The 110,116-nt window shown below is 36.1% G+C and overlaps 5 protein-coding genes across 9 annotated transcripts; 3 read left to right on the top strand and 2 right to left on the bottom strand.

Moving 5' to 3' along the window:
• Positions 1-5,256: 5,256 nt before the first annotated feature.
• On the bottom strand, positions 5,257-6,474 carry LOC128215427 (opine dehydrogenase-like). The gene has a single exon (XM_052922111.1). The coding sequence runs from the start codon at positions 6,472-6,474 to the stop codon at positions 5,257-5,259; it is 1,218 nt and encodes a 405-aa protein (XP_052778071.1).
• A 2,672-nt stretch (positions 6,475-9,146) lies between these two features.
• LOC128214180 (dual serine/threonine and tyrosine protein kinase-like) lies at positions 9,147-31,824 on the top strand. 3 transcript variants are annotated; one of them, XM_052920520.1, is made up of 14 exons: positions 9,147-9,285; positions 10,542-10,892; positions 12,487-12,697; positions 13,407-13,711; positions 13,965-14,105; positions 15,004-15,231; positions 18,334-18,449; positions 19,109-19,250; positions 19,526-19,691; positions 22,086-22,280; positions 23,068-23,740; positions 24,638-24,817; positions 28,069-28,201; positions 28,674-31,824. In XM_052920520.1, exons 2-14 carry the CDS (start codon positions 10,557-10,559, stop codon positions 29,055-29,057), a joined length of 3,210 nt encoding a protein of 1,069 aa, XP_052776480.1. In that variant the 5' UTR covers positions 9,147-9,285; positions 10,542-10,556; the 3' UTR covers positions 29,058-31,824. The 3 variants fall into 3 exon arrangements, with proteins under 3 accessions (XP_052776480.1, XP_052776478.1, XP_052776481.1); XM_052920518.1 differs by lacking the exon at positions 9,147-9,285 and adding an exon at positions 9,336-10,386; XM_052920521.1 differs by lacking the exon at positions 9,147-9,285 and having other exon boundaries at positions 10,404-10,892.
• A 137-nt stretch (positions 31,825-31,961) lies between these two features.
• On the bottom strand, positions 31,962-58,456 carry LOC128214181 (DNA repair endonuclease XPF-like). 2 transcript variants are annotated; one of them, XM_052920522.1, is made up of 23 exons: positions 58,264-58,456; positions 53,013-53,129; positions 51,672-51,768; positions 50,492-50,574; positions 48,115-48,237; positions 46,134-46,191; positions 45,146-45,298; positions 44,232-44,345; positions 43,092-43,240; positions 41,621-41,674; positions 41,091-41,160; positions 40,543-40,618; positions 40,045-40,199; positions 39,698-39,784; positions 39,293-39,394; positions 38,803-38,988; positions 37,796-37,933; positions 36,194-36,325; positions 35,943-36,029; positions 35,485-35,658; positions 34,286-34,426; positions 33,891-33,986; positions 31,962-32,900 (listed from the first exon to the last, which is right to left on the bottom strand). In XM_052920522.1, exons 2-23 carry the CDS (start codon positions 53,084-53,086, stop codon positions 32,658-32,660), a joined length of 2,592 nt encoding a protein of 863 aa, XP_052776482.1. In that variant the 5' UTR covers positions 53,087-53,129; positions 58,264-58,456; the 3' UTR covers positions 31,962-32,657. The 2 variants fall into 2 exon arrangements, with proteins under 2 accessions (XP_052776482.1, XP_052776483.1); XM_052920523.1 differs by having other exon boundaries at positions 40,558-40,618.
• Positions 58,457-61,965: 3,509 nt separating this feature from the next.
• LOC128212887 (transcription elongation factor 1 homolog) lies at positions 61,966-68,900 on the top strand. Of its 2 annotated transcripts, none has more exons than XM_052918277.1 (4): positions 61,966-62,011; positions 63,724-63,845; positions 64,412-64,482; positions 66,203-68,900. In XM_052918277.1, the coding sequence occupies exons 2-4, from the start codon at positions 63,730-63,732 to the stop codon at positions 66,265-66,267; spliced, it is 252 nt and encodes an 83-aa protein (XP_052774237.1). In that variant the 5' UTR covers positions 61,966-62,011; positions 63,724-63,729; the 3' UTR covers positions 66,268-68,900. The 2 variants fall into 2 exon arrangements, with proteins under 2 accessions (XP_052774237.1, XP_052774238.1); XM_052918278.1 differs by having other exon boundaries at positions 61,970-62,027.
• Positions 68,901-74,591: 5,691 nt separating this feature from the next.
• Positions 74,592-100,514, top strand: LOC128213268 (uncharacterized peptidase C1-like protein F26E4.3). Its single transcript, XM_052918856.1, has 12 exons — positions 74,592-75,634; positions 89,847-89,913; positions 91,579-91,695; positions 92,268-92,382; positions 93,551-93,668; positions 94,703-94,853; positions 95,708-95,855; positions 96,132-96,177; positions 97,065-97,182; positions 97,740-97,782; positions 99,178-99,259; positions 99,824-100,514. Exons 1-12 carry the CDS (start codon positions 75,211-75,213, stop codon positions 99,985-99,987), a joined length of 1,593 nt encoding a protein of 530 aa, XP_052774816.1. The 5' UTR covers positions 74,592-75,210; the 3' UTR covers positions 99,988-100,514.
• The last annotated feature ends 9,602 nt before the right edge of the window (positions 100,515-110,116 follow it).

Raw genomic sequence — 110,116 nt, 5'->3', positions numbered from 1 at the left:
ATATATCATCTCGAATGACGTAAAGCTTAAACTTTCTTGGGGTGCATCCCTAAAAACAAATAAAACCGGCCCTCAATATCTGTCCCAATCCTTTGGTCGTTCTATACAAAGTCTCTTTAACATCAGCTTCATGCTGCCGTTGAACTGCTCAACCAGACCGTTACAGATGGTAGGGAGTGGTAGTAAGTTGCTTAATGGAGAAAAGCCTACTTACCTCCTTTATAACCTCATATTTAAACTGTGAACCTAAGTATGTAAATAACTCTCGTGACACACCTAACCTACAAAACATCTCCACCAACGCTTCAGCAACTCTCTCCATTTATATTGACGGCAGCGCTACGGATTCTGGATATCTAGTTGCATAATCCATAGGTGTAAAGATATACCTATTTCCCTTTGCCGATCTGGGTTTTATAGGTCCAATTAAATCTACAGCAACACGCTGAAATGGAACTTCAATTAGGGGCATCTTACCGAAGGATGCTCTCTTAACTTTACCCTTTAGAATGGATCGCTGACATGTATTACATGATTGGAAATGCCGCTTCACATTGGCTTGAACACCAGGCCAATAAAACTCAGACAACACCTTCGTCATGGTCCTCTTCACAGCAAAGTGTCCTGACATTATAGATTCATGTGCAAGTTCCATAACTTTAGAACGGTATTTTGCTGGAGCTACTAGTTGTAGAAACTTCTTACCGTTATCAACTGTCGGTGAACTAAATTCACGTTAAATCAGTCTTTTGTGCATGATGAATTTAGCTTTCCCTGTACTTCTATCTTCGACCACAAAATCTCTGACCTTTGTAAGTCTGTCATTACACTGTTGATCCCTCATGATCTCGTCTGGACCAGCGTTACTGTCCACTGCACTCAATACCTTTAATCCTTTAAACCTCACATTTTCTGCCGCAGATTTTACCTGATGGCGCGTGTTGACCGCTGCCACCGGTACCTGTGAAGATACTTCATGTAAAGCTGGACCACTAGCTCCCGTAATATTCCCAATTATAACATCATACAGTGGAGCTTGCATAAACCAAGCATTTAAACATTATGTGATAAACGGTGTCTCAATATATACACTTACAACATGAACTTCTACTTTTGAACCATCTGCTAAAACACAAATCTGGATCGTCTTGGTAAATTGATCAGCATTGACTAATGCCTTTCTACCTATCACACCACTACATCCCGTGTCTCTTAAGACTTGGACTGGCTTATTGTCTAACTAACATGGTGCTGTTGGCATTTTACCCGATGTCGAAGCACAAACATTTGTATCTAAATCGGCATTTGAATAAAACCGCCGTGCATGTAACAAAAGCCGCACAAACATTTGCACCTACACCCTTCTGTGAATTGTCTTTATGATTATTATTAGCAAGGTTCACCTGTTATATTTGTCCCTTGTGTCCTCCATCTTGTTCCGCTGCTGCATTTCTTTCTTGCTTTCTCCCCGGACAAGCAAGGTTAGTGGTATGTCTCTCTTTCCTCTGAAACAAATCATTCTTTACCTTGGGTTTATCTGTATGGTCGTTCGCTTCCTTTATTTTGAACGTTGTTGCCCTGTAAGCTTTGATCAAATGTGCGTGGCTTACCACTGGTAGAGAAACATAATGACCTAATACTCACGGCACGTGCCTCTCTGAACTGATCTTCAAGAGTGACCATAGTTTCAACATCCTTGGGAACGTGTTCTCTTAAAACAAAGCAAAATCTTGGAACATAAATTTACGAGTTGCTCTCTCATCATCGTATGCTTTCCCTGTCCTTGAGAGCTCAATCCATCTGCCCAGATATCCCAATAGTCTATCACTATACGGCAAGAATGATTCACCATTCTAGGGTAAACTAGATTTAAACTCACTCCTGAAACCATCTTCACTAAGCTCAAACCTCTTAAAAAGAGCTGTCTTTAACTCGATGTTATCTTATGGTTTCTGACTAGGCAATCTAGCATATATATCAAGTGCTTTACCTTTTAACAAAGCACTCAAATGTATGGCCGACACTGATCTATCCCATTTATGAATAATTGCATACCGTTCAAAACTGTTGAGATAAGAATCCATTTGGTCTTTATTTTCTTCAAAAGCAGGTAGTGTAGGAACCTTAATAAAGTCAGTACGCTCAGTACTTTCAGCATTATGTTTTACCTCAATTCCATTGAGCTCCCTCTCATGTTCCATATGTTCCCTTTCCCTTCGTCGCTCATGCTCTAATTCCTCCCGACATCTATCATACTCTAAACGTCTCTCCTCTATCAGCAGATCATGCTGTTCCTTAGCAATGTTTTTTAACTCATTCCCAGAATAACCCTATTTTTTCCCACTATTTGTCAACTTCTCTAGAACATCCATGATTCATTAACTTCTTATCCCTCAGAAAAATATCAATCACAGACTGAGAATATATTAAATATTTAATAGTGCAAACACTAGCTTTGTGCAATTAAAACAACAATATTTACACCTAATCAAAACTATGTATGCACATGACGACGTTAGTTCCTTAACTGTTATTGTTGCCCGTCAATATTGTCAATAACGTCAAATGTTAGTTACAGCACACACAGTACCGTCTCAACTACGTCTCCAGCATTTCAAAGCGACATGTCTTCAGCCATAACCATTTACCATGTACCAGAGAATGAACCGTTTGACCACCTAAATCCAGGGTTATTCCTACACTCCACTTCTCCTAAATAACAAAAGGGCATTAAAACCCAAACAAAAGAAGCCTAAACAATTCAAAATAAGATGTTTCAGACTTTAATGATAAATAAGGTTTCCTTCAAAACTCATAGAACTGATCGCAGAGCGTGGGTTAGTGGTGTCAATAATTATCGACGCATAACCCTTGTAAGCTGTTTTTCGAAAATATTTACTGGTATTATAAATAAACGAATCACTGATTGGGCTGAAAGCAATGTTATGATAAGTGATGCACAGTTTGTCTTTCGGAAGAGAAGGTCTACAGTGGATGCTATTTTCGTTCTTACTGCTGTTATTAATAAATTCTTAAATGAAAACAAGCGATAAGCATGTGCATTTTGATAGTATTTATTGAAATGGGTTATGGCTAAAATTGTACACTCTAGGTATTCGTGGAAGAGTTTTGCGCATAATTAAAAATATGTACGAGAAGGACAAGGTTCGTCTTAGATGCTGCATTTCTTATTCAGATTTATTTTAATGTTCTATTGGTTTAAAACACGGCGAAGTTATTTCGCCTTTACTTTTTCCATGTTTTTGGAATATTGAGAAATGTTTTTATGGATAGTGTTTATAGCGGTATAACAAACTATGATATATCATTGATTTTAATGTTGTTCGCTGATGACATGGTCATGTTTGGGGTAAATATCGAGGACTTGCAAAATAGTTTTGATCTTTTATACGAATACTGCAAAAATGGGTATTAGAAGATAACCCTGATAAGAGTAAAGTTGTTGTTTTAGGATAAGAGGTAAAAATGATGAGAAATGGTCATACGGTGATAAAACCCTAGAAGTTGTAGATGATTTTTAATTTCTTTGGTACTGTATTTAAATACACTGGAAATTTTGTACTCGATCAAAGTACTCTAGCTGGTAAAGGATTAAAGGCGCTAAACACATTGTTAGTAAATGTAAAAGCTTTTGGTTTTAGGCCTAGTAAGGTTGTTTGATGCTTTTTGTGTTTCTAGATCTAGATTACGGATGTGAGATGTGGGGATTAAGTAAAAAAAGGAAATAGGACATATTCACTTAAAATTCTTGAAAGCATTGTTATATGTCAAAACATCAACATCTACACCAGCTGTGTGTAGCGAGCTAGGAAGGTACTCATTGTATATTAATACCGATTTTAGGATTATTAAATTTTAGTGTAAAATACTATAATCTAATAATATTATTGTACAAATCTATATGAAAATATGTTAAATTATATTTCTCAAGGATAAAGTAATTGTGCATCTAATGTTAAGAATTTATAAGACAATGCAGGTATCTCAGATATCTGGAATAATCCAATTAATATAAACTTGAAATTTTCGCATGTCCTTCTCAGAAAAGTCTGTTAGATCATTTCAAGCAAGTATGGTTTAACTCATTACAGATAAGTCCTGTTTAGTATTTGTACAAAGAGTGTATTAATGCATTTGTGTTATCATTATATTTGGATAATCCTCCGAAACTTTCCGCATTGCATTTACAAAACTAAGGCTATCCTAGCACTCCTTAAGCATTGAAACTGCTAGAATAGAGCATAATCAAGGATACTGTCTTATATGTGGCTTTTTTATTGACGTTTATTCTTAATAAACGCATCAACACATTCCTCTATGATAATAATTTGTCAAACGAGAACCAAGCCGGATTTCGCGCTAATTATTCAACCTGCGATCATATCCTTACATTGCATTTCCTTATAAGTAAATTTAGAGCCCAGAAAAAAGAAACTGTTTTGCTCATTTATTGATTTTTCGGCCGCATTTGGCTTTGTGCATGCGAGCTTCGAGTGTTGACCGTTTGGTAGGTCTCAAATACGGTTTAACGGGTACGTATTATGCAATATTTGAGTGTAATAACTAAATATGAGTTTGTAAACCATTGTTTTATCCTGTTGGTATTTGTGCATGCGCGAAGGGAAAATTTTCGCGCGGGTGCTGGTCCGGTGCCAACGCATTTGCATTTGGGTGCGGATTTATAGATTAAAAATTAAAGACAAACTATGTCACGACCCTTTTTTATTTTTGAGACCGTTACCATAAACACCGATTTTTTTTTTTGGTCTACTTTAGGCCCAACCCTTTTTTCAGTCGAGCATACCAAAGTTTACCCTTACTAAATACACACAAATTCCTCTAGCATTAATCAGTTACAGACTTCAAAGCAATAACATGTAACGTCTCCATACCAGTATAATCCAGTAAATATTGTAGGGGAGACAGCCTTCCAAATACATGTACCATTGCGTATCGATAGCCGGCTCATGTCACTGTATACGCGCGTACCATTCAATATGTCACGGTTATGTCGCTGGCATGTGCACCCTCCTGCCATAGAATTAAATGCTTAAGATTGTCAAATACTTATTTTTTTTTCTGATTAAAATATGTATGATTCTAAATACAAACAAACTTTTCATAATTAGTAGTTTATACCTAATATTAACCAATAGAAATACCAGGAGCTCACTCCATTCGTGCGACTGTATCAATTCGAGAAAATAGAAAGATACATGTGAAAAAATAACAATGTTACGACGATTTGAAAAACGACACAAGTATGTCTATGTTGTCAATGCCATAAGCTTTCGGCATCCGCGCATGCTCTCTTTCCACATCACCCAAGCGGCCATCTTGAATGAATATCACTCCGATTTTTTCTTGCGCCCACTCCACGATTTCATTGATGACCGGTGTATCCACTCCAACCATGTCCGCTATCTGCTTTAATACCACAAGTCCGTAAGGTATGTCCTCGACAATGTATCTGTATCCGAAATCAGGCACGTATTTCCCGTCTTTTGTCTTCGACATTGGATGATTAAGGCCCTCATAACCGCTGTTGGTTTTCAGACAAGAAACTAATGTTGACTTGTCAGCAATTTGGTCTCCATAGTGATGGATAAACCAATCTTGCATTGTTGGGATGCCCGAGAAATCGTGCTGAGGAAACTTCTGTGAAAGCCTTTCAGCAGTTGCTATAACTTCATTGTTGACGCCATCCAGGTATTTAGCAGCTGTCTCGTCAACACCTTGGTAAAACAGAGGCGGGCTCTCCAGCGGTCCACCGTCCCAGTCTTTCCACCTGGCATACATGATCGGAGGATGAATTGTCGATTTGGCCATCAGTGTAAGCTTAACATAATTCTCGCAAAGCTTCACCACTGGCTTTGGTCCCATCAAAGTCTGCAAGAGGGTCATCAGCGAATCCTTTTTTGTCGTAGACCCTTCCGGATTAACCATCGAGCAGTAAACCTCTTCCTTTGTTCCGACTATATCCACCTCCTCTCCATATTTCGTATATCTGCAAGCCCAGGGTAGTGTCTCCAAAGCAACGATAGTGTTGCTCTTTCCATTTTCACGTAAGATAGAACCACATTGGTATTCGAATCCAGCATGTCCTGGCATTCCAATCACTATTGCTGTTTCCTTCAGGTGAGGTGTAATTAGTTTGAGGTACGTCTCGTGTGCATATGCTGGTACGACTAAAAAGACCATATCTGACCTTGAAATAACACCAACATCACGTGTAACGCTAAACTTCGTCTCGCCAGGACGCTGTTCTCTGACTTCACCATTTCTGTATTTGACTCTGAACCCATTCTTTACCAACGTCGCATTCCAGCGCTCGGCCTCGTCTTCGAATATGTCGAGGACTGTCACGTGAGTATTCTCGACCAATGACGAAATCCCTGCAAACGCATGCGCACCATTTCCTCCACCGCATATGGTAACGGTTAATCCTTCCATTTCCACTACTTAAGATATGTATGCGGAAAACTGGCTGACCTCTGTGGAAGTTAGGTTAAGTGTTTCTAACGGCTAAAAGTGTTTAGATGTAACTCTTTGGTGTTCCCTTAAACATTTAGTCCATGAACTAAAAACAATCCTATCTTCAAAACACGTTTAAACGTAAATTCTTTCTTCAAATGTTTATGATCCAAAACGTCTTTAAAACACCTTTGGACGTATCTTAACTTTCTTCAATTTTAAACATCACATCATCCTAGCTTCATAGTCATTTGCAATAACTGAAATGATAAGATGTTGATATCATGTTTGAAAGCATAAAGTAGGTTAATTCATACATGGAAAGCAACGATGTGAATATATTAATACTTGTAACTTCTCTTATCTCAGTATTACACGAGCATTTAGCATATGTCACTGCATTATTTTCGCGAAAATTCGCTGAACATCGTACACAAGATACAAAATAAAAGATACGAGAATCTTTATTTAAAGTCGGGTACATAATAACAAAAAAAACAACAACAATGAGTTATTTTAATATATGAATAACAAACATACTTAACATAACAATACATATGTATGTTAGGCCGACCATGACTCTGCAAAAAGTATTGAACGTCGTCTAGGCATTTCAATCGTTATTTGTGATACTGTATTATTAGAGGGACTCATTCATGTTTTGTCACCTTTTTTCCAAGTAATGCATCTGGTACCGAAATTGCAGGAATAAATACACTTCAAGTATAAAAAATAATCTGGTTTTAGTTGGGTGCAAACCTACGCCTGTTAAGTGAAAGAAACATTTGAAAACTGACAGCAAACCGTCACTTTCACGAGGACGAATACTCAAACTTAAGGATAACTTAACCTTTAATCCCTTTGTTCAATCGCTATTCAAAATCGTGTTTGAATCTTAGTTTTAACAATGCTAAGGATTTGTCATACAAAACAGTACATTTTACAAAAACATGAGTGAGTTTCTTTAAATAGTACACTCCGCCGCTAAGATAAATGTTCAATCCCACCTATAGCAGTAATGTTTATAACAGAACAAATTATGGAAATTAATAAGATGCGCTATATTTCATTTCGTTTATGGTCGACAGGCATAATAACATTAGGTAATAGCTATTTTTCGACATAGCAGGTAACCTGTTCAGGTAAACAAATTGTCTAAAAACGGAATTAAATTAATCATTTTTTTAAATTTTATTTAGTTTTTCATCGGGTGAGGAGGGGGGGGGGGGGGGGGGGGGGGCTTTTCGTACCTTTTTGTAAATTTAACTTGAAAATTTCATGGTCGTGAAAAGTCGTACCATTGACTTTGGTCTTTAGATTCACTGATGGATACATTGATGGTTGAACTCTCATTTAGTGTATTAAATGTCAGTGTATTCTCTACTTCATCATACTTAATTATTTCAGACGCGTAGGAAGCAAACTGACTTTAGGGCCGGGAAAAGGGTGGGCTCGGGAGGGTTATTCCCTCCCTTTCGAGACTTTTTTCAATTTTGAGCATTGAAAGAGTCGTTTTCCAGTGAGTTCAGGTATTATTTTCAGGTTTCTTCTATACCTTATTTTGGTTAAAATAGTTGATAGATATAAAACTTGTTTAGTTACATTTATTTTCTGTGAAACCGTCGTTAATATGATAAAACAGTAAATAACATGAAATGTTATCTTAGATATTAGACTGGTAATTTCAATAAAAATATAGAGTAAACGCCTTTAAAGTGTATACTTTAAATTAACACAGCGAGCTTCCCTACCCTCGGAATCTGAGCGTGACATACCAATGATATTTAGCTTATAAATACGAGTACAGTCACTACCTTAATTGTTATTGAATGCCTATCATTTATTTATATACCATGATGAATGTAAAGTTAAAAAAGAGAGAAAATCTTAACGAGCAAACGTGATACTTATTAAAGGCCGATATAAACGCTTTCATGGGCTTGAATTATAGATTATAACCTTCTTGGCTGTAAATGTAGGTTATTATATACTTAATTTATATTATTTTTATTAAAAATGTATACAGGCAGACGTATACGCATGTATACTTGCATCATGTGACTTGATATTTAGCCTTGCAAATAAAGATAGTCAAGATAACGCACATCATTAAAGGTACTTGCTCGTGTTTTTGAACAAAATAAATTATCCCGATAATGCATATGAACACTTATTTTATCATTGTTTTACTCCGTGATTTCGACTTTTGCCGAAAGATATTCAATTATAGTATAAAAAAGTGTTTTGGTTCTAGTAGGGTGTGGGGTGCAAACCTACGGCGGTAAAGTCAAGAAAAAAATAGAAAACAGGCGCCTTCACCATCAGCCAACCATGAGCTGTACACATGTAATGGATATTATGACCTTTTAACAATACATTGATAACATCACATGATAATGTCAATCAACCAATCACGCATTAACAAAGCCGTAATTAAGCGACCATTTATAATAGCGTTTCAAAAGCAAATGAACATTGTGGTCTTCTAATACGATATTTTAGCAAATATCAACATTTGTTGCAGAGTTCCAGCCGTCAGTATCTTAGTTTTAACACTCCTAATTATTTGCAACACGTTATACAAAAAATGCAAAAACGTTAGCAAATCCCTTTAATATCATTTATTTCATAATCAACCGATAACTCAATGGGTGACATTTTACTTCCTGGCTCGCTTAATACTTAAAGCAACTGAAAAAGAAAGTATTCTTAAATGTAAAATACACATTTGTAAACTGGAAAGTTTGTTAGTGTTATTTATGGACAGAGAAAGTGAAGGAATGGAAACTGGTGAGTGTATCATTTTGAGATTTTAATTAAATTTTAAAGTTAACCTATCTAATGTTACATTTACGTCTTTTTAGGTCAAGTGTTAAGAGAGATAGAGTTGAATTTCCTCTTTCATTAACAATTAAATTGTTAATATTCTTGTCTTAGTTTAAACATATTTATTTTACAACGATTGTGAAACAAGTTATTACAACATTATATTAATCACTCTCGTTGGCACGATTTAACGCGAGAGTGTGGTCTTGTGTTGTGGGGGAAACCGGAGAACCCGGAGGAAACCCACTTGTCCGGCTTGGTGACCACAAACCAAACTCACATGCAGTAATGGATTGTGAGCAAAGTGATTAAAATTGTTGTCTTCTGCATATTCTTGTCTAACGGTATTATAATAGCAAACACTTGACCGACCGTTTCATAAAACAGATGCATTACTTCCTTACTAGGTAATTGTTAGATGACATGAATTAAAATCTTAATGATTAAGAAGGGGTGAAATGAGCGTAGCAAACGAGCCCTTCTTAATCATTTAACTTCTAATTCAGGTCATCTAACATCTAAGGACATCTAACAATTACATAGTAGGGAAGCAATACAATGACATTGGCTAACACATTGTCAATGCAAAATCGGACGCAGGGATTGTGTATCGAGTGAGTAGAAGTGGACGGACCTTTAATCACCCGCGGAAGTTCTTATATCTTAATAATTAAGCCTAATACTTAATGAGCGCCTGCCATTTGATTGGATGTAAATGTAGGTTGTGTTCTAAATAAAGAAATACTTATTTGAACATCTGATACCATAACTTAAAAACGACATCGGAACTGACTCAGTTAGCCAAATATTTAGTAAACAAGATTTGACGTCAGTCTGTCAGCGTTTGTTTGACGCCAGTCTGTGGAGGTGTGCGACGTAGTAGACTGAGTCCAATCTCAGTTGACGTCCGTGTGTGTTTCATCACATGGATGCCAGTTTGGCAATGCGAATTGGATTTTTTGACGTCAGTTCTGTCGAGGTGAGCGACGTCATAGAGTGAGACCAATCTTAGCCGACGTCGTTTATGTCTGAGCGTGATGCTAGTTTGGCAATGCGATTCGGATGGTATGGTTTTTTCGGTATTTTCAAACATTCTCGCAATTCGGACGTCATATGTTAGTTGTATAGTGTGATTTAACTGATTACTTTTATTCTCATTCGAATACCATTATCTTTTAGCTTGTTTTAACGTCGCATTAAAGAAACGTTCATTTTATTAGAATAACACACCAAACATGGCTGATGGCGGATCTCTTCAGCGGGAAATTTATAGTCGTGAAGAATCGCAGAAGGACAACACTAAGGATGGAACAAACGTCATCGGCAATAGTACAGACACAATGAACGGTGACGCTGACGACGCGACTGCGCTGGACCCTGGTAGCGACATCCGGTTGGAGGACGTCGAGAGTATGGATCTGGGAGATGTCTTCGACTTCCTGGAGGCCCGAGAGGTGCCGTGTCCGGACGTGGTGGATCTGAAGGAGATGCACGATCTTGTCCGACGGACCCTAAGACAGGAGGCGGACAATGCACCGTCTTGCCCAGCCGCCGGCGCCGATGATGGCAGGGTAGGTTATTTTGTAGTGCGCTAATTTAACCTGATAATTATATATTTGCGTACCAAACAATCTGTTTTAATAAAGTCTTGTATATGGACTATTATAAACGAATGAGGTTGAATACATGTATGCACACTGATGGAACTTGAAACCGTGACTTATGAGTCGCGACAAATCAAGTCAAGTCAAGTCACACGCCGTTTATTCACTCATACCATTATACATGGCAAATAAAATTATAAACACAATACAGATAAATCACTGTTGGGTTGGGCATGTTTTTCGAGGCGATTTGCGCAGATGATATAGCACTTTACTTGCAAGCATGGGGTCGAAGGCTTGATCCCCTGACGGCACGATTACTGTCATTCTATGACATTTGCCAGCCAAATTTGAACCATGCTTGAGCGCATTAAGAAGGGAGGGTGCTAAACATGCGTTGAATGGGGAAGACGTTACTACTGTTGTTAGAACTTGTGTCCAACCCATTTGCTTTTTGTATACTCTATATCACTGCTATAAATTCCGATCATGTTGAAAGAAAAAAGGCAATAAAATATGTTTAAATCAAATCATGCGGTGATTCTAGATCCTAACATTAATTGTAGTCTGATATGGGATTCAAGTACACAAGGGATAGGTATCGTTGTTGGGGTTTTGAAAGTATCTAGCCTAGTTAACGCAGTTGGCAGAGCACCTTGCTTGCAAGCAGCGGTCCCGGGCTCGGAACCCGAACTTGAATCAGTATGTGACACATGATACACGTAAAATAAAAAGCCTGTAGGCGAGAAGATAGCGGCGTGGTGTCTTAAGACAGGTTGACCTGAACAATATAATAGCAGCATCTGGCTCGAAGAAGTCATGTGCGATTAGTGAGCGACATGGCGACTTGGCAACGACAATTTAGCGGCCTGCCAGCCTGGTGGCCTAGCGACCCTGTCGGGTGGCTTGAAAATTATCTAGCGGCATGATGGTTTGAAGTTGTCTAGTGCGTTAAGTAAGCGGATTGACATTTTATAAAGCGGCCCGGTAGCGGGTTTTTTCTTTAAATATAATTGCATTTAGTACTTAACTTGCTCAAATTTACGTTACCGTTGCATATACAGTCGAACCTCGTTGGCTCGAAATCCCAGGGACCGGCGAAAATACCTCAAGCCTCAGAAAAGCCAAGCGGTATTGTTTACCTTCAGAATAAGTAAACCCGTCCTTTATATCTGCTTCGAACCAACTTGGAGTTCGAGCCAAGCGAGTTCGAGCTAACGCGCTTCGACTGTATAGTAAACTACAGGCGTTACAAAGTGAATAAAGCACGTGTTATGATGTTATAACCTTTTGCGCTAATTTTAACCTTTGTTTTGTATGTTTTAGAATCCCCATAGAGTGTACATGTATAGAAAGATTGACGCGTGACGTAACAAACAATGGCAATTTCCAACGTCGAACAAAAATAACGTCACTGACCAATTATCATACTGGTTGACTACTTTTTATATAAATACAAGATGGTAAACGAAACCATTCAGTGTGTCTATACCGTTTTAAATCTTCCCTGAAGAATTTTCCCCTCAAACATATTTAATATTATCAAAAGTATTTTTACAAGGACGGTCACCTAGCCGAGGCACTGACTAAGGACACTGTGATGAAACAAGAGCTGGCGGAGATATACGACCGTGTGATTCCATTTATACGGACGGGCCTCAATGCTGATCTACGGGATCCCCTTATCAAGCTGTACGGAACGAACTTTGAGGCCCGTCTGGAGCAGAACCGGAGAGAGCTGGTGAATGGAGACTGTCCAATCGTTGTAGCGGGTTTGTTATGTTATGATTTTATTGCGTCTGGTCTTCAAAACAAAGATCAGAATTTCTAGCATGGTTAAATTATTGGATCTACTTATCAGAGGTGGGAGAAAAGTAGATCCAACAATTTAACCATGCTAGAAAATCTTATCTTGCCCACGGGCGAAGATAAAATGCCCGTATGGAACTCCTTTTTAATGGTCGCAACATTTTAATTACCTCCCTTGTTGAAGACTGTCGTCTGTAGCATCATGGAAACCTTGTCTTGTGGCAATATTTAGAATGCTTATTTATTATTTCTCGCTTCAAATGTCAGCATAAAACAGTTTCACGCACTTTTCAAGAAATAATACATCACTCTCCTTATAACTGTTTAAAGACCGATTTGACTATTAACACAATCTGAATCACTGCGCGCATATCCATGACAACCAAGAATTATCACATATCCATACGCATCTATTTTCACTACGCAAAAAAGAGTTCCAGCAAAAAATACATTTTAACGTTATTTTGTTTAACTTAGGTGGGAGAAAAAACATCTACGATAGCCTCTCGTGTAAGATAGGTTCATCCCGACCCTCGCGCAGGGTGTATTGCGGAAACTCGGTAAACCTCGTTTCCGCAAAACACCCTACACTCGGGTCGGAATGAACCTATCTTACACAAGCGGCCATGGGAGATGCTTATAATCAGTGAGGTTGAAATATTATACTTTCAGGGGAGACAAGCGCGGGTAAGAGCAGCCTACTGAACTTGCTGTTGGGGACGGACATCCTGCCACACTCCCTTCTTTCCTCCACCTCCACCATCTGCTGCCTCCACAACATCCGCAGCACGGATCGCCGCCGCTTTGTCGTCTACCCGGAGGGTGGCGGCGCGAGTGTGTGTCACAATATTGAGGAGGGCCGCGAGAAGGAAGCGCTGGAGAAGCTGAAGGTCGCCGTCAGCGAGAACAGGAGCAACCCTGGGGATTATTGCTCCCAAGTCGATATATACTGGCCCATACCACTCTTAGGGGAGAATGTGAGTCTTTTTTTATGTTCAGGTCGTATGAATGATCGAGCTATTTAGTGTCATACCTTGCGTTTGTCTGTGTCGGTCTCCTCAACATAGGGCTTGCGTCTTTCTTTGGTTGGAGATAAAGCATTTAGTTTTCACTGTTTGCTAAAAAGGAGTTTTGCAACACATTATAGAAAAGCAATTGTGTCTATAATTTTTAATGTTGTGAAAACTGTGTACCAGTTAATACATTTCCCTTCCCCGTTATCTTCCCTAGACCCAGGTGACGATCGTGGACACCCCGGGAGTGGGAGAAAGTGGCAATATGACTAGCCGCCTCTTCCGGTACCTACCAAACGCAATTGCGTTCATCTACGTTCTCAACAGCGCGAACGCCGGTGGAATACAGGAAGATAAGGTACCAATATTAACAAGCGTCAAACCGAAGCATGAAAGTCAAGCGGATCTATCTCGTTCTTTATCGTATGTCACTGAAAAGCTTTTCGCTGTCCCACTCGACCCACAGCCCTCTAAACACCATATAATACTAAACCATGTAAGCACCGCCGTCTTTCTCAACGTCAGCAAATACGCGAACGCCGGTGGAATACAGCAATATGAGGTTAGTATCATACGTGGCTCCCTATTTAACCCGACCGCCGTCTCCATCTACAGCATCAGTAGTGCGACCGCCGGTGGCCTACAGGGATATAAGGCAAACGTCATACGAGACACACTCTTTAGAGTCTTTACCCCACCGACGTCTCCATCTACGTATTCTACAGTGTAAACGCGTCTATATCGATATAAGGCACATGTTAAACGCAAACCCCTGTTAGAACAACAACCGTCTCCATCTACATCATAAACAGTGCAAACGTCGTTGGCTTACAGGGATATAAGGCACATGCCATACGCAACCCCCTGTAAGAAAACACAGCCGTCTCCATCTACATCATTTACAGTGTAAACGTCGTTGGCTTACAGGGATATAAGGCACATTTTATACGCAACACTCTGTTAACCGAACCGCCGTCTCCATCCACGTATTCAACATTTCGAACGCCAGTATGTAGTCATAGGCGGTAAGAAAAGTTGATTGTCGGGGTTTGATTGAGCTTGCAAAATGCAAACAAGTATTTAACAAAAGGAATTATTTTATTATGAAGTCATGGACGGTAAGAAAAGTTGATTGTCAAGGTTTGATCAAGCTTATAATTGCGGACATTCATCTAACAAACGGAATTATTAATAGTTCGATAATACATAACCATTGGTAAAGTTGTTAAAGTAAGTAAATATTTCTGTATTTGTAGCTGATAGAGATCGTTCGAGAACAGCAGAGGGACGCTAAGAGGGGTGGCATGTCGGGGTTTGACCCGGCTTGTACGATGTTTGTTTGTAACAAGTGGGACATTGTCGAGGACAGGGAAGGGAGACAACCGGGGACGGAGAACAAGGTCTGGGAAGACACGCTGGATAAGCTGGAAAAATATTTCCCGAACTACAACCGGAACCACGTGTACAAAATGTACACCACACAGGCAAGAGGGATTGCACACTTCTATTATGATAATAGTTATTTTGAATATACAAATAAGATTCATGTTTTATCTTGTTCAGGCGCGTACCTGCCAATACGCGAGAACGCGACTGAATTCACATATATAGTTTCTGACAGTTTTTAACAAATCAGCCTAACGTGCAGTATGCGTACTTGACATGTTCATGAAACTTTCTTTTTTCAAGTACTAACTTAAGCACCTCAGAACACCAGATTGCACCATGGTTTTTAAAATTTCCCAAAGAAACATGACCCCCCCCCCTCCCCACCCACCCGAAGCACAATTATGAATCCATATTAATAGAGGGCTAGTTACGCCCTGGTGCCATTGGTCAAAATGCTGCACTGCCTGATGTCTTAGTCCATATGTACTAACGCTTTGAGTCTTACTTTGAAACTCTTGGGCAAATTCAGAACAATCACTCTCACTCACACTCAATGAGATAATCCTGTGTAATCACATAACGGTCGAGATATTTTCGAGTGAAAGGTCTATCCGTATTCACAGGTGTGAGTGAGACTAAAGTGTTTTGCGTGAGTGGGACATTTGTGAGTGCTCGGCGAGGCCACTTGAACCGCCCTCGAGGATTGGTTGTGAATACGAATGAGTGTGAGTAATAAAAGTACATGACAAGTAGAAAAGATGAAATATATCAGATATTTGGAACAAATAGGGGACATCCTCGTTCCCAGACAATATTTAAGAGACCTGGATAATCCATCGAAGTGCATGTACTTCAATAACGTGGCCATCTATAAAAAATAAATTGTTCAAAAGGATGCGCCAATCATATATTTGTTTTGTTTCGTAATGATCTTAAACGCCCAGCAAAGTTGATGGTTGCAATTCATCGATAGCTGCAAAGACATGCGGGTAAATGTACGCGTAGTTATCAGCCTAGCGGCGTGAAGTTGGCGGACTAGCGGCCTAAATTTGTTCTCTATTTCAAGGTCATTGTTTATGCGTTTAATTGGGAAATATGATTGACCAATGTGTTTTACTCGTACATTAACATAGCGGCCTTAATTGTTTTCTACTCAAAACATTTATATATGAGTTTTCGTCTAAAACACTGCTAAAATAATTGTTTTTAATTGCAAAATTCATCACGCTGAAGCGATTTTTTTTCAAAAAGTCGATCAAGCAGTCCAGCGGCCGAGCGGCGTGAAGCTAGCGACCTGGTGGCCTAGCGGCCTAAAATCCCCCAAACCTCAATCCAGCAGCCCATAAAAAGTGGGAAATGCAGATATTCGCTAAAGGATGTTGATTTATGAATAGAAACATTTCATTTATTATTGTTTCAGAAAAGAAAACATATAAAATGCTTTGGAATAGGAAACATTTTTAGGCCACTAGTCACATGAGGCAGCTAGGCCGTCAGGCAGCTAACTTTACGCTGCTAGGCCATTTCAGAACGTCGTCAGGGAATTGATATGTATTTTCCAGCCTACATTCACTTGGATTAGTAGTAGTAGTAGTAGCAGCAGCAGCAGCAGCATCATCATTATCGTCATCCATTTTCCCCTACATTTCTTCAGTTGTGTTTCACTCCGAAGTGTAATTTCCACATTGTATAATGTAAACACAACCATAGTCAAACAGATAATCCGATATGATCATGTAAACATACATGTATATAAATTGTATTGGTCACTTGATGAAGTGGAGTGTTGGCGAGGCGTGTGAATACGAACAGATCACTTGAGTGTCACTCCCATTATTCCACTCAAGTGATCACTTGAGTGTCCCTTATAGTGGGAATGTGGTTGGAGTGTGAGTGAGAGTGGATGTTCTGAATGCGGCCCTGACTCTCCTGCTAATTGCAATGGTGTCACTGTAGGGGCCATTTTCCTGTGTGTTCGTTTATTGGCTCAGGGCCATTAAAGGTCCATTAAGACAATAAAACAGCCAAAACTGCACAGCAGGATACTCAGATCGGATATCTGATAAGACAATTTGGCAATAAGATTAAGATCAATTAACAGAGGTTGTGTACAACTATACGGATTGTTTGTTTGTTTTTTGTTGTTGTTTTTTTACCGAATTATTTTTTTACAATCTTTACTCCTATAAAACTATTTTAACAAAATGCGCATGGCCCAGGAGCGGCTTTACTTCATTTTACGGGACCTGCCGACACGATACAAACAGTAACAAGATAAACAATTAGTAATTGCAGGTTGAACGTTTGTTTTCTTTATTTTAATCAAAATAGGATATGAATGGCCTATTTTTCAATCTCCGAGAGCCGAAAAAGTTTGTTTCCAATATGGATATCGGTATATTTTATGCACCAGTCAATTGAAACTACGCCCCCCCCCCCCCCCCCACCCCACCAGGTCCGGGGGTATACCGGGGATAGCAGGAGAAATGGGGCGTATTGTACGGGGTGAATGCGGTGGTTTTGTCTTTGCGCCGAAAATAGCGAGGGAAATAGCATTGCCTTAGGTTACTTGGGTGCGGGGGGGGGGGGGGGGGGGGGGGGTTCAAACGCGAAAGTCAAAGTCACCGCTATTTCCCGGACCTAGGGAGCCGTGGTTATAATTGACTGGCGCATTATCGGTCTATTTATTCATACTATTGTTCTGCTCAATAAACTCTTTAAAACACTGCCAAAAAGTATTACAGTCTAGGGTATTTTTAATTTTGTCAAATTTTATTTTATGTTTATGGCAATGTATTATTTTGATGATATACATGTTCAAGTATGTATACAATATAATTTTGGTTAGTTGAAATTTTTTATTGTGATCTTAATGAGCCTTTGTCATCAAGCCACTGTGGTTACACCAGGCACCCGACATTCATGTAATTCAGTCGGAACTCTTCGGCTAGTATCAAGATATGGCCTATCCCGAAGCTTGCCAAATGCCGAGTTGTTACGATTGTCATGTAATTATACCATTCGGAGCACATCGAAAAATGCCGAAGTGTTCCGAATGGTAATATACATCGGAATTCATTATTAAATAGCTTGCATTGAACTTTTTTAATTGCTTTCATCGAGTTTGCTTTGATAATTACATAGTCGACGTGTAAATCCAAGTAAACAGATATGCTTAAACAAGCAATATATTTTAGGCCCGGCGATACCAGGCTAACAAAATGGGTCGGACGGAAAAACTGAAACGCTTGATGGAAGGATTTGAACAACTCGTGCCTGCCAGCCTGCTCGGGAAAATCACAAAACACTACAGGTTGTATCATTAAAAAGCAGTATCAGAGGATTTTCAGTTTTAATTCGTATGATGGAATTATCGCTTTTATAAGAAAACTGTCACATTAGCGTTAATCTTAATCGGAACAACTCGGCCATCTCCGGCAAGCTTCGGAATATCTGTTGGAAAATGGCCGAAGTGGTGCACAATTTTATTTGCTTTTAGGATATGATTTTACTGAGATTGCTTTAATCCCACAAAGCGAAGACTCAGGCTCAGAAAAGTGAATTTATACCATCAAAATTAATGTTTCCAAAATATCTTCAATAAACAGATTTTTTCACAAAACGAAATGTACTTCTTGTGGAATCGGTATAAGGAACGGATGCAGCTTTTTTACCATTATTACATTTTTACCATTATTGCGCGTGTAAGAGCAATTTGATTTTATGAAAAAGAAAAAAAATACAGTACAAAATGCAAATGATAGTTTTAAATCGCAAAATCGGACTCAAAACGTTAACGAATAACTACTCATTTTGAAAGACAAAGAACACGTGTCAGATGTTGCGACTCGAGCCAAAGGCATCTTGTCTGAGAAGCTGACAACTTTTCCTCTTGACCACTCCCAGTATAGTTCACCCTTTTAGGGCTTTATGTTTATTCTTTATCATTTCTCATTATCACGTGACCTATAGATGGCTTGACAAGCTTTTGGAGCGTCTGCAATCGTTTGTGGCGACCCGGATCAACCGCGCACGTGACTCAGATGAGGAGAAGCAGCGCCTGCACGACACTGTCACCAAGCGACTCAATACACTGAGCATGGACGCCGGAAAGGTAGGTACCGGTTATTCGCGCATGCGCAGGCAAATTGGAATGTAACGATGAAATAATGCTCAGGGGTTTCTATTTTTTTCAACAACGATATCTGTTTACAGATAATTTGGTTAAAGGCACTTAAGTAATTGTTTGGATTTTTTGAAAAGCTCGCTTTTTAGAAGCTAAATATAGCTTTGCCTAATACTGCCTTTTAAAACGCTAGAACTCCATGTACATACAACGAAACATTAAAACATATACTTCAATTACAATAAATTTGTGTGCGTGGTTAGGTGAAGGACAGCCTTATGAAGAGGGCGCGAGAGGCTTGCGAGGATATGTCGCGCCTTTTGCACGGACACCTCAACACACCGGAAGTGCAGGACCAGCTGAAACACTGGACGGACCTGGAGGCGCCCTCACTCGAGGCGGACGACTTTGAGGCCACACGTTTTAAAGGTACTCAATCGCAGTTTGTGTATACCACGTGATAAATTGCGTCATAAAATGCTACGTCGGAAGGCAATATTTTGATTTGTAAAAAAGACTTTAAACAAAGATAACTTCACTATTTCTTCAGCATTTTAAATGAAGCATGAAGCAGTCTACGCTGCTTACGGAGTCCCAACTTCGGTCTTTTACAAGAATTTGATTGCGAGTTAAGTTTCTTAAAACACCTCGACAAACCTTTTCACAATACGGCCGTCTGGCGCACAGGCATCTGAATCATTGTTTGCCACTAAAATATTGTTTAAAACCATTTTGGGTACAAACAATGAGATAAACAACACATCTGAAGATATTTAGTGTCTTTGATATACAAAAAAGAAACTAAATATCTTCAGATGTGTTGTTTATCTCATTGTATGTACCCAAAATGGTTTTAAACAATATTTTAGTGACAAACAATGATTCAGATGCCTGTGGTCTGACGGAGCACTGTCAAAACATTATTTAGGAAACAGGTTTGTCGAAGTGTTTGATGAAACTAATGACCTCATCAAATTTCGAAAATAAAACAAATGCGGGGCTCAATAGGCGGCATAGACTGCCTTTTGTTTCATTTAAAATGGTGTTGTAAAAGAAAAGTAATCTTTGCTTTAAGTCTTCATTTTAAGCAAATTTTTGCCTTCTGACGTAGCATATATGACGTAATTTATCACGTGGTATACACACACTGATTCGGAACTCTTCGGCCATTTTCTATCGCAAACAACCTCGGATGTATATCAGTTGAAGGACTTCAATTTAAAAAAAAAACTAATATTGATTAATAGTAGTGTTTTGCAGTGGCGCATCTTCCGGGGGGGGGGGGGGCAGATAGGGTTGGCAAGTAATGTTTTTTGGGGGGCACATCTTTATTGGTTTAACTGTACAAATAAGTTGTTTTGTCACAGTTTAAATTTTATTTAAGTATTTGAGCAAGTAAACAACCTAATTATCGAGTATAATATAATATACGAACCGAAAAAGTATTTTGAAAAATGACATCGGGGCCCGAACATTCGATAAAAAAAATCGGCGACGTATTTTACACAGACAGCTGATCAAAAGTAGACAAATATGGCTGCAGTTATACGCATAAGTTTACTGTTTTCAGAATATATCATATACCAGAAATATAAGTTGTTTTAAACTTGCTTTGTTAACATTTTATGTTAGTCATTGCTTTTAATAATGTCAGTGTGTGCCAACAAGATATGTGTGTGCATGACAAAAGTTTAAATTCAAAACGTTGCCGCTTTGAAACTTTCCATTTCGGCCTTTATCATTTATTATCGTCTAGTTCTCTAAATTATGCTAGAGCCTTTGTAAATTAAAACATAATAATTTATTTGAAACCCTTTTTGGAATATGTTGTCAAGTTGTTTTTGCTTCAGTTAACTTAAATTTATAACAATGACATCTCAGTAAATGATATCTTTTTAATTCAATTAAATATCTGCCAAACATTATTGACAGTGAAGACAAATGTTAATTCCATGTCATTATATGATTAAAATAATGCATTAAAGTTTGATATATATTTAGTTGTGCCCCCCCCCCCCCATTTAAAGTCATGAAGTTTATCTGCTAAATTGAAATTATCACGTGATCTACATGCAGCGAAGTTAAAGCTGCACTCTCACAGATAGAACGCTTTGACAATTTTTTTTTTTGTCTTGGAACGAGCCAATTTTTGTGAAAATCCATGGAAACCAGAAATATAAGACTGCTGACAAAAAATTAGATCACAGATTTTTATATTTAAGTGAAAAAAATCATGTTTTATGCATTTTTCCATAAAACATTAAATTTCGAAGGGAAATATGCAAATCTGTGCTCTGATCTTTTGTCAGCAATCTTTTATCATTGGTTTGCAGATATTTACGCAAAAATTTGCTCTTTCCAAAACAAAAAAATAAAAAAGTTTAAAAAACGGTAAATCTGTGACAGTGCGGCTTTAAACTGTTTAGATTTCTGACATTGAAACGTTCCATATACATCTGAGGTTGTTTTCGATGGAAAATGGTCGAGGTGTTCCGTATGAATGGTACTAAAAGTTGAAACTGGTATATATCAGGAAAGTCAGTGTTACTTTGCAGAAATCTACAAATGATAGAAATCGTATACAGTAACTTTTCAATTATTAAAATGGAACGATGTTACTTTTTGAAAAGTGCACAGTGCCTAACGATGTTAGAACTGTGTTTCAATGATATTTTTTTCACGAATTATTACGAAATTTTTGAAAATTCAAGTGTTAATAGGGGTGGCGCAGGTAGAGCGGTCGCGAGTGTTTTTAACTTTGTAAATAAATAAAGCAATGAAAATAATGCCACAATCTTACAAAATGAAATGGTTGACGTCTAGGCGACAATGCCATAATGGAGCGGATTCGCGGAAAGATTCGCGACTGGGGGCACGAGACAGGGCACGTGAGGCACGCGCTGGAGGACCTAACGCGCCGCTTCCGGGAGAAGTGTCGGCTACTTTCCGAGGAGACGAAAAAACTCGAGGTCATCATTGAAGGCGATCCGCTAGGGGACGATGTCGCGTTTCCGCTAGGTACATGCGCTGGCATTTGATAATATTTTAAGTATTTAGATAATACATAAATAAAGGCGGCTGAAGGGATTTTGCTATGCCATTTCACACTCGAGTTTTAAATCAATTTTTGGATTTACTCATTGCTTAAAATCTTTCAAGCTGCACTCTCACAAATTGTCTGTTCTGACCTTTATTTCTATTCTAAAGTTGTCTTTGAATGAACCAATTTTGCGTATTTGTCTAGAAACCAGTGATTTAAAGCTGCACTCTCACAGATTGAACGTTTGACAACTTATTTATTTTTTGTCTTGGAACGAGCCAATTTTTGCAAAAATCCATTGAATCCAGTTAAATTATACTGCTGACAAAAAATAGATCGCAGATTTTTATATTTAAGTTCAAAAATTTATGTTTTGTGCATTTTTCGAACGGAAATATGAAAATCTACTTTAAAATGAAGTTTTCAGCCGTTTATCGAACAATCGAGGTCTGTTGTGTTTTGAGAAATGATGTAGGACTGAATTGCATTGATGCCAAAATAAGCTGATTCTAAAATAAAAACTAAAAAAAAATATGTCAAAACCGTCAATCTGTAAGAGTGCAGCTTAAATAAAATAAGATATTTTAGATCGATTTTAAACAATATCGGTTCATGCTATCTTTAAGTCGATGTTTTCGAAATGATGCAATGCAGATAAAAAGAACAACATAAAGAAATAAAAAAATAGAAAATTACATACCTAACTTATGTTCAATCAAATAAAAAAAACAATATAAAAATGAAACTTATTTACTATCCTTTTAGGAAGAAAATCAGTGGCTGTAGAGGACACACAGTTGTTTTCCAAAAGCGAGAAGATTATCCTGGTGGTGGCGGCGCCGCTCTGGGTTCCCATAGTGACGGCGGCGTCTCTCCTTTTTCTTCCGGTCGGTGTTGGGATGCTTATCCGTGAGAGCATAAAGGTGAAGTCGCAGCGGGTGGCATACGAGGCGGACAAAGCCGGAAGTATGCGGAAATGGACGGAACTGATTATGTCCGCCATGTTTACCCGAGAAAATATTAAGGAGTTCATTTTTGAGACATACTTTAACATGTTCGAAATGAAAATCAATGAGTTGTGTGATAAAAAGATTCCGGATTTGATCGCGGCAGATCGAGAACAAGTGAGGAACATACAAAAAGACAGACGAACTGCTAAGGAAATTTTGGATGACTTTAAACCGGTGCAAGAAAAGCTGATGACAATACTGGGACATCTGAGGTTGTATGAACTACGTCACGTGGCCACTGACGTCATCGATGTGACTCAACTGCGACGAGAGAGGGAGGCCGGGAGCGGAAACTTTTCGACGGTGTATAAGGCGCGCTTGGAACTGCCTGGGGAGGGAGGGAGTCGCGTGGTGGCGCTTAAGGTGCTCAAACGGCGGCTGGACGGGGAAGAAATGTACACACAGTTGACGGAAGTTGAAAGCCTAAGGTAAAATACATGCTTTAACCTTTATGCTTATAATTTTGCTAAATTGAAAGCAGAATGTTTAAAAGTTATATAGAAATCGGATATAATATTACTGATAAAACGTATGTACTGAGTGGAGAAAAAACAACACGGCAGCGGCTCAGTAATTTACATACCCATGTATAAAATTATACCCCCGCCAATCTAAGTTCGACGAGGGCATATTAGAGTCACCCTATGGTCGGTCCGTTGGTTGGTTCGTCTCAATTTGCCTTGTGAAGGAATGATGGAAGATGGAATCTTATAAAATTCATCCAATGGTAAAGCACAATGAGAGGATGAGAAGTATACAAGGACCATAACTATATCCAAGCTTAAAATAGAGTTATTGTCCTTTGTTACTTTTTCTTCTCGGGAGCATAACTTGAAATCTACTTAATGGAATGTGATTACGCTTCATAAATAAGTAAAGCACAAAAAACGAAAGCGCAGTTTACTAGAACCATAACTCTGTTATAGCAAATTACAGAGTTAATGCCTTTTTTGTTTAAAATTTTTGTCCGGGCAAGAACATGCAAACTACTGGATGGAATTTCTAATCAATTAAAATGTTGTCCCTCAGCTTTAATAACTCGAAAACTTTTGATATATATAGGTTGCCATGTAAGCTTATCACTTACCAAAAGACCTTTACTTTCTTATCTATAAACAAGACGATCCAAAAATAAACAAGCATAAAAAATAACCTCCACAACAATGACACTTTTAGGTGGTATATCTAAATATGTATCAGCCATTTCTGATCATGGCGGTATTCGGGGATATTAATCACATTCAGTGATAGCTCTTTTTTAAGGATATATGACTTAACCGATGAGCTAATTAATGCTTCCCTAAAATTAAATGTTTACGTTACAGGCGGCTAAAACACGAAAATATCGTGGAGCTGATGGGTGTTTGTTACTCGGATTTGCTGCCGCCGTTTGGTGCCCAGGGGGAACCCGAGCCCCAGAGTGCTCCTAAACTCATGATGGTACTTGAGCACTGCGACACCAGCCTAGAGACACTGGTCTTTGATAATGAAGATCTCAAGTGCGGGTAAGGGGTCACGTGATTACCTGATTGTGATTGTGCTAAGATTTGAATGTGATTAGTGTAGCCATTTTTCACGAACTTTGTTCAATAGCAGCTCTTTCATTACAAAATTATATATTTCAAAAACTTGGAAACCGCATTGAACCCGGATTTTTATTTTTACAAATGGGATTTTGCTACATGGTGTATGTTTATAGAGGAAAATGTAAATGCTGCTGACCCATTGGCCCGACCTTATTTTTGACCCGCGATTACCCATATTCACACTGGCACGACCTAGTTTTTGACCCGCGACGACCCATATTCACACTAACACGACCTAGTTTTTGACCCGCGATGACCCATATTCACACTAACACGACCTAGTTCTTGACCCGCGATGACCCATATTCACACTGGTACAACCTAGTTCTTGACCCGCGATGACCCATATTCACACTAGCACGACCTAGTTTTCGACCCCCGATGACCCATATTCACACTAGCACGACCTAGTTTTTGACCCGCGATTACCCATATTCACACTGGTACAACCTAGTTTTTGACCCGCGATGACCCATATTCACACTAGCACGACCTAGTTCTTGACCCGCGATGACCCATATTCTCACTAGCACGACCTAGTTTTTGACCCGCGATGACCCATATTCACACTAGCACGACCTAGTTTTTGACCCACAATGACCCATATTCACACTAGCACGACCTAGTTTTTGACCCGCAATGACCCATATTTACACTGGCACGACCTAGTTTTTGACCCGCGATGACCCATATTCACACTGGCACGACCTAGTTTTTGACACGCAATGACCCATATTCATACTGGCACGACCTAGTTCTTGACACGCAATGACCCATATTCATACTGGCACGACCTAGTTCTTGACCCGCAATGACCCATATTCACACTAGCACGACCTAGTTTTTGACACGCAATGACCCATATTCACACTGGCACGACCTAGTTTTTGACACGCAATGACCCATATTCACACTGGCACGACCTAGTTTTTGACACGCAATGACCCATATTCATACTGGCACGACCTAGTTTTTGACCCGCAATGACCCATATTCATACTGGCACGACCTAGTTTTTGACACGCAATGACCCATATTCACACTGGCACGACCTAGTTTTTTGACCCACAATGACCCATAATATTTACACCGGTTCAATCAGTCTAAAATATTCTGAGCTTTTGGAGATTATTGACACAAAAGAATAAGGAACTTTAACACAAAATTAAATAATCGACCTATTTACGTAGTTATTTTTACCTACATACTTGACCCATAGTCGTACTGATCATCATATCATAATGACAAATATTCCGACTAAGTTTTCTGAACATTAACCAAATATTTTATACTGGTCTTAAATACCATGCAGAAAAATATACTGACTGAGTTTTGAAACTTGAGCACAAATATTGTCTTAAAATTTGACCTAGTTGATGATCTGAGATGTCCCATATTCAAACTAGTCTTATCATGCTGACAAATATTCTGATTAAGTTTCATGAATTTCGGATTGAACATTGTCAAACATATGTACCTCAATTGTTATGCACCAGTCAATTGTCCCCAGGTCCGGGGAAAAGTTGGGGGGACGGACAGATGGTAAAATCCCCGCCAAATGCCCCCGCACCCCAGGGACCCTAGGTTAGGCCCATTCCCCGCTATAATTAAAGCGAAGACAAACCCATCGCATTCACCCGGCACTGCGGGGCCACATGAAAGGTAAAAACACGGCCCATTTCCCGGGCGATACTATTTCCCGGTCTCTCCTCGTAAAATCCGGTCTCATCCGGTCTCATAATTCCCGGTTCATAACTTATGGCCCCAGGCAACGGATTGTGTTGCTGATGTTTAAAACACGATTTTGACAATCTTATTTGTTTTTATATGTAACAAAATGGTATAATATATATAAACATTATGTCTTAATTTATGCAATTTGTTATAGGTCTACACTAATTATGCAATTCGTGTTTAAGGTGTAGAGAAAGATGCGATAGCAGTACAAATGCTCATTTTTTTGGCATAAAAGATTGAGGGCGGCTAGAGTATGAAGTAACTTAGAATTGCAACTTTTAAATTATGTTATGTCAAAGTTGTTTATTGTTCTTCCTTTTTTGTTTCCCCCCCCCCCCCCCTCCCTCCAGATTATATTTTTTAAGAATTAATGATTGCAATTGAAAAATTCCATGTTTGCATATCCGACTCATATTGATACGATACGATATGTTTATTGCGTAAAACATTATTCAATGTTCATAGCATGTAAACAAGTAAATCAAAGAATGGAGAAAAAGTACACAAACACATTTTCTAGAGCTAATAGTTGCAATGTTATAACATCCTATTATAGTAAGTATGCGTGTGCTTAGACATTAAAGCTACTACATGAAGAGTGTTTATTTGAAGTTGCGCCATTCTTAAGTAATCAACACATTATGTCTCCATTTTTCGTTTATAATTTTGTGCTATTCGCTAACATTGAATACATTTGAATACATTCGTCGTTATTACACAACTTTAAATAGCCGAATATATTTTATTTGTCAACTTGAAGTTTGCAATAAAACTCTAGCTGTTTAAGAAATCTGATGCTGATTATTTTATTTATTTTTGAATTTGGTTATATGTTATCATCGTATTAGTTTTAATCAAGATTATTAGAGCCTTTGCATAACAATCATTTATTCTATAAAATTGCCTTTATAATAAACAACAATATTTTTAGGGTATGAACCGAACAGTAGCCGTGCGTGTGTAATAAAAACTGGCTTATCCGTTTATCATGCCCTTAACGAGGGACATTCGCTAATCTCTTACACGCGTAATCTTTGTAATCCTATTACCCCCTGCGGTCATTTACACCTTTTTTATCACGCCCGATAGCTACTATAAAATTTGGAAAACAGAGACCGGAGGAGACCGGGACCGGGAAATAGTATCGCCCCCATTTCCCGGCTATCCCCCCGGACCTGGGGGGGGGGGGGGCGTGGTTACAATTGACTGGTGCATTAAAATTACAATAAAAATAATCGTATTTTTTCAGCATGAAAGGCGACGCAAACTTGTATATATGTATTCATTCAAATAGGCTTTTTCCTACCAATTCAACTCCTATGCAAAGAAAAGTACATTTTCGGCGGGCATATGTGAGTGCCTCACCTCACTACTGAAGGTTTTGTATCCGTGAAGTGTAGAGATGTTACATGAGTTATCTCCCGCCACTTCAGGTCCCAGTCGGACAACCGGCGTAAAGATGCCCTTGCATTCTACCAGCGGACAGCAGCAGGTATTTGTGAGGGCCTCACCTACATCCATGACAAGAAGTATGCGCATAGAGATCTCAAACTCTCAAACGTCCTGGTGAGTTACCAGTGCATGCTATTTTATTCAGATAATACCAATTTAATAAGGCTGGATTGTGAAAAAAGTAACAAGTCAATTTCTTATATACATTTAAGTCCATTCCCTTGGTATACCGCCATTTCTGGGATGTCATGAGAACGTGTTGGTCCGGTATTGGTCCTTACAGGGCAGTATTTTATACCCAACCAATCGGGGCTCCACAATCTCTTGGACAAGAGGTTGACGCCTATATCATAAGACTTGGATGATAATAATTACATTTGCTCCAAGCACGAGACCACTACTATTAACAGGTCTAGTGGGTCCTCTGATACTGGACTTATCAAAAACGCTAAGTTACTGTGGTCGAATTTGGATAAGGCTGTTTTCCTGGGGGAATTGATAGCCCTGGGACTAGATATCCAAAGAATCATCCCATATACTAACAATATGTCACTTATCTGATATTAATTTTCCTTTGACTTTGAAGATGAAAGGGCACATAGCCAAGTTATGTGACCTGGGATTCGCGAGGCAGGAAGTAGACATCACAGGGACGTTCGTGGGCACCATGTCGCACATGTCGCCGGAAATGCTCTCCAACAAGCGGTACACATACAAGACAGACATTTACAGCCTCGGGATTCTCCTCTGGGAGCTATGGTACGGCCGTTATGTGTACTCTGAGGACGAATACCGTACCATACATTGGACTGTTCTTATTGATGCTATCAAAGCAGGGACCAGGCCTAGATGCGACAAGAAATACGCTATGGTGGATAGTCTTAGAGAAATAGTTGAAAAATGCTGGGATAATGATCCAACAATTCGTCCTGAAGCAAGGGATGTTGCGGTTATAATCAATGCTTTGTAGAAAAAACAACATTACGGCATTATGCTTATAATAAAAGTTTTTTGGAATAAACATTTCGCTTATAATTATGGTTTTTTAAGAAGAAAACACATTTTGCCTTTATGCTAATGATATAGGTTTTGTTAGACTAAACAACTTGACGGCATAACGCTTATTATCAAGGCTTTGTAAGAAGGAACAAGTTTACGGTATTACGCTTATTATCAAGGCATTGTAAGAAGGAACAACTTGACGGCATAACGCTTATTATCAAGGCTTTGTAAGAAGGAACAAGTTTACGGTATTACGCTTATTATCAAGGCTTTGTAAGAAGGAACAAGTTTACGGTATTACACTTATTATCAAGGCTTTGTGAGAAGGAACAACTTTACGGCATTACGCTTATTATCAAAGCTTTATAAGAAGGAACAACTTTACGGCATTACGCTTATCATCAAGGCTTTATAAGAAGGAACAACTTAATGGCATTACGCTTATCATCAAGGCTTTATAAGAAGGAACAACTTTACGGCATTACGCTTATCATCAAGGCTTTATAAGAAGGAACAACTTTACGGCATTACGCTTATCATCAAGGCTTTATAAGAAAGAACAACTTAATGGCATTACGCTTATCATCAAGGCTTTATAAGAAGGAACAACTTTACGGCATTATGCTTATCATCAAGGCTTTATAAGAAGGAACAACTTTACGGCATTACGCTTATCATCAAGGCTTTATAAGAAGGAACAACTTAATGGCATTACGCTTATCATCAAGGCTTTATCAAGGCTTTATAAGAAGGAACAACTTTACGGCATTACGCTTATCATCAAGGCTTTATAAGAAGGAACAACTTAACGGCATTACGCTTATCATCAAGGCTTTATCAAGGCTTTATAAGAAGGAACACCTTTATGGCATTACGCTTATCATCAAGGCTTTGTAAGAAGGAACAACTTTGTGACATTACCTTATCATCAAGGCTTTGTAAGAAGGAACAACTTTACGGCATCACGCTTATTATCTAGGCATTGTAAGAAGGAACAACTTGACAGCATTACGCTTATTATCTAGGCATTGTAAGAAGGAACAAATTTACGGTATTACGCTTATTATCAAGGCTTTGTAAGAAGGAACAACTTTGTGACATTACCTTATCATCAAGGCTTTGTAAGAAGGAACAACTTTATGACATTACGCTTATCATCAAGGCTTTATAAGAAGGAACACCTTTATGGCATTACGCTTATTATCAAGGCTTTGTAAGAAGGAACAACTTTGTGACATTACCTTATCATCAAGGCTTTGTAAGAAGGAACAACTTTATGACATTACGCTTATCATCAAGGCTTTATAAGAAGGAACAACTTTATGGCATTACGCTTATCATCAAGGCTTTATAAGAAGGAACAACTTTATGACATTACGCTTATTATCAAGGCTTTATAAGAAGGAACAACTTTATGGCATTACGCTTATCATCAAGGCTTTATAAGAAGGAACAACTTTATGACATTACGCTTATTATCAAGGCTTTGTAAGAAGGAACAACTTTATGGCATTACGCTTATTATCAAGGCTTTTTATAAAGGAACAACTTTATGGCATTACGCTTATCATCAAGGCTTTATAAGAAGGAACAACTTTATGACATTACGCTTATTATCAAGGCCTTGTAAGAAGGAACAACTTTATGGCATTACGCTTATTATCAAGGCTTTGTATAAAGGAACAAGTTTATGGCATTAAGCTTATGGTATTACGCTTATTATCAAGGCTTTGTAAGAAGGAACAACTTTACAGCATTACGCTTATTATCAAGGCTTTGTAAGAAGGAACAACTTTATGACATTGCGCTTATTATGAAGGCTTTGTATAAAGGAACAACTTTATGGCATTATGCTTATTATCAAGGCTTTGTAAGAAGGAACAACTTTACAGCATTAGGCTTATTATCAAGGCTTTGTAAAAAGGAACATCTTAATGGAATTAACATGTGACAGAAAAATGCTAATCATCAAAGGCTGGACATTGTAATTTACTGTATTTGCTTTGTGCCATGCACGATTTTTACTCTGTGATACAATATACTAGTTATCGGTACATGTGCGGGAACACACACACATACATATGTTCACACATTATGTTTACCCACATAAATATATATGTTCACACACATACCAGTAAAATATTCACATACTATGTTCACACACATAAAAATGTTCACACACATAAAAATGTTCACACACATACAAATATGTTTGTTCACACACATAAATACTCACTACAATGTACATGTGTATGTACACACATATAAATATGTTCACACACATACAAGTAAATATAATTACACACAGAATTGTGTAATATGAAAAGTATGAGACATCAATTCGAAGGCTTATTATACGATGTACAATACTTAACTCATGTTTTTTATTTGGAGGAATGTCAATCTGGTCTGGGCCCTCAAATTAACATGGCGCAAATAGGAGCCTTTTAATGCCTGGCTGATCAGAGGTGGTCAAACTTAATCCACTGGCCCCAATTTCTTGAAATTTCTTATGGGTAACATGCTTAAGAAGCTTAATTTATTAAGCCAAATTTCTAAGTCGAATCGTGATTTTACTTAATGAAAAATAACTTATTGTGATGAGCATACAGACAATTTTCTTTTGAAAAAAAAGCCTTAAGTATGTTAATAAGGCACAGATCATACCAAAACAAAAATAGTGAGCTTGGCTCTTCCTATTAAAAGGGACTTAAGATGTTTGGAGAAATTGGGGCCTGAGGTTTATACGACCATGTTCCATTGATTTTTATACTAAGTATAAACCCTTGAATGATTGATTGACAACCATTGAAGTGTTAGTTATAACCATATTGAGACAAATAGCTGAATCAGTGATTCATTGAAAATATGATAATGTTTTCATGTAGCTTTTAATTTCAACATTTTTCATAAATTAGCATATTCATGTACAATATGACAGATCATCAATAAATGCAATTGTGTTGCTGTTAATAGCAAATGATTATTTTAAATACTCATAGCAATTTTCTTAAAGTAGCTGTACTTGTGTGGTCCTTGTGACAATAGTTGTCTTTCTATGAATAAACAATAGCACTATACTGCCTTGTATTCCTTAATATGGTTTAAAGTTACGTTTCCTTCAACAATTTCAAAGAATCTAGAATTTCCTTTCATTAATTACAGCTATAAATTGGAAATGTTTTTTTCCCTTATTTCCCAAAGGCAAAATATCACCCTCAAATACTACATACATTTGGACGTGTACAGTTGACTATGCTACTTATGACAAAGGACAGACTTGACCAAGCCGTCAATATGCCACCTCTGCACTTTTTAGACAATTGTCTGCTTGTAGAAACAGGGAATGCATACCAGAAATTTGCTTTAAATAATTGAACGGATGACAATTCCATATTAAACAGAAACTGCCCGATTGTAATTTAATCTCTTTAAACTCATCTTTTTATCACTAGTAACCATACACAGTATCACACTGTATTGGTGAATATTTCCCATATAATTGGCAACAGACATCAGCCTATTGTTATAAAGTCAAGACAACAAATTTATTATTGGTAAGCATGTTTCATCTTTTTCTCTTATTCCACTTCTTCCCTGCTTTTGTTTCCACTTTTCCTTTATCAGAACTTTGAATTCCAGAAAAATCTTTGTGCAGGAAGTTCCAAAGTTGCTTTGCATTCTGGGCATTACCCATAATTCTTGTGAGTTCTTCTTCTGTCAAGGTAGACAACTCTGCAATGTCAGTCATACTGTTCATGATGCTCTTGTAGTTCTTGGAATTCACTCCTGGCATTCTTATCAACATATCCTGAATTATAAATTGCAATTGATGTTATTTATACATACACAACATACATCTACATTCATTAATTATGCATTAAGTGTCAGAAAATAGCTCATTGGGTTAATGTTCTTGTTAGCATATACCTGACTTTAAATAAAGATACTTGTATCTTGTTTTTTTTGGAAACTTTTCCACTGTTTATGCTTTCCAAAATGTGAACAATATGAGACATTGGGAAAGTGCCATGACAACAAAATAATAAATTTAAACTCATTTTACATGTAAAATTTAAAGTACCTAATTAGAGCTGTTTTTATGAGATTTTTATGTTTTTTTTTCAAGAATGACTGGATTAAAAATGTTTCTACCAAATTGGGAAATATTATGAATTTTAGGGGGGAAATGGGCAGCAAACTGCACAAGAAAAATCACTTGTACCATGGCTTAAACTCGGAAGATATTTAGATAAAGATACTTCATGCAAATTTTTGAACTTAAAGTAAATTACATGTATACAGATACTGTATATTTATACCAAACAAAATAACCATACACCTGTTCGAATTTACTCCACACCATGAACACTTTCAAAGGTCTCATCAAATAGACCAAAATACTGGGGCCCGTTCCATAAAGATCCTTATTATTCGGAAGTATCATCTAAGCGTTATTTTCATTAAATAAATACATCACCATGCATATACACATATTATAATGAACTCATATTATTTCTTGTCCATGATCAAGAGTCATTTTGATCTATTTCATTGTATCTAATTATGTTCAATGTTTGAACTGAAGAAAATTTATGTTCTGTTCTATTTTCATCAAATACAATATGTTTGTGTATATTGAAATGAGTATAAAAGTTGTGGAAACCAATAATACAGTTGATACCATCTGGGATGTTTTCTTTAGTAGATGTAAGTTGAAAATATTCAGTAAAAAGTTTTATGAATACAGCCCATGGTTTTTATGGCCATTGGGTATGAAAGTATTACACATGAGTCTTACCTGTGGACCATGGCTAAATCTATCTGACCAGTCTATTCCCTCCGCTAGCGCGGTGACTGTCATGGCAGTACTGGCTTCCGGTTGCTCTCTGCCTGCCTGAAAAACAATGTAAATACTAAAATTGACTCTCAAAAACAAACAGTCGATATTCTTAAAAAAGGTTTTTCACAATATGCTATCAAACAATAATATAAATAAAGATTTCAAAGAAAACAAAGAATATATAAAAAAGTTTTTTTATTTCTTTTTTTTTATATTGTGATTTAATTCATGATAGTTCTGAAAAACCAATTTTAAGTTTAAAAAGTACCATATAATTTCAAAACTTCTAAAATAATTATAACTATAAATATATTGTAACAAGAGAAAAGCGATAAAGACATGGATGATCATACTTTAAGTTCCTCAAACAATTCAGCAGTAGCATATGGACTCTGGCACCATAGGATGCGAAGTTTGGGGAAATGGATTGTGAGCAGAGTGAGTCGAGTTGTTGTCTCCTGCATCGACACATCATTTGACATCGGATACTTTCCCTGAGGTAAGATAAGATTACAATTTACAACATACCTTATTTGTTCAAATAGATGCCCAATGCCCTTGTCATTTTTCAGGCTCACTAGCAAACAAATTATTATTCAAATTTGTCAGTAAAAATTGGTGGTGTGTAATCAATGACTTTTACACTAGGGTACAGGATTTATTGTCAACAAAATGGGCAACAGATATATCCTTTCATAGCAAAAAAAGGTCAAGTATATTATGTTTTTTAGTTTTAAACTTATTTATTTTACAATGTTTGTGAAACAAGTTATTACAACATTATATCAATAACTATCGCTTCCATGATGTTATGTGAGTGTGGTCTTGTGTTATGTTTGAATAGTTTAGTTTAAAATTATTTATTTTACAACGATTGAGAAACAAATTATTACAATGTTATATTAATCAACCTCATTGGCACGGTGTTACGCAAGAGTGTGGTCTTGTGTTGTGGGGGAAACCGGAGTACCCGGAGGAAACCCACCTGTCCGGCTTGGTCACCAAAAACCGAATTCACATGCGGTAATGGATTGTGAGCAAAGTGATTAAAATTGTTGTCTTCTGCATTAACAAATAGGGTTATTGCCTCGGAGGTAGAATATCTTACACTAAGTAGAAGAATACTGGTTGTAACAGTTGTAGTTTGGAGTTTACATACTAGTATATGTTTTCCATAATTAAACTAGTACACGATTTTTGCCAGAATTGTACATATTAAGCTGATAGTTATCTATCTAATATGCATGGTTATTAGTATAAATTTAGGAATACTGCTTGTGGTTACCTTTAAATAATACGATATTAATGAACTCAATTTTTAAATGCACTAATAAAGTATCATTTTCATAACATTGTTTTAATGAGGCAAACTGGTAAAGTGCTCTAAATGAAGGTGTCTGTCTTTTGCAAAAGAAACACCTGGTCCACTCCAAAAACAAATTTTAAGTAACATTTTAAGCTACATAATATCAGTACTGTTTACTATCGGGACAAAGAACTGTTAAAGCTGTTTTTACAGTTGTAAATTAATTAGAATAGACTAATCTCTCACCTGTATTGAGAAAGCCTTGTTGGGATCAAACTCTATGAGCAGAACGGGTCGCTTGTAGTAGCGAGTCATGGAGACACACTGACTGTACAGTCGCCCGTTGTTCAGGGAGCCAATCAGATCAGACACGCTCTTACGCTCCACACAGATCTCCGGGGTCAGGATGTAATCGCCGACCTAGGATTATACTTTTTTTATTTCTTCTTATCATGGGGACAGATTACCTATGCAATGCAGATATTTAAAAAATGAAAAGAAATATGAAATTAAATAAATTTATCATGTATTCATAAGGAAACAACACAATTGACAACTTTGTACCTAGTGTCATGTTTATTGCATAACATCTAACAAATTAACAAACAACAGGTACAAATTAATTATGATTCACTAAATAATACCGTATTTCCCTGACTAAACAGTGATCGGCTTATAAGAGGAAAAGGCATTCTACATTATACCTCGAGTGTGACTGGTTCAATATCTATCCCTCTTCTGTGGATGAGAGACGGCAACTCGCTTCTGAACTCACGCATGTCGACAATCACCTGTAAAAATAGAGTGATTTGTTCACTTTAATGAAAAAATCGGAAATGGAAATGTTTACCAAAAAAATCGACTATGTGATTTGAGCACAAAAACTTTTTATTTAAATACTGAAAGACTTAAGTCCATGAGTTAAAAATATTTTCAAGGGTTGTAAGATCCATACCTTCCCCTTGCCAGATGATGTGGGATTCCCGCCTTGTCTAGTGTTGACTGTTGCATTAGCAGGAGTTGCGTCCCTTTCCAAGTTTATATCAGTCTCCATTTTGCCTTCTCGCTCCTCCGGAATAACCATCGTCTGGAATGAAAATACTGAAGCATTCAGTTTTGCTATCTTAAAGTAAAAAAAAAGAGATCTAAATCTGCGTAATTAAAGAAAACTTGCTTTCACCAATATAATCCACCGATCTTTGTCAGCTACCCCAGTCCATATTCTGTTTACACTACAGTGGTACTGTGTAAAAAATTGACTGACAAAATTTGGTTTTCATGGATATTTATGATGAAGGGAAGGAATCTCATATTTCAATTTAATACCATCAACTTCAGAGATTTACCTACTTAATATATAAAATAAAAAATGAAGTAATTTTATTGGCTAACTTCCGTTTCCAATTGGGCACCAAAGAAAATGCCTCATTCGTTAATTATTCATCATTTTAAGATTTTTTTAGCAAAATGCATACTCAATGAAGCAGAACATAATAACGAACTGCGAGTATCCAACAATACCTTAAGATAAGATAACACAATTTGTATTGTAATTTGGCAAGTTATAGAAACAAACCATCATAAGCTGTATAGAGCTTTTGAACCGGCTATGTTATATAACAAACGATAATATGAACACCGGCATAAACGAGTGAAAACTAAGACTTGGCAGATTGATTGCCAACTCTCGTCCATCATTTTTTATTTGTTTAACACTGGGCATCACATGATAATTATCAAAGCCAGAGTTATGTACCTTGTTTTAAGATTATTGTCATGGCAACATGTGTACCAAGTTTCAATTAAATATCTTAAACAGTTTCAGAGTTCACGCCAAGACGAAAGTTGACAATGACACCACGGTTATGACAAAATCTCCCTTAAAATAACCCTACTCGTAGTTTGATTCCTACTTTAGATAGATGTATTTGATTTGTAGTAACATCAAGCCTCATAATTATGTGGATCTTCTTTTGATTTTCTTCGATAAGGTTCATCTATATTCCCAAGCAAATAATTGTTGGAATTGAGTTCTGGGGCCATATCCATAAGCACATTAGTGAAAAAAATTAACTTCATGAAAATACATTTGTTTTTTAAGTTTAATTTAAAGCAAACTAACAATGTCTTTACACTTAAAACATGAATAAAAGCTAGAAAAAGGTTCTTGTAATAAAGGCATATGAATGCATTTGATAAAACAAGAGGGTATTTAAAATATTTCATTGTTAAAATTTGAAAATATTCAATATTAAAGTTGAAAATGTTCACTAAGAAGCTTATGAATACAAACTATTGTCTATATGCTAACTGACTGTACATTACTATGTTTAATTAAAATTAGCATCATGAGCAAATGCTGTTTTTATGAGTCAAAAGAGGAGCACAATCTTCAGCCAGAGTTATGTACATGTAACTTACAACATTATTGCATTGTCATTCTTTACATGTGTAACATACTTCTGCACTTGTAAGGCAATACCACAGCTATAACAATTCTTCACCTTTAAAAAAAAGAGCCCCAAAAAAGCTTAGATTTAAACTTTTGAAAACGTACGGCTTTTTCCCTGATGATAGTCTCAAATGCCTCCTTCTCCTTGCGTAGTGTGGTGAGGTAGCGTTGTTCCTCCACAGACCCAGTGTACATGAGGAAATATACACGTAGTGGAGACTCGGGGTGGCTGGCCTTGTATACCTGAACACAAAAGTTGTGATTTACAGTTACTTAATGCAGCCACTTAAAAGCACAATATAAGCACTCTTATTCTATGTAAAGAACCATTGTTTACGACATTTATTCATCCTTTTGGGATATTAAAACAATTGTATTAATTCTAGTAACTCTTATTTCGGAGAAAGAGTGCAGGACATGAACTATTTGCTTACTTTGCAAAATGGCCCAAAATCATGAAACTAAGACATGAACTATTTGCATACTTCACAAAATGGCCCAAAAGGCATGAAACTAAGACATGAACTATTTGCATACTTCACAAAATGGCCCAAAAGTCATGAAACTAAGACATGAACTATTTGCATACTTTACAAAATGGCCCAAAAGGCATGAAACTAAGACATGAATTACCGGGTATTAGCATACTTCACAAAATGGCCCAAAAGTCATGAAACTAAGACATGAAATATTTGCATACTTCACAAAATGGCCCAAAAGTCATGAAACTAAGACATGAACTATTTGCATACTTCACAAAATGGCCCAAAAGTCATGAAACTAAGACATGAATTACCGGGTATTATCATACTTCACAAAATGGCCCAAAAGTCATGAAATTAAGACATGAATTACCGGGTATTTGCATACTTCACAAAATGGCCCAAAAGTCATGAAACTAAGACATGAATTACCGGGTATAAGCATACTTCACAAAATGGTCCAAAAGCCATGAAACTAAGAGATGAACTATTTGCATACTTCACAAAATGGCCCAAAAGTCATAAAACTAAGAGATGAACTATTTGCATACTTTACAAAATGGCTCAAAATCATGTAACTTAAACATACACCAATACTTTAATCAAAAATTGCAAATTTTCACTCCATACCTCTAGCTGCCTCACAAACTCCATATCTGGGTCATAGAGAACGACGTATCTGGGCTGGACCTCAATCAGCGTGCGCACGAGACTAAATGGATCTGAGCACCCGTGCAGTGGATGAATCACTGTAACGGGGTCCGGCAAGATACCGTAGTACGCATCTGATGATGTACAGGGGGGCTTTTCTTCAGGCTGGGGGAGCAGGAAAATATATTTATTTGTATTTTAATGAAAAATTATGTACATAAAAAAGCTGACAAAATCTATCAACAGCAATGAAGCATCATTTGATCATTTTTTTCCTTTATAGTCATCAAATCAAAGTTGTAGATTTAAGGTTAACCATCAGTGTTTAATGTTACGTGTTGTCGTTACAATTTATGTTAAATCTTAACACTAACATGCCGGGGCAGTAGTAGAGCCTCCTTATTCTTCAAATAGTCCAGCTAAACCCCCCCAAAAAACATTAAGATAATTTTCTGATGGAATGTAATACCTCTGAGTCACCTGTCCCTGTCTCCATATTGGATGCAATCATCTGAGTGAGGCTGAGGGCATCTGGATCCTTCACAGGCTTGGCTTTCCACTGGGCTATTCTCTAGGATGACAGAATATTGTCTGCATGTTATACTCATATGCAATATTGGAAAGCATATAAAAAAACAACTAAAAGTCTATATTTTTTTTAAATTGGGGGCAATTTTTAACTGTTTTACTTTTGAATGTGTTCATGCTCTTTCTTATTACATAAGGGACAGTAAACACAAGTTTCTAGACGAAACCCCAACATGATCTAACAATTCTCTTTTTTAATGTGCGATTGCTATACATCAACACTGTAGTAATAACAACATCATCAATCCACTTTTTTTCTGTCAAAATACACATTAAAATGAAGTACCTTTTGTTCCTCAATATATTCCCCCTTCGTGGCCAGTGACTTGGTATACAGCCTAGCCAGCAGACTATCCGCTCCTTCACATAGTACCTGACAAATATGATGAAATATAACTCCTGCATATTATATTGTGGTTTAGGTGCAGCCTTTTTTTTAAAGCTATTTTATCACTTTTATAAGGTTTATGAGTGAACATGAATGTAAGTTGAAAACTTTATTAATTATAAACATTACAGAATGTAAACACAATCAAAATTAAAGCAATCAATAAAAAAAAGTCTCATAGTACACAGAAATCATGGGAGGAAACTGATGAGTTTAAAATAATGTGCGTTAATCCCTTTCCATACTTCCTTGAGTTGAGCACATGTCCTGTCATCCTCGGCAGCGATGAGTACCCTGCCGGGGCCCAACTTGGGGTCAGCCTTGCTATTGTGGTCTGTGATTTCTGCCATCACCTCTGCCAGGGCCTCCCACTTAGGACAAACATCAAGTTTTGCAGCCTCTGGGAAGGATAATTGACAGGATATTTTGCTATATGACTAATCAATAGTTTGATAGCTGATCAACAGTTATGAATTTTCTTGTGGGTAAAATATTTTCGTTTGGTTTATTGCACATTCTTTCATTTTGCTATATTTACAGTAACAAATCTATCAGAGAAAATCAGACATTTATTCAATGACGTGTTGGTTGATAATAAACATGGCTGAATTATTTTGTAAAAAAACTCGTAAATGGAAGCACCAAACACATAACAATAGCATAATAAGGGATGAAAACACAACAACCATATGGTAGACTTATCTGGATATTTGATGGCCATATGATAAATTAAGATCATAAACCTAGAGCATTTTTGCCTTTGTCTGAATTCTGTTTCTTTTCCTTGTCTCTATTGCCGTATACCCGGTCTCTTGCATGCTGAAAAGGGTTAGAATCAAGCACAAGTAAATAACATGTAGCACAGGATAATTACAAACATGCATGTAATGAAAGCTAAATTACAAAATGTCAATATGAGAATGGGACTAGCCTATTTTCCTAACAGACACTTCAAGGGTGTGCCAGTTTTGAAACTCTCAAGAAAGTTATTTTTTATCTAAAATTGGAAAAAGGTAGAAGTACACCCAAAGATCAAGGCATCAAATTGGTCTGGCCTTCAGCACAATTTATGTTAAAAAATGTCTATAACCAACAGTGTAAGAGCCGAAATAGAGGTGCACCACCAAATGTAGAAGTGCAGCTGTATTCATGAAACAGCTGGTGCACGTTCAGTAAGAAAATAGATATGCACCTCTTTATTTAGATTTGCACCTTTACATTTAGAGATGCACATCTAGTTTTTATGTAACAACTACTTAAGTACCTGAACTGGATATTATAGTAGACTCACCACAAACAGACTATCAGCAGACTCTAGGAACAACCAGCCGGTATTCTGTCCAAACTGTTTCTCGCTCGTTCTGGTATATATTTTACAACATAACAAACAATCAGATATTTGCAACAAAAAATCTTTTTATGCCAAAGAAAATTCACACATTAGTAATGCACTCCGTCATCTTGGGGAGAATGAGACAAAAAACATTTAAACAGTCGAAAATATTCTTTATATTTTACCGTGAATATTACTGGAGTATTCTTCTAACATACAATGGACAGCTTAGGAATGAAACAATCATATCAAAATTTCTAGTACACCAAATTTTTCTAACACAGATACATTATGACATATAATACCAAACAAGCTCTTTCAAATACGTTAATTTCTTCAAGCACTTACAGACACCCTTAACTGTTCAAAAGCATGATTCAGATTCTACCAAATCATGACAGTCATGAAATTTTATTGCATTACTCCACAGTACTTGAAAATCAAAATGGAACATGCATATTTCACACTTAGGACAACATTACACTTACCTAACAGAGTTAACCATGTTGAAGAAAGTCACACAGTCATACTGGGTTAAATGCCTGAAATGTACAATGTGCCGAGTGTTCAGAACTTTGTTAATGAACAATGTGTTTAACTAAAATTTGCTCTAAGCAAAAGTAAAAGGCGATCTAAAAAGAACTTTCATAGCACGGAGCCGCTTAATATTTTGTTAGCCTAATAACCAAATTGACCGATTTATAACCAATTGGAACTTAATCAAAACAACATCAAGAATGACAAGATGGTTTCAAAATAAATTCTTCAAGTTGTTGTCTACAAAATATATAAACCTACTAGTTCTTTTAATTTAAAAGAGAAAGCACCACAACTCTGGATCTACTGAGGGCAATGTCTCCAAGATCAAATGCAGGCATGTAGGGGACACTGAAGATTCTATCTCACATGAGAGTAAGCCGGACCCTATCTCACCTGAAAATGAGCCTCACCCTATCTCACCTGAAAATGAGCCTTACCCTATCTCACCTGAAAATGAGCCTGACCCTATCTCACCTGAGAATGAGCCGGACCCTATCTCACCTGAAAATGAGCCGGACCCTATCTCACCTGAGAATGAGCCGGACCCTATCTCACCTGAAAATGAGCCGGACCCTATCTCACCTGAAAATAAGCTTGACCCTATCTCACCTGAAAATGAGCCTTACCCTATCTCACCTGAAAATGAGCCTGACCCTATTTCACCTGAGAATGAGCCTGACTCTATCTCACCTGAGAATGAGCCTTACCCTATTTCACCTGAGAATGAGCCTGACCCTATCTCACCTGAGAATAAGCCTGACACTATCTCACCTGAAAATAAGCCTTACCCTATCTCACCTGAGAATAAGCCTTACCCTATTTCACCTGAAAATGATCCTTACCCTATCTCACCTGAGAATGAGCCTTACCCTATCTCACCTGAGAATGAGCCTTACCCTATCTCACCTGAAAATGAGCCTGACCCTTTCTCACCTGAGAATGAGCCTGACCCTATCTCACCTGGGAATGAGCCTGACCCTATCTCACCTGAAAATGAGCCGGACCCTATCTCACCTGAAAATGAGCTTGACCCTATCTCACCTGAAAATGAGCCTAACCCTATCTCACCTGAAAATGATCCTGACCCTATCTCACCTGAGAATGAGCCGGACCCTATATCACCTGAAAATGAGCCTGACCCTATCTCACCTGAGAATGAGCCGGACCCTATCTCACCTGAAAATGAGCCGGACCCTATCTCACCTGAAAATGAGCTTGACCCTATCTCACCTGAAAATGAGCCTTACCCTATCTCACCTGAAAATGAGCCTGACCCTATGTCACCTGAAAATGAGCCTGACCCTATCTCACCTGAGAATGAGCCTGACCCTATCTCACCTGAGAATGAGCCTGACCCTATCTCACCTGAGAATGAGCCTGACCCTATCTTACCTGAAAATGAGCCTTACCCTATCTCACCTGAGAATAAGCCTGAGTGTTTTGAGATCATTGACAAGCTGCTTGGTTTTCGGGCCTAGTTGGTGCCATATAGGGTCTAGTTGCAGACGAATGGTTTGATCAAACGACTTTGCTATCGCATTTTCTACAGTGATTTCTTCTGCATCAATCTGAAAATGAGATGTGAGGTATAAATGGATTTAGGTTATCATCTTGTCAGTCAAGCCATTGTTTGCAATATTTCATGGTTTAAAATTTGACTACTTCAATGGCTGTATTAAACAAGAAATGGCTTGGACTAGAACCCATTTCTACCGTATTTTCTCGACTATAAGGCGATTCGCTTATAAGACGGCCCCCTAACTTTGCCCATGAAATCTGGTGCTTTTTGTTTCGACTCGCTTATAAGACGGGGTCAATTTATAAGCAAATCTAAAATGCTAAAATTCTTCCTAATGTGTAAAAATGTTCAAGCTCAACGGACAATTATCGACTTTCGCGGTAACTGTTTTTGTTTTACTCAAAGAAAATGGCGATCAACTGTGAGCTCTCTATTTGGAGGTAGGTTAAAAATGAGTACATAAGTTTGCAGGACAGGTCGTTACTTATCGGAATTGTAATAATTAATCAATAACAACTTATGTTTGTTTTAGTTTTTTTTTATTGAAGACACCAATGAAGTTCTTCGGCAAAATAAATGGCTTCAATAACATAACTGCGAAAAGCCGAGGCATGAATAGGTGTTTGTTTAGCAATAATGCTTTAGGCAATAATGTCCCTTGATTGGCGACGAACATAAAGGATTCATATTCGCATTGTCATTTGTTTGCTTAATCAAATTGACAGTTAGGTACCTACATCATATTAAGATTCCAATTTATTGATTTGATAATAAATACATTTAATATCAGGTTTAGGGAAGATAACTTGAGAAATATGTTGGGCAGGATATGATCTAGCTGTGGCCTGACATTGTAACCATGTTTTAACTTACCGGGAGGTGCATTTCTCCTTAATGCAGGCATTGAGGAGATCCTGCAGAGTGGCCTGACATTGCAACTATAATGTCTGTTGTAACTTACCACAGAGCTCCTTGATGAAGGCATTGAGGAGATCAAGCTGGGGCCCGACATTGCAACTATACTGTCTGTTGTTACTTACCGCTGTGGTGCATCGTTTGAGCTCCTTGATGCAGGCATTGATGAGATCCAGGAGTGCGGCTTGACAAGCGACCATGTTGTCAGTCAGCTGTACATGAATTTCAACAACATCTACCTGCATTAAAAAGGCATTTTGATAAGCATTAGTTTCACCCTCTGAAATAATAATATTTTGGATAATTTTATATTTCATGAAAAGCTGAAGGTTAATATTACAGTAGATCTTTAACATGTGGACTTTGTGGTGCATTACATGTGGATTTAACTGCTGTCCGTTGATTTATTTTGTTACCCGTTAATCAAGGATCATACCTAAAATGTTGTTTTTAAATCCTGAGTCATGGGTTGCTACACGTGTGCTTATTGTCATTTGCAAGATGTATGCAGTTGTGCATGTTAATGGGTTTGGGGTTAGGGCAAGTTTGGTAGTTTTTCCACAAAGCTGTCGAAGCCAACACTGGAACCATGAAAGATTAGATGCCTCAACCTTTTTCTTTTAAAAGCAGACAAGCTTAAAACATTTACAAGGATGCGATTTATCCATGGATTTCAACTGATTTAATGGCTCCCGGGATCAAAAGAGCCCTATGGAATCTTTTTTATCCAATTACAAACGGTTCACTGGTTGCATTAATTTTGATTATTACTTAATTTGTTATTAGTATTGGCATTTCAGTTTGCTACAAATTTTAATCAGGAAAACCCACAAAAGGGCTTCTGCAACAGAGTGTTTCACCCCCTTTGAACCCCATTGGGTGCCCAAAGCACCCCAAAAACCCATAATTACTGTTAGCCCTTCAGCTGTCAAACACATCCTTGATTTAGCAGAACAAAATCCCATTTCTTAAATAACACATGAACAAAATCAAACTTTTTATTTACAGAATGATAAACACAGTTAGACTACCCAAGTACCTTATGTTTCTCCAGAGTTTCCTGGACGTTGGCCTGAAACCTCGGCCATAAGAACAGTTTACGCACAAACAGATTCTTCATGATGCGTTCAACGTGGCAGTAGCCTGTCATAAATGCTGAAGCATTGTGGGAAAAGGCCTTGATGAACCCCGTCTGCAAGATAGGATCACAAACTATTGGTGAAAATTCTAAGAAAGGGGGAGCAATGTTGACTTAAAAGTTAAACATCTATGCATATTTGGATTATACTAATTTATTTTAGCTCAAGTGAGACGAAAGCTGATAGCTTATAAGATCACTCTCGAGTCTGTTTCCTGGGCAAAAACCAGTACTGTGTCCTTTTTGAGAGGCCATGAGAAAGTACCCCTAGTGACGGGATTGAACCCACAACCTCATGGGTGAGAGGCGGACACCTATACCACCAGACCACTCTCACCCCTTATGCATATTTCTTTTAAAAGCTATAGAAATTCATTGCTTTTTCGCAATTGGGCCCAGGGCCTTTCTGATTCAAAAAATGTGTCATTTTGAATGAAATTGGGAATTCAAATTATGCCTAGAAATAAAAAGAATGCTTAATTTTTTTCTATATTAATTATAAAAGAATGTGCTTAAATTTATTTTCAGAATAGAATTACACATCAATACATAACATGTCATAATGACACTTGTAAATCAATCTACTTAACATTAGTTTGACTTCTAAAAGTTTAAAAATTGGCATTGGGGCAGAATTTCTGCCAGACTTTGTCAGAAAAAATACCCACTGAAATTAGACTTTCGCATTACTATTTATAGCTCATTTTAAAGCTGCACTCTCACAGATTGACCATTTTGACAATTTTTTTTTATTTCATATCCTGTTTTGGTGTAAAATTCAATTATTGTACCCGCCGATCAACACTACAAGTAATAGGACAGTGCTTACAGAGTAAAGCTTATTAAGATCACTGTTACAGCCATAATGAACCAAAATAAAGTCACCAACCTTGTTTTTCTGTCTGTAAAGCCGCAGAATAAATGCCTCCTGACAGGATTCAAATATCCTAGAAAAATAAAATATGAAAATAAATGTATTTACTTTTTAACACGGTTCATAACCTTACAGTTACCTAGTTTTACAACTACTAACATTAACAACACTTGCATTTGGGCCAGGAAAATATATCCCCAAAATTTGTTATGTGTCAATCTATGAGAGTCTCCTTTTAAGTCATCGTCAAATACCCGGATACACACTACGCTATGCTTTGTTGTGTACCATGGGCAATATGGCAAGGAAAACCTTGTCATGAATAATTAATTAGGCAGTTTCATTATCCCTGCAAAGTATCGGATGTTTTGCAGTTGAAAAATATTCTGGTGAATGCCCGACTTGAACCGGGCTAGCCTTTTCAGCACAATAATATTAGGCAGTAGCCAACACCACACAGCCCCGGATCAATATTTGAGTGTAACATACATTCATTTAAAGAAGAGTTGTCTCTCCTGCCTCTTACATATCCATTAAAACCGAGATTTTGTCGGTGAATTGTTCCATGGTATATATTGAAAGAAAGTACTGTGGTTTGCAGACAATGCCTTTAAGTGTGATGCAAGTTAAGTATTGTGTCAAGAAACATTTGTATTATTGTTTCCACATTGGGCAAAGGGGTTGTATATCTTCTCCACCGTCCATTCCTGATTGAGTACATCCTCATTGAAATAAAAAAGCAAAGAATCGACAGACATTCTTTAAAATGAGAAATGTTGATAGTACCAGTGGCTGATCTACCGGGGGGAAACATAGGGCCCGTGCCCCCCCCCCCCAGCGGGATGGCAAGTAACATTTTTTTTGGGCACAACTTTATTGATTTAGCTGTACAAATAACTTGTTTTGTCACAATTTAAATTTTATATAAGCATTTGAGCAAATAAACCTGATTATCGAGTATAATATAGTATACGAAACGAAAGTCTTCTGAAAAATTACATCGGGGCCTGAACATTCAATAAAAAAAATTGGCGCCGCATTTTACACATACAGCTGATCAAAAGTAGACAAATATGGCTGCAGTTATATGCGTAAGTTTACTGTTTTCAGAATATATCATATACCAGAAATATATGTTGTTTTAAACTGTTAACATGTGCACATTATATTTTCGTCATTGCTTTTAATAATGTCATTGTGTGCCAACAAGATATGTGTGTGCATGACGTGCATTTTACAAAAGATATATTCAAAACGTTGCCGCTTTGAAACTTTCCATTTCGGCCTTTATTATTGTCTAGGTCTCTGAATTACGCTAGAGCCTATGTAAATTAATACATAATAATTTATTTGAAACCCTTTTTGGAATTGGTTGTCAAGTTGTTTTTACATCAGTTAACTTAAATTTATAACAATGACATCCGAAGTACGTACAGTATCGTTGAGTGCAATCAATATACTGTAGTGTAGGTTTATATAGCACTAATTTTAAAGTATAAATATGTCTGTCTCTGTCGGACGAGTGGTTAATGACTTAGCCTGTTAATCCATCGACCCTGGTTCGATTAAATTAGAACGGTTAGATATCTTTATTGTTTTTTGAAAGGTTTATCTCACTAAATGATATCTTTTTAATTCAATTTATCTGCCAAACATCATTGACAATTAATTCCATGTCATTGTATGATTAAAATAATACATTAAAAAAAGTTTGATATGTTTATCCGCAGCTGAGTACAGTGTCTGGGGACTACTCAGTCCAGCATTAGAGGCTTCATACCGGGTATCAAGAGTCTCTAAATCACAATAAAATGACTTCCACAAATATTTCACTCAGAAATACAAGAGCACCACAAGCAGGTGCCAACACTCGACCGTTTTTCTTGGTCAATCAAGGGGAATAACTTAAGAATGAATAAAGCCAAAGTTATGGGCCTTGCTACACATATGAACACTGTTAGCCCTATGATAAATGTTATGCCCCCAAATCATGTACCTGTGAGCCCGACAGACGATAATGCCCGTCACATTTTCCACAGGGACCCTGTCTGTGAGGAGATCGACAGTAAGAATTCTTGATGTGATGAACAGAACTCCCCCTTGCAGATAAAGCTTCTGTCTGAAAAACACATATATTGCAGACTGCCTAAAGAAAATTGACAAATTAGCTTTCATATTTTTTAAGGGATGCAAACGAATTGCAAAATTGATATTCGAATATTCGGTAATTCTTTCGATCTAATATTTGAATATCCGATTATCGAAAAACATATTTTGGAAGATTAATAAACTACTATTATTATTCGCTTAAGTAATAGTAGCAGTTTCACCCTACTTTGTCGTAGCAAGTACGCGCGGGGGACCCCATTTTCCCCAAATGAGCCTTTGAAATTCCCATTTTTCAGGAAGAAAAAAAAACAATACATTATAAACAGACAAACAACAAAATCAAATAATTTCAATTCCGCTGCCTTTATAAACAAGGTGAAATTAGATGGATTCCTAGTCAAACGGCGTTTTGCACCAATGGAGGGTCTTTCCGTAGGTCAAGCAGCCTCGTTCTGAGATTGACCTCTAAATTGTTGACATTTGAATACCAAACCATATTCGAATATTTATTTGCATCCCTAATATTTTTTCATGAATCATCCGGGAAATAAAAGTGGCAAAATATTAATTTAAAGGTATGTGTCAAGGATGAAACAATGGTGTTGCATATTTTAGAGTTCTGTAAATTGCTCAAACTAAAGAAGCCTGATTCTTTTCCTTAATTAATACAATGTACAGCTATATACCACCAGCAACAGAAAATAGGACTGTGTATAAATGTTGAGCAGTCTTTTTTCATTGCATGGCATATGTAGATCACAGACATATTGTGGATTGTTTTAATTATAAGAGTTTTTGAAAATAGATCTGTCAGGTTGAAAATTAAAACAAAGCCAATATAATAAATTCACAAACACCTGTCTATAATTAAACAGTGCCCCACCTTCGCACCTTAGTAAGGAAAGGAAGTTCAATGGTTCTGCCGATAGTCATATGCATCAAAATTACCAGCTGCTAAATGAATAAAAGGGGGCATAAGAAATTATTACCAAACTTTTCACCTTGAAATATACCTACATGCCATATTTGATCACCATAGTCTAATTTGAATTACGAATATGAAGTAAAAACCTTTTTTCTATTTTTAGTAACAGTGTCACCTTGACATTGACATCACGCACACATCATCAGTAGCTCACAATATCATTGCGAAGGTTTATGACTCTTACTCTCATACTTTTTATAGGTACCATAAGTGTATCGCTAAATTTCATGAGCTATATGTCTAATTTTATTTATGTCAGTGGGCCATAACTCCAAATGGCACATCCACAAACAAGCCCAGGATGCACAGATGCACAACATGCTGGTTAACATTCCTCGATAGTGTCATGACTCCGGCTCATATATTTATCTAGATAGGAGTGACACAAGATTCCATCCTTTTTAATGCATTTTTTATTGACTTCCTTTACTCTGCACTAGCTGATACCTAGGATATACGCGTGGCAGAAGATCGCATGCTCTATAGGCTATCTTTTAACTAAGTCAAGGGACATAGCTCTGTACTTACTAGGTGCAGTCACACTTGAAACCCAAGGAGGTGAACAACTTGCTCATATTCATTGTTGAGCAACAACATATGCTGATTAACATTCCTGTCAAGTTTCATCACTTTGGCTAAGGGCTTTTCCATTTAAATATATAACCTTTGGGGGGGGGGGGGGGGGGGGGGGAGGCACGTCTATATTATACCAACCCTCTACAGAAGCAATTTTACCCTTTTGGGGTCCAAATTAGTAAAAAAAGACACCCACCCATATACTATGAAAATAATTGCCTTCCACCAGTGGGTTATGTGTTTTATTGGAAAAGCCCTTATATACTTTTAGAGATGCATGCGACACAGGATATCATGCTCTATAGGCTATTTATCAACTTAATCAAGGACCATAACTCTGCAAATATTGGTTGCAGCCACACACATTACCAATGCAAACAACTTCACATGATGCCTAACACTCCTGTAGAGTTTTATTACTCCGACTATTATACTTGTGGAGATACGCAGATACTAGATGTTCTGCCTTATGGAAGGACTTAAGGTTTACTAAATTCATGGGTTACGAGGTTTTCCTTTCTTAAAAAAAACTCATATCAGGTGTTTATATTCACATCTCATATAGAAAACTATTCAAAAAGCCCCAAGCCCTCATGTTAATAAAACCCCAAAACTTTACATGTTGATATGCATGGACAGATGGACAAGGGAAAATATGTAAGTCCCCCTCTTTAATGCGGCCTACAAGAGAAAAACAGATCACCTCTCTGTAGCATTGTACTCATTGGTGACAGTCTTTGGAAGTGGGGAGACATTTTCTCTCTCAAGTTGCTCAATGTAGAAGTCCTAGAAACAGAAAGCAACTTGTAAAACGAAGTTCCAATCATAAAAATACGAGTTTAAAGGACACAAAAAGTATGAAAATATCTTAAGACTTATTAAGTGATTATGTTAAGTGAAATAACTAGGCTCTGATTGGAAAATGAGACATACTTTTTTGGGAGAGGAATGGGGCCAAATTTCAGGCCATAAAAACATTCTGTTAAATAACTGCAACAAGTATCCTTCAATGAATTGTACATCTGTGTACATTTGTACGTGTCACTATGATCAATTTCTGTCAACAGTACAATACTTGATTGTAAGTTAATATTTAACATTAATTAACAAATATCATTTATAATAATATTGCCATCCAAATAATTTATCAACGCATTAAAGTCTACGCTAATTTTTTTGCCAATGGGATCACTGCTAGCATTCACACCAGTGGTCGAAATTAGCACAAGCCCGCAAGCCCTGCACTGGTAAAATGTCTTTTGGCCTTGCTCAAATTCTAAATTTTATATAGCAGGGCTTTTGAAAAAGCACTTGTCTCCCCTATTGTGTGGTCGTAGCTGAGAAAAAATAAATGATGGACATGAAATTTGTAATTTTGGACTGGAGACAAACCAACAGTGAAGTTTGGTTTATTCACCCGTATTAAAAAGTGAACATCTACTGTGACCTTGACCTTTGACCTACTGATATCAAAACCAATAGGGGTCATATACTTGTCATGACCAACTAGCATACCAAGTATGAAGTTTCTGGATCTAAGCGTTCTATAGTTATTGAGCGGAAACAAAGTGTGACGTACAGACTGACTGACTGACTGACCGACAGGGCAAAAACAATACGGGGAGACATAATTTCCATTTATTCATTGACCGGTCATATTAAGTGTGTAATTCAGAAGCTGACTAATGCTTGTTGGCTAGAGAGGCATTTCGCACTTAACACTAAAAAGTAAGCATTTTATTATTTCATTATCTTGCTGATTTAATTTTCTTGTTAGTATGCATAAGTGAGTTCTTCATATCCCACTTAATAAAACCAAATAAGATCTTAATGGAAATTTAGCAGCTGTTAAATAAACACTAACAATTACATAAAATTCTTACTTCATCCAACGGTGTAGTATTTAAAACGAGGACCAAGGTAGATGGATCACAGTACACCTTGAAGAAGTTCACCAGTATCCTCTCCAGTCCAAGACCCCTTAAAATTAGAGAAACACAATCTTAAAATTAGAGAAACACAATCTGAAAATTATAGAAATACTACCTTAAAATTAGAGAACCACTATCTGAAAATTAGAGAAATAGTATCTTAAAATAAGAGAAATAATATCTTAAAATAAGATAAATACTTTCTTAAAATAAGAGAAATACTATCTGTAAATTAGAGAACCACTATCTTAAAATTAGAGAAATACTATCTTAAAATAAGAGAAACACTTTCTTAAAATAAGAGAAATACTATCTTAAAATAAGAGAAACACTTTCTTAAAATAAGAGAAATGCTATCTGTAAATAAGAGAAATACTGTCTTAAAATTAGAGAAACACTATCTTAAAAACTATCTTAAATTAGAGAAATGCTTTCTTAAAATAAGAGAAACGCTATCTGTTAATTAGAGAAATACTTTAATAAAATTACAGAAACCCTATCTTAAAAACTTTCTTAAAATAAGAGAAATACTATCTTAAAAATAGAGAAACACTATCTTAAAAAAGAGAAATTCTAACTTAAAATTAAAGAAACACCATATAAAAATAATAGAAATTTTACTATCTTCAAATTAGATAGTATTTATCTTAAAATAAAAGAAACACTATCTTAAAATAAGAGAAACATTACCTTAAAGGTAGAGAAACACCAACTTAAAATAAGAGTAATACTAGTACCGGTAATACTATCTTAAAAAATAGAGAAACACTACACATGTAATATAAATATTAAATATTTTAAAATTACGTCTCAGTCTTGTATGAAAACATTTTGGTAGTGCACAGATAAGTGATGGCCAAATGTTTGCATAAACTAATGAACAGTAATGAATACTTAAACTTTCAATCATTCATTTTTCAAGAGATAGTTCACAGGTATTCTCTAAAAATATGATTGTTTGACTGAAATGATTGCCTGCATAGTAAAGATAGATTTGACAGACTTGAAATGGTTTTAGTTATTTTTCCGTGTGTTCTAAACATATAATTGTTATTTACAAACTAATTTTTCTCACTATTTTCCCCACATAATTTTATTATCTATCCTCGGTGTTCTCAATAAGAACCGGCTTCTGGACAAAATTGACAACTTGTCTAGCTGACATTTGGGCTGGTTCAAATTAGGTAAAATAAGTAGTACCTGGTAGGTTACTTTACTATTCGAGGCGGTTCAACTGAAACTTAGTGGCAACCCTGTATCCTAGCAGATTGTTTATGTTAAAACTTAGCAAACCTGGCAGTAATGAGCAGACCATCATCGTGGAAGGCGTCCAGGAAGATCTGCTGTTCATACTCCAGCAGCTTCATTTTAAAGGGAGCTGCTCACGTTTTAATTATTAGGGTCAGTCATCTGAAACATAAAGTTGTCCGAAATGTGATAAAAATGCATGATAAAATGATTAAACATCATCAAAAGTTTAAATCAGACCTCTATTCTTCCTGATAATTTCAAACAAGAGGCCCATGAGGGCCTATACTCTACTCGCATGGCTTGTTTGGTCATTTCCATTCCAGGGCATACGTATGGGTAATAAGCAACATACTGATAGTTCACTTATGTCGGTAAAAAGCTATACACAGCTTATGTTTCAAATGTTATAAATATGGAATCCGACAATTAACAAATATTGACATGACTTCACTTGAACACTTTGGTAGTTAAGTTTTGTGTACATCAAAAAGAAACTGGGGGCTCTGTTCTGTTCACAAGCTCAAATATAGATATTTTGTAAATTTCAAGGGGCCATAACCCAGTCCTGCTTGAGGGATGTGGATGGTTGTTGATAGGACCCAAGATTGCGTAAATATCTAATGTCACTCGTTATGTTTAAGTTTAGTAAACACTGGATAATTAATGGAAGCTGTCTTGTGTACACAAATCAATTATAGCAATTTTGACCATTTCAAGAGCCAAAATCCAGTCAAGCATAAGTTTTCAAAAAGAAGTGAGATTTCATCATTATTTGATTATTGTCCAAGTTTGATGAAGATCAGGGGCTCTATTGTGTTTACAGGCCATATTTTAGCAATTTTGACAATTTCAAGGGTTATATAATCCAATCATGCATGGGCTGGTTTTCAAAAAGAACCATGATTAAGTCAACATCTAAGACTAAGTTCTTAGGTAAGTAAACATCAAGAAATAAAAAGGGTATTCAATCAAAATCAATCAACCCTCTTTAACAAACAAATAAAACAAAAATTAACTCTACTCTCTGAGTATAGGTCGCCTCTTTCAGCAATTTTGACAACTTAAAGGGCCATAATCCAGTCATGCATGTGCGGTTCTGGCAGGTTTACAAAAGAAACGAAAGCTCTCATGGATATTTATCTACAGTATACAATAAGTATGCTAAAGATACAATTAAAATTGAAGACTTCATCCCGTTCACACGTGACTGTTCACTGACAGACAGACAACAGACATAATTTGGCCAGTAAGGGTTTAAGAGACAGAAAATTCGCTATGTTGCCAAAAAGTGTAAGTAATGTTACATGTGTATTGATACCAGTAATTGAAAATTGACCTTTTCTAGGCTTAGGTTTACATGATTATGATAAAATTAGTAACTGTTGTTGGTTGCAACAACCAGCATGGGCCAGTCAGGGTTAGAGAAACTGGCCTACAAACCCCTGGTTTACCTTCAACCATCACTGCTTGGCATGTAAAAGATGCCAAACATGGTTCAAGCAAAACTACTATTTAAATTTCTGCTGGTAATGAGACGTCAGCATTGTCAAGTCCATGAAAAGGTTAAGAGCGCTCACAGACCACTTACTAGCTAAATACTAGGGGTTGGTTGTCCCATGGATTGAATATTCGGAATAAAAGAAGGAGGAGATGGTGTTTCTCAATCGCTAGAAGTGGTGAATATCTACACCCCTTCATTATCATTCTTGCAATCCACCTGCAATACGTCATATTGTTCGCCACTGCTAAATGATGAAAAATGACCTAGGAAGAAAAGTGTGCCCGGTGTGGTGCTCAAACCTAACCCCGCTGGAACACTAGCACAATGCTATAACCAACTAAGCTAACCGGGCGACTGATTCTAACCCTAGTCTAAAATAATAGACGTGTTATACGGGATTCTTCCAATTCCTAACATCTAAGCGAGTTTGTGTAAAAAACTGAGGTGTTTGAAAAATATTGAAATTGCATTACCAGTAAGTGAAGTATTTTATGGTTGAAATGGATAAAGGTTTATATTCATACTTTACCATGTAAGTGAAAAGTTATTTTGCACAAAACAAGCATTTAATGCATTAAAACACATTATTTGCCTTTCCAATAAAACTAAACTTAACTGACACAGACAACAATTATGCCAAGCGGAACAACTCGACCCAATTGTATTAACTCGGCCACCTCCGACAAGCTTCGAGATAGTCCCCGTAAATACAATTGTAACAACTCTGCCATGGCCGAAATGTTCTGATAGTTTTAAAATTGTGAACTAAAGTGTGCAGGTGCCCTTCATGTAAATATCGTTATGTTTTGACAGAATGAAATGAAGAAAAACTCGTCAAACTCATAATTATTCGTTGGATATTTATTTTTTGTGTTCGGAACTATAAATTAACATTATCTGGTAATATTTCTTGTTTTTATGATATTTCATAGACGCAATATGCTTTAATCCGGAATCCCGATCGGAATAACTACCCGTTTTTGGAACAAAACAATTTGTACATGAAGGTTTTGCCATATCAAATATCGTAAAGAAAATCCGTCAACGTACAATTATTTGGACTAGTTCTAACCTAGTCCAAATAATTGTACGTTGACAGATATTTTTTACGATTTTTGATGTATGGCAAATCCTTCACGTACAAATTGTTTTTGTACCAAAAGTAGGTAGTTGTTACGATCAGGATTCTGGGTAATATATGAATATAACCTTTATTATCCATTTCAAACATAAAATACTTCGCTAAGGCCACACCAAATTAATGTTTAGTTCCTCAGATTTTTGCCCAAAAAAGTTGGAGCGAGGGAGCGAAAAAAATAAATAAATAAAATTTTGTCAGTTTTTATAAAAAAGGAAGCGAGCGAAGAGCGAAAATATATTTTTCCTTATATTCAATATAAATAAGAAAGATTGTTCAAAATAATTGCCCTTAAACCCATTTTAATGCCATCTTGAACTGAACCTCTAATGGACATTGGGAAAATGTCGGAATACATACTATTTATTCATCCGTGTTTAGTACAAACATTATATGGATAAATCTAATTTCTTTTATAATTAAAACGTACTGATGATCATTCATAATAATAAATAGCCCTGCATTTAGTAAAAAGTTTGAAACGACTTATATAAATCTACCTGAATCAGTTTAACATCGTATGCAACTGTATTTAGACATAACTTAATATTGATTTGGGATTTGTAAAAAATGATCACTTATACAGGTATCATCAAACATCAGACTCCATATAACATAGACTAAATTTTGTTTTTGTTATCACAGGAAATGCAATGACATGTGCTTATTAAAACAAAAAGAACAAGGGTATTTTTCAGAGTACTTTTTTTGGTTATTTAGATGTTTTTATGCACCAGCCAATTGTATATGCCCCCCCCCTCTCAAGTCCAGAATAGCGGGGACTTTGACTTCAGGTCTCTCAAAACCCGGGTAAAATACCCGACCTGCAGGAACACACTGCTGGTAAAATCCCTGCCAAATGGCCCCGCAACCCTGAATACCTATGTGAGGCCCATTCCGGACTATTTTCAATATGAAGACAAAACCACATTCACTAGGCACTGCAGGGCCACCTGAAAGGTAAAAACACAGCCCATTGCCTCTGCTGTCCCCGGTATACCCCTGGAACAAGGGCGAGGGGTGGGCGGGGCAGTGGTTACAATTGACAAGTGCATAACAATCCCGGATTATGCTGCAAATAAAAACAAAATATTAGGTGATAAACTTAGGCTTACTTATGTTGAGGTATATCCAGGGCAGTGTTTCTATTGCTATTTGTGAAAAGATATTTGTTCAAAATTGTTGTTTTGTCAGAATTTGATCAAAAATGAGCTTGATACATCAATTTGGACCAAACAATGACTCATATTCCAGTTAAGTTGACCTGTCCGATTTCCATTCAAAACGAGTCACTAATTACGCAATATAATCGCTACCAGTCTTAAATACACATGCTTAATTGCATAATGATTGCTTTAAATAATGATCCTTTAGTGCCTGAGACGATCAACAATGACTTCAAGCATGCTCAAAACATATTTATTATCAAAAATAACAATATAAAAACACTACACATCGGTAACTTCCCTTAACAAAAACACGAAAACTAGCATAGAAAAATTATTCATGAATATTTTTAGCCTTTTAATAAATTATTACTTGAAAAAAATCTGCTTGGCTAACAAAATGGAAGTGCGGGCGCACAAAAAAATAAAAATATTTCTTTTACATTTTCAAAAAAATAGGAGCATTAAATCTGCGGAACGAAATATCAATTTGGTGTGGCCTAAATACAATTTCAATATTTTTCAAACCCACCCAGTTTTTGCACAAACCCGTTTAGACGTCAGGGATTGGAAGAATCCCATATAACACGTCTATTATTTTAGACGTGTTCTAACCCAAACACACTATAGTCCAAATAATTGTACGTTGGCGGATTTTTTTTTAGATTTTTGATATGGCAAATCCTTCACGTACAAATTGTTTAGTATCAAAAGTGGGTAGTTGTTCCGATCAGGATTCCGGGTTAAAGCATATAGAGTCTATAAAATATCATAAAAACAAGAAATATTACCAGATTATGTTATTTTATATTAGTTCCGTACACAAAAAATAAATATCCAACTTATAATTGTGAGTTTGACGGCTTTTTTTCATTTCATTCTGTCAAAACATAACGATATATACATGAAGAGCACCTGCAAGGCTTCAGGGCACAGTTTTAAATCGCTCGGAACATTTCGGCCATGGCCGAGTTGTTACGATTGTATAACGAGGTCTATCTCGAAGCTTTGTCGGAGGAGGCCGAGTTATTACGATTGTATCGAGTTGTTCCCCTTCGCATAATTGTTTTCTGTGTCAGTCAACTTTCGTTTTATTGGAAAGGTAAACAACTTGTTTTAATGCATTAAATGCTTGTTTAGTGCAAAATTACATCTCACTTACATGGTAAAATATGAATATAACTCTTTATGATCAATTTCAACCATAAAATACTTCACTTTAAACAATTTCAATATTTTCAAAACACCCCTGTTTTTTGCACATTCCCGTTTAGACGTTAGGGATTGGAAGAATCCCGTATAACACGTCTATTATTTTAGACTAAAACACACTACTACAATTATTATGATCATGGTTTCAATACATTAACATGTATTGTCAACAATAACACTTAATTTGTAAAATTTGTCTCAGTGTGTTGGATATCGCCTGTCAACATTCTCTTTTATCATTGGAGGCTATGGAAACGTGAATTAGTAGACTCTAACCTGGATCACGACAGTTCTTCTTATTTTCTGGAGAGAGTTAAATTGGCAAATAATTTTAATGCCAATGTCACGTTCTAGATTTGTGAAATAACATAAAAGAAAACTTTTTCTATAACTAATATTTTGATGTTAACATTTAATGAATGTTTTCTAAAAAGATTTCGGTAACCAAAATCAATGGAGGCTGACATATTGCTGTGCTTGATCAAAACATTAAGAATAATCGATTAATACTTTTATCTCCTTGGGCACATATGTGTTGCCCAAGTATGTAGGTTATAGGTTGCTTCAAAACTAGATTTTTTTCTAACTTTAAAATAATGCATTATTAAGATTAACTTATTTAACTTTAATGATCAAACAAAAACATATTATTTGAGTACTGTACAATTACTGTACAAAACATTCCTCTTTATACATTAAATGTTTTGTTTTCTTAATTAAAGCTGCACTCTCACAGAAATACCATTTTTTACAATTTTTTGATTTTTTGTCTGTGAAAGAGCAATTTTTTGCATAAATATGTGCAAACCAATGATACAAGACTGCTGACAAAAAATCACATAATAGATTTTCGTATTTCCATTCAAAAATTAATGTTTTATGGCTTAACCCGTTACTAACAGTTTAAGAAAAACGCATAAAACATATTTTTTTAAACTTAAATATAAAAAGTTGCGATCTAATTTTTTGGTCTTAAATAACTGGTTTCCATGGATTTTCACAAAAATTGGCTCTTTCCAAGACAAAAAAAGTTGTCAAAACGTTCAATCTGTGAGAGGGCAGCTAATAGAGCTAAACAAAAGAGACAAACACACACAACAAGACACGGAAATCAAAAAGGGTCCCTATGAATGTAGTTAGTGGCAAAATCATGAATAAGTACAAATGTATTAAAACATTGAGTCGAGAAACAGGAATATCGAGTAAAGGTTATACTGATTACATGTAAAATTTGTATAAAAAGTTCAATCAGAAAATCCACAACTGAAGATATCCAAGCCTGTCTTTTGTCGACTAAGACCAACTAACCTTCCCCTGACAAAGTTAACCACAAGAAATACGTGTCTTTGCAGTAAGCTCCAGAATATTGCTATGAAGTTAAAGTGCCCCCCACAATTGGAAATTGGTGTACATGTATCTTCAAATCCCGAAACAGCTTACAATTGTATGTCAATTAATGACATGTCAGATCTGTTGAAAGATGGTCTGAAAGCTATCAATCAAATTAAATTTAAGGAGTGGAAACGAGTTGATGTTGAAGGCAAAAAGAAAATGAAGATCATAATGTTACACTGAGTAAAAATGAATTTCAAGAATTTATAGACACATAGTATGACGATTTCCTGAAGCAGGTAGAGAGAGTGAAAGAACAATATAGTGCCATCAAAGACCCAAAAAATAACCTTCCGGATAATGAAGTTGTTGTCCATATGGACTTCGCTGAAAACTTCACATGCAGTAATGCTGATGAAATTCAAAGTACTTACTGGAATATAGCACTGCAGTAACATTGCATCCAGTAGTTGTGTATCACAAGACTGGGCAAGATCTTGAACACAAGAATTTTATCTATGTGTCCGATGTAACTAATCACAACTCTGTACGTGGCAGTCTATACGATTTTGAAGAATTGGTTCCAGAGTTGAAGTCTCTGTTTCCATATATGACTATGATTCATTACTGGACTGACAGTCCGTCATCACAATACAGGAATAGGTAAATGTTTGGTGTTGTTTTGCGACACTCAGATTTGTTTGGGGTGAATGCCAGGTGGATTTTTTTTAATCAGGGCATGGGAAAGGTCCATGTGATTGTGTTGGTGGGACTGCCAAGCGACAGGCTGGAGAAGCTTCCAAGCAAGGCAAAGTTATAATTCTGGATGCACTGGCATTTTTTACAAATGGGCTTCAAGTCAAAAGAAGAGTATAGAGTATGTATTTTACACTGCAGATGCATATGAAACAACAAAAGTTAAACCGAATGGCAGAGCACTGAAAGCTATTCGCGGAACAATGAAATTGCATGCAATACTTGCAAGGGAGGGAAAACTCTATACTGGAACAGTGTCATGTTAATGGGACATTAACACAAGTACTGTTGTAAAAGATGAATCTGTAGAGCATGGGGGTAAAAGGAAAGTTCAAGAAAATGCTTATTTCCAAATCAATGAAGATAGGCAGAATAAGAAAATGAAACAGGCTGAAAGAAAAGATGTCTGTGAATGAATTGCCAAAGGTGAACAGCTTTGTATTGGTATAATACGATGAGATGATATATCCTGCAAAGGTACTAGAAATAGGTGAATATGAAGGCGATGCTAGGGTATCTTTCATGGGAGCAAGTAAGGGTAAAGGAGCACATGCGCTGTTTAAATGGCCGTCTAAGCCAGATCATGAATTATGGGTTGATCTGGAACAAGTTCTTCACATAATAGAGGAACCTCTTCCTTGTGGAAAAAAACAAAGAGACAGTTCAAGCTGTAAGATGGAGACTACAAATTCCCGAAAAACTAATAATCACTACAATGTTCGATATTAGTTTTAGACTAGCATTAAATAAACTTAAGATGTGGCATTCTCTTCATATATTTTAGCAAAAGTTACTGAGAGAATGCCAGATTTTAAGATTGTTTTAATATTGTTAGATGTATTCATTTTTGTTTTACTCAGAACAATACTTATCTCCTCATCTGAATTATACAGTGTATTCAAAGCCCTTCTGAAACTAGGAACTCTTTAACACTAAAGTGAGGCCGTTGAAGTTAATGATGAGACGCAGTGTAAGATACGTTAACTTGTTCATGAAACTTTTTTTGTTATTCAGTTTCACTTCTTGAACTTTTAACATGTTTATCCACTGTTGCGGCGCCGAATTGCAACAGTTTTTCCAGTTCCAGGTTAATTTTCTTCTTTTTAAAAAAAATATTTTGCATAATGCCATATTCTTGTAAGGTACGTTACCAACTGCTACTAAATTCTATTTAAATGCTTACATGTATATGTTGCAAATGATGCATGCAATGCTAGTCAATGTTCACAATGTAAATAGAAGTGAGGTTCAGGGTTGCGATGTTAACTGTTAATTAATTTTATTAACTTTGAAAAAAATACTATTGCTTACAAAAACCATGGACTGATTCTATACCAAATATAACCTAATATGAATGATGTGTTCTAACATGGGCATCTTCCTTGTACAATTTATATCTGTTGTTAAAAAGTTAACGTATCTTACAAGGAGAAGTATATACACATGTATGTGTATGCTTTTGTTTGACTAAGTCATGAAATATTGATTGCACAGACAGTGCCCCAATATCGGTTTCCTTCACTCTCAAATATTCATGTCTTGTTTTATTGCAATAAAATTTGAAGAAAAAAACAAAAGTAGGATTCAGCTCAGTTTTTAGTGAAAAGGTTTCTTTAGTTGACAATGGGCGAGATGTAGTACGCGGCGTCCATTAATGGTACGATATTGCAGTGGTACGAAGTCTCCTACATCCCCCTTTTGTTATTAGAATGCAGTGAAAATAGTGATAGTGACAATGATATTTAAACAATGCCATGCATTAGGGATTCAGAACAAAAAAACACGGCCTCAATTCTTGCAATGAACTCGCGTGGACTGAGTATCGAGAAATGGTTGACTGCGACTAATTCGATCTTGAAACCGGTTTATTCAAAGTTATTGATTCTAATCAAAGCGATCGTGTGCGTGTGATTTTTCAAAACATTGAGCAATTTCGGTAATATTTCAAAAATGTTCGTATTGTTAACATTTTATCACAGTAAATTACATAAATCAACTTATTTTCTATCATTAAATGGATATTTATTTGTAAACTCGCCATGTGACCTAGTATAACTTATGATAAGTGTGGTTATATATATTCATTCTTGGAACCAATACAGACACGACTCATCCATTCTTCTTGGAATAATTTCTTTGCTTAGGTTTGAACAGACTAGTTAAAAAAGTTTAAGATACTACGTCTGACAAGACTCAAAAATCTGTCAGTCCGTAACAGATGGAACAAAAATCATGAAAAAAACATTTTTTATTAAGTATTAAATATTTAAGTATTTCTTTCTTCTGGGATCTTTCAGTCATTGATAATTCCCTTTTATTGCCTGACATGGCAGCTTTGATGGGTTCTTCTATGGGCACTTGTACCAAAAGCTACCAAAACAACCAATGAAAACACATGTTTTGTTTTTCGAACACATTAATGATACAACGCGCAGGGTTTCACATAGGATAGTCGCTAACTCGCTAAATGCAAGTCAAATTCAGAAATTGTAAGTAGAATTTCTTGCTTACTCAATATTTTTAGCAAATCACTTTTTTCAAGTTCAAAACTAAGTTATGTTAATAAAGATCGATAAGTTAACAAAAACCTCCAACAATAGTCTCAGTGATATGCACTTTTGAATTATACGCATTAATAAATCGATCCCGCACCTGTCCCTTGTTTTTGTAAAACCTGTTTGCACTTTTAATGTCATACTCCCAGAATACTAAGAATGTATGTTGACAAATCATGTAGATTTTTTAGTTGGTGGCGACTTCGCTATTTTCAAGTCAGAGACAGATTCGCCGAACTTTACGATGATCATAGAGCGATAATTGCTCTGCCCAGTGACTGTGTCCATTAGCAGCAGTCAAACTCAATGATGTGAATAGCTCCGCCCATTATGCAAATTTACAGATACCTTCGGGAGTTTTTGCTGTGATGGCTTCGAAAACAAAAATGCTAAATAATCAAAATTGATATCTTATTCATTTTGTTCAAATATGTTTTTTTATTGGCTAAAATTAAAAGATGCATCTTAAAGTTTCAAAACAGAAAAATATACATTTTTCACACACCGTCTTAAAATCGCGGGAAACAGGTGCCCGTTTATTTCCTGCCAATTGTAATGAAAGTGAAAGTAGAACAGTTCAAAATCAAATCGCTGTCAGTGTAAAGAACAGTAATGTTCTATTCTATACCTTTTTATTGCTTTATCATTTATTTAAAAGGACGATTATTGACCATGCGGTATACAATATAAAACTGAGATTTACTGTCATTGAAGTGATTTTAAAACTGGCATTATGATTTGTTATTGGTCCCAGATTAAAGTGAGGAATAACGGTCTCTTACCTTGTTGTACATTAATAAACACAAAATCCATCACATGAGTTTTAATTTTAACTAGTTTAAATCCAAATAATATTGAAAGCCAACGACGGAAGATTTTTACCGGGTAGGTGGTCTGTTTTGAGTTTTAGAAACAAAAAATAGACAATATTACTTTATTTAAATGCATACAATATGTTTGTCCAGTTTTCATGGTATTCCCCCTATTCACTGAAAAACAAGAACAGCAAGCATTGGTATCCGCTTGCACTACTCTGTACAACTTTTGATGTATATTTGAATAATGATAATACCTTTCTGAAATTCCTTTCCAGTAAACAATGGGTCGTCGCAAGGCTAAGAAGAAGCCGCCACCGAAGCGGAAGAATATCGAGAAGCTAGATGTTAACTTCAACTGTCCCTTCTGTAACCATGAACGCTCGTGTGAAGTCAAACTGTATGTTAAATGCTTAATGATGAAGTTAATGTTGAAGTATTGTGTTAATCTCTGCCCACCTTCAAAGAGTCAGCACGACTGCAGTTATGTTACGACAATATGATCTTCCTGGACGTAAAATGCAATTTCATGGCCATTCTTTTTATTTATTTATTTAGAAGTGGTAGATTTCCTCGGGACAGTGGTAGGGGGCTCTCAACAGCGGTTGATATTAACTTCGATAGAGTTCACATGTCTATATCTACTGTACTTTTTTATGGCCAAACTTTAGCCCCAAAAACAAAAGACAAACTCATAAGTCCAGTTTTAATCAAAAACCTTGTTTAGGGATGGCTACATGTAGCAGGTTTATTCTTAGTGTAGTATGAATTTTCCTTACAGAAGATATTACTTTGGAATTAAATAAATAACTGTATAGGCTGATTATGTAAACGTACGATATATAATAAATTATGCAGATCTTTTTTTGTAAATTTTGGAACAAATGTTTAATAAATACTGTATTGAATGGCCACTCATGTAATAGTTATACATGTATCTTCAATTCATAAATCGTATGGTTTCAGAGATCGCCAGCGGAACACTGGAACAATATCGTGTGGTGTGTGCATGGAAGACTACCAGACAACCATTAACTGTATCCTTTCTCCATTGTTATATTAATAGCAATGATGTCATGTCAGTCTGCTTCTTTCTGGAATAGTCTCAACTTTAAAAGCTTCAAGTGTTTGTCGGAAGATATCAAATTGATAATAGTGTTGGGAATCGGTTGCAATTTTACTATCGATAATCGGTTACTTGAGTGGAACCGATCATCGATAGTAAAATCGGTTTTTAAAATACTAGATAGTACCTGAGTTGTAGTTTTATTCATGTACAGTATTAAACTCTTAATCATTATATGCATATACCTTATGTCTATGATTGAAGTTATTAAGTGTTGTTGTATAAAAAATAGTTCATTTTCTTGCTCATTGTGGCTTTCATCAGCCATTTTGTTAAAGATAACATCTGAACACTTATTAAAAAAAAAAATTATTTTTTTTTTGGATTTTTTTTTTTTTTTGGATTTTTTTTCGATAATCGATTATAACTAAATACTATCGATTGTCGCCGATTTCAGGCCCAACCAATCGATTTTCGATTATAATCGATCATCGGAACATCACTAATTGATAAACATGTATGTGTAACAAAACTTGGTGTTCTTATTCATAAAATTGCAGTATTTGTGTTGTCGTGTAATGTAATACTGCCTGTTGGGACTGTTCCATAAAATAGGGATGGGATCCCGGCTGGTATGAAAATAGCTTTTTATCTTTAAACTCTGAAACAATTTGACCAAAATTAGGACTAGAAATGAAGTCACCATGAAAAGATCATGAAGAATGCTTGTACCATAATTGAGAGTGCTCCCTTTGTTTTCTTTTATAAAATAACTCTGATATCAGAATGGTAGCAATAGGCGGAGTTTGATCATTCAATAAACAGAGTGCGGATAAATTGCAATGCTATTACTTTATAACACACTAGTTACTAAAATTTGGCATGGGACAAAAGATTTACATTGCCGATTGGAATTATAAACTGAAGTGCTTGTGTATAATTTCAATAGTTCAATATTATGAGTGTTGTAACAATTACAAAGTTAAAGTTTTTATATCTTCTAAAAGAAATATAATCAAAAAATTCAAAAAAAAATTCAGAAGGCACTACAAACTTTTTGCTTTCCCTATTATTAAAGATGTAGAAATGCATGTAAAAATAAATTGACATATTTTGACAACTTTGAATTAACTATCTATATAAATAATATTTTAAAATTCACAGTGCTTTGTGTCTGTTCAACTCTTGCTAGCCAGAAAAATAAGCTAGGGTTAATAATGAAAATGACAACTGCCAGTGGCATAGCTTTCAGTAGACCTACACATCGTTTTGCCGGTTAGTTTTCCAACAGACCTATAAGCTTTTTTCCTTGATAGTGCTTGTTTTTTCTATAATCAAAGAACAAATACTATTCCAAAATTAGACCTTTAAGTATTAAAATTTTATGTCAATTTGATATACATGTACTTCAAAAGCCCCACATTTTAAAAAAACAGGTGGGGGTTGGGGAGTGGGGCATACTAATTAGGCGACTGCTCATCAAAATTGGTCTAGCTACGACCCCTGATAAGGGTATGCTTTATGTCAGGTAATAGCATTAATATTTTTACACTGTAGTTTTTTAATTAATATTTACAAATAACAATTTTCATTTTGGTATTTTTCAATGATGTTTTTTATTATGTAAGCATATGATGAACATGGTATGCAGTGAGCTCAATCAAGTTATCACACCTTAACTTAAGCTTAAGATTTATCTGAAGCTATAGATGTGTACAGTGACTGGATAGATGCGTGCGAGCAAGCCAACCAATAGCCAAGGGGATGCCAGGACACTGAGGTCCTGCTTCGCTAGTGTTCATTCTTGGATCTTGATAGACTGTGAAAGAAGCTTAGGGTTCTAGAACGTATAAAGAGGCATGGATAGATTAAAAAAAAAAAAGAATTGACATTGTCATGATGTAAGATAAATTCTTATTATTTCATTTTTTGTTGCTATAATTATGTTGCTGTAATAAGTATGGCTCTCCTCATCCCCGAGTTGCTGTTATTTTTTTACAGTTTAAATAAAAAAAATAATGACAGACCTGCAAAAGTATTTTTAAAGAGATAAAACCCCAAAATAACATGATTTGCACTCATTTTAATAGCATTTTTTAATGAGAAGATAAAAATGTAATTTAAAAAGTTTTATACAAATTGCTAGTATCCCTTTAAAGCTGCACTTTCACAGATTGACTGTTTTGACAACTGATTTATTTTTGGATGAGCAAAGTTTTGCACACTTGTCTAGAAACCTATGCTACAAGACTACTGACAAAAAGATCAGATCGCAGATTTTCATATTTATGTTAAGTGTTACAAATGCTTAAAAAAAATAAAAAATCGGCAGTTTTCTCTATTAATTGACATCTGTTCTTTTGTGATTTATCTTATATAACCTAATTGATGCCAAAATGAGCTGATTCTGGAAAAATAAATTCAAAGAGGTCAATATTTGAGAGTGCAGCTTTAATTCAGAATGTATTTGCATCTGACAGTTTAAACAAGAAAGTTGATACTTGAATATGTTTGAATGAGAGGTTTATAGAAGTGACACTTCATCGCTTTGATAAATTTGTTTGCATATAACATGTGGTTTTTTTAACCATATTTGATTTAAAATAAAGCTTCACTGTGTGTCTTGCATTTTTTTGCCATTTTATTCATGTTGAAAGATTCGTCTTCATTCACAGTTTCTTCCATGTAAATGAGAAGTGGAATTATTTTTAAACAATATCAGCATTTAAAATGCTTAACTCATGCATTTTTCATCACTTTTTCTCTCTGTAAAATTTGTACATGTCTTTCAATTTGTCTTCATATTCCCTTTTTCCATGTTAACGATAAGTAAACTTAATTTTTATCAACAAGTGCATTTTAAATGGTAAAAAATGAAACTTGATGAATCCAAATCATGCATTTTTCATCGCCATTTATTTTTTGTAAAATTTGTACATTGTAGACTGATTTGTCTTCGCTTGCAATTTTAACCATGTAAACAAGATGTGAAGCATGTTTTGATGTTGTTAATCTTTGCAGATTATTTTGTAACATTGCGTCACACTGTCATTAAGCTGTAAAGTGCAGAACATTTAATTAATCAAGAATTGTTTCTTTTTGTGGAGATTATAACGAGGGGTTATTTCAATGATCTGATGGCTGATATATGTAAACCATTTGCATTTGTAAAGCATTTGCATTTGTAATTTTGATTTTTTTTATAAAAAAAATAACACAACAGAGTTTGTGCATACTTATAAAGACATTTCATTGTAAATAAAACTTCATTTAATGGTGCACTTGTGTTCTCCTTTCATTAATTTTGTTCATATTGAAAATGTGAGGTGAGAGATCAAACTTACTTAGTGCCACTACTGCGCCTTCTCATTGGACAAAATATATTGTTGACCACTAAGTCAGTAGTCAACAATAAAGTTTGTTAAATGAGACGGCAGTATTACTCAAAGTTTTCGCATACATTTATGATTGTAAATCAGCAGTCAGTCGTTATTGACTTTATCAGGTGAAACGGTATACAAAAATTGATGGCTGGGCCAATTAGTATGTAGTTTACAAAATATTATGTAGACCACTAAAATATTACAAGATTGATTTGTTAATATGTTCTTGCACAAAATAGATGGCTTTGAGTCATTTATTTTTGTAAGTACATACTAACATTCTACATACATTAAATAACATTACATAAAAGATCTAACATAGGTGGCCATTCGATATGGAATTTATCCAAAAAGTTCATTAAGTTTATTGAAATGAGCCTTGGGGAGTTTTGTCAGTTTTAGAAAACAATTTTAATAAATTTCTTGTTGAATGACCATGATTGAAATATTTCTTTGCATCATGATTACTAATTTGGTGATTTACAGCGATAAATATCTTAAACTTTGCTACATTCTAAACACTGTTCATTTATGATGTCACTTCAAAAGTTATTTCAGTTACACTAGTTTAATATGAAAAATATTAAATGACGTTATTTCATGATGGCAACATCATTTATGATATAAAAAACAAAACAATAATAGAATGAAAGTTTTTTGGTACTGCATGGACAAGGATTATCTTGTTGTTGTTTTCATGTGTGTGTGCTTAACTTTATTGCGAAAATTCTTCACATTTTTTTTCCATCTTTGTCAAACTTTGAAAATATATAAAAACTTCATATTTGTAATAGTGTATAAACAGATGTTTGAATCAAGCTTTTCTTACATGCTTAGTTGTTTTTGGAAAAACATGTTATTTACAAATTGAAGATATTTTTGGAAGATATTACCAGATCGTTCATTTTGTCATAAAATGGAACAACAATGTCAATTTGTCTAAAACAATGTTCATGCTTAGACATATTGCAAAATGCCTATCATTGAAATACAGTTGTTTCAGCAATGGCGTTGTTATATTGTTATATATCCTTTTTGACTTCCTTCAGGTGTATCAAAATAAGTTTCAGGCATTAAACAAATATAAATGCTGCCTTCTGACGAGCTATACTGTGACTTTTTGACCGACTTTCTTTCTTTTACCTTATTTTTGAAGCTCTAGTTATGCATTTTGGACCATGTGTACAGTTTTAAAAACAAATATCAATGCAGTGCTTGGATAATTTTACGCACAGCTACAATTGACAATACTGGACAATTAGACCAATTGATCATAGTCTAATGTTAGTTGCATCGCCATAAAGCAATAAACTCATTAAAAGCTTTAAAACGTTCACGAGGGTGAGCGATTTAGGGCCATCATGGTCCTCTTGTTTTTATTGCCAACCAAAAAATCTGACTGATATTTTTTAATCTTCTTTTTGGATTAGTTTTCATAGTTTGTTTTACACAGGACAGACATGTTAATGTACCTAGACTAATGTAGGTTTAAAGTGTGGAAATCCTATTAAGAAAACAAATATCAATGTTGTGAAAATAAAAACAAGTATTGAAATGAAATCCAAACGTACCCACCCAATTGGTGTCAATTAAGAAAAAAGGTCTGCCATTACACAAAACCATATGCTATTCAAATGAAATTTAATCACATTTGCCAAAAACAATTTAGCAACACATTTAGGCAGAGGCAATTTGGTATAAATGCTAGCTGCTGGCAGGAATAATAATTGAACTGTCATGAAATTACAAATATGTAATATTTAATGCAGGTGTTAACAAAATCTTGGTTTAGAAAGTGGTGAGTGTCCAATTGTTATCAAGCAGTTTCGACATGTGCATGATGTGTTGTAATAAAATAAATGAAAGTTGTGTGCATGTAATACGATGCAACTAATTCATAGACTTTCCATGTGGGTAAACTCATGCAACTTGATCATACAGCTAAACGTATAATGTACAAGTGCACACGGTGTAAAAGTACTGAAAAAATGCATAAAATGATGCATTACTATACATTTTATTGTTTCAACTGCAAAGATTGTCAGGTACTTGGGGATTTCTTCGTTACAGCGTTGCAGGCGCAAGATGTCGTCGGCGGTGTCACACTTTCATTTCCGATCAATGACTTGCATGATGGGTTATAGTACTGTTCTTGTTATGAATATAATCAGTACATGGCCCATATTGCTGACTCGGGCAGTAGGTCATGGTCAGAAGATGACCCATATTATTCATTGGATCAGCCGGTCATGGTCAGAAGATGTCCCCTATTGATGTTTGGGTCAGCCGGTCATGGTCAGAAGATGACCCCTATTGATGTTTTGATCAGCAGGTCATGGTCAGAAGACGACCCCTATTGATGTTTGGGTCAGCCGGTCATGGTCAGAAGATGGCCCCTATTGATGTTTGGGTCAGCCGGTCATGGTCAGAAGATGACCCATATTGATGTTTGGATCAGCCGGTCATGGTCAGAAGATGTCCCCTATTGATGTTTGGATCAGCCGGTCATTGTCAGAAGATGACCCATATTGATGTTTGGATCAGCCGGTCATTGTCAGAAGATGACCCATATTGATGTTTGGATCAGCCAATCATTGTCAGAAGATGACCCATATTGATGTTTGGATCAGCCGGTCATTGTCAGAAGATGACTCATATTATTGATTGGATCAGCCGGTCATGGTCAGAAGATGTCCCCTATTGATGTTTGGGTCAGCCGGTCATGGTCAGAAGATGACCCCTATTGATGTTTTGATCAGCCAGTCATGGTCAGAAGACGACCCCTATTGATGTTTGGGTCAGCCGGTCATGGTCAGAAGATGGCCCCTATTGTTGTTTGGGTCAACCGGTCATGGTCAGAAGATGACCCAGTTTGATGTTTTGATCAGCCTGTCATGGTCAGAAGATGACCCATATTGATGTTTTGATCAGCCGGTCATGGTCAGAAGATGACCCATATTGATGTTTTGATCAGCCGGTCATGGTCAGAAGATGGCCCCTATTGTTGTTTGGGTCAGCCGGTCATGGTCAGAAGATGACCCAGTTTGATGTTTTGATCAGCCGGTCATGGTCAGAAGATGACCCATATTGATGTTTTGATCAGCCGGTCATGGTCAGAAGATGGCCCCTATTGTTGTTTGGGTCAGCCTGTCATGGTCAGAAGATGACCCAGTTTGATGTTTTGATCAGCCGGTCATGGTCAGAATATGTCCCCTATTGATGTTTGGGTCAGTCGGTCATGGTCAGAAGATGACCCCTATTGATGTTTTGATCAGCCGGTCTTGGTCAGAAGACGACCCCTATTGTTGTTTGGGTCAGCCGGTCATGGTCAGAAGATGACCCAGTTTGATGTTTTGATCAGCCGGTCATGGTCAGAAGATGACCCATATTATTGATTGGATCAGCCGGTCATGGTCAGAATATGTCCCCTATTGATGTTTGGGTCAGTCGGTCATGGTCAGAAGATGACCCCTATTGATGTTTGGGTCAGCCGGTCATGGTCAGAAGATGGCCCCTATTGTTGTTTGGGTCAGCCGGTCATGGTCAGAAGATGACCCAGTTTGATGTTTTGATCAGCCGGTCATGGTCAGAAGATGACCCATATTGATGTTTGGGTCGGCCGGTCATGGTCAGAAGATGACCCATATTGATGTTTTGATCAGCCGGTCATGGTCAGAAGATGACCCATATTGATGTTTGGGTCAACCGGTCATGGTCAGAAGATGACCCATATGGATGTTTTGATCAGCCGGCCATGGTCAGAAGATGCCCCATATTGATGTTTTGATCAGCCGGTCATCGTCAGAAGATAACCCATATTGATATTTGGGTTAGTAGGTCATTGTCACTAAACGACCCCTATTGATGCGTTGGTCCTTATGTCATGGTCGAAGGATGACCCCTACTGATTATTGGGTCAGTGGATGACCCTTATTGATGTTTGGGTGAGTTGGTCATGGTCAGTATATGACCCTTATTGATGCCTGTGTCAGTAGATGACCCCTTCTGACGCGGACGAAAATACGGGCTTCTTAAATTGATTTTCAAGAGTGTATGAGTATGTTTATATGATGTCCCTTACGAATAGCATTTGGTATTTATTTATCGAAAACAAACGGCAGGGACGCCCTGTGTCCGCGGAGTAATCATTCAGTACCCCTATGGCTTACATTCGGGCACATCGCGATTGGAATCGGGATAACTTAAAAGGGCACCCTGAGGGAGCCGCCGATTATGTGATTGCTACACGGATGCCATGGACCCTCAATTTCCCGAAATCATTTAAAAAAAACGCCGTCGCTTAAGAAACTCGGTAAATGGTTTATGTTGCAATGTACAAGTTATTTCTTCCAACTCACTGAATCTTTAACATATATACATTGAATATATCCCATTAATTGTATATCACGTTTCGTACCTACTTTATAATGCAGAGCAGGTGCATTTTGAACACTGCTTTTGGTACACTATTATACATAAAAATAACATGTACGTCTACTCTTTGTAATAAGGAGCTATTGTATAGTATGTATATTTAGTTCATTCTTAATCTGCGCCTTATGGAAAGAACCTATATACTTTCGCTTCGAAATTTATTTTAAGATATATCAAAATAAACTATGTAAATGCTAACAGTGGCTAAATTTTAGTTGTAAATTGAAATTATCATTATTTGGTGTGTGTTTTTTGCTGCTTTTGAGTGAACATGAGGTTTGAACAAATATTAAAGCTCAACTCTCACAGATTGACTAATAATGCTTGTATTAAATTTTACGAATTACTTACATGCGAGGTAGTTTTCGATGGAAAATGGCCAAGATGTTCCGAATGTGTAGTTTGATAGCATTGGTGTCATGAAAGTCGGCGTTTAAACGCTTTTTCCATTGTCATTACTCAAAAACCGTTTAAAATCATTCAAATGAAACTTGGTACACTTTTTGTCTGTGAGAATATACGGACGTGTGTAGCAAAGGTTATCACTTTCAATTGCATTTAAAACAAACCTGAAACTAATGAGTAAAGAAAGGTGTTTGGTTTAGCATTTGTGAAATAGATAAGATTTTATTCAAACATCAAAGAAAGTTAGAAAAGCATGGGAATGTGTGTCGCACGTAGCATTCGTGCGATCACTTAAAGCTGCACTCTCACAGATTGACCGTTTTGACAACTTTTTATTTTATTTTTGGTCTTGAAATGAATCAATCTTTGCGTAAATATCAGTAAACCAGTGATATAAGACTGGTGGCAAAATATCAGATCACATGCGCAGTTTTTCATATTAACGTTCATAATTGATGTTTTATGGCTAAAAGCGTTAAAACGCTTAACGAAAAATGCATTAAACATCAATTTTTGAATATAAATAATTAAAAATAAAATCATGCGATCTGAGTTTTGTCAGCAGTCTTTTTTCACTGGTTTCCAGACATATACGCAAAAAAATCGCGAGTTCCAAGACAAAAATTTAAAAAAAAATGTTGTTTTAACGGTCTATCTGTGAGAGTGCAGCTTTAAAAGGTCATTCCTGGTCAGATGTTCATAGTACATGGAAAAACTTGCGTCTTAGCCGTAACTGTTCGTATTTGTGTTGGATTTCAGCCAAACTTAAGCGCTATGTGATGATAAAGATATGTCGACAAAAATAGGTAGCGTTCATAATCGAATGACAATGCGCGCGCTCTCCCCTAAAATTATACAAGTAAAACCTTTAGCATGTCAAAATAGTTCACCCAATATGCATATATACATCAGAGTGCTATGTCGACCATACAATAGTAGCGTTCATATTCGAAGGCCAATGCGCGCTTTACCCTAAGATTGTACAAAATGGTACACCAAATATTCATATAATACACCAGAATGCGCCATTTAAAACTTTAAGATTCGCCATAATGTTCCAGGGGAGGTCCCCGACACCACATATCACATTTAGAGTCAAATTATGTTTTGGTTTTTAGGGAAGGGTTGCCCCAATGCCCCCCCCCTTACTTCAAATCCTGGATCCGCCCCTTTCTTTAAACATCGCTGTCGATGCGTTGGTTGATAAAAATAATATTGAACAATTCGGTGTAGCTATGACATAAATTCACTAGATATGAAATAAATCATCCACATATATCCGTTTAATTGTCCAATATAAAACCCTTGATTGGGTTAAAGCTGCTTTCTCACGGATTGACAGTTTTGGCATTATATTTCATTAAATTATTTCAGAATCAGCTGAGTTTGGCATCAAACCCTTCAATTCAGTCGAATAAGATAACTCACTATAAGTCAAATCTAATCTTATTTGGGAAACTGCCGAAAAATTATTTTTCTTAAAGCGGTAGTTACGCGTAAACCATAAACCACAAATTTTGAACGTTAATATGAACAACAGTGAACTGATATTCTGCCAGCAGTCTGATATCACTGGTTTCCAGACATTTGCACAACCACTGGTTCGTGCAAAGACAAAACAATGTCAAACCGGCCAATCTGTGAGAGTGCAGCTTTAAGACTGTCGCATAATTAAACGCGACACAAATTCGTATTATAAGTTTAGAACTTCAGATGTTATTAAAATCCATGGTATAGAAATAAATAAACTGTGAATAGAATAGTATTTGTGTGTGTGTGACCCATTGAATTTATTATAAAGGATGCCACTTTTGTATTTTATCATTGCCACGTATGAAACGGATTGTCATTTATATCGGAGGAAGAGATGTTAATTGTTGGTAAATAAATATATAAAAAGTCAGTGAATAGAAAGCTTTTTATGGGAATTTAAGTGTTATCGGGGCGGTTTACTTTCAAGCGCATTTTATATCATTTTAGACCTATTACCACAGCTGGATTGAAAATGTAATCGCTTTACATGAATGGGTTGTCTTAAATGGTTATCATTAACCGACCATCGTTAGGGCTACCGGCTAGGATGGCTAAGGTATCATAATTGTATCGGCTTGTTACATTATACAGAAGTGGGCGTTTAAAGGAAACTATTGCACGGTGAAGTGTTCGTAGGTAAACACAAATGATACTGGTGGATTTGACAGTATCCAGATCGCGTAAAAATAGCTAACACTGATTATTGATTACGAGTTAGGTAATTAATACGGTATTTTCGTTGTATAAATAATGATTGTCTCGTATAAATGAACACATACTTAAAAAAGAAGGTTGCACGGATAAGCAGTTTAGCATTCAAGTGCAGGAGATAAAATGGTCTAGTTTTGATTTACAACAAATTGGGCACGTGAATCGCTTTTTAAAAGGGTTATTTATGGTGTCTGGCATTTAGGTGACACGTTAAGAATACGTACGCCACCAAAATGGATAGTCTAAATCCAACAGCTTTACCGAGATTAAAACGTTCTATGATTGTGATGGTACTATTGGAGATTATTATAACATTCCCAGTGAATTCCGCGGAATTACCAAACCTCAACCGCGAAGTATCTCGAAACTCGAGAGATTCTCCACGCCTCATAGACAATGCGGAGTCAGACTCGCGACTCCTGCGGCGGTCCAAGCGCTATATAGAATGGGGACCGGATGTCGCCGGTCCATACTGCGCCACGCGGCGCGGTGGCTGCTGCCCCAACCGCATTGACTCGTGCGCCGTGCCGATTCTAGACACCTTGTGCTACTGTGATGAGTTCTGTGACCGAGAGAGGAGTGACTGTTGTCCCGACTTCCGGTCCTTCTGTAGGGGCACGCGGCCCACAACGCCCACAACGCCCAGTAACATTACCAGTAAGTCTATATGGCTATAATTTTTTAAGTTATGGTGGATGGTGGTTGGAAGACGTACATCGCTGCTTTAGACCAATTTAAAATAATTGTTTGATTTCATTGGGGGCAGGGGGTGACAATTTACTTTTCTTATTTAAAATATTTCTTTAAGCTAGATGACTGTTTCACCACATGTGTTCATACTCTTGTATTGCATAAGGGCCATATACATGTACATGTGTTTCTAGACGAACCACGAACGCGATCGTAACATGTCACATTTTTATATGTGAGTGTTTACATCGACACTGTAGGTATAAATAAACGCCGTTCCCGGACAGTACCGGACCAATACGCAAATACAGACCCTAGTTCGACATTTTTATTTGGGTCAATACAATTTAAAGGCCTAGTTTAAGGAATGTTTGGCATGACAATCCCCTGCTGCGCATCTCCTGCTAATTGCACGGGTGTCACAGTAGGGGTCAAGTTCCTGTGTAATCGAATATTGGCTCAGGGCCATTTAGGTTCCATTTCATAATAAAACTTCCAAAACTGCGCAGCAGGATACTCAGATCGGAGATCTGATAAGACAATTAGGCAATTAGATTAAGATCAATTAACAGAGGTTGTGTACAAATCCACGGTTTTGGTGGGGAGCGACGGAAAAAAGAGGGGGCGGGCGGGGCTGAAAAACCAGCAATTAATTTATAGTCGTCTTTTATATTCATAGTCAGTTTTCAAGGTATATTTCCATGCAGTTTATCTGCTTGCATATTATGATTCTTCTATTAGACCATACAAATTTGACTCATTTTTCAACAAATTGACAAATTCTATAAAAATCATCTAAATGTGTTCCATCACGAATTGAAACACTTTTTTGTTTTTTTTTTCACAAAAATGATATTGTGATTTCGTGATTTTTTTTTAAATTAACATTGTTCTTTGCCAAATGTGTCGTCCATTGTGAGCGTCCACATGAAGCGGGCGCCTTTGATGTTAGCTTCTATTTCCTTCCGTCTTGTTAGGGCGTCATTGGACTGCCATCGATAACACGGTAATTGCAAAAGATAATATTGTTTCACTTTCGGAAATAGTTTTTTCCCAGGTTTTGGTATTTTAAGAAAGCAAGCCCACAACCACAGTTATTTTAACTATATGTCTCATATAAAAACCTACCAATACAAATCCGATTAACTGTACATTTTCAGATCAATGGCTTCAAGATAAAAACAAACAAAAAACAAGAAAAAACTTCATGTTGACCGGCAATTTTGACGTTCACTTTCGATTTTGATTTCAATGAAAAACCTCTTGTCATGCATATAAACATCCACATTTTATTAAATATGATATTATATAGAAATTGATGCTGGACGTTGGATGTGGTACTCCCACCACAAGGGGTGCGATGGGGGAGTGGGCAGGGTGGTGGTGGTGGTGGTGGTGGTGGTGTGTGTGTGAGGGGGGGGGGGGGTGTAATCCCACAAGCTGTAACGTGGGTACGGACAGATGTGACCGAAATTATTTATTTATAATTTGACATACTTTGAAAAAGAAATCCAACCCAATTTTCAGAAACTACACTAATATTGTATAAGCTGTACATGAATAAGAAGCACATATGAAACGTTGAGAAAAATAGCTTGCTAGTTATGCACCAGTCAATTGTAACCACGGCCGCCCAGGTCCGGGGGTATACCGGGATAGCCGGGGAAATGGGCCGTGTTTTTACCTTTCAGGTTGCCCCGAAGTGCCGGGTTGAATGCCGTGGTTTTGTCTACGTTTTAAATTAAGCGGGGAATGGGACTTACCTATGGTCCCTGGGGTGCGGGGGCATTTGGCAGGGATTTTACCATCTGTTCGTCCCCGCAGGACGGGCATTTTAGCCGGGGTTGGCTGGACGTCCCCACTATTCCCCTATACTATAAAATTGACTGGTGCATAAGAAGCACATATGAAACGTTGAGAAAAATAGCTTGCTAATTATCTTAAACTCTTTCCCAAACAATCAGGCGTAATTTCAGGATTCTATAAATTAATCCATTTTATGATAGGATTCTCCGTATCAAAAATCGTTTGAAAGATCCTTTTAATGTACATTTTTTTGGACCTTCTATTTGGAAGAATTTGGAAATAAAATCGCACTCAAATAGTTATTTGGTGAACTTAACAAAACGTTTTAAATCGTATACCAAAAACTGAGCTTATGGACTTAAAGATGCACTCTCACAAATTTGCTTTGATAACATCTTCATTTTTTGTTTTGGGAGAGCGATCTTTTTGCGTAAATAGCAAAAAACCTGTAATATTAGACTGCATCGCAGTTTTTCATATTCAAGTTCTAAATTAATTATTTATACTAAAAGCGTTACAAACGCTCATACAACATCAATTTTTGATCATAAATATGAAAATTGCCATCTGATTTTTGCCACCAGTCTTTTATCACTGGTTTCCATGTATTTTTCGCAAAAAATGGCACGTTCCAAGACAAAAATAAAAATGCTGTAAAAACGTTCAATCTATGACAGTGCAGCTTTAATATCTAGGACAGTGATTACGACCAGTCTCAAGTATGAGTTCACCCTCAAGAATAATAATGGCAAGTCTTCATTTCATTGTAACTTTCCTTCTAGCAAAGCATTGATGGTGAACTTTGCTTAATCATGTTACTATTTGAATTTGTACTAATACTGTATTGAAAAATCCATTTTTGTTTGTGAACGAAGTGGAATAAAGATGATTTGTTGATGAATAATCCATTTTTTACGAAGTGGAATAAAGATGATTTATTGTTCCATTCTGTGTTTAAGTCTAGACTCAAGTTTGAGACTTTTTGTAATCGTGGCTTTTGCAAACAGTATATACCAGTCATGAAAATAATTTACTGTGAAATCATTAATGTTCGTGGGCATGAAATTTCGTGGTTTGCCGAAAAAAAACAATTTCGTGGGTACTTGAATTCGTGCATAATATTCACGCGCTGGCCCGTGATTTCTGTCTTCTACGTCACTCGGTTTATGACACTCGCTAATGTGGTACGACATGCCAATTAGTGCATATACCCATGTCACTTATCGATTTAATTGGGAATAAAGGTAATAAAAGAAGATGTACCCTGATCATAAATACAGATAGGGGAAGCCATTGAATGTCAATTAAGAATTTTGCAAACTGTGAAAACACCGAAAAGGTGCGTATATTGTCACGTTCGGTGCTTAGTAAACTTCAATGTACTAATAATCGATTAATTATTTCATTAAATAAAAAAATCGAGTATGGACACTCATCACGCACATCTTGTAAACTGGGAGATTTTCATTAACAGCACACGTTTAACCACGTGCTTATAACTGTCATTTGCTGCATACAACACATTTAATTGATTTGGTTCATTATTTGTTAAAGGCAGTTATAATATATTAACAGAATAATGATCGTAAGTTATACAGTGAGACAGGTGTTAACACTGTATACTGCGACCTCTGTTAAGAATATACTAGAGTATGTAGGTAACAAGGCAATTGAAAAAGTGAATAAAGGGTTTATATTTCGTGGGATCTTGAATTCGTGGATCACCCAACCCACGAAAACCACGAACATTAATGCCCCACGAACATTAATGATTTCACATGATTTCAATGATTTATATACTGTCATCCGTCTTTCTTGTGACATAAATAAAACTTTAGAGGCTTGGATGCACAGATGTAAAATAATTTATATACGTTACACACTACTGATTTATTTTCCTATACATTCAGTGCAAACAGACGACACTTCAGATTGAAAAAAAATGTCATTCCTAGCATTTCACGTATATGACAACCATACATGTCCCAAAAATTCTGTTCAAACCGAATTGATTTAATAAATAAAATACATATGTCGCGTTTCTCCAATAAAAAAATCACCCAGATTTAAGTCATGCACCGTTTAATGCACCAGTCAATTGTAACCACGCCCCCCCCCCCCCCCTGGTCCGGGGAATAGCGGGGACTTTGACCTTCGGTCCAGCCAACCCCGGGTAAAACCCCCGCCCTGCGGGGAAGAAATGATAGTAAAATCCCCGCCAAATGCCCCCGCACCACAGGGACCCTAGGTAAGGCCCATTCCCCGCTATATTTTGCGCGAAGACAAAACCACCGCATTCACCTGGCACTGCGGGGCCACCTGAAAGGTAAAAACACGGCCCATTTCCCCGACTATCCCCGGTATACCCCCGGAACTTGGGGAGCCGTGGTTACAACTGACTGGTGCACAATTATCAAGGAATCCATGTTGCATCAGGCCGGAAGACAGCAAGTTCTAGTTCCAGAAAAAAATAATCTCTGAGATATTTATGTTTTTTGTTGTTGTTTTTCTCTTTGAGTGCAGGAATTGGACTGTGAATATATATATATGTATATATTTAAATTATGTGCATCACTAAGACATAAATAAGATATCAATCTAAAGAAGCATTCTCATATTTAAATATATATATATATATATATATATATATATATATATATATAGGGTATCCTGGACCACATCCTGTTATTTTTTTGGATTTAGTCATAACGTACCTATACACGCACATACGTTTGAATACAACTGATAAGCATAAATTTCAGATTAAAACGCAATGAGAATGTCACATCATTGATAACCTTGCATTAATTTACTGACCTAATTACCTTGTTTGTCATATGTCGGTAGATAAAAGCTTAAGATAAAAATCTTTATGTCATATATCATAAACATTTAGTTTAACATAACAGATGATACATCATGGCGCCTTTGAGCTTTACAGTCGTATAATAAGACATAGATTTATTGATATCATGATGTAAAAATAAGAAAAACTGGGGACAGGTTTTTTATAAGGCCTTAAAAATATATTTGGTTCGGGTTACCCGACCCTACCTTCGAAATAGGCGCCGACTGTACCGTTTTTATAGTCTGTAGGTAAACATATATAATATATATATTTGTTTTCAAGTGTGTGTTTCAATATGTTGTTAAAAGCCTTTAAAGCTTTATAAAGGATATTATTTTCACACCATTCTCCAAAGATAACGATAAAGTTCTTATTATTAAACTAATAAAAAAATGAAAAAGCCTACCTACACTACCTGTTTTTGAAAAGGATTTTATCCTAACTAAACCATTTTTTTGGCCTAAGCAAATATATTACCGCTTTAAGAGCGCAATTTAAATTGGGAATAAATATGAAATTAAAGAAATGTTTGCATTGAAAATAAAAAGACAGCCTAAATAAGATCGGTTTACATTTGTAAGAGTTCACAAATTTAAGTATCGTAATGATATAACTAGATAAATATTTGTATAGTAGGTGTCATATATAGTCAAATATATACACAAGCTTGTCTGTCTGTTTTTCCAAATTTAGAAAGGTCCTTCTATATCTTAAGTTACACGTTTTGAAATGTTAATGCTGCACTCTTATAGATTGACAGGTTTGTCTCTTCTTCTTTGTTTGTCTCATATTCAGCTTATTTTGGCATCGATGCCTCCCATTCAGCCATTAGATAACTCACACAATAGAACATATCACTTTTTTTTTGTAAAAACGCCGAAACAAATATTTTTTTCTTAAGTGCTAAGCTTTATAGCCATAAAACAAAATTTTCAAACGTAAATATGAAAAACTGTGATCTGATTTTGTCAGCAGTCCAAAATTACTGGTTTCCAGACCTTTACACAAAGCATGGTACATTCCAAGACAAAAAAATAAAAAGGTGGCAAAACGGTCAATCTGTAAGAGTACAGCTTTTAATAGAGACTCGTTCACAGAATATTTATTGTAATTTTCTTTTAATTTGTTCAATTTGGGTTATTTGAATACATATTATTATATTACTTAACAATACACAAAACAGGAACTGGAAGATTCTCATTTCAACTGAATTGTGTTAATCTAACGTCATTAAGGCCTAGTTTAAGCCTTATATAAGTGACCCCAACTCCCCGCCCCCTCAGTCTGTGCATAGTATAAAACTTTTGTGTATTCATCATCATCAGATCTGAGATCTGATTGTCCTGCTGTGCAGAACTGAAGGTTTTATCATATACATGCATTATTATTACAGTTTTAAAAGTGTTTCTAACATTATCGGAGTAATGATGTTGTATCATTGAAACAAGCACTATGTTCATATCCTACACACAATCTATGCTTCACCCCATACAATGTGGATGTGACCCTTTAAAATCATGATGAATTTCATTATTTGTATAGGATTATTTGGTTTGGATTATTTGGTTTGAATAAGATTGCATTTTGAAATACCGCATCAAATTGCGCTCACCTGAACAATCTTGATAGTGTTGATTTAATTAATCGCTCCACTCACTTTTGGGGCAACTTCAACGAAGCTTCATATGAAAATGATATTTGATATTTTGGCAGACTAAGTATTTTTTCATATAAACTTTAATTTCACATGATCGGCCCTCTACCGAAGTTCATGATAACATTACAGCATGAGTGTATGTGACAAAGAAATACATAATAAGAAACATATGTGACATATATGTTATGCGAAAAATGATATCACACCTGTGATAAATATGATCACATTCTTCACAGAGGTCTGTGAAAATATGCTCATATTCAGCAAGTTATTAATAAGGATTTTTTAAGTAAACGATATGATCTTGTAATAATAATATAAATGTTGTGAAAAGAGAAATAATGGCGTCCCTTTAAGAAACGAAATAGCATACGACTACGATAAAACCCAGCAAAATGTGAAAAAAATGCAATTCAGATGTGGAGAGGCACATATTTGTTTATCGTGCACATTTAAATTTAAATATGAAATATGATATAGCATGTCACATCAAAAACCTGCACCAATCTCAAATGTCATAGAAAATGTCGCATAGCTCTCAGTTCACAGTTTTATTCTACTCTCAACACAAAATACAAATATGTGTTTTGAGGTCATCAACATGAATAATACAAAATGTTGTATATAAACATGTAACATAACAATAATGTACATTAACCGGGCTGTATGGTTAGAAATGAAGTACTAAGCAGGTACAAATATAACTAGTTGGAGTATATAAACAGATAGAACTATTTATAAGGACAGTGGATGCTATAATTAGTGAAAATCAAGTAATTTAGTTAAGGGTTGCCAGTTGGTGTTTTAAAAGCTTGACATAGAATTTTGACAAATTTGCTGAGGTTATTTAGCTTCAAAGAATCATTTTCACACATAACATTTTTGAAGATAATATATATCAGTATTATGCATGTTGATATAAGGCAAGTATCTTTTCCTATCATTAACAAAATATGGGCACAATAAAAGATAGTGGAATTCATCACCAATTTCATTTAGAGTACATAATTGGCATTTTCTATAGTTTCTGTCCATCTTCCTTTTTCAATTGGTAAATGATTATTACAAAGTCTAAAATTTATTAGAGACTGGACAAGGTTCTCATTTTCATTAAGATAACATTTTTCAAGTTCCAATTCAGTTTTATAAAATTTTGTAATTGGTACATTTGGAGGAATTAAAAACATCACTATTCCAGGTCTGTTTGAACGGGTCTTTTAAACAAATTTAGACTAGATTCAACAAACATTGCCTTGAAGCAGTATAATATTGGTTCTACCATATATATCTCAAACTACATTCATCAAGAATAGCTTTGACATTACTAAACCATCCATAATAATGTTCATGAGCAGTAAAATAAAATATTTCAATAGGATATTATACAAAATAGATGATATATTGTAATGGTTATGGGCCAGTTTATACCAAAATCCTACTACGCGTTTGTAATCATAAAACTTTTTAACATTCAGAATATGCTTCATAAAATCAGTGTGCACCTTTTCTATTAAATTAAGATCGCCGTAGCCCCAAACTTCACAGGCATAGAGTACAATAGGTGCAACAGTATTGTCAAATAACTTAATTCGGCAATCTCATGGTAGACATAGATTTCTAATCTTCATATATAGACAAAATAAAGCTTTTCTCTACAACACGTTTTTTTACAGTTGGTGAACCGTTCATTTTTTTAAAAAGTTACACCAAGATATTTGAAAGCGTCTACAACTTCAAACTGTTTGTTATTAACAAAGATATTTCTATTGCGTCTTGCTCTATCACCAAATACTAAAACTTTTGTCTTTTCAACTTGAATATCAAGCTTCCATTTATCGCAGAAATCAGCAAAATTATTCAATAAAGAAATCAGCTCATTTTCTGATTTAGCAAACAGTACTGTATCATCTGCATACAATAATACTACTATTTCAAGATCAACATCATTTATATCAATACATGCGTTGCTTTTACTTAACATTTAATGCTCTAAATCATACGTAACATTAAATGCTCTAAATCATACGTAACATTAAATGCTCTAAATCATACGTGACTATGTTTTATGAAAAATGAGATCCCATTTTTCACACCTGTGACGAAGAGGATCTTATTTTTCACAGGTGTGAAGATTGTGGTCTGTGAACAATTTGGTCCCACAGACGTACAAGGACACACTATTGTTTTCGTATCGATGGGAGGTCGGCTGTGGCCCCAAATGCGCCCCCTCTGATTTCAACTCTTTGCTTCGCCGCCTTTCAGATTATTTTGTCATTATTAACATTTAACAATCGTCCATTAAATGGTATTTTAGCACCATATGCGAGCAATAAATATTATATATATATATATATATTGAAAAGAATTTCAAATGGCACATACAAGATGAGGCGGTATTTCAAAACGCAATACGATCCAAACCAAATAATCCAATCCAAATAATCAATAATCATCATGATTTTAAAAGGGTCTCATTCACATTATAGAGGGTCAGACATAGATTTCGTGTATAATGTGAATAAAGGTCGATTATAATACGAACATCTTTATGATTAAGAATGGTTCAGCCAGCGAATCTACCTCGTGTTTTCAATAGGCAGTGGAATTGTTAAGATGTAAAAACTGCTATTCTTTACGATTTTAAAATGGCGGGACTTAAATGTGTGGAATGTATTTGCTTACATGTGTATGCAAATATGCCAACCAGTACGCTGATGCCTTATTTCATTTCGAAATTAATCAGCCCTCTTGTTATTGCCTTATCTAAGCGGGAAAAAACGAATTTAAGCATTATATGGACAATCTGAGGTCGTATTCAAACATCAATGGTAAACATTTTTTGGAAAGATTCGCATATAGACACTGTCATTTATTAAATCCTTTACATCCGAAAATAAAAGCACCTCGCGGCACTTTGGATACAAAATGACTCCTTTGGCGAATATCCCATCAACCGATGGGAGTCACACTTGGGGATGTGACGGGGTCAAGCCATAATGCAGCCATTATAGGGCGGGGGCAGACCTTTATTTACTCAACAACAACAACAATAAAAGCTCCATTTAGCCAGGGCCTAAAATAACAAGTCACATATTGAGTGTCCTTCTGACCGAAGCACAATGGACAGCGCGTGCCAGCGTATTAGTTACAGCCTGAACCAGGTTGAAGTCAACTGTTTAATGTCTGAAGAGGTTACATCAACTGTTCAAGTGTCTCGAATTTCAATAACTACTGGTCATCGTAAGTTTGTGGTCAGTGTTGGTCAATGACGGTCAAATGGTAATTAAGTGACTGCATCACGGTCAGTTGCGACTATTCATAATTGCAATAGAAGTGTGGTTTGACCGCGAAAATGGCTAGCAAAGGAGACACTCACTTCATAGAACAGACACAGGCGTAACCGAAGGTCATTGATGAACTTGTTGGTCATATCTGAAAAAGGTCATTTACAAATATGTCATTTTAGACAATGACGTACCAGGTGCGTAGCTGCCTATGCACAAGTACACGGCTGAATCCACATGATTCTGACAAAAAATAGCAGAACAATTCAAAATGTGGAATTCGTATTTGACGATTCACGCTGTTACAGAAATAAGGACATTGACATTGAAATTTAAATATGCAGTTCAATGGCAAAAGGACGGAAAATTAGACTTCTATTAGACAATATGAATGCTATTTACATAATCGGGGCTTATTTTTTTGCTATTTTAGAGACAAGATATCTGCCAAGAAAATAGTTTTTTTGTTGAGTTATTATCCTAAAATATATAAAACTGTCCATTTCCTAATACTAAATAAACGCTTAATAACGCTCAGAATGTACCAGATTGCACTATTATTTTCATAATTTTAAGTCTGACCTCCTAGCACAATTATGAATCCACATTATAAGAGCGCTAGCTATGACCATGAATACGTAAAGTGTAATCCAGTACACGCTTAATTTGATGGAATCACAGAAAGTCATTGTCCGAATATAACATTTTTGAATTGCATTCGGAACTACTCGGCCATTTTTTCGAAAACAACCTCGGATGTGTTTGGACGGTTTACATACTCAAAAATTGGTACGTTTAAGTCCGCTGCAAGTAGATCGCGTAGTAATTTTATTTAGCAGTTAAACTTAATGACTTAACTTTTGGGAATCTTAATTATGTTTGCAATAATACACTTCACTGGCAATCAATTTAAACTTGATACATATATACAACTCTAAAACACTACATTTAATTAATAATATAATTTTAAAAAAACGAACTACTTCAACTGATGTACCGGCATACATCCGAGGATGTTTTCGATGAAAATGACCGAGGAGTTCCGAATGTTTTGAATTGATGGTTGAAATTTGGAGAGCTTTTAATTTGTTACTCGGGATCATAGGCAATGTAGACAGGTAAATTGTTTTGAACTGTCTTCCACTATGAATCACGTTTTAAAATGGCACATATAGGGTTCCCTTTGTCGGAGTAATCTCTTCGAAGACCCGGGGCCGTGATTACGAACAGTCTCAAGTCTAGACTCAGACTCAGAAAAGCATTTTTATAAAGGAACAGAAAATCATGTTTATTCCATTTCTGTTACAAAAATAGGTAAATAATAGTAAAACATTCAAATAGTAATACATTTCAGCAAATTTTACCATCAATGCTCTGATAGAAGGAAAATTACAATGAAATGAAGTTTTGCCATAATGAGTCTTGAGAATGACCTCAGACTTGAGATTTTTGGTAATCACTGCCCCTGGGTAAAAAAAAAATGAATTGGTTAGGAACGTTAATATTCTCTTCATTGGAGAATGGTGTTAAAGTAATCTTCGGCCTTAAAACTTCAAAGGTTTTAAACTACATATTAAAAAACAACACTTTTTTATTATTTTTATTTTATTTAAAAACTTTCCAACTGACTTAAAAGCGCTAGGGTCGGCGTCAACTTCGTAGGTAGGGTCGGGTAACTCAAACCAAATGTATTTTAGGCTCTGTCTGGGCAATTTGCTCCTATTACCATAATCAATTATTAAAAAACCCATAGATGTACTCTTTCCCAGAAAACTCGAATTAGTAAAATTGGATCATGAATAACCTATTCTTAAGCGATCAATAAAAAAGGGTTCGTTGTACATAATCATAATATATAAAATTAAGGCATTCTGGTAATTAAATATTTTTTTTGCACAAATGTCTGAAACATGCGATACTGATTTGCTAAGTATCAATGATATATGGTATTATGAGTGAATTTACGACCTGTTATCCTGTATATAAATCAAAACCAGGTTCTGTTTTCATGTGATTTTGTCTGCAATACGAAACTGAGACAGACAGAAGTCAAATTTGATTTTCATTTGAATGACACACATTGATCTTAATTTGAACAAGTGCACTTAAACTGTGCGTTATCAACGCTTCAAGTACTTCTGACTTCCTTTTAACTGCGATCGGGTAATCAAGCTTTTTTGTTTCTTTTTTTTTGTGTTTGATAAAATTTGTGTCAGTAATCTATGTCAGTAAGTTAAGATAGCAAAATTCCCTAGAGATTGGATTTATATTTCCGTCCTAGTTAAACTTATATCAGAGTTGCTTGTCGAATTATTTTGTGATGATATATTCATTTTAAAAATACTTTGTTACCAAATACAGTCGAAACTCGTTGGCTCGATACCGTTTGGGTCGATTTCCTCGTTGGCTCGAACTTGATGTAAAGAACCGATTCTATACACCATGTAAGAATTCTCGCTTGGCTCGATATTCATGAGGCTCGAAGAATTTTTACCGGTCCCTGGGATCTCGAGCCAACGGGTTTCGACTGTAAATCGTTCACTTTACCAAAATCATGACACAGGGGTTGTCTCAAAGGCCATAGACATGGGTTTTTTCTTGTAAGTTTCCTTTTGCTTTCTTAAAGCTGCACTCTCACAGATTTATCATTTATACAAGTTTTTGATTTTTTGCGTAAATATCTGCAGACCATTGATATAAGAATGCTGACAAAAAATCAGATCGTAGATTTTCATATTTCCGTTTGAAAATTAATCTTTTATGGCTTAAACCGTTACTAACCGTTACTAACGGTTTAAGAATAAATGCATAAACATGCAAATGCAATATTGTTCGTCCCGGAAAAATCATCTATAAGGGAACGGTTAAATTAAAAGTTCTGCAACATTATTTCTGATGTTGATCACATAAAGAGCGACAAAAGGTCAAGACCACACTTTCCAGAACTCTTCATTATGGGTGCTTCGACGTTCCTTAAAAAAACTTATGTGGTGGTAGTGGAAATTCTTTTTAAGATGTAAGGATATGACGTACACTATCATTTTTATGGTCGATTGTTGAATATAATTATGACAAAATAAACTGAGAGGTGTCGAAGCAAAGAGTTGAAAATAGATGGTGCGCATTTTGGGCGCATCATAGGACACGCATCCTTTTCTCCGAAGCTCCAAAACTTGGTAGAGGATAGGGCGACCTTCCAAAAGGAAATTGTGCATTCTTGTGTTATTTATGCATTGTTGTCTGTCAAATTGCCATTTACATTTCAACCACTTTATTAAATAGTGAGTGATAATGCAACTATAGGTAATAGCATTAAAGCTGAACTCCAACAGATATATTTTTTGTTGTCGTTTTGCTTGTGTTTTTGCTTACGCTTCGGCAGTTTTCCAAACATTTGTAATGAGATATGTTTTATTGTGAGTATTCTTATGCGACTGAATTGAAGGCGTTGATTCTGAGACAATTATTTTTTCAAAAAATATCAAAACTGTGAATCTGTGAGAGTGAAGCTTGAAAGGTATGACATGATTTTTTACGGGAACGGAAAAAATGTGTGCCATCATTTCAATATTCTAGTGTATTTGAATAGGTAATGTACCAAAAAAAAATATGTGAAAAGGCAAAAACTATTGACGGCACTTGGCGCTAACATAAACATAGGCCGCGGGTGACAAATAAATCCTACTTCGAATATCTTGGCCAATTGTTCATGGCTTAAAACAGCCCGATATGATAAGGTTATATCCCATGTACTGATGATACAAGTACTTAGTCTTGTCGAATGTCTTTTGTCGACTTAACGACAAATAACACGACATGTTGTCAAAATCTTATCGAATTGTCCAATTAATAAATGGATAATCGGCTTACGTTTTTGTCGACAAAATAAGGATAATCGATAATAAGGGAAAGAGTCGACATGAATTAGTGAAATTACCGTGATAAACCTCGTGATGTCGGAATAAAACAAGTCGACACGACTATACGATCATATATATTATCTGTATATATACGATTTGCGCTTCCATAGGCATAAAAATGAAAATACATTTGGCTCGGGTTACCCGACCCTGCCTGAGAAATAGATGAGTCCCCACCGTTTTTATAGCCAATTGGTGAAAAAAAAAAAAAAATACACGCTAATAGACTACATAAATAATAATAGTGATGATAATAATAATAATAATAATAATAATAATAATATTTATAATAATAATAATAATAATAATAATAATAATAATAATAATAATAGTTTTAAGTGTGTGTTTTAATATTTGGTTTAAAACCTTTGAAGCTCTAAACAGAAGATTACTTAACACCATTCTCCAATGATGGCAATAACGTTCCAATATAAAGCCTTGTAAAAAAAAAGAAGAAAAAAAAAGACTACCTATTTGGGAAAGGATGTCACCCTAACCAAGCCATTTTGCCATACATGAGAGAAAATTGCTTTTATACAAACAATTTGTTTGTTTTTCTCGGCAAAATGCGCATCGAGTCAACCACATTCATTTCGTTTTATCCAAACTGACCTTTAAAATGTCGATGTTATGTATTTATGATGTAATCATATTGCCATTTCAGCGCCATGTGAATATAAAGACCGCTATTACGGACAAAATGACACTATTCAAGAAAACTGCAATTTATGGTGAGTGAGATAAAAATCATTATTTGCATACAATACTCTTTTTAAAACATGTTAAGCATGTAAAAATTTAAACTCTGTTGAAATGGGCATGCATATTTGAAAGGGCAGTCGGTCTGAAGGTCTTTCGTTCGGTAGACCCACTTTTTCGTACAATAATTTGGTTAAAATGTTAAAAAATATTCTTATATAGTTTGACCTAGGGCTATGAAACTTCAGTAGAGGGATGGTCTTGACCACTACATGACCTTAAGGTCAAGTTTTTAATGTTGTTTGGAAAACTTTGTCCGGAACAGACTTACCTGGCACTATGCCACATCAGTAAAAATATACTGAAATTGACGTGGTGGACAAGCCAAGCAAATTTCCCATTGGAAAATTATGCCAAACATTGCCAACTTTGGAGAAATCCGCTGAAGCGAAAGTGCGTATAGAGTTATATAGGGAAAATATGGTTAAACAGTTCTCACGACTTAGTCTTTCAACAGATCAACTTACTTCCTACATATATGTTAGGATAATTCTTGCCCTTTAAGATGATGGTTTTGTATTAATTGTATGATTTTTACATTTCTGTCCCTTTTAAGGGTTATGTTGGTCATGAAAAGTTACATTGAAATAAGGAGCTAAAAATTGTTTTGCTATTTAAAGTCATTATAGACATCCGATCGCTTAGCTTCCAACGGATTAGGATGCAGAATTTTTTCTCTTTCAAATGCACTAATGGATTTTTAAATATCTTTCGGTCCTTTTTGAACATTTATATAAAATTTGTAGAAAATCGATGCCCAAAAATTGTGTATTCAACTGTACAACAGCGGCTGCGAAAAATACATGTGTCGTAAGCGACGTTAATCATCAGAAAGTAAGATTCAATACGTTGTGAACAACTATATCATTTTTTGTATGTTTAATGATATTTCTTTTCAATGGTATCATCTGGTGTCTAGTCCCTTTAATAACACGGATGTGTGCTGCAGACAATACTGGGTCCAGCTTCAATCCTGCTGAGAGAGCTCGGTAACACCCGTAAAGTTACGAGTAGAATGCGTTCAATAAATGGTCTTATGTTATATATATTGAAACGCTGTGTACGCAAAGAACGGGCTTAAGGAGTGAAATTTACGATCTTAAAGATGCACTCTTCCTCCCAAATAAGATTTAACACAATTAATACAAATGTTTTATTATATCAAAAAGGATAAATAAATGTCGAAAACAATGGTTCTTATGCAGGATTCCGAGTTTAATTTGAAATAAAGGTGCAGAAAAACACGGTATTTCCACCTCATCAGACGAACGTAGATCAAAGTTTTTAAATATTCAGCTATAAAATACACGGTTACCATCGTGTTATCAGTAATTATTATTTCCATAAATGTATTTTATAAGTAGTTAAAGGTTTATCATTTAAAATTAGGATTGATATACATGTGCATGTATTGATTTTGAATAAGAGTGCCTTCAATCTTTCTTAAAACGGTTCGAAGACGACAAACTGACTACAACTTTTACGTGTATCATTATGAAAACAGACTTATTTATTAGTAATGATTATCAGTTGAATAGTGACCCACTTGTACGTGCTGGAAGATATAGTTAGTATTTGAGGTCAGTAGGTCTCCGTTAACTGCAACATAAATAACGTACGTTTTCTTCGTTTTTCAGTCGATGTGCCCCGGACTCCCGCAGTAAGAGCGGCTACTCATTCAAGTGTGAAAATGACGTCTGCCTTATACGTGAAAACGTTATCAACATCGTCAACAACCACCCTGAAAAATACTGGTAAGGCAAAACAATACGGTATGCATGATCCAGGATTTGACGTAAGAGAGGGTGTAACTTGGGTACTAAGGGGCGTAAGCTTTGAACTTGTGCCCCTTCCTCAGAACAGAAATCTATTTGATTTAAAATGTTTGCAGTGGTGGTGGGGGTGGGGGATACTTTTCCAAGAAAAAATCACAATTTCTTTTCTGAAATTGTGCATTTTTGAGCGTACTTTATTATTTTTTCTCTCCTAAATTGAAGCAAAAAAAGTAAACTGGGGCGACTTTATTTTATTTATTTTTTGGGAGGTGGGGTAGGGGGGGTATGGGGTTTCGTTATCGGTATGGTATATTCCTATACTATGATATAGTGTGATGTAATACGCTATGATATGACATAGTCAATAAGAAATAGTGTGTGTATTATGTATGACTTATTGACGATACCTATATTTTGGATGAACTTGAAAATAAGCCTGTTCAAATAGCATTTCTAATGACGCTTGTATTGCAGCCATCTTTTATATTTAAACACATCAATGATTACACATTTGTGCGCGTCGCTTTTGACTATCTCGATTAAAATAATAGGTGGCGCGCGTCCAACTACTCACAGTTCTGGGGACTCAGTCTCGCGGAGGGCCGGAGGTACCGCCTGGGTACGCATAAACCGGACGACCTAGTCCTCACCATGACGCCAATAAAGGTTCGTACCGAGAGCGATAATGTTTAGCGTAGAATAGTTTATTAGCTCGATTACTTAAGAGAGGAAAAACATAAAGAGGAAATTATGTCATCTTCGCCTCGACGTCGCCATGACCCTGTGATTTACATTTTGCGTTCATGTCATATATAAGGCACATTTATCCACTACGTTGGTGTTTATTAATGCCAACGTATTCAAGACTTAAGATGTCATTCATCGCAGGTCTCGCAGCAATATGGGTCCAAAATTACTATTCGTCTGAAACATTAAAAAGTACTGTTTGAAAGTATTTTTCAATATCGTTTGTTAAATGAAAAGCCGTAATGCCGCTGTTCAAGTAAGTTAAATACATAAAATGAATTAAAAAAATATTTATTATTGTATTTTTTTTTTAAATTTTATTGGTAAATTGTATTTTCACGTATCGGGTTCTATATGTATGTTGGGCTACCCGCTAAAACGTACTGGGCACGTGGATACCCATAGTCGCAACCCATAAATTATTGTTCAGCCTTTCTTGAAACTGTTATGTTCCACATACACTTTTTAAGCGTTACTATAAGCACAATTTCCACAGAAAACAACAACTGATTTAATCACAACAACCATTTTATTGCCCAATTTGCTTAATACTTTACTACTCATCATGGCGAACATTCCTGGAAAGTTTCTCGAAAATCCTAATTCCAATGGTGAATATAGAGTCCGGACATGGCTCAGTCCGGACCCGAGTCCTATCAACAGAAAACGTTTGACATTTGACCTCTAAGCGTGACGTTGACTTTTGAGGTAGAGATCTAGGGTCTTGTGCTCGACACTTCACCTCATCATGGCGAACCCTTATGGCAAGTTGCTCGAAAAGTTTAAAATGCACGGTCAAGACACAGCGCGGAAAAAGGATCATTTCAACCTCAAAGCTCTTAGCCTGACCTTGATGTATAATCCTTAGTCTTGTGCGCGACACGCCATCTTATGATGGTAAGCATTCATGGCACGTTTTTTTTGAAAATCCTATAAGGCATGGTCAAGATACAAACCCGGACAAGGACGCAATGGCACACGCACGCGCACATGCATCCTCACGAAACCGCCATTGTAATAGTTCTGTCTCGCCCGCCGCAAGCGAGCTTGCCAAAAAATATTCATCTCTTTGCTTCATTTCCTGCAGATACAACCAAACGGACGACTTCTTCAGAGTTTTGATGCACGGATAAAGTGGGGACGTTTCGTGCACGGGATAAGGGATCAGGGTAATTGTGCATCCTCCTGGGCGTTCTCCACCACAGGTACACTGTCACACAGGGCTTATCAGCTTCATAAACGATTTTTGTTTGTTCAAATGTTGGATCAGAATGTATTTCACCAAGTGAACACCAAAAGCTACCAGTATATTTCAATAGTGGCGCAGTTCTCGATTTTACACTGAAACAAATAACTTTTAACAAATTTTGAGGAAATTTAATAATTATTAAGGGAGTGAACTCTTTCTCATTGCCTAACGTTCAATTGTCCACCCTTTTTTATTTTGGCGCCTTTTTCACTTGTTCTTTAGTTTCTTTAATCCGGTTCGGACGTGTGTTTTCTCCCTTCCTCCCGCCCGGTTCTTGTGAACGAAACGTTATGTCGGAAATAACGATGTTTGAATCAAGGCCATATTTGATTGGAAAAGTGAGAGCCCGCTAAAATATCAAAACATTCCCCAATGATGTTCTTCGATCTCAATTTTATATTACGTCACAACAAAGTTTTTATTTTTTATCAGTGCTAAAAGGTTTTAGAATACAACCTACATTTACAGCCAATGAAATTGCAGATCATGGCAATCATCAAGTACTAGGCTTATTCATTATGAATATCAGCTTTCGCGGATGTTTATAGGTCCGCCCACACCGCTCTAGCCGATACATTATCCCTACGACGTTAGATTCTGAGTTGACAATGTGTCAGCCAATGAGATTGTATGTCAGTTAAATCATCCGAATTAAATTTAAATGATTAAGAATGGCTCGTTCGCTGCGCTCACTCCACCCATTCTTTATGATTCAGATTTTAATAAATGTCTTCAAACTATTACAGAACTCCTGCTTTCATTATTTGATTATATGTTGCCAATCAGATGGCTATATTTACAAGAATAAGAAGTGTTTATTTAATGTGGACGATAAAGTCAATAATCAATAATAATATTAGTCAGCATCTAAATAGCATTTAAAATAATACATAGGCACTTTTTTCTGATCTAAACAATTCTATATAATACAAATAATGTGTTTGAACTATTTTTTGCAAGTGACTGTATATCTATTTTCTGACTTTTTAGCCATGGCAGCGGACCGGCTGAGTATCGAGTCTAAGGGCGTGGCTGCGCAGAATTTGTCCCCTCAGAATCTGCTCTCGTGCAACCGGCATGGACAGGACGGATGCCGGGGAGGCAGCCTCGACCGCGCTTGGTGGTACATTAGGCAACGAGGGTAACTCTTCTGTTTTGCTGTGTTGTTGTTGTTGTTGTTGATGGTGTTGTTGTTGTTGTTGTTGTTTTTCACATTTTTATATTTGTCTTCTTCGACGTCGTCATTGTGTAGAAAGGTTCCATTTAGTATGACTAGAATACCTCAAATATCATTTTCGCGGGAAAAGGGCGTGAATGCGCAAATGCGCCAAGTAGCAGGATGAAACAAAATGATCTAGCGAACATATGGAAGCGCTAAATACGAAACAGTATAAACATACGCCATTTCATCCCTATGATCCCGTCATTGGCACACTTTCGCTCCTCCACTTGGTACATTTTCGCACCGCAATATGGCGGGTTTTAGCATTGTCGCCCTTTTGATGCCAAATTGCGAAAACACGGAATGGCGAAAATCCACCACCATACGTTTTGTTACTGTTAGCATAACTTTATTATGTGTGATACGGGTATAAGCATTGTCGTCTGCATTCGGGAACCCTTGTATTTTGTCTTGGGCCCCCGCATTGTCACAGCGTTCTTCTGCCCGTTAGCATACTTGTCTGGCTACGTTACAATCGGAACGTAATCGCCTATTTCCGAAAGAAATATACGAGTTTGCCGGAGATTGCCGAGCAGTTACGATTGGCTATGTCCATGGCCAGCACAATCATAACAACTCGGCCATCTCCGGCAAGCTTCGAGATAGACAATTCTGTTGGATAATAGCCGAGGTGTTTCGAGAGTGGCCAGCATATATGTATCACTGACATTTATAAAACACTATATGTCCCATTTTTGACACCATTGACTAATTAATGCTTACATATTATTACCGCATTTATTGTGTTTATTATTTTTTTTTTTTTTTTTTAGATTGACCACGGAAGACTGTTACCCGTATGTGAGCGGAAGTACCGGCACTGAGGGGCGGTGTCAGGTGCGGGAGGGACAGACGATCGGGCCGTGTCTGCGTGGAGACCGTGTGTTCCAATCTACGCCCCCGTATAGGATCGCTATGAAGGTTAGTCTAACAGACCCGAAGAAAATTGATTTAAATACATGTATGCATATAAATATTACGATTAATTAAAAACACAAACACACACACAATTAAACACAACAACAGCAACAACAACAACAACAACATCACCACCACCACTAACAACAACAACAATAATAACAACAACAACAACAACAACAACACCACCACCAACACCAACAAAAACAACAGCAAAACCATAAAAATGTTTTACTTAAATATGTTGTGCGATCGTTACGTTTGCATGTTGTATTTCAGGAATATGACATAATGACGGAAATAGAACAAAACGGACCCGTCCAGGGTATGTTGGTTTATTTATATAATATATTCTAACCGAAAAAGATTGTGTGAATACACATGTGTGTTATAACACTATGATGGACTTAAATTTCATTCAATACTTTAACAACTATTCTCACTATTTTGGGATAACATGACAATCTTAAATTCCTTTACGGAGAATTAGCGAGAGCTTTATACTTCTAAAAAGAGTTTCGCTTTTAATATATATGCTAATTGGTTTATGTCTGCCCCAAACGTTGTTGTAACACTATATGTATTACAGTAACTACCAAATGATTCAAAAGAATCTTGATTTTTTTTCCTGCAAATTCTTTTTGGACTATTTATTATGCGGATGATAAAAAGAACGCCAAGCTTAAAAACCAAGGGCGACAAGTGCTTTTACCATTCACATTTGCTCTCGCATTTAGTTCCCTTTGTGGTATTTAAAGACTTGTTCTCGAACTCTTTAAGTCGAAATAAATAATCAAATAAAAAGAGAAACTGTAAATATAAGTATTGATTCGTATTTTATTGTGCGTTCATAGTATTAACGCTCGGTCGCGTTTTGCATATTTTCAAAGAATCGCTGGCGCGGTACACGGCTATGCAAAATCGCGGCCGAGTGTTCATACTGCATGATCGCACAAAAAATAAGAATCAGTCCTTAAATGAACTGATAAACATTTTTTTCATGCCAGGAAAATTATTTTAATTTTATGGAAATGTATATAAAAGCCTCATAAATTTATATCTTGATAATTACATTTTGTTGTTTGATTTCGACTAATGTAACATTTGTTACTTCGGTTCCATTTCCAAATTGATGTTTATTTCTATATAAGCAAATCTACTCCCAATTTTGGTGAATTGTAAATAAATTATAACACCTTTCTTCAACAATAGCGACGTTCAAGGTACAGGCCGATTTCTTCATGTATAAGTCTGGTGTCTACCGGTACTCGCGTGTAGGGCCAGAACCCAGGGACGAACGGAACCTCTACCACTCCGTCAGGATCATTGGGTAATAGGGAAGGACTTTGGAGGGAGGGGGGTAGGGGGAGGCGAGAGTTGGGGGAGGGCCGAGAGATGTATTCAGGTGATTCCAAAAGAAAAGGGGGATATGAGTGTGTTTAAATCTTATAAGACATACTCATATAAATCAAATGACAATGTCAAAGTAGGGAATTAATGTATATGAGATATAATAATAAAATTTAAAATATAAATGAGTTAATTGGGCAATTGTGGAATTGGACTTCAGAGGTGGCGTACTTGTTTCTCTTTGTGTTTTTTTAGGGGGGGGGGGGGGGGGGGGCAGGGGCAACTTATGACTTGCGCCCCCAAAGTAACCCGACAATTACACAGTCTATAGGTGGTTGGGAGGGCCCTCCTTCATGCATATTTTGGACTTTAAGTTGAAAATGTAGCATTATGCATAATGCTATGAATTATAAGTATATGTTTTCTCTGATATTGACTTTAGACAGTTACCTTGGACAATTTTAGGTGGTAGCAAGCCAGTTGCCCGCTGCCCACCCCCTTAATCCGCTTTTGAATAATTAGATAAATTTTTTTCAGGTGGGGAGAGGAACGTGTTGGCCGGCGAGTGTTGAAGTACTGGGTAAGTGCATTCGATTGGGAACCGGGGTGACTTTGATTAAATAGATCTGTAGGCGCATCTCAAGATATCCCAAATCTTAATTAAAACATGGGTAGCCTATAACTATTTGTGTATTAAAGGGGCTTGACACCAGACGATATACTTTTAAGATTATTTTTTTTTTGTAAAAAACTTACATAAAATTGATATCGTTGTCTACAACGCATTAAATTTTACTTACTGATGTATCAAATTGCTTACGACACATTTATCTTTCGCAGTTTTTTTGCGTATTTTTCCAATTTGTCTACCACGTAAATCCCAGTTAATTTAAAAATAGTGTCAGTATATGCATCTGTACTAATTAAGTGACATTCACATGCTAAACATACGCTGTAAACCTTAAAACCACTATTCGCTATTTTAAACGGGTAAACTATCCTTATTTTTTATTTATATCATGTAAAATTATGTAATTTCGGCCTCATACTAGCACGTATTGACAATTCTAGGCGTGTGTTGTGGAAATTTTGTATTTGCCGATTTCGGCCCTCTGGTGTCTTGTCCCGTTAATGCCTAGTCATAATGATGTGTCTGGGGAAACGACAAGTGTGTAATAAACATGTTTAAGCCCATTAATGTATATACATACAGGGACTAAACACACAATTATTATAATGAAGATTGTACCATTGAACTCGAACTTCAAACAAATACGATATGTACATTAGGCTTTACCAGATCGTTTGTATGGTTAGCGGCAGGTTTCAATTTAAAGACAGCTGCCATACGCGTTATGCACCAATCAATTGTAACCACGGACCCCCCCCCCCCCCCCCCCAGGTCCGGGGAATAGCGGGGACTTTGACTTTCGGTCCAGCCAACCCCGGCTAAAATCCCCGCTCTGCGGGGACGAACATATGGTAAAATCCCCGCCAAATGCCCCCGCACCCCGGGGACCCTAGGTAAGGCCCAATCCCCGCTATATTTAAAGCGAAGACAAAACGACCGCATTCACCCGGCACTGCGGGCTACCTGAATGGTAAAAACACGGCCCATTTCCCCGGCTATCCCCGGTATACCCCCGGACCTGGGCGGGGCCGTGGTTACAACTGACTGGTGCATTATGAAAAAGACAAGAACAAGAACAACAACAACAAATGCCATAACACATCTTATTCCCCTCAACAAACTCCGTTGCTTGCAGTTTACACTCACAGAAACCATAAAGAAAGCATTATATTTATAACATAAACATTAGCAAGAATATTGAACTTCCCATTGTAAATGATACATTTCTTGACTCAAATCGAAGTTATCACTAGGACACAAATATTTAAATTAAATATAATTTAAATTTGGTAATTTGCCTACCGCCCCGATTTAGCCTTTAACATGTACTCAAATTGCTTTCAGCGTTGTGCAAACTCATGGGGAACTGATTGGGGTGAAGATGGCTACTTCCGGATTGCGCGAGGTGAAAACGAATGTGAAATAGGTATGACGTCATTATTTATTTATTATTTTTTAGCAACGTCATAGCACTTTAAAAGATCAATGGTATCAGGGATATTACAGAGCCTTGTACATGTCTGGAGTCAGCTATCGACCTACATTAAGTAATAGTTAGATTACATGAATATATATATTAATGATTAAGTGTGGGCGGAGTGAGCGTAGCAATATGAAGGCAAAATCTGCCGTAGAAAGTGTGTATCGGAGGAGTGGCACAGTGGCTTGATGACAAAGCTCATTAATGTCAAAATAAATAATTTCAACTAGCCAAAATTATATTTTATACATACTTGAACATGTATATTATCAATATAATACATTGCCATAAACATAAAATGAGATTTGACAAAATTCAAAAAAAATATTGTGACTTTAATAAGCCTTTGTCATCAAGCCACTGTGGGAGAGTGGCAGTAGGCGGACATTTCAACACCCGCGAAAATTCAATTTCTTTATGATTAAGCGAGTACTTAATGAATGCAATTTCATTGACTGAATATTCGTAGGTTGTATTCTAATAATAAATGGTGACTTATGCAATCTTCAGAATCGTTTGTGGTCGGAGCCTGGGGAAAAGTGGCGGGAGATGACGAGTTACAAGCATTGTTGTTAAGCTCGCGCAGAGAACGCTATGAACGCTTCGAGGCAAACAGAAGAAACAGACGACATTTGAGAAGACGAAGGAAACGTCACCATAAAGCCAAAAATTAGGGATTTTTTACTGATTTTTTAGACATTCTAATTCATCAGAGGTTTGATAGTGTAATCTGTACGTGCATCATCGCTCTGACATACGAGAAGGTTTTTTTTTTAAATGGAGAGACGTTATGATTAAGATCTACTATGTACGTTATTCGAGTCACGTGCAGAGATTTACGTGTATGCAGTCAGGTTTAGTGATCAAAACAACTTCCAGGCGTGAAGTAGATATTGCGTTCATAACTAAATAACTTTCGTACACCGTATACCGAATATAATCTAAATTGTTTTACATTTATGTAAATATTAAGTATATCGAACCGAGAAAAGTGCGTGTTTTACACTGTATCCAAGACATCGAACTGCTAAAAGTGTAGATAGACGCTGATGAATACACTTTCGAAGCGGCAGAAGGAAAAGTGACGTTGCAAACGTTTTATAAATAGTGCCCACGTCCAGGGTAAACTTTGTGACATTTTGTGCTTAATAAATTATTGTAATCTCTGTTGCATAATATTTATGATAAACATATACCACGATGCGTTGCTGAAGCTCCATGAAAGCGTCACCCATTCCCACATACCGTTTTTTAAAAGCGCTCCAACGCTTTTAGCGGCCATCAAATCGGACCATCTCGGTACATTCGGAGTTCCTCGGCCATTTTTATCGAAAACATTCTCGGATGAATGTCGGTACATCAGTAGAGGAAGTTAGTAAAAAATGGAATTATATCATCAATTAAATAAGTGTTTTAGCTTGTATTTGTTTTTCTATATTTAAATTGATACCCAGTGAAGTGTATTATTGCAAACATGATTAAGATTCCCAATGGTGTCATAAAGTTTAACTGCTAAATTGAAATACTTCGCGATCTACTTGCAGCGGACTTAAAAAATACCCGATTGCTGACATTGTAAACCGTCCATATATATCCGAATGCACATCGGTCACGTTCTTCGAAAACGACCACGGATGTGTATGGACGGTTTACATCTTAACATTTAGCTACGCTGCAAGTAGATCGCGTAGTTATTTAAATTAAGCTGTTAGGAATCTTAATGTATTGAGTTTTGCAAAAATACACTTTTAAGTGAAAGCAATTTTAATTTAGTATTACAAATTGCATGTTAAAACACTATAATCAATTAAAATTGCTGAAATGAATTTTACGAACTACTTTTAATTAAAGTTGCACTCTCACAGATTGAACGTTTTGACAACTTTTATTTTTTTGTCTTGGAACGAGCCATTTTTTTGCGAAAATCCATGGAAACCAATTATATAAGACTGCTGACAAAAAATCAGATCGCAGATTTTTATATTTAAGTTCAAAAATTGATGTTTAATGCATTTTTCTTAAACCGTTAGTAACGGTTTAAACCATAATTTACTAATTTTCGAACGGAAATATGCAAATCTACGATCTGATTTTTTGTCAGCAATGTTATATCATTGGTTTGCTAATATTTACGCAAATATTTGCTCTTTCCAAGACAAAAAATAAAAAAAGTTGTTAAAATGATCAATCTGTATTAGGATAGTAGACCACGTGATGTTTATCTACAGTCAGTTGGTCATATGATCGCGAAAACGGACTTTTTCTATTCTGAAATGTCAGAGGAAAACCACAAATAATGATTCAGTATCTTACCAATAGTCCGCCAACAACCGACGTCAACAACCACCCACCCATAAAGTCCCATCACTCTGCAAAATAATGACACTGGCAAAACAATCGACCAGAAAATCTACATGTGATATGAAAATCTTACCCCACCCGCAAATGCTGGTTTCGGCTCACCCGATGAATTCTTCCGCCTTGCTAGATAAACTTCCTTCGTCCACGGCACTAACCTAGTATTCTCTATTTACGTATTCGGTAAACGGTCATGTTGGGCTGCTTTGTAAGGCAGTGCAAACTTTCGGTTATGCAAAGTTACAAACCAAGAAAGGGACAAAAGTCGGACTATGTCTTTTTGAAACAAAAAGCTTTCTCAAGCGTTCACTTTAAACAATATTGCATCCCCGCGCAGGAAAAAAAATATTGTGTGGAGTTTTGGTTTGCTAACCATAATTTTGATATAGACAAATTTCAGAAATTCATACTTTCGTTTACATTTTTCGACATTATACCCCCCCCCCCCCCGAAAAAAAAATAAAAATAAAATAATAATGAATAATCACATTTCACATCAGATGATATGTAAATGTATTGGAAGACTGATGGTGCTATGAATATCTATTAAATACATTTCAGGAAACATGTCAGCAATGTGTAATTTAAAAAAAAAAATGTTATTACAAATAACGTGTGACCATACATTATCCCAGTTAGCGGGAATAGTCTTCACACAGCAGTACAATATGTTCGTAACAATTTATACACATGACAGACAGTCAGTAATAAACGATATCAGGAGAAAGTCCTTATTGTCAATATTGTCAAGCAATAGTCGTAAGTTATGTTATGGTGCGGTATCATATCTAGTAAATACCTGAAAGTCTGGTATTTTTATTGTTTAATCCAAGTTTGATACAAACAACTTCCAGAAATTCATACTTTCGTTTATAATTTTCATCATTTTACCCCAAAACGCACATTTCACAATTCATTATTTGCATATACGTTAGGTGTGTTATGGTGCGTTATGATATCTAGTAAATACAGTTAGTTTGGTATTATATTATTACCAAATCCAAATTTGATTCAGACAAATCCCAGAAGTTCATTCTTTTGTTTACATTTTTTTAACATTTTACCCCCCAAAATCACATTTAACAATATATGATGTGCCTATACGTTAGGTATGCTATGGCGCTGTTTATTATCTAGAAACTTAATCTGGTATTTTTATTGCTAAATCCAAATATTATACAGCCAAATTCCAGAAATTCATACCTTCGTTTACAATTTTTAACATTTTACCCCAAAACCCTTTGCACCGTTGACTATTTTATACCTTTTTCCACACACAGCAGATATCAAACAACACAATTATGCAAAATTAATTTCTGTGCATGTTTCTTTATTTGGATTTTCAGCCACAGGATCACTTGACTAGAATTGACCTGGTTTGTTTGAAACTACATATATAGAAAGCATATAAGATAATGAAACGTAAATGAGAAATTGTATTTAAATATTGTCACATAACTATTATAATTGTGCGGTGAAAAGATGTCAATACGATCTGAAATCTGATTACACATCAAAGCTCTTTCGCGCCTGCACAGAGGGCAAAGCGATCTACGAAATAAGACGACTACAAAATCATACGGGCCGACAAAGTATTCTCTACGAAAATGAATGTTTGTATTAACCGTCCAATCTGCTCTACATGATACTGAGATACAGAAAATGTGCTTTTACAACTTTGTTCATAGTTCCAGTATATGAATATTTATATAAAAAACTACAGAAACAAGCTCAGTAGCCAAATGTTTAAACATAAACCCCATTTAATGGCTCAGAGTAAACGCCAAAGACATATAACACAAACACAAAAACAATCAAAAGCAAGAAACATGGAACAACCGCACAAAACTCAACAAACAGCACAGTCATATATACTATATAAAAACTAAGTGTGTAAATACCTAAAAACCAAAAGTTATGCACCACTTCAACAAATTCGTCATTAATTGTCAATATTTTTTCCTGCTTTCAAACATCGATATTTTATATACAAATATCTTGATTTTTGAACCACATTTCCATGAACACAGAGAGAACAGAGAATGAGGTATTTTATAATCTTACAAGATCAGTGGTAAACAATGCGATATTACCAACAAACAATAACATTAATGTAGATAGTGTATCAATATCTGACTCAGTTAAATTGTGGAAGTCAATATGAATCATTGATACATACCATTAACAAAAGGGGCGATAATGGCTCCCCTTGTTTCAAACCAAGTGGAATATCAAACATATCTGAATAAGACAAACACAAGCATCATTCATGCAAACCTCAACAATAAGGTATCGTCAGTTCTACTTGACATGATACTAGTATGTTAAAATAATTAATGCGCGTGAGTTACAAAATGGGACGGATGTTGTTGTACGGTTTGAAATAGTGCGAATAAATATAACTTTATTTAAATACGCTCAGAAGATTGCAACTTTAATATACAGTGTTGACATTAAGATCCTGTCCTACATGTGCTATTTATCTCGGACACTAATCTACCCAGCTACCTTTTTCGGCTGTGTATCCCGGCCAGTAGAATCTTTCTCGGACAAGAGACGAGGTTCTGTCCATGCTTGGATGTCCCACATCATTGTAAAGACCTGAAAGAACATGCGTTCTATAAACCCTGGGTAGTAGTTGTTTATTCTAATCATCGTTTTTTTTTTCGTTTCTCTGTAAAGTAGTCCGCTTACTACCCTGAATTGTTGAAAATGCCTTGACATAGTATGATGTTGTCTGTTATTGACATTTAGCTGTCTTTTAGGATAATAACTAGCTTTGACTGCTCTAAGCCAGATTTCTATAATGAGATTTTCTCGCTGTGCTTTTCTCAGTTTCCGCATTTCGTTCTGTACCTCAGTATGGCTTATGTCTCAATTAAATTTAAAATATCCAACGTTGATCATGGCAAAACTTTATTGTATGGGAAATCAAAAAATGGTATTACAAAAGGCTTTGATGGATTTAAAGTCTATAACGTAGTCGTCTTGTACTTTATATCCTGGATAACTAGATAAAACGTCCGCATCATTGTTGCTTTTGCCTGGTCAGTATATGATGTTAAAATCTTATCACTGAGTGCTGCTTCCCATCTTTGTCCTGCCTGTCGCATCCAGTTTTGCACTAGTAAGAATATTAGTATAAGGGATTATTTTTTATATAAATGTACTGTCTATTTACTATTAAACAATCGCTAAATGAGTCTGTTATCACCCATTTAAGCGCTAAAATCCATCTTAGAAGGCTAAATAGTTCTCCTTAAAGAACATTGTGTGTTGTTATTTAATTCTATGTTTTCCTTTTATCCACTTGCCAATATCTGAATCCGAATATATAGCTTCATGTTTGTTTAGAATACTCAATACACAGGCATGATGTTCTTGAGAAATGTATGTGCCTATGTGGATCTTGTTGAATGCATTTGACTTCTTGATACTTTTCTGATTGATTTTCAGGTAATTCACTATCTATCTCAACTGGTTGAAGTTCTGCAATGACTCTTGGACAACATGGTAACTGTAGGTGTTGGAAATGGTAATAAAATATTCTGCTTTTTTCTATCTCTGTAGTTCAAAACGGCTGTACTTACATCAACAAATTCAGTTAATTAAAATTGGTTTGTTTCATGGATCAATGGACATTTTTGTTAAGTGGCCAATTTCATTATCTGTGTGACATATTATACTTATTGGATGATTTGGTCCAATGGGGAACTTCCCCTGTTCAGCACTTCTAAGAATTGCAAGTTTGTGCGATCTATAATATTCTTTTTCTCTTAGTACTATGCAACGGAATGCTAAAAACAAAGAACGTGTAAACTAGGGTTCTGTAGAAATTGTTCTCCATTTTGTTCTTTGCATATCTTTAGAACGTCTGAGAGTACATTGGTCCCAAATAATATTGGTGTTGTATTCTGTATATGAAACTACTACTAACAAAGACGCGTGTTCTTCTGTACCTGGTATACCATTTGGCTGGATGTTTACTACACGTAGCCTATCGTGGATAATTCATTTCAGTCCGCATTCCACACAAGTTGGCTTTTTTAATCAAGATTTGAAATATGTTAGTTGTATTATTTTTTGAGCATGTGGAAACACAAGAGCCTTTATCACAAAGGGCTGAACCAGCTTTACCATTTAACTTAATTTGAACTTCAGCTGATTCACCAATAAGTTATAAAATGTTTCTTTGTATCCGTTTCTTGACCCGTGGAAGTGGTATTTTCTTTTTGGCCCGAATCATGCTCATGTTCAGAGCCAGTAAAAGTGAAAATTCTCCTAGCGGCTCTGACATCGCTATGTACCACAGACTGGTCGAGAACATAAACATCACCTTTGTTTTAAGACGTTTTCCGTTGTTAAACAGATATGTTCACCTACAGTAAATATCATAAGATATACACAAACTGTATGACGATAACTTAATGTTTTTCTCTGAAGAGTGATGAAGTCGTCCGGTGCTAATATGCAAACTTTAGGCTACATCCCATTGTATTTCAGCATTCGGAACTTATCAAAAACAACCTCGGATGTATTTGGACGGTTTACATACTCAGAAATTGGTATGTTTAAGTCCGCTGCAAGTAGTTCGCGTAGTAATTCAATTTTGCAGTTAAAGTTAATGACTTAACACTTGGTAATCTTAATTCTGTTTGCAATAATTCACTCCACAGGCAATCGATTTGAAATTAGATCAACAAATAAAAGCTTAATAGACTATAACTACTACATTTGATTATTTAATTTAAAATTTTACTAACCTCTTCTACTGATATACCGGCATACATCCGAAGTTGTTTTCTATAAAAATGGCCGAGGAGTTCCGAATGTATATTTTAGATCATATGGACCTTATTGTAGTGAGCTTTATTACCCTATTGCGACTTTTTTGTAAGTTTGTTTTGACTGTACCAAAATATATTTATTCGATGGGATATTTTGTAGGCTTCGTTTTAAAGATACTGTACACCAGATTGGCACCAAAATAAGTTTTTTTCTGTAACGAATCTCAGGACAATTATTTAATAGAATGTGTTACGCTTTGATATAAAAAAAAATGTGTCGGAGACCGGGTTCGTGTCTCCAAAATTGCAGTCCAGTGTTGTATCCACTATGCTACGAAGGCTTACACCAAATGAGTGGTATATTTAAGCTATATACCTAACTTGGTAATATCACGTGATAACATCGACTAGCCAATCACGCATGAGGAATGAATTCTACTAGGTAGACATAAACAGTAATCTTTTTCATTGGAAAATACGAAATAACTGCTAAATTTAAATAAATTGTAAACTTCAGTTAGTAAGTTTCAATGCATTGTACACATTAATACCAAGTTTGTCAGTTTACGACAATTTTCTTTTTTTTTCTTGCAAATTGATCATCTGTGCACAGTCGTTTAATGATGGTTCGTTTGAGGCTTTTACCAATCATTGGTAATGAGTGCGAATCGGTTTAGCAGCCGCACACCAGATAAAGCCTCCAATGAATTGGACTTATACCAAGGCGATTTACCTCAACATTTTCAATAGCAATACTTCAATATTTGGTTAATGTGTTTGTTATTTTGTGACGATGCATGTCTCTCGTTATGGTCCTTTCAGCTTTGATCATTTAAGTCTTAAACTGGATTTAGTCAACATACCTTGTTACTTTATATTTCCCATGGTTGTTTATTGCAAAATATGTTCGTCCTATATTAAGGACACCAATGTCAATGACTAATTGTATGTTAGCCATATTTAGAATGCAGACACTGTAAATACACGTTTTGTTAAACGAGTAAGGCGATATGTCTGGTTATTGAAACTGATCGATATATTCCGCTCATACGCATACCAAATTAAGTGATATTGAGACAAATGCTTCTAACGTTATTAACCGATATATATTGACCCATACACAATCTGGCAAAATATTGTGACGATTTGACAAATGCCTACAAGGCTATTGATCAGACAATTACAGGATGCCACCCGCCTGCCCGTACTCTGCAGGTGAAACCATAATACGTCCCGCTATAACAAGATAATTTCCTTACATGAATGTGTCGAATGTAATAAGCACCAAACCAAGTGTAATACCAGTTTTAATAGAACGGAGCAAAACTTAAGAGGCTTTATTTGTTTTACCCAGTGAATGTGTAAGCCAAGTGCGTTTTGAAAGGTGCATTCACAAACAATGTCACTATTAGATGATTTTACGGCATAAAGAACAAATCAGAATATATTATTCCAATAATTAATCTTCATGTAGTGACATAGTCTTCTACCTTAAGCGACCAATATTCATAATTTCTTTAGACAACAAGCACTAAATTATTCAGACAAAGTTACATAATATTTTTTTCTATGATTTGATCCAGTGACCTAGTTTATAAGCATGGGTGACCCATATTCTAGAATATATATACATTATTGACGTAGTAACCTTGTTTTTTTATAACCAACGATGACCTATATTAATCAAGACACCATGCAGGCAATTACTATAACCGATATAAAACATTTGATAACAAGAGCTGTCGTAAGACAGCGCGCTTGACCACGCCGCTTTGACTTATAAGTGATTACAATAACGATTTAATATGTGTCTGTAAACAGCAATTAAACAATCTCTTCCTACTCTTCCTACATATCAAGTTTGGTCACAGTTTGTCAACCATAACTGAAACAGTAATCTATTTTAGTAACATTGATCTTGACCCTAGGCCGCAAAAGTGCAATCCAATGAAAGCTCTGCATAAACTTGTCCAATATACCAAGTTCGGTCACACTATGTCAACCCTTACTTGAGTTATTCAGTACTAACCATATTTCTATTTTGACCTTGACCTAGATCATAACTCTCGGGGCCCAAAACACAATCTCAGGAAGGTCTCTATTAACTCTTCTTATATACCAAATTTGGTACCAATATTAAGACCCTTACTTTAGTTATTCAATACCGACCCTTTTCCTATAAATAGTAACCTTGACCTTGATCCTAGGGGCCGTAAACACATTTCCATAAAAGCTCTCCATAAACTCTTAGTATAAACCAAGTTTGGTCTCTTATTTCAAAGCTTGCTAACGTTATTCAATACATAAGGTAACTGTTGCTGCCCTTACACCAGCCCCACAATGACGCAAGTCATTCAAATAGCATGTTTTCTTTTTTGTGAAAATGTGGTTAAAATATAAAAATATGCCTGTCAAAAGAAATTGCATTGAATGAAGGGTATATACATAGAAGTTTTGTTTATTAAATTCCCAACTTGCACTAAAACTTTAACCTGCCCTAAAACTTTAACCGAAGTAAATCAGAGGCCATAACTTGTATTAATGAAACTATGGAGTCAAGTAACCTCATAGTGTGATGGTCCTGAACAGTTTTGTGAAGTATTAAGTCAATTGAACGAAGGGTATAGAAGTTATAAATAAATATCCCAACCTGCCCTAACACTTTAACCTACGTTCCATAGACGATCAGGGGCCATAATCTGTATAAAGGATAATATGGGGTTATCTAACCTCATTATGTGATGGCCCTGAACAACTGTGTGAAGTATAAAGTCAATTGAAGGAAGGGTATTGGGACTTATTACTGAAAATCCCAACTTGCCCTAAAACTTTATCCTGCCCTAAAACTTTAACCCAAGTAAATCAGAGGCCATAACTAGTATTAAGGATAATATGGAGTTATGTAACCTCATTGTGTGATGGTCCTGAACAATTGTGTATTAAGCAAATTGAATAAGGGGTATAGAAGTAATTAATAAATATCCCAACCTGCCCTAAAACTTAAGTAAGTTCCATAGTCAATCAGGGGCCATATTTTGTACAAAGGATAATATAGAGTTATCTAACCTCATTATGTGATGGCCATGAACAACTGTGTGAAGTATTTCAAAGTCGATTGAATGAAGGATAATGGACTTATAAGCGGCAATCCAAACTTGCCAATACAACATTAACCGGACGCCGACGCTTGGGCGAGTAGTATAGCCCTCTTTATTCTTCATAAAAAGTTTCATAACAATTTGATAAAACCGGCAGGAGTTTCTATAATAAGACTTGGCCTACCTAATGATCTAACTTTTGACCTGAGGTAACCCATATTAATCAATGTTGAATATGTATGTAAAAAGCTACAGAGACAAGCTCAGTAGCCAAAAGTTTAAACAAACTCGTTTAATGGCACAGGGTAAACGCCAAAGACAACGAGCAGACATTTATTTCTGACTAGTTTTATAGCCAAAAATAGGATAAAAATTACTTTGATTTATTACGGGGATATTTTATTTGTTTTTAAGGGGTTGTACAACGTATGATAAAATAGCGAAAAAAAGAGAAGAAAATTGTCGAAAACTGACATAAACTTGGCATTGATGTGTACAATGCATTGGAACTTACTAACTGAAGTACCTCATAGTTTACAATTTATTTAAGTTTAGCAGTT

This window comes from Mya arenaria, chromosome 13 (genome assembly GCF_026914265.1).
Source record: "Mya arenaria isolate MELC-2E11 chromosome 13, ASM2691426v1".
Classification (NCBI taxonomy): domain Eukaryota; kingdom Metazoa; phylum Mollusca; class Bivalvia; order Myida; family Myidae; genus Mya; species Mya arenaria.
This window is presented reverse-complemented; position numbering and strand designations above follow the sequence as displayed.

Coding starts and splice junctions, on each gene's coding strand:
- LOC128212887 (XM_052918277.1), top strand. CDS start 63,730: ATGGGTCGTCGCAAGGCTAAGAAGAAGCCGCCACCGAAGCGGAAGAAT. Junction 63,846..64,411: donor CGCTCGTGTGAAGTCAAACT/GTATGTTAAATG, acceptor GTATGGTTTCAG/AGATCGCCAGCGGAACACTG. Junction 64,483..66,202: donor CTACCAGACAACCATTAACT/GTATCCTTTCTC, acceptor CTTAAGCTTAAG/ATTTATCTGAAGCTATAGAT.
- LOC128215427 (XM_052922111.1), bottom strand. CDS start 6,474: ATGGAAGGATTAACCGTTACCATATGCGGTGGAGGAAATGGTGCGCAT.
- LOC128213268 (XM_052918856.1), top strand. CDS start 75,211: ATGGATAGTCTAAATCCAACAGCTTTACCGAGATTAAAACGTTCTATG. Junction 75,635..89,846: donor AACGCCCAGTAACATTACCA/GTAAGTCTATAT, acceptor TTGCCATTTCAG/CGCCATGTGAATATAAAGAC. Junction 92,383..93,550: donor TCACCATGACGCCAATAAAG/GTTCGTACCGAG, acceptor CATTTCCTGCAG/ATACAACCAAACGGACGACT.
- LOC128214181 (XM_052920522.1), bottom strand. CDS start 53,086: ATGAAGCTGCTGGAGTATGAACAGCAGATCTTCCTGGACGCCTTCCAC. Junction 43,241..44,231: donor TCAAACGATGCACCACAGCG/GTAAGTAACAAC, acceptor TCTCATTTTCAG/ATTGATGCAGAAGAAATCAC. Junction 39,785..40,044: donor CATGTGCTCAACTCAAGGAA/GTATGGAAAGGG, acceptor CATATTTGTCAG/GTACTATGTGAAGGAGCGGA.
- LOC128214180 (XM_052920518.1), top strand. Junction 12,698..13,406: donor CTGTCCAATCGTTGTAGCGG/GTTTGTTATGTT, acceptor TTATACTTTCAG/GGGAGACAAGCGCGGGTAAG. Junction 19,692..22,085: donor TGAGGCCACACGTTTTAAAG/GTACTCAATCGC, acceptor GTTGACGTCTAG/GCGACAATGCCATAATGGAG.